The sequence below is a fragment of the Pelophylax lessonae genome (genome assembly GCF_965119305.1).
Source record: "Pelophylax lessonae genome assembly, chromosome: 11".
NCBI lineage: Eukaryota > Metazoa > Chordata > Amphibia > Anura > Ranidae > Pelophylax > Pelophylax lessonae.
In genome coordinates this window covers 205547458-205657062 of record NC_138778.1, presented here as the reverse complement: position 1 = coordinate 205657062, position 109605 = coordinate 205547458, and the positions used below count along the sequence as shown (strand labels likewise).

The following is a 109605-nucleotide window of genomic DNA, read 5'->3' as shown; positions in this document are numbered from 1 at the left end:
GCATAGGCCGCTAACGATTTTCGGGAAATTATCCAGTGTTTGAAAAATAACATCCAGCCACTGTAAAGGGTTTGGTGGCTGTGAACATCATGGCGCCTTCCATGTCAAAGGACTTTGCAGAGTTTTCTTTTTCTCTTAGACTCTCTCCCGTTTTTAGGAAGACTTCAAAGGTTGTGCAAGTTGTACATGGGCTTGAGCCAAGGTGGAAGTTATGCTTTTGCCACCAACTTATTCTAGAGGCCAGTGCATGGAGCCTTCCATGGCAAACCAGTTTAAAATTACTTCCGCATTTCCGATTCCCTTGTTGCTTTGGATAGTGGCATCATGAACCTCCGAAGAGGATAAAACGTTGAGACTCCTTCAAAGCAGAATTTTCCAGAACCAACATCCATGATACAGGAGTACCTGTGTTTAATAAATATACGCTGCCTTGTGTCTTGCTTTACAGTAGCACACTTTAAAGTGCCAGCCTTGCCAACTTAAACAAGTGGTGTGTGTTGTGTTTTTCTTTTTTTCTCTCTGGTCGAAAATTCTTTTTTTTATTTTTTTTTTTTTTTATAGTGGTTATTAGTTGTAAGGTTAAATAAAAAAAAAAAACACCCTTCCTCTATTTCGAAGAGCTGTTAATAATGGTAATTTTTCTTCCTGTCGGGAGAGGGAAAAAAAAAAAAAAGCTTAATAATCTTAGTTGGTTAGCGAAGTGCAATGTATATTGCAGATGATAAACGAAATGCAGCTTAACAATCATGGTTTGTCCTTTTTTTTTTTTTAGACTTGTTTTATGGCTTCAAAAGTTCTCTTTTGACATTTTGCGGTATGTTATTAATAATAAAAAAAAATAATAATTGTTTTCCAATGTTTAATGTTGCTATGCTAGCTGCAGTGCTCACCAACTTGCAGCCTGTTGCAGTTCTCTTATCTAACCACAAGAGGGGGTATGTCTGCAATGTAACAACATGCTACGGTCGCAACAAATCATTTTCTGTTCTAGAACTGTTTTTGCCAGCTGTGTGGTGGTTTTATTTTTATTTTTTTTTTTGTTTTTGTTTTTTTCTTTTTTCTTAATCAGTAATCAAAAATTCATTTTTTTCTGAAATCTAATATTCCCTTTCCAATATGCTTGCCTTTATTGGACATGACTGACGGGTGCTCTTCCAGTGCCAAAAGTTCCATCTGTAACTTCGTAATATTGCATTAAAGTGTTGGGTTTGTGGGCTGAGGTTGTTTCTGAAAGCTCGATTATTCTTCTTTTTCTTTTTTTCTTTAATGTTGTGTTTCTATAGTGTTTAAAATATACATGTTGTTTTTTCAAAATTTGGTATTGTGTATTTTTTTTATTATTTTCTTTCTGTTTAACCGAAATGGTTATACCTCTCATATTTTACATGCTCCTACTTTGTATGTTCATGATTGTATTTCAGGTTGTAGATGGTCGCCAAGGCCACGCAGTGCAGCCAGGGAGCTTTTATTATTTTTAAGAGGAGCTGTAAAACACATGTGTTAAACATGGAAGCTGCCATTGTACATACAGTGGGTACGGAAAGTATTCAGACCCCCCTTCCATAACGCATCCGCAGTGCCACAGGCTGATCACCTCCACGCCACACCGCATTGATGCAGTAATTCATGCAAAAGGAGCCCCGACCAAGTATTATGTAAAAAAAAAAAAATGCATTCTGTACCCAGGCCAGCTAATTGGTTAACAAACGAATCAATTATGAAAATAGTTGACAACTATTTTCATATTCGATAATGCCAATTAGTTGACTCAGCCCTACAAAGAAACCAAAACAAATAAGTTTAAGTTGTGTGTAATAAAATGGAATGACACAGGGAAAAAGTATTGAACACGCTAACTGAAATGTATTCAATACTTGGTATAAAATCCTTTATTGGTGATGACAGCTTCAAGAGTGTGATTTTGGCCCATTCTTCCACTGTCTTCAAATCTTGAAGGTTCCGTGGGCCTCTTCTATGAACTCTGATCTTTAGTTCTTTACATAGTTTTTCTATTGGATTCAAGTTAGATGATTGGCTGAGCCATTCTAGCAGCTTTATTTTCTTTCTTTGAAACCAACAGGGAGTTTCTTTGGCTTTGTGTTTGGGATCATTGTGTTGCTGAAATGTCCACCCTCGTTTCATCTTCATCATCCTGGTCGATGGCAGCAGATTTTTATCAAGAATGTCTTGGTACATCTTTCCATCCTTCCTTCAATGACATTAAGTTTGCCAGTACTGTATGCTGAAAACCAGCCCCACACCATGATGTCCCCACCTCCAAACTTCACTGTTGGTATGGGGGTGTTTTTGGAGTGATGTGCAGTGCCATTTGACCTCCAAACATGGTGTGTATTTTGGCATCCACAGAGTTAAATTTTGGCATGGGTTGTAATACAAAAAAAAAAGGGGGAGTAGAACAATATTTATTTTTAAGACATTTTTGATCAATAATGTCTTAATCGAGGGATGGACATTTCAGCAAGACAATGATCCCAATCACAAAGCCAAGGAAACTCTCTCAATTGGTTTCAAAGAAATTAGGCTGCTAGAATAACCCAGCCAATCACCTGACTTGAATGCAAGAAAAAATCTATGGAAAGAACTAAAGATCAGAGTTCAGAGAAGAGTCCCACGGAACCTTCAGGATTTGAAGGCTGTTCGTGTGGAAGAATGGGCTTAAATCACACCTTAGCAATGCATGCGACTAGATTCTCCTTACAGGAGGCATCTTGACGCGGCCATCACCAATAAAGGATTTTGTACCAAGTATTAACCGCTTGCCGACCGCCACACGACTATTTACTGCGGCGGTCAGCCCCCTCACGTCGCTAGCCTGTGAGGGTCTAGGGAGCGGGCGCGTGCCCCCGCGCGGTCACGGACCCCCCCCCCCCCGCACGTGTGACCGGCGGACCCGATGTCCGCCGGTCACTTGGCGATCGTTGGTGCAGAGGGAGAAAGGCAGGCGGCTGATGTAAACAAGCCGCCTGTCATTCTCCCCTGTGTAGAAACAGTGATCATACGGTTCTACTATGTAGGACCATTGATCACTGTTCCTACACCTCAAGCCACAGCCAATCACAGTTAGAATCACGCCCCTAGGGACACACATAGCCCCTCCCTCTCAAAAAAAAGTTAACCCCTTCACTGCCAGTGTCATTTTACAGTAACAGTGCATATGTATAGCACTGATTACTGCAGTAATGTCTCTGGTAACCCCAAAAATGTCAGTCAAGGGTCCGATCTGTCCGCCGCAATGTCGCAGTACCTCAAAAAAAACGCAGATTGCCGCCATTATGCGTTAAAAAAAAAAAACAAATCTTTCCCTTTTTGTTAGTAAACGCGATAACTTTTGCGCAAACCAATCAAAATACGCTTTTTGCAATTTTTTTTTACCAAACATATGTAGCACAAAACAAATTGGCCGAAAATGTTGATTTTTACATTTTTTTTTTTTTTTTTTGGGGAATTTCATATAAAAAAAATGTGAAAAATATTGTTGCAAAATTGACGCTCTTTTTTTGTTTATAGCGCATGATCAAAAAATCGCACAGGTGATCAAATACCACCAAAAGAAAGCTCTGTTTGTGGGAAAAAAAGGACGTCAAATTCGTTTAGGTACAGTGTCGCACGACCGCGCAATTGTCCGTTAAAGTCACACAGTGCCGAATTGCAAAATAGGCCCTGGTCAGGAACGGGGTAAAATCTTCCGGGGCTTAAGTGGTTAAATACATTTTAGTTAGCGTGTTTAATACTTTTTTCCCTGTGTCATTCCATTTTATTACATAGAACTTAACTTATTCATGTCAATAGCCCCTTTTATTTATATATATTTTTTAGGTAAATATATTTCTTGTGTATGTATGTGTAAAATATATATATATATATATGTGTGTGTGTGTGTGTGTGTGTATATATATACACCCACACAGTACTGTGCAAAAGTTTTAGGCAGTGTTAGGCTCCATTCACACTGCCGCGACTTGTCAGTCTGACAGGTCGCGGTCCATTGACTGCTACAGGACCCGTTCTAATAGGAGCGACACAAGTCGCTCTGACTTAGAAAAAGGGTCCTGTACTACTTCGGGGCGACCTCGGCGCGACTTGCATAGACATTCATTTTATGAAGTCCGTTCAAGTCGTGCCGAAGTCGCGGTGCACAGGACTTCACAAGTCGCCCCCGAAGTAGTACAGAGTCATGCAGCTTCAGTGTGAATGCGGTCTTAATAGTTTATTTTTATCTATTGACAAAAAGTAAATAAAGAGAAGAGAAATCCAATCAATATTTAGTGTGACCACCTTTTGCCTTCAAACCAGCATCCATTCTTCTAGGTAGACTTCCACAGTTGAAGGAACTCAGCAGGTCGGTTGTTCCAAACATCTTGGAGAACTAAGCACAGATCTTCTGTGGATGTCGTCTACCTCCAATCCATCTGTCTCTTCATGTCATCCCAGATAGACTCCATGATGTTGAGATCAGGGCTCTGTGCGGGGCCAAACCATCACTTCCAGGACTCCTTGTCCATCTTTACGCTGAAGATAGTTCTTAATGACATCGGCTGTATGTTTGGGGTCGTTATCCTGCTGCAGAATAATTTTGGGGCTGCTCAGACACCTCCCTGATGGTATGGCATGATGATGTATCTGCCTGTATTTCTCACACCATTGATCCTGACCAAATCTCTATGCCGTTTGCAGAAATGCAGCTACAAACTTACAAGGAACTTCCACCATGCTTCACAGTTGCCTGCAAACACTCATTGTACCGCTCCAGCTCTTCACCCGCAACCTGCTTCCTTCTAAAGCCAAATATTTCACATTTTGACTCTTCAGTCCAGAGTATCTGCTGCCATTTTTCCTGTGTTTGGGACATTTAGTATACCTCTATGCTCACTCAATTTCTGATTCTAGCCTTCTATTTATATCTAAAAAACGTTATCTTTTATTGTATACAATATAAAAAAACACATATAATGCTATCTACAGAATAAATTACAACAGTGGATGTATTAAATCCTATGAGACGGTTAACATGTTTTGTGGGTAATCTGCTTCTTCAGCACCAGCAAAGTTTAATACATTAGAATAGCCTATTCACAGAATTAAAAACAATTCTACAAAAAGAAAACATATATAATAATAATCAATACAAAATATATATTTAAATAGTACATGTTCATCAGATATTGGTACAGGTAAAAACATCATATTTTCTGTAAATATACATATAGGTCTCAAAAGATGCCTCATGTATAATACGATGGGGGAAGAAAAACAACTTCCTGATAATCAGCTTTTTAGGGTAGGAAGCCCCAACGGTAATGTCACAAAGAGGTCCTTACTTACCCCATTGGACAAATTGTAACTTGCAAAGTTAAATGGAGGGAGAGATCAATGGTCCTCTATAGCCTACCGGCCCATGGGAGGGTAACCCTGAAGTATAAAGATCAGCAGAATCGACTATACAGAAAAACATATATATATATATATATATACACAGTATCTCACAAAAGTGAGTACGCCCCTCACATTTTTGTAAATATTTTATTCTATCTTTTCATGTGAGAACACTGAAGAAATGACACTGCTACAATGTAAAGTAGTGAGTGTACAGCTTGTATAACAGTGTAAATTTGCTGTCCCCTAAATAGCTCAAAACACACCTCTAAGTGAAAATTTCCAGATTGGGCCCGTGTCAATATTTTGTGTGGCCACCATTATTTTCCAGCACTGCCTTAACCTTCTCGGGCATGGAGTTCACCAGAGCTTCACAGGTTGCCACTGGAGTCCTCTTCCACTCCTCCATGATGACATCACAGAGCTGGTGGATGTTAGAGACCTTGCGCTCCTCCACCTTCCGTTTGAGGATGCCCCACAGATGCTCAATAGGGTTTAGGTTTAGAGACATGCTTGGCCAGTCCATCACCTTTACCCTCAGCTTCTTTAGCAAGGCAGTGATCATCTTGGAGGTGTGTTTGGGGTCGTTATCATGTTGGAATACTGCCCTGCAGCCTAGTCTCTGAAGGGAGGGGATCATGCTCTGCTTCAGTATGTCACAGTACAAGTTTGAATTCATGGTTCCCTCAATGAACTGTAGCTCCCCAGTGCCGGCAGCACTCATGTAGCCCCAGACCATGACACTCCCACCACCATGCTTGACTGTAGGCAAGACACACTTGTCTTTGTACTCCTTACCTGGTTGCCACCACATGCTTGACACCATCTGAACCAAATAAGTTTATCTTGCTCTCATCAGACCACAGGACATGGTTCCAGTAATCCATGTCCCTAGTCTGTTTATCTTCAGAAAACTGTTAGTGAGCTTTCTTGTGCTTCATCTTTAGAAGAGGCTTCCTTCTGGGATGACAGCCATGCAGACCAATTTGATGCAGTGTGTGGTGTATGGTCTGAGCACTGACAGGCTGACTCCCCACCTCTTCAACCTCTGCAGTAATTCTGGCAGCACTCCTACGTCTATTTCCCAAAGACAACCTCTGGATATGACGCTGAGCCACGTGGACTCAACTTCTTTGGTCCACCATGGCGAGGCCTGTTCTGAGTGGAACCTGTCCTGTTAAACCGATGTATGGTCTTGGCCACCGTGCTGCAGCTCAGTTTCAGGGTCTTGGGAATCTTCTTATAGCTTAGGCCATCTTTATGTAGACTAACAATTCTTTTTTTCAGATCCTCAGAGAGTTCTTTGCCTTGAGGTGCCATGTTGAACTTCCAGTGACCAGTATGAGAGAGTGAGAGCGATAACACCAAATTTAACACACCTGATCCCCATTCACACCTGAGACCTTGTAACACTAACGAGTCACATGACACCGGGGAGGGAAAATCTGCTAGTTGGGCCAAATTTTGACCTTTTTACATAGGGAGGGTACTCCCTTTTGTTTCCAGCGGTTAAGACATTAATGGCTGTGTGTTTTTATTTTGAGGGGACAGCAAATTTACACTGTTATACAAGCTATACACTCACTACTTTACATCGTAGCAAAGTGTCATTTCTTCAGTGTTGTCACATGAAAAGATATAAGAAAATATTTACAAAAATGTGAGGGGTGTACTCACTTTTGTGAGATACTGTATGGCGCGGAGGATCACAGGAAATACATATGTGTGTGTGTGTGTGTGTGTGTGTGTGTGTGTGTGTATATATATATATATATATATATATATATATATCTCTATATAAAAAAGAAAAATGGCAGCAGGTGCTCTGGACTGATGCGTCATAATGTGAAATTTTTCATGCATTTGCTTGGGCATTCATACAGCTGCCCTGAATAATTGAAAAAGAACCACACAATGGGATCTATATATAAAAAATATGTGTATTTCCTATGATCCTCAGCACCATCTGGTGGCCATAATGCTGTATTATCCTGCATTTTAACAGTCAGGAAAATACTGCATTATGGCCACTAGATGGAGTATATAATCATAGGAAATACACTCATTAGATAAACTACAGGACATATTCATGGCAGCTGGGTGATTTATTGATATATTTTTTCTTAAAGTGCAGTATCCATTTACAACCATGGACAAATGCTTTAGTACCCTACCGATCAATGAAACAATGTTCATTCCTCTTTAGAAATTAAATGAAAATCAATCATCTTGTGTATCCAAATGTCTTTGGGTAAAGCAAAAAGTGTGAAAATACATTCTATTTATCATCATTAGTCATTTAGGTCAACATTGGATCATTCAGAGATCCTCACTGAACTTCTGGAGAGAGTTTGCTGCATTGAAAGTAAAGGGGCTGAATAATTTTGCACGCCCAATTTTTTTTAGTTTTTTATTTGTTAAAAAAGTTTGAAATATCCAATACATTTTGTTCCACTTCATGATTGTGTCCCACTTGTTGTTGATTCTTCACAAAAAATTACAGTTTTATATCTTTATGTTTGAAGCCTGAAATGTGGCAAAAGGTCAAAAAGTTCAAGGGGGCCAAATACTTTCGCAAGGCACTGTAACTAATTGCCTATTCTACAAAGATATTACAAAATGGTCATAGAATTTTTGGTACCCCTAAGAAAAGTTTATAATTGTATCATAACCTTGTTCAAAATGTTTTTTCTGTAATCAGTATCCATCCAGTATAACATAACCTCAATCTTGTAATCAGTCAATTAGCCTGCCTCGGCTTCAAGGAAATGCATGAGATTCCAGAGTTTTGGTGTGGGTGGAAGGCATAGGTGCTGGATGGTGCACTAAGGTTTCAGATAGTATGTGTCCAGGGACGAATGGCCAGAATGCAAACGGTATCCGTTCTGGAAATTCGGCCCGTTAGTCGCAGCAGCTTTCAGCTTCTCATAGACTTCTGCAGGGTCCCAGCATTGGTGCTGGAAGGAGCACGTGTGCAGTCCAACCGCCGCCAACTGCACCAAAAGTCCAGAATCGAAGGCACCGAGGCTAAATGACCAATGTGTGTGAGGCCTTCAATGGAGAAAAGCAGTCACTCTGCTGTTTGGTATCATCGTGTCCACCACACTGACCATGGACCAGAGAAAGCAAAGGAGAGAATATATCTCAGAAAGAAAATGTTAGGTCAAAGGTAAAGGCTCGATGACCATTTTGAAGCTGCTTGATGTTCCTGTGACTACAATTGCAAATATTGAGAAGTTTAGGGTCTATGTAGCCAACCTCCATGGACATGGTCAAAAGGAAAAGAGACCCCATATTAAACAGAAGTATACTGCGAATGTTAGGCAAAGAGATAAGGAAAACATCCAGAGAAACAAGCTGACCTCTGAGGTCAATATACATTATCTAGGTTGGATGGAACCATCCGTTGCTTTTTGAGTCATAGTGGGCTCAGAGGTAGGACTCCACTGTTGAAAGAAAAACAAATAAATGTCTTTGGACCAATGAGACAAAACTGAAACTTTTTAGAAAGTCCCATCAAGTCTATGTTCACACTTGAACAAATAAAGCTTTGAAAGAAAAGAACACTGTACCTACTGTGAAACATGGTGGAGGCTCAGTTATCCAAGAAAGCAACTCTTATGTGCTCAGGTGTTATGCTCGAGGGAAGAAAGTGTGTCCTAATCTTTATTGAGAGCACCTAGAGTCTTGCTGCCCTCTTAGGACCATGAGTATCCAGAAGTGCTGAAAGACAATGAAAACAAGAAAAGGGGGCACTGACCTAGTGCAAATCCATTAAAAACATTTATTAAAGGATAAAATGTGACACACATGATACTTACAAACGCATGTAGTAAATACGCATGTCAAAACACAATGTAGACAAGTTGCCTCAAGGACTGCTGGACTACGCCAATGGTGCAGATCAGATGGTGTCTGTGATGGCTAGGCTGACGTGTTTCAAGGGAGAACCCTCTTCCTCAGAGCCACTGTGGCTCCCTAGGTAGGTGCGCTCTTCTCTTGTTTTCGGAGGCTCAGTTATGTTTTGGGGCTGATTTCATGCATCTGGCAATGGGTACCTTCAATCTGTCAAACAAAACCAAAGAAAATTCTTATCTCAACTTACCGACCAGCCTGCAATCAACCGAATTACGAATTATCTTGTCTAACAGTATGCGTAAACAGGGATTAGTTAGCACACATTTGCAGATACATGCATAAGCTGCAAAGCCACTTCACAGCACCCCAATATTATCTGCAGTCCTAACTCTGAATTTTAGGAGCCTCCATAGTAGAAGCACACGCATTATAATGGATAGGCAGGGGGTAGGTGAGCCTAAAGGGAGCCCTCTCCTCCCTAAAGGCACAGGGGTTGTCACGGAACCATGAACCAGACGTACAACAACAGATAAGTGAAAATAAGAAGGCTTTATTGAAAATCAAGCTGTAAAGCAGAAGTCCAAACGGATGGCGAAACCGAGGCAGAGTCCTTGCGAAGCCAGAGGTCAGGAACCAGGAGGGTAGTCAGACGAAGCCGGGATCAGGAACCAGCAGGGTAGTCAGACGAAGCCAGGATCAGGAACCAGCAGGGTAGTCAGACGAAGCCAGGATCAGGAACCAGCAGGGTAGTCAGACGAAGCCAGGATCAGGAACCAGCAGGGTAGTCAGACGAAGCCAGGATCAGGGACCAGAAGCAGCAGCAGTCTTAGAAGCATGTGAACACAGGAGGACCAAGCAAGGAACTGAAGCCACAGACCTCCTATATATATATGAGCTAGGCATCCAGCTCCTCCCAGTGGGAAGGAGGAGCCGCAGGGTGGGAGGCTACAAGAAACCCAGAAACCAAGATGGCCGCCAGCACATGTCAAACGAAGGAGAACAGCAAGAAGGTAAGACCATGACAGTACCTCCCCCTCAAGGGCCCCTCCTCCGCGGAGTAAAGAACGGTTTCTGAGGGAAGCGTGCGTGGAAGGCTCGGAGCAAGGCAGGAGCATGGACATCTGCGGAGGGAACCCAGGAACGCTCCTCTGGACCATAACCACGCCAATGAACCAAAAACTGCACCCGACCGCGGACCAGGCGTGAGTCCAGGATATTGCTCACCTCATACTCCTCACGATTGCCCACTTGGACCGGACGGGGCCGAGGAAGTGAAAAGATTACACACCAGTGGCTTCAACAGGGAGACATGAAACACGTTGGAGATCCGCATGCCAGGAGGAAGCGCAAGGGCATAGGCTACCGGGTTTACCCTGCGAAGCACTCGGAAGGGACCAACAAAGCGAGGCGCCAGCTTGGGAGTGGGCACTCGAAGGTTGAGGTTGCGGGTGGACAACCATACACGGTCTCCGGCCTGGTAGGAAGGAGCAGGCGCTCGTCTGCGATCAGCCTGGAGTCTCTGGCGCTGCGCAGAGACCTCGAGGGACTTCTGGATCTGTACCCAAGAAGCACGTAGGACAGAAAGGTGATCCTCCACAGCCGGAATATCCTGGGGAGAGAATACCTCCGGTAACACGGCAGGTTGGAACCCATAATTGGCCATGAAGGGAGACGTCCCAGAGGAAGAGTTCACCGCCGTGTTCCTGGCAAACTCAGCCCAAGGCAGGAGGTCAACCCAATTGTCTTGGTGATCGGAGACATAGCAACGAAGGAATTGCTCCAAGGCCTGATTGGATCGTTCTGCGGCGCCATTGGACTGAGGGTGGTAGGCCGAGGAGAAGGAGAGATGAATCCCCAACTGGGAGCAAAAGGCGCGCCAGAACCTGGACACAAACTGACTCCCCCGATCCGACGGAATCTCCTTGGGCAGACCGTGCAACCGGAAGACCTCCCTGGCAAAAATCGTGGCCAACTCCTGTGCAGAGGGTAACTTCTTGAGAGGAACACAGTGGCACATTTTGGAAAATCGATCCACAATCATGAGAATGATCGTATGGCCTCGGGATGCAGGGAGGTCCACAATAAAATCCATCCCCAGGTGTGACCATGGGCGCTCCCCGGTGGCTATGGGTTGCAGAAGGCCCAACGGAAGGTGCCGAGGGGACTTACTCTGGGCACAAACGGAGCATGCCGCTACATATGCGGCGATGTCGGAACGTAGGGAAGGCCACCAGAACAGACGTGAAACAGCCCAGGACACCTGATTCTTTCCAGGATGCCCCGCGGTCTTGGAGTTATGGTAGGTTCGCAACAACCGAGTGCGCAACTCCTCAGGCACAAAACATCTGCCGTTGGGTCTCCCAGAGGGAGCACCAGATTGAGCCGCCAAAATCTGCTCACCCAGGGGAGAGGTCAGGCCGGTGCGAATGGCGGCCAGGATCTGATTCGGAGGTATGACCGAAGTCGGAATCGACTCCTCCCTGGACAGGTCGGAGTACTGCCGTGATAAGGCATCCGCCCTGATGTTCTTGGAACCGGGTAGGTAGGAGACCACGTAATTAAAACGTGACAAGAACAGAGCCCATCTGGCCTGACGTGGTGTCAATCTCTTGGCCTCAGAAAGGTAGGTCAGATTCTTGTGGTCCGTCAGGATGAGGACCGGAACCACCGAACCCTCGAGCAAGTGCCTCCATTCTTTAAGGGCCTGCACGATGGCCAATAACTCCCTGTCACCAATCTGATAGTTGCACTCCGCGGAAGACAGTTTCCGGGAGTAAAACCCACAAGGAAGCAGAGGACCCTCTGGTGTTCTACGCTGAGACAGAAGGGCGCCTACTCCCGTCTCAGACACGTCCACCTCGAGGACAAAGGGCAACCCAGGGTTGGGATGTGACAGAATCGGAGCCGACACAAAGGCGGACTTTAGAGCCTCAAAAGCTCGGATGGCCTCGAGCGGCCAGGCCTGGGAATTACTGCCCTTCCTGGTCAGATCCGTGAGAGGCTTGGCTAGCATGGAAAAGTCCCTGATGAACTTCCGATAATAATTGGCGAAGCCCAAAAAGCGCTGCAGGGAGCGAAGACCACTGGGCTGGGGCCACTGTAAGACAGCCGAAACCTTCTCAGGATCCATGGAGAACCCCTCAGCGGAAATGATGTAACCTAAGAAGGTTACCTGGGATCGGTGAAATTCGCATTTCTCAAGCTTACCGAACAGCTTGTTCTCTCGTAACCGTTGCAACACTCGTCTGACATCCAGAATGTGGGTCTCGATGGATTCAGAATATACCAAGATGTCATCCAAATAGACCACCACACACTGCTGTAACAGGTCACGGAAAACATCGTTAATGAATTCCTGAAAGACTGCGGGCGCATTGCACAACCCAAAGGGCATAACCAAGGATTCATAATGACAGGTCCTGGTGTTAAACGCGGTCTTCCACTCATCGCCCGCCTTGATCCTTACGAGGTTATATGCCGCCTTCAGGTCGAGTTTGGTAAAGACCGTGGCCCCTTTAAGGCGATCGAACAGCTCGGAAATCAAGGGTATCGGGTAAGCGTTCTTGATCGTGATGCGATTGAGACCCCTGTAATCGATGCAAGGCCTCAACTCACCGCCCTTCTTTTTCACAAAGAAAAATCCAGCCCCTGCCGGGGACGAGGATTTGCGAATGTGTCCGCGTGAAAGCGCCTCCTTCACGTACTCCTCCATGGCCTCATTCTCCGCTACCGACAGTGGATAGACCTTGCCACGAGGAGGAACGGCACCAGGTTGTAACTCGATGGCACAATCGTATGGGCGGTGCGGAGGTAGGGCAACCGCGCGCACCTTATCGAATACATCCCGGTACTCCTCGTATTCAGGAGGCAACAGAGAGTCCGAGGAAGTACACAGCAACTTGACAGGCCTATGGATGCAACTAGCCCCACACTGCGGTGACCACGAGAGGATCTCGGCCGATCTCCAATCGAAAGTCGGATTATGCTTCTGGAGCCAGGGGTACCCCAAGACCACCGAGTAGTGTGGAGACGAAATAACCTGGAAGCAGACCGACTCTCTGTGAACGGCACCAATGGCTATCCCCACTGGAAGGGTCTCATGAGTCACGTGTGGCGGCAGAAGGGGTCTGCCGTCTATCGCCTCAAGAGCCAGTGGAGAACCTCGGGCCTGCAGAGGAATGGAATTGGCGGCAGCGAACACACTATCAATGAACAAACCACCAGCACCAGAGTCCACCAACGCCTGGGTCGTCACTGAGCCCCCGACCCAGGAGAGGACAACAGTGATCAGTGGTTTGTCAACACGGGAAACCGGGGACGAGGAGACTCCACCCAAGATCTGCCCCCGACAGGATCTCAGGTGCGAGCGTTTCCCGGACGGTTCGGACATGCCAACCGAAAATGTCCACCGAGACCACAGTACATGCATCGACCCTCGCGTCTTCGGAGTACCCTCTCCCCCTCGGACAGGCGAGCAAAGCCCAGCTGCATGGGTTCACCCCCAGCCAAGTCATCCCCAGGAGGTGTGGGAGGAGAGGGAGGCACGGGTGGGACAGCAAAGGTAGGCGCCAATCTGTTAGGAGGCCTCCGCAGACTCTCCTTAAAGGAAGGTCTCTCCCTGAGTCTGGTGTCAATCAAAATCAAGAAAGAAATAAGGGACTCGAGCTCCACTGGTAGGTCCTTAGCTGCAACCTCATCCTTCAAGGCATCCGAGAGACCATGAGAGAAAGCAGCGACCAGAGCCTCATTATTCCAGCCCACCTCTGCTGCCAGGGTACGAAACTCAATGGCGTATTCAGCTACGGATCGTGAACCCTGTCTGATGGACATAAGGAGCTTCGCAGCAGAGGCAGCACGAGCCGGCACATCGAATACCCTCCGAAGAGAAGCAACAAAACCGGAAAACTCGGCAACCACCGGATTGCTGTTCTCCCATAAAGGGCTGGCCCAGGCCAAGGCCTTGTCTGAGAGCAGCGAAATGAAGAAGCCCACCTTTGATCTCTCAGTAGGAAAGGCATGTGGCAGCAACTCGAAATAAATGCCCACCTGGTTAAGGAAACCTCGGCACTGAGTTGGCTCTCCCCCAAAGTGCTGTGGAAGGGGGGCAGAACCGGTCATACCCCGAAACACCGCAGGCGCAACAACAGGTGTCGGGGTAGACTCTGGCGCAACAACCGGAGCGGCAGTAGGAGTGGGCCCAGGAGCGACAACCGACCCATCGGCAACGGGAGCGAAATGAGCCGTGCGTTCAAGCAGGGTTTGCAACGCCACGGCGAACCAACCCAACAGGTGATCCTGCTGATCAAGTCTGGCAACCAGCGTGGGTAGCGAGGATGGCCCTGTACCGTCAGAATTCATGGCTTGGTCCTAATGTCACGGAACCATGAACCAGACGTACAACAACAGATAAGTGAAAATAAGAAGGCTTTATTGAAAATCAAGCTGTAAAGCAGAAGTCCAAACGGATGGCGAAACCGAGGCAGAGTCCTTGCGAAGCCAGAGGTCAGGAACCAGGAGGGTAGTCAGACGAAGCCGGGATCAGGAACCAGCAGGGTAGTCAGATGAAGCCAGGATCAGGAACCAGCAGGGTAGTCAGATGAAGCCAGGATCAGGAACCAGCAGGGTAGTCAGACGAAGCCAGGATCAGGAACCAGCAGGGTAGTCAGACGAAGCCAGGATCAGGGACCAGAAGCAGCAGCAGTCTTAGAAGCATGTGAACACAGGAGGACCAAGCAAGGAACTGAAGCCACAGACCTCCTATATATATGAGCTAGGCATCCAGCTCCTCCCAGTGGGAAGGAGGAGCCGCAGGGTGGGAGGCTACAAGAAACCCAGAAACCAAGATGGCCGCCAGCACATGTCAAACGAAGAACAGCAAGAAGGTAAGACCATGACAGGGGTGCACTGGATACCCAGCTTATAGTACAATGGCAGCAATGGTGTCCAGTGCGTCCCCTCACCAGTATTCCAACAGTACAAACAAATGGCCACTGCCCCCACCTATAACTGGCCTTCACAGCAAAGAACACCTGGAAGGACTAATGCATGTGTTTGCAAATGTGTGCAAACTAAACCCCTGTTTTTAACGTTACTGTCAGACAGGATAATTTGGCTGGTTGCAAGCTGTTCGATAAGTTGAGCTTGGAATTTTCTTTGGTTTTGTTTGATATGCCTTGCCCTTCCAGATGGGGGCAGTGGCCATTTGTTTGTACCTGTCCAGAACTGAATGAAATCCCAAGACTACCAAGGAATTCTTGAGTGAAAGATACTGTATTGTGTCAGAAAGATCTGTCTTAGGTATGGGTCCTCCAACATGGTAATGACCCAAAGCACACATCTAATTGCACCCAAGAATGGCTAAGAACAGAGCATTGGACTATTCTGAAGTGGCTTTCTATGGGTCCTGATATGAATCCCATCAAAGTTCTATTGAAGAAGCTCAAATGTGTAATCTGGAGAAGGAACCCTTCAAACCTGGAGAAGTTTGTTCAAGAAGAGTGGCCCAGACTACATGTTGGCAGGAGAAGAGATCTCACTAGAAGCTACAGAAAACGCTTGTTTGGTGTGCTTGCCTCTAAAGGTTGTGTAACAGAATATTTCATTGTGCGTTCCATCATTTCATCATTTTTGTCCAAGCCATTTTCATTTGTTTTATTTAAAATATTCGGTAGAATCAAAAATCGAGGGGAAAGTCTGATTTCTAATAAATATGCAATAAACTATAGTTGTCAATTTGAAGCTAATTTTGTGACAGTCCAAACAAAAGGTTTTTTTTTTTTTTTTTTGACAATGTCCCATATTTATTTAGATCCTTTTTTTTTTTTTAAGGTGTCCCATATACTGTACAGTAAGGAAAATTAATCATTTGATCCCCTGCAGATTTTGTAAGTTTGCCCAATTCCAAAGAAATTATGGGTCTATCATTTTTTCATAAGTGAATGATAGAGACAGAATATCAACCAAAAATCCTGAAAAAAACACATGATACAAATGTTATAAATTAGGTTGCAGTTCAGTGAGTAAAATAAGTATTTGATCCCCAAGCAAAACATGACTTATTAGTGGAGAAACACTTTGTTGGCAAGCACAGAGGTAAGATGTTTCTTGTAGTTGGTGACCAGGTTTGAACACATCTCAAGGAGGGATTTTGGTCCACTCTTCTTTATAGATCTTTTAAATCCTTAAGGTTTCTTGGCTGTCACTTGGCAACTCGAAGTTTCAGCTGCCTCCATCGGGTTCTTACCTGAACCCGATCGTTCCATCGACGAGCCCAGTGGTTCCAGATGCTGTCTCGGGTCTTCATTGGTACCCGCTGCTGTCAATCAAATCCAGTGATGTGGGGGGGGGGGGGGGCAATCTTGCTGTTTGTGTCAATGGATGCAGCAGCGAGGCTCGTAAGCGCACCCACACGGGTGCCACCATGAAAAGCGTCTCTCTGTGGGGGCACCCGATGAAGAGAAGGAGCCAGGAGCGCCACCGGGGCACCCAAGAAGAGGAGGATCGTAGCTGCTCTGTACAAATTCCTTGCAACGAAGCAGATAAGTATAACATGTTTGTTATTTTGGGGAAAACTCCCCCCCTACACTCACTTTAAGGTCTAGAGACTGAATGGGCTACTCCATGACCTTAATGTGCATCTTCTTGAGCCACTCCTTTGCTGCCTTGGTGGTATGTTTTGGGTCATTTGCCATGCTGAAAGACCCAATTATGACCCATCTTCAGTGTTCTGGAGGGAAGAAGGTACTCATTCAAGATTTTACAATGCTTGACCCCGTCCGTTGGCCCCTCAACGCGACAAAGTCGGTCTGTACCTTTTAGCAGAGGATGCCCCAAAGCATCATGTTTCCACCTCCATGCTTGAGTCCCCCTCCTCAAGAAGGCACAGGTACAGTCATGCCAATGAACATCTAAATGATTTAGAGAAGGATTGGGAGAAAGTGCTGTGGTCAGATGAGACCAAAATTGAACTCTTTGGCATTAACTCGACTCGCCCTGTTTGGAAGAAGAAAAATGCTGACTATGACCCTAAGAACTCCATCCGTACAGTCAAGCACGGAGGTTGAAACATTATGCTTTGGGGCTGTTTCTCTGCTGAAGGTAGAGTCTGACTTTGCCGCATTAAGGAGCCAATGGATGGGGCCATGTATTGTAAAATCTTGGATGAGAACCTTCTTCCCTCAGCCAGAACACTGAAGATGGGTCATGGATGGGTCTTCCAGCATGACAATGACCAAAAACATCCTGCCAGGGCAACAAAGGAGTGGCCCAAGAACAATTACATTAAGGTCCAATATTGGCCTACTCAGTCTCTAGACCCTAATCGTATAGAAAATTTATAGAGGGAGCTGAAACTTAAGGCCCGTACACACGAAAAGATTCGGCCGACGACCGATCGGCCGATTTTCGGCTTGTTAGTATGATGCTTCCGACAGCCGACAGCCCACTTTCGGCCGAACAGAATCTGTTGTGCAAGCATTAAAATTTTTGTATGCCGACACCAGAACGGCCGATTGTTCGCCAGTCAGTACAGAATTCGGCCGACAGACAACAGATTAGCAAGACTGGGCATGCTCAGAAAAGAAAAAAGACAAGGAAAGTTAACCATCACATGACATCACTTCTGCAGTCGGCTGTTGTTGGCCGACAAAATTCATGTGCAGTCTTTTGCAGTTTTTAACAGACACGACAGCCCTGGACAAAAGACGGCCGATCGTTCGGCCGACGATCGGTACGTGTGTACGGGGCTTAAGTTGTCAACAGAGCCAAAAAAAAACTTAAGGATTTAGAGAAGATATGTAAAGAAGAGTGGACCAAAATCCCTCCTGAGATGTGTGCAAACATGGTCACCAACTACAAGAAACGTCTTACCTCTGTGCTTATCAACAAGGGTTTCTCCACCAAGTACTAAGTCATGTTTTGCTTGGGGGATGAAATACTTATTTCTCTTACGTCCTCCGACAGTCGCCGCCTCCTCTAAGTCATCACAATTGGGTATTGTCCACCTATCTGTAGGAATAGCTAGGCATATAGACATAGTCAAAAGGCATTAGCATATACACACCCACGGGGGCTGTCCCATCTGGTCAATACCCCCCCTGCATCACCACTCCTTACTCAGTTTTAGTTTGCCTAGCATCAGGAATAGTTCAGGCTTACCTTGTGCTGGGGCTTCAGTCTCAGCCTTCCTAATCTTTTATTTGATTTTCTTTGAAAATGTCAGTTTTTTCTCTCACTTTACTAGCTGTTTATTTTGTCAGCTTTAGTGTTAGTTTATTCTTCGGATGAAGATGGATCATGCGGTGCTGGGATTCGGACTGACTGCCCTGGTTCAGCCAGGGCACAGAGGGTCAGATGGACCCCCAGCCCGCCATGGAGCGTTCAGCTATGGTTCGCCCTGGCACTAAGAACGACCCATCCCTGTTCGCTGCAGGGATGCAGCCGTGAGGTGGCTACCTCACAGGACTCGTCTGCGGTGCTGCAGCGTCATGTCCCTGGCTCACGGCACTCCCTGTCAGATGAGGACAGAGGTTTATCCGTGCATAGAGGCTCCCCCACGCCATCGGGTACAGGTAAGTACTTTTCTGTGTGGGGCCTCTGTCTGGGGTGGCAGTCTGTGTTGCTGTGTGTCCCCATGTCTGTGCCTGTGTGACTCCCTGTGCGATCCCTGCGGGGTTCGCTTTTGTGCAGATATGTATGTTTTGCTGGGGGTCCCTGTCCCTGTGTCACCTTAGGTGTATGTTTGGGGGTACAGACGTGTGTATTGTGCGGCGGCCGCTGCGGGGGAAGATTCGCGCGGTCCGCCATGTTTTTTGATATGCACACTGTATGACTCCTCTGGGGCGAGTATACCGATCGTTTTGGCGCCATCCGCCGCCATTTTAGGGGCGGTAGAATGATCGGTTCGGCCGCATGTCGGCGGCCATCTTAGTGAAGCCTCCTATGCATCCCTATGGGGCAGCCATTTTCCCTGAGGTCTGGCTTATAACCAGCCCCCTCCAGCAGCATTTCCTCTTCCTCTCAGACAGCGCAGGCACAGGTAGCAACGATCTGCGGGCTCTGCAGTGTATCCCTCTCAGTCTTCTTCTGCATACTGCTTCTGGCTCAGTTTCTTTCTCCTTTTGGGGGTCTTCATAGCTGTGACAGTAGCGGTGGGCTGCGTACTCCGCAGCGCTATTTAAGGGGACAGTACACAAATTTTTTTGCACTGTAGTTTTTTACTGTATTGAGCCATGGATTCTCAGGAAAGCAAGTTTCCTCCAGCTTTAGTGGGGGGCCCCAGTTCTCCTGGTGCTCCGCTGCGACCTGATCTGGCTGCTGTGGTTGCGACTTTAGTGGCAAATATGAAAATGCTGATGTCTGAACGGGCTGCGAGAAAACGGTCCAGGCTGTCTTTCTCTTCTGATTCAGATGGGGATATGGCTGCTGCTGCGAGCGTGCCCTTTTTAGGGTCCCGCTCATCCCTGGACCCCCCGGGGTCTGAGGGGGAGGCTGAAATTGAGGGTGTTGACACATCCTCCCCAGGGTCACCTGAAGAACGGGCGACCATGGATGAGTTAATTGTTTCTGTGAAGGAAACCTTGCATTTAGAGGATGAGCCCAATCCTCCGGGCGTTGTGTCCTCTTTTGGGCCGCACAGGACCCGCAAGTCTGCGCAGGTTTTTCCCTGCCCAGCTGAATTTCATTGCACTGTTAATGAAATGTGGCGCACGTTAAAACGTCCATTCGTGGTGCCTAGTCGGTTCAAATTGCTTTATCCTTTTGTGCCGGCCTACGGACCCTGGTTCCTACTGAGGATACTCCAGTTTTCCGGGATCCCACGGACCGGCGGTTGGAGTCTCTAGCCCGCCAGTCCTATACGGTGGCGGGTTCGTTGCTCAAACCCGTTTTTGCGTCCGTTATGGTGGCTCAGGCGGTAGCTGATTGGGTCAAGGTGCTTCGTAGCAACCTAGTGTCTGATGACGCGCCACCTGCCCGACTGGAAATGGTGGACCAGATCCACCAAGGAGTCATGTATTTGTGTGATGCAGCCTTAAATGAGGCCCCCTTGGTGGCTCGCCTCTCGAGTGTCGCGGTGCTTAACCGGCGACTGATATGGCTGAAGAGCTGGTCGGCCGACCAGTCCTCAAGGAAAACAGTTGCTGATTTTCCCTATGCTGGCTCTCGCCTTTTTGGCGAGGCGTTGGATACCCTGGTGAAGGGCGTCACGGGGGGCAAGAGCACTATGCTGCCCCAGAACCCGAAGAACAAGTCCTTCAGAGGCAAGCGGGGTTCTGCGCCTAGATCCAATCAGGGGTCCTTTTGTGCCTTTCGGAACCAATCCAAGGGCAAGCCCTTCAAGGCCCAGAGCAACCAGAAGAAGCCCTGGGCGAGTAAGCAGAAGGCCGGCAATGCCGGCTCGGCGGGTCAATCCGCCTCTGCCTGAAGGGGCGCCCTCACCCATTTCAGGGGTGGGGGGACGTTTGCGCGGTTTCCTCCAACCTTGGCTGCTCCGGATATCAGACAGGTGGGTCCAGGAAATCGTTCGATCAGGATACAAGATCGAATTCCTTTCCAGGCCGGCGGACAGATTCTTTCCCTCCAATCTCCATCTGCGCCCGGGGCGTCTGCAGGATTTGCATCGGGCGGTGCAGGACCTGCTTGCTCAGGGAGTGATTGTCCCGGTGCCTCATCGGGACAGGTTTCGGGGGTTTTATTCGAATCTGTTCACTGTGCCCAGGAAGGAGGGCAAAGTGAGTCCTATTCTGGACCTGAAAGCGCTGAACCGCTTCGTGCATGTTCGAAAATTTCGAATGGAGTCTCTCCGTTCAGTTGTGGCCTCCTTGAGTCCGGGAGAATTCCTGGCTTCGATGAATCTGAAGGATGCATACCTGCCCATCCCCATTTTCGGATCTACTTCTGAGATCGAGGGCCAGCCAGGACCTTGTGCGCGATCTGTCCATCACGGTACAGACGCTACAGGAGTTCGGATGGACCGTCAACGTTCAGAAATCAGCGTTGTCTCCGTCGCTTCGCCTTCCCTACCTGGGAATGGTTCTGGACTCTGCTCAGGCAAAGGTGTTCTTGCCGGAGGACAAGCTCCGGACTTTGCGGGACGAACTCAGGTCCCTCAGGGACAATCCGTCCTCGTCACTCAGGACCTGCATGCGGGGCCTGGGGTTGATGGTGTCGGCCTTCGAGGCGATTCCCTTTGCCCAGTTCCACAGGCGGGCTCTCCAGACGGAGATCCTGGCCAGGTGGGACAGACTTCCTCAGTCCTTGGATCTGGATGTCTCCTTGAGTCGCCAGACCAGATTGGCTCTTCTGTGGTGGATCCAGTCCCCGGCGGTGGCGGAAGGCAAGTCCTTCCGCCCGGTGGTGTGGACAGTGGTTACGATGGACGCCAGCCTGTCGGGCTGGGGTGGAGTCCTGGGCAACCTGTCTGCCCAGGGCACTTGGTCGGAGGAGGAATCCTCCCTCCCGATAAATGTGCTGGAACTAAGAGCAATAAATCTCTGTCTCTTCCAGTGGTCGGTCCGTCTCCAGGGTCTGCCTGTTCGTGTACAGACGGACAATGCTACCGCGGTGGCTTACATCAACCACCAGGGGGGCTCCAGGAGTGCTCGAGCGGCCCGGGAGGTGACCGGTATTCTGTCTTGGGCCGAGACTCATGTCCCGGCGATCTCGGCAGTTCACATTCCGGGTGTGGAAAATTGGCAGGCCGACTATCTGAGCCGCCAGACCCTGGACCAGGGGGAATGGTCCCTACACCCGGAGGTCTTTCAGATGCTGTGTGCGAGGTGGGGATCCCCAGACGTGGGTCTGTTCGCATCCCGGCTAAATCGAAAAGTGGGAAGGTTCGTGGCAAGAACGCGCGATCCGTTGGCGGACGCCTCGGGTGCGTTGGTGGCCCCTTGGCATCAGTATCGTCTGATGTACGCCTTTCCTCCGATTCAGTTACTATCCCGGTTCCTTCGCAGATTGGCCTCGGAACCGCACTTGGTGATTCTGGTGGCACCGGACTGGCCACGCCGGTCCTGGTACGCCGACGTTGTTCACCTGGCAGTGGCTCCTTCGTGGCGCCTGCCTCTGCGGGAAGATCTCCTGTCTCAAGGTCCGATCTTCCATCCTTCTTTACAGTCGCTGGCTTTAACGGCCTGGCTGTTGAGACCCAGGTCTTGAAGGACAAGGGTCTATCCCCCGAGGTTATCCCTACCCTGGTCAAGGCTAGGAAATCCTCCTCTGGTAAGATCTATTACCGTACCTGGAAAGCCTATTTCACTTGGTGTGTGTCCAGGGGATTCTCCCCTCGTTCTTACTCGGTGTCGAGAATCTTGGCTTTCCTCCAGTCTGGAGTGGATCAGCGTCTGGCGCTGGCCACGATAAAGGGCCAGGTGTCCGCACTGGTTGTCCTTTTCCAACGCCCTGTGGCATCTCATTCCTTGGTGCGCACCTTCATTCAAGGTGTGCGACACTTGGCTCCTCCCAGGAAGGAGCCCTTACCTCCGTGGGACTTGAACTTGGTTCTGTCCGCGTTGCAGCGTGCTCCCTTTGAAAATATCAGGGAGATATCGTTACCTCTGCTGTCGAAGAAGGTTGCCTTTCTAGTGGCGATCACTTCGGCTCGCCGGGTGTCGGAGCTGACGGCGTTGTCTTGCCGTTCCCCTTATTTGATTATTCACAGGGATACGGTGGTGTTGAGAACACCCCAGTCCTTTCTTCCCAAGGTGATCACTGAGTTCCACCTTAATGAGGACATTGTCCTGCCTTTGCTTTGTACGAAGCCTAAGCATCCAAAGGAGATTGCTTTGCATTCCTTGGATGTTGTCAGGGCGATCAGGGTTTACCTGTCGTCTACGGAATCCTTCCGGAAGACGGATTCTCTCTTTGTCCTTCCTGAGGGACCTCGGAAGGGCATGGCTGCATCGGCAGCAACCATTGCCAAATGGATCAGACAGACCATTGAGCAGGCCTATGCCTTGAAGGAACGGGTTCCGCCCTTCCCTGTTGAGGCGCACTCTACCAGGTCTTTGAGTATTTCCTGGGCCTGTTGGCATCGGGCCTCGGTGGCCCAGGTGTGTAAGGCGGCGAATTGGTCGTCGGTGCACACTTTTTCCAAGTTCTACAAAGTAGACGTTCTGGCATCAGCTTATGCTTCTTTTGGCCGCAAAGTTCTCAGTGCGGCTGTGCCATGATGGACCCTTGATTTTTTTTTTCTCTGGGTCCCTGGCTGTTGGCATTTGCTTTCCTGGGCTGTTGCTCCTGTTGAGCATTGTTTTTTTCTGTTGCCCAGTTGGTTCTTACAGTGCATGTAAAATTCTTTTCTCTGATGTGGGTACTGCATTGCCTTTTCTACGGTTGCGTCTCCCACCCCTCATGTCTATACTGCTTTGGGACATCCCAATTGTGATGACTTAGAGGAGGCGGCGACTGTCGGAGGACATAAGAGAAAACTGAATTTTTGTAAAATCTTACCTGTAAAATTCCTTTCTCTGAGTCCTCCGACAGTCGCCGCCCCCGCCCCTCTTTTGGGGTTCTTTTTACCTACTGCTATGCTACCAAACTGAGTTGGGAGTGGTGATGCAGGGGGGTATTGAGCAGATGGGACAGCCCCCGTGGGTGTGTATATGCTAATGCCTTTTGTCTTTTGACTAAGTCTATATGCCTAGCTATTCCTACGGATAGGTGGACAATACCCAATTGTGATGACTTAGAGGAGGCGGCGACTGTCGGAGGACTCAGAGAAAGGAATTTTACAGGTAAGATTTTACAAAAATTCAGTTTTTACTCACTGAACTGCAACTCAGTTTATAACATTTGTATAATGTGTGTTTTCTGGATTTTTGATTGATAGTCTGTCTCTATCGTTTTAAATACACCTATGCCAAAGTGGGCAAACTTACAAAATCTGCAGGGGATCAAATAATTATTTTACCCACTATATATTTGGGTCCCTTTTTGACAAAGTCCTGTATACATTTAGGTCCCTTTATATTCTGGTATTGTCTCTTATACATTTTGGACCCCTTTTTATGGTGTCTTGTACACATTTAGGTCCCCCCCAGGGTATTTTTTATTTTGCCAGTTTTCTGTGTACGTGTGGGTCTCTTTTTTTTTTTTTTTTTACTGTTTCCTGTATACATTTAGCCCCCCCCCCTTTTTTTTCCCCTAATGATACTAGTTTCCTTTTTACATGTGTACAGTGTAGTGTCCAGTATACATTTAGGTCCCCTTTTTTTCTGTTTTGTTTGTTTTATGTTTTTTGTTACCAGTTGCAGGCTCCCTTTTTATGTCCTGTACTCATTTAGGCCCCCCCTTCTTTTTATTTTTTATTTTTTGTTAGTGTTTTATGTTACACGTGGGTCTCTATTTAGAGTGAGTGTCCTCCATACATTTAGGCCCCTGTGTGTGTGTGGTTTTTTTTTTTTGCCTTGGTCCTGTATACCTATAGTCTCCCCTTTTTTTGTATCCTGCAAACATTAATCCCCCCCCCCCTTTTTTTTTTCTATTTTTGCCAACGTCTCATTTACATGTGTGTCCCTATTTACAGTGTCCTGTATACATTTGGGTCCCTTTTTTTTATTTTATTTTTTCATGCCAGTGCTCCGTATACATGTAGGCTCCTTTTCTATGTTGTTCTGTATACATTTAGGCTCGATTCACACCTATGCATGTTGCTTTTGTGCATTTCTGTAGTGCTTTTTGCTGTGCCTTCCATGTGTTTTTAACTGGCAGTTTGCCACGATTTTAACACGATTCAGGTTTTTTTTTTGTGGAAAATTTGTTGTTGGGCAGATTTAAAAATGCAAAATCGCGGTAAAAACGCAGTATTTGCATTTTGGACGCAATTGGCTCAATTGGTCCATTGAAGTCTATTACATGGAAAACGCTGCATTTTGCAGAGAATAAAGTCCTAGAATCCTTTACAAAAACGCAGAGGCACAAAAATGCTTTGGTGGGAACGTGTTCCATAGGAACCCATGTTTAAAAAAAAAAATGAAATGCGTTTCTTCAAAACATGAAAAAAATGCATATGTGTGAATCCAGCCTTAGGTCCCCCCTTTTTTTTTTTCTGAATATCCCGTATACATTTAGGATTTTGTTACGGTGTCCTGTATACATTTATTTTAGGTCCCTTTTTGTGTGACCGTGCCCCTATGTATGTTTAGGTCCCAATTATCTCTTTTTTTTTTTCTTTTGCCCCCCTTGGAGAGCTGTGTAGCAGGGGGGGGGCTTTTCTCGCCGAAAAACTTGACTCCCATCCAAGAGCAGATTAGGATATTAGGCACTCGGTGGGACACATCAGGAGGAAGGCTGCGTCCCGGCCGAGGGGTGTGAGTGACAATAATGAAAAACACATTTTCCGCTGCTCCCTCCTACACAGGCTGGGAGTCTGGAAGGGTGGCTGGCTCGGCAGAGCTGCACAGCGCACACTTGTCACCATGCCCTGGCCGTTATATTGCCTGCTCTTTCTTTTTCTCACCCCCCAACAGGTCCTGTCCTGCCCCAGCCGATGCCTGTGCTTCCGCTCCACCGTCAGGTGCATGCATCTGATGCTTGACGCCATCCCGGAGGTGCCCGACCACACCAGCATCCTGTAAGTCCTATTCTTATGTTTATTGTATAATTGTACGACTTTAAGAGAACGTGTGTAGCAGCGCAGCGCCAAACTGATCTGTGCAATCTGGTTGGCGCACAGCTATTAGAACTACAAAATATAATATATATTAATTTATTTTATTTTTATATTTTTTATTATTTTTTTTATTTTTAATAAATTTTTTTGCCCATAATGAGAACGTTTGTAGCAGCGCAGCGCCAAACTGATCTGTGCAATCTGCTTGGCACACAGCTATTAGAACTGTAAAATATAATATATATTAATTAAATTATTTATTTTATTTATTTATTTTTATTTTTAATTAATTTTTTTGCCCAAAATGAGAACGTGTGTAGCAGCGTAGCGCCAAACTGATCTGTGCAATCTGGTTGGCGCACAGCTATTAGAACTGCAAAATATAATATATATTAATTTATTTTATTTTTAATTAATTTTCTTGCCCAAAATGAGAACATGTGTAGCAGCGTAGCGCCAAACTGATCTGTGCAATCTGGTTGGCGCAGAGCTATTAGAACTGCAAAATATAATATATATTAATTTATTTCATTTTTATTTATTTTTTTTAAATAATTTTTTTTGCCCAAAATGAGAACGTGTGTAGCAGCGCAGCGCCAAACTGATCTGTGCAATCTGCTTGGCGCACAGCTATTAGAACTACAAAATATTATATATATTCATTTATTTTTATTTTTTTATTTATTTATTTATTTATTTATTTTTATTAATTTTGTTGCCCAAAATCAGAACGTGCAATCTGGTTGGTGCACAGCTATTAGAACTGCAAAATATAATATATATTTATTTATTTATTTTTTGCCCAATGTATCTGATTTTTAATAAAATGAGTAGTGTTTTTTTTTTTCTGTACTTAAAATGTATGTAACACCTTCAAAATGTGCTTCTCTTATTTTGCCCTTTTTTTAGTCTGTTAACCACTTGCCGACCAGCCGCCGTACGTATACTGCGGCAGGTCGGCTCGTTCCTGCGAAACAACGTACCTGTACGCCGCTTCACGGGACCGCGAGTAGGGGCACGCACGCCCATTCGCCACTGGGGAAGCTGATCTGCGGGTCCGATGGCCGCGATTGCCACCGGGCACCCGTGATCGCTCCCCGTGGAGACAGAACGGCGGTCTGCTGTTGTAAACACAGCAGACCGCTGTTCTGTCAGCGATGAACACAGGGATCCTGTGTTTCTCTTATTTAGGATCACAGGTCTCTGTGTTCATTCCATAAGCCCATCCCCCACACAGTTAGAAAGCACCCCCTGGGGACACATTTAACTCTGATCGCCCCTGATGTTAAACCCTTCCCTGCCAGTGTCATAGTGCATATTTTTAGCACTGATTACTGTAGTAATGTTACTGGTCCCCCCCAAAAGTGTCAAAAATGTTAGTTAGGGGTCCGATCTGTGCGCAGCAATGTCGCAGTCCCGCTAAAAAACTCAGATTGCCGTCATTACTAGTAAAAAAAATAAAAATAAATAAATAATAATGACGTAAATCTTTCTCTTAGTTAGTAGATGCGATAACTTTTGCGCAAATCAATCAAAATACACTTAATGGGTTTTTTTTTTTTTTACCACATTTATGTAGCAGAATACAAATTGGCCTAAAATGATGAAAAATTTAGATTTTTTAATTTTTTTTTATTGGGAATGTTATATAGCAGAGAGTGAAAAATATTGTTGTTTTTATTGTTTTTTTTTTTTTTCAGAATTGTCGCTCTTCTTTTGTTTATAGCGCAAAAAATTTAAATCGCACAGGTGATTATATACCACCAAAAGAAAGCTCTATTTATGGGGAAAAAAGGACATCAATTTAATTTGGGTACAGCGTCGCACGACCGCGCAATTGTCAGTTAAAATAACAGTGCAGCATCCCAAAATATGGCCTGGTCATGAAGGGGGGTAAATCTTCCGGGGGCTTTCCTTATTTTAGGAAATAAGTGAAAATTGACTTTGGATGTGAATATACTTTCCTGCTTTAGGGCTCCATTCACACTGAATAGGACTGCAATGCAGGCCATACACTATACAATCATTCAAACTCATTTTAAAAAAACGAGCACTCGGCCGTGAGAGCAGACGATCGTCCCATCATGTAATGACCGCATTTTGATGGATAAATCTTTCAATAGACAGAAATTAATCAGTTTTTCGTTCGTTTTGTCACATATTCCTAGTGCAAACAGTTCGGGCGAGGAACACATTAACCTTTCAATTTATCGTTCGTTCGGCAGAATTTTCCAAACTGTTCCTTCGATTTTTCAGCTTTGAAAAGTTAAAACCGATTTTCTATTTCAACTGGACAAAAAAACGAACGAACGGACCAAATGACAGATTTTCGAATGATTTTTCGGCTAGTGTATGGCCAGCATTAGGGATTACATTCGGGGGGGGGGGGGGGGGGATTCCCAGCAATTAGCTGCGTGTGTAGTCCCATTAAAAGAAATGGAATGCTGACAGCTCCCCCAGCCAAATTATGGCTGGTCACATGAATTCACTTATGGAGCGATTACCTGCGAATGATCGGCCCTGGATGGGTAGACAAAGGGGTGAATCTCCCCAGCGGGGACACAACAGGGGGTCCCGATCCTTCCGTACTCCATCCAAGTTTTACCTAATACTTTTTTATTGGTCTTAGTGCCGTTTCACACATATGTGATGCGGAAACCCTGCGAATCCACTGCGAGTTCCCGCATCGCACTCGACTCACAGGCAGTTCACACTGCCATATGCGAATCGCTAGGGGTTTCAATACATAGTTAACCACTTCAGCCCCGGAAGGTTTTACCCCCTTAGGCTGCGTTCACATGTCAGCGATTCCGCCCGCGATCCGGAGATTATTACAAATCGCGGGACGCCTGTGCGTTGCCCGTGATTTGCAATAGCCCCCCAAACGCTGACCAGTGACATTACTACAGTAATCAGTGCTAAAAAATATGCACTGTTAGGGCTCTTTCACGTAGGCGGATCCGCGCTGCTCAGCGGGGATCGATCCGCGATCCCCGCTGAGCCGTCGGATGACAGCTCCGTCTCCGCTTGCAGTGCGGAGAGGGAGGTGTCACAGCCCCCGCTGCTCTCTATGGGGGATCGGATAAGAGCGGACCGCCTGTCCGCTCTCATCCGATCCGATCTGATACCTGAACGGATGGAAAAATAGGGTTTCCATCCGTCCAGATTTCACGGACAGGATCGGATACGGATGGCAGCGGGTGTCAGCAGAGGTGTCTCCGCTGACCTCTGCTGCCCCATAGAGCTGCATGGTGGATCCGATCCTAAGAAACTGACAGGCGGATCTGATCAGACCGCTCGTGTGAAAGAGCCCTTACTGTATAAATGACACTGGCAGGGAAGGGGTTAACCTAGGGGTGATCAAAGGGGTTAATGTGTGCCTAAATATGCTTACTGACTGTGTGGGGGGGGGGGAGGTTCTGTGACACACACAAAGAGAAGCTGAAATCACATAGTACTACGTGGTTTTGCACAGCCCTGCCGCTGTAATACTGACCAGATCAGTTTGCGTATCGCAGTGCGAACTGTCAATTTGGACAGGAATCGGATCGCATAGGTGTGATGCAATCCGATTCTGGTGTGGACCAAAAAAAGGGTCCTGTGCGACTTGCGATGCGAATTCAGGCATACAATCTGTCTGGCTGAATTTGCATCGCACAGACATCGCATGTGATTTGCAGAGCAGTGCGGTGCGAATCACATGCGTTGTCTGACATCGCTATAGTGTGAACTGGCACTTAGAGTTTAGAGTTGCACATTGTTGGAGTTTCCCATTATTTATCTAGTTTCAGTTGTATGCGGAGTGGTGGGGGAGCCCCGATTCCCCCCCCCCCCCCATGATTCTGATGGTGTACACAGCTAGACCGCAGCGTTCATAAGTTCAGCACCTGCGTAGCGTCTCCTCTCTCCAGATCCATAAACATGAGTCTCTCAGAGAATCCCCGGCGGGTTCCGCGCTCTGTAGGATGATTACAAGCAGACGGACTGGAGACTGGAGCGCAGCGCGTTTTGTCCACCGGCCAGACATGTTCAGGAATGCATGATGTAAGGCAGCGACAAGTTCGCCTGTCGTCATCTGAATGCCTTCCTGGGATGGAGCCACGGCGATTTGCGTAAACGCTGCTGACAGTGTGACATGTGTAATCGCTTGGAGCTGGCTGGAGGTAGAGCTGTAAGGAGAACCGGTCACTGCTGTGATTATAGATATAATAAATTGTTCTTCTTTCCATCATTATTATTTATGAAAGTTGACAGTCGGTGCTTACGTGGTAGAAGACTCTGGAGCTGGGAGTGGCCCCTTAAAGCGGTTGTATCTCCTATGTAAAAAAAAACCCTGCAGGACAATGGCATAATGTGCTAGTATGCATCGCATACTAGCACATTATAAAATACTTACCTTAGAACAAAGCCCCCACGAGGTCGCACGGACACCACCGAGTGGCCGGAGCCGCGATGACGTCACTCCCGCACATGCGCGCCGGAGTTCACTTTCCGGCAAGGAGCTCTTAAGGTACGCCGGACTTTCAGAGCGCATGCGCTGCTGGTTTCAGCGGCTGCATGCAGGGTGAATATCTCCTAAACCGTGCAGGTTTAGGAGATATTAACCACTTAAGGACCGCCCGCCGCAGTTATACTGCGGCAGGCAGCCCCTCCTGCACGAACCGACGTGGGTATACATTGGTCGTGCGCCTGCAGCTAGGGGGCGAGCGCCCCCCCCCATCCCCACTTGGCAGCAGGGATCCTGACGCACGGGGCAGACGGCTCCGATTGCCGCCTGACACCCGCGATCGCTCCCCGCTGAGAGAGAAGGACGGTCGGCTGTTGTAAACACAGCTGACCTTTCTTCTCTCTGGAATGATTACAGAGTGCCTGTGATCCTTCTATATAGGATCACAGGTCTCTATGATCATTTCACAAGCCCCTCCCCCACAGTTAGAATCACTCCCCTAGGCTTACGTTTAACCCCTTAATTTATAAAATCAGGTCTGCAGGTATCGACAGCAGGGTTTGCTCTTGGATACGGAACTGGCTTAAAGGCTGTGTCCAAAGGGTGGTAATAAACAGCGCATACTCAGACTGGTCTGGGGTGGTAAGCGGGGTGCCCCAGGGCTCAGTCCTGGGACCAACCTTGTTCAATTTATTCATAAACAGCATTGAGGTCGGGATCAGTAGTTCGTTATCAGTTTTTGCAGATGACACAAAATTGGGCAGGGGAATAACTGCACAGCATGAAGCAGATATCCTACAGAATGACCTGGACAAAATAACAGAGTGGGCAACGACATGGCAAATGAGGTTTAACGTGGAGAAGTGTAAGGTTTTGCACTTGGGGACTAAAAACATAAAAACACAATACACGTTAGGAGGGGAACCCTTAGGGGAATCAAAAATGGAGAAAGATCTGGGAGTCTTGGTTGATGATAGATTAGGCAACAGCATGCAATGTCAAGCGGCAGCTGCCAAAGCCAGCAGAATATTAGCATGCATAAAGAAAGGGATATATTCCAGAGATAAGACTATAATCCTTCCACTTTATAAAACTCTGGTACAGTGTCGCACGGCTGCACAATTGTCAGTTAAAGTAACGCAGTGCCGTATCGCAAAAAATGGCCTGGTCATTAAGGGGGCAAACCCTTCTGGTCCAGAAGTAGTTAATTTTACCTACAGGTAAGCTTTATTATAGACTTACCTGTAGGTAAAAATTAAAAAGCGTATTTTGATTGGTTTGCGCAAAAGTTATCGTGTCTACTAACTACTTTTTTTCTAGTAAAGGCAGTGATCTGCGATTTTTTGCGGGACTGCGACATTGTGGCGGACAGATCGGACCCTTGACTGATATTTTTGAAACTTTTGGGGGGACCAGTGACCTTACTACAGTAATCAGTGCTAAAAATATGCACTGTTACTGTACTAATGACACTGGCAGGGAAGGGGTTAACACTGAGGGTGATCATAGTTACATAGTTACATAGTAGGTGAGGTTGAATAAAGACAATAGTCCATCCAGTTCAACCTGTGTAGGTGTGTGTGGCTGTAATCATCTTGCATACCCCTGAATGTTCTGATCCTTGAGATGTACGTCTAAGAGTCTTTTGAAAGCCACCATACTACCTGCAGAAACCACCTCATGTGGTAGAGAATTCCACAATCTTGTAGCCCTAACAGTAAAGAACCCCCCACGTTGCCTGAGGTTAAAACGCTTCTCCTCTAATCGCATTGTATGCCCCTGAGTTCTCATGCAATCCCTTCGACTGAACAGCTTTTTTTCTAAGCCTAGATCCCCATTGTCTGTGTTCTGCTGGTGTCTGATTTTAGGTCTGTATTCTGCTAATGTTTGATTTTAGGTCTGTGTTCTGCTGTGTGATTTTAGGTCTGTGTTCTTCTAATGTTTGATTTTAGGTCTGTGTTCTGCTGGTGTCTGATTTTAGGTCTGTGTTCTGCTGTCTGATTTTAGGTCTGTGTTCTGCTGTCTGATTTTAGGTCTGTGTTCTTCTAATGTCTGATTTTAGGTCTGTGTTCTGCTGCTGTCTGATTTTAGGTCTGTGTTCTGCTGTCTGATTTTAGGTCTGTGTTCTTCTAATGTCTGATTTTAGGTCTGTGTTCTGCTGGTGTCTGATTTTAGGTCTGTGTTCTGCCGGTGTCTGATTTTAGGTCTGTGTTCTGCTGTGTGATGTTAGGTCTGTATTCTGCTAATTGTGGGGGTCAGGGGGTGTTGGTATGGGGCGCTACCACCTTGTACAACAAAACAAAATCAATGGTGTATGTGGTCCCAAGAGAAAGTGCACTGTGCTCATTTAATGGCAGAAATGTGCAAATTATTGTATTATATCATATAAAATGCTGCGTGCTTAAAGAGATGATGAAATGTGCAAATGGTGCAAAAAAAGTGCAAAAAAGATGGTACCCTCAACAATACGTTTTGCTAAGTGGATTGTACCGTCTGTGTGTCAATCATCAGATGTGAGTTAAAATGCGACCCTCTACTAATGGTCGGTGGCAAAGTGCAAATAAGTGAATAAACCATTAGTTAAAAACTTTTTTTTATTGTGACATCCCCTTGCGGGGGAAACTAACATCCGTGATTAGTAAAAGCAATATCAATACAATGAGGTGGTAAGTGAGTTGCGCACTTTGGCGCGTGCTGGAAAAAAGTGCTAATACCGGAGTAAAGCACTTACCAAGGACTCTCCCTTACTCCACGTCCAGCCTGGTTGGTTATTTCTCCCCTTAATTTGATGCCTGCAAAGCTTTGCGTTTGGATCGTTCACAGGTGTTGTTGCACATGCATCTAGGGAGTCAGTGTACAAAAACCAAGAAGGCTTCCATTGCGTAGTACAGTATTATATTGAGGAAGAAAAAAGTAGCGACTCACTATTAGGAAGTTCACCGTCAGCTTGTTTGGTGTGTTTCTGGCGTGCGGCCGTGCGGTACTTCCGCGTTCCACCGGCCAGAACCACCTAACCGGAAGTGACGTATGACGCTGGTTGCCGCTCTACGCGTTTCGTCACTGCGACGTCATCTGGGGCGGTGCTGTGCTACGTACTCCCGGAGTTTATATAGGCCTCTGTATCCTAGTGACCGTTTTGTGTACCTCCGCCATATTGGTAACCTCATAGAAGTCACACCAACGGCCATCTTGGTACCTCGGAACACATTGTTACCCGGTCAGCATATCCAGGATACAGAGGTTTATTTACATCACGTGAACTTCCTTATACAGCGGGCCCCATATATTTGTCAAATTGCATACATCTCATGAAGTATTAGGCTAATGTTACTATAATAAGTGCAAACATAAAACCGTGCTTAAAAAGTGCTGAGAGATGTGTGCCGTATGGGTGATTCCCGCTTGCCTTAAAACCAAAGTTTATTATAATGATCGTAAACACTTTATGAAATATTAAAAAAATTAAGAAGAGAAATTTAAAAGAAAATTTTAAAAGAAAATTTTAAAATTAGGGATTTATTACAAAAAATCCTTTACACTTTTTCATAAAGTGTTTACGATCATTATAATAAACTTTGGTTTTAAGGCAAGCACGCAGCATTTTATATGATATAATACAATAATTTGCACATTTCTGTCATTAAATGAGCACAGTGCACTTTCTCTTGGGACCACATACACCATTGATTTTGTTGTACAAGGTGGTAGCGCCCCATACCAACACCCCCTGACCCCCACAATATTTTTACCCTTGCGGTAAGTTGGAGGCAGCATAACCATCTGGTCCCCCCCGGTTTTAAACAGTTTTTAAAAAAACTGTTTTTAACAAAACAGTTTTTAGTTCAGTATTTGTTGTATTATCCATAGCGCGGGTGCACCCCAATCCTATTTTTTACCATGTATTCTGCTAATGTTTGATTTTAGGTCTGTGTTCTTCTGGTGTCTGATTTTAGGTCTGTGTTCTGCCGGTGTCTGATTTTAGGTCTGTGTTCTTCTGGTGTCTGATTTTAGGTCTGTGTTCTGCTGTTTGATTTTAGGTCTGTGTTCTTCTAATGTTTTATTTTAGGTCTGTGTTCTGCTGGTGTTTGATTTTAGGTCTGTGCTCTTCTAACGTTCTTCTCCTCCAAACCCCTTGAACGATCAACCGACTACAACCGACTGAGTGACCATATGACTAAGAACAAACTTTTTGATCTCCTTTAGCCCAGATTTCGCCAGACACTATTCTATACTACTCCTCTCTGCTACCTTTGACACAGTGGACCACCCAATCCTCCTCAAAAACTCCACTCCCTTGGTCTCTGTGACTGTACTTTTCATTGGTTCTCATCCTACCTATCCCAACGCACCTTCAGTGCTGCTGACAACTCTACTAACTCCTCTCCTCTTCCTTTCTCTGTCGGGTCCCCCAAGGTTCTGTTCTTGAACCTCTTCTTTTCTCAATCTACACCTCCTCCCTGGTTCAGTTGATTGCCTCCCATGGCTTTCAGTATCATCTCAATGCTGACGACACCCAAATCTATCTCTCCACCCTTCAGCTCTCTCCACACGCATCACCAACTTACTAACAGACATATCAGCCTGGATGTCACGTTACTTCCTCAAACTCAACCTATCCAAAACCGAGCCCATGATATTTACTCCCCCACGTTCCTCTTCCCCTGATTTCTCTGTCAAAATCAATGGCTCAACTATGACCCCCCCCCCTTCCATGCCAAGGTCCTGGGTGCAATCCTGGACTCTGAATTATCCTTTCGGCCCCACATCTAGTCGCTGTCCAAAGTTTGCCGCCTCAACCTTCGCAACATCTCCAAGATACGCCGCTTCCTAACCAACGACACCACAAAGCTTCTAATCCACTCCCTGGTCATCTCTCGTCTCAATTACTGCAACTCCATTCTCATTGGCTTACCTTTAAATAGGCTATCCCCCTATCAGTCCATCATGAACGCTGCTGCCTGGCTCATTCACCTTACAAACTGCTCGACGTCTGCTACCACTCTTTGCCAATCCCTCCATTGGCTGCTACCCAACCAACAAATTAAATTCTTGGCCCCCAGCTACATTACTAACCTGGTCTCAAAATGCCAACCAAATTGTTCTCTTCGTTCATCCCAGGACCTCCTGCTCTCTAGCTCCCTTGTCACATCTTCCCATGCTCACCTCCAGGACATCTCCCGAGCTTCTCCCATCCTCTGAAATGCTCTAATCCAATCTGTCCGACTATCTCCTACTTTGTCCACTTTCCGACGATCCCTGAAAACACATTTCTTCCTAAAAGCCTATCTGGCCCCCACCTAACAAATGTACATTTATTTTCTCCATAAGCCCCTCCCCCTACAATTATTATCGCTTGTATCTCTTGACCCTCCCTCTTAGATTGTAGGCTCTAACGAGCAGGGCCCTCTGATTTCTACTGTATTAAAGTGTATTGTAGTTGTACGGTCTTCCCTCAAGTTGTAAACTGTTGGTGCTATATAAATCCTATATAATAATAATAATTTTAGGTCTGTGTTCTGCTGGTGTCTGATTTTAGGTCTGTGTTCCGCTAATGTTTGATTTTAGGTCTGTGTTCCGCTAATGTTTGATTTTAGGTCTGTGTTCTGCTAATGTTTGATTTTAGGTCTGTGTTCTGCTAATGTTTGATTTTAGGTCTCTGTTCAATAATGTTTGATTTTAGGTCTGTGTTCTGCTGGTGTCTGACTTTAGATCTGTGTTCTGCTAATGTTTGATTTTAGGTCTGTGCTCCATTAGAGTTAAAGTGGTTGTAAAGGCTCAAATTTTTTACCTTCATGCATAGTAAAAACCTTCTGTGTGCAGCTCCCCCCCCCCCCAACACTTACCTGATCCTCATCTCGATCTAGCAATGTGCTCAATAGCAGTGGCTCTCCCACCTCATTGGCTTGGACATCAGCGGGTGCCATTGGCTCCCGCTACTGTCAATTACAGCCAGTGGGGGTGGGGTGGGGCTGAGCCACGCTCTGTCTCTAAATAGACAAAGTAGTGGCTCGGGAGAAAGCCTGCTTAGGTGCCCCCATAACAAGCTGCTTGCTATAGGGGCAGGAGGGAGGGGTGGAGAGGGACCTGAGAAGAAAAGTATTGGCGCTGCTCTGTGCAAAACCATTACACAGAGCAGGTAAGTATAACATGTTTATTTTTAAAAAAAAAAAAAGAAAATTAACCTTTAAAATCACTTTAGACTTCCAGGTCTGTGTTCCTCTAGTGTTACTCTTCTATCTTTGTGTTCTATTGGGATAGCAGGCCAGACCCCTCAGGTCCTACAGGGTTTATGTTGGGCTCTCTTCCCTCAATTTGAAGGCGCTCTGCTCAATGTTCCGGTTTACTGTATGTTCTGTAACTGAAGGTTTCTGGTTCAACTCTTGGGAGTTATTTTATTTGAGAGAACATCTCCCATCCTAAAACAGAAATCTCCGATCAGCCAGTTCTAAACGCCTACAGAGAAGGTTACCTTCACAAAAAAGGATGTCTGGGCAAAATCATCAATAACATATATGATGCGGGCTGTCAGTAGCATCAACACAGCAGGTTCTGTTTTTCGAAGTCCTCTCTGTGATATGGTTTTATTACCTGGTGATCCTGCGAGTAGATACAGTGTATTTTCTATCCTGTAACAGGCCAAGCTGTCCAGAAAAAAATGTTATTTAACCACTTGCCGACTGCCGCACGACTATCTACGTCGGCAGTCAGCCCCTCACAGGCAAAGTGACGTAGTACTACGTCGCTAGCCTTTGAGGGTCTAGGGGGCGCGCGCGCCGCCGGAGGCGCGCACCCGCGTGGTCACGAACCCCCCCGCGCGTGTGACCGGCGGACCCGATGTCTGCCGGTCACTCTGCGATCGCCGCTGCAGAGGGAGAAAGTCAGGCGGCTTGTGTAAACAAGCCGCCTGTCATTCTCCCCTGTGTAGAAACTGTGATCACACGGTTCTACTATGTAGAACCGTTGATCACTGTTTCTACAGCTCAACAGACAGCCAATCACAGTTAGAATCACGCCCCTAGGGACACACACAACCCCTCCCTCTCAAATAAAGTTAACCCCTTCACTACCAGTGTAATTTTGCAGTAACAGTGCATATGTATAGCACTGATTACTGCAGTAATGTCACAGGTAACCCCAAAAGTGTCAAAAATGTCAGTCGATCTGTCCGCCGCAACGTCGCAGTACCCCCAAAAAAATCGCAGATTGCCGCCATTACGCGTTAAAAAAAAAACAACAAAAATGACAAAAATCTTTCCCTTTGTTAGTAAACGCGATAACTTTTGCGCAAACCAATCAAAATACGCTTTTTGCGATTTTTTTTACCAAACATATGTAGCATAAAACAAATTGGCCGAAAAAGTTAAAAAATTTTGATTTTTACATTTTTTTTGGGGAATTTCATATTAAAAAATGTGAAAAATATTGTTATTTTTGCAAAATCTTTTTTTGTTTATAGCGCATGATCAAAAAATTTGCACAGGTGATCAAATACCACCAAAAGAAAGCTCTGTTTGTGTGAAAAAAAGGACGTCAAATTTGTTTAGGTACAGCGTCGCACGACCACGCAATTGTCCGTTAAAATCATGTAGTGCCGAATCGCAAAATACCCCCTGGTCAGGAAGGGGGTAAAATCTTCCGGGGCTTAAGTGGTTAAAGAGAACCTGTCCTATGATTTTGATAATTAAAAACTGAGTAAAGTGAAGAGTTTGCTGTAATGTACCAAACACATTGCTTGCTTAAAGTAGAACTATAGGCAAAACTTTTTCTTTCATTTTGGATAGAGTAAGGAAGGGTTATAACCCCTATCAGATTGATATACAGCTATGTGACCCAGCTCTCTCCCAGCCTGTCTGCAGGGAAGCAGTGGCAGGAGAAGATTCTAGTCCACTGCTGCTGGTCACATGTTCACAATAAAAAAAATAAAAAAAACAGCCTTTGGAATACAGAGTAAAAACAAGTAATATCAATAAACTGTTTTTAAATCGTCATACAATATTATATTTGAAATCAAATCTTTATTATTTTTTGGCAAAAATATGGTGTGGGTGGATTTCTGTCAGTTATAGGCTCTGTCACTCCCCTCCAGCCTGTGTCTTAGAATAACAGGGAGGTGAAGCCTCCATTAAACTGCATGTAATATCCTGCCCCTATTGTGTTTAGCTGTATAGTGGGCATGGGGGGGAGGGAGGGAGTGGGCTGTCTTTTACCACTGTGTATACGCCTACATGTGTGCTTTGGCTTAGAAACTCACTGAAAACTGAGCATGTGCAGAGTTGCCACCACAGCTGCAAAATCGGGGACTTGGACAGAAGGGGAAGATAGAGAGCAGCAGGATCAACCAGGTTTTTTGCAGAAATAGTGAGTTAAGTATTAACAGCATGTAATACACCATTTATAGCTTTTTAGCTATGTTCACACTGATCCGACACAAAAGTAGTACGACTTCCGATCCGACTTTGCCCTTCTACTTCGTGTTTCGACTTCCTTGCGACTTTATTGTTTCCACTTGTCCTTTGACCAATCAAAAGAATTCCTTTGCTTCTGGTATTGAGGAAACCTCACGCCGATATACATATATATATATATATATATAAACACGGCGTGGGGTTTCCCCCCCACCCAGATTCATACCAGGCCCTTTAAATCTTGGATGAATCTTGGGGAACCCCACGCCAAAATAAAAAATAAAAACTTTTGGTCTGGTATGGTTTTTGAGGGGAACGCCAAAATTAAAAAAAATAAATTGCGCGGGGTCCCCTTCAAAATCCATACCAGACCCTTATTCAGGCACACAACCCAGCAGGTCAGGAAAGGGGGGGCCTTGTCCCCATCAACGTGAAGGGGTGGCTTTGGGGCAGGAGGGGCTGTATGCCCCAAAGCACCTGGTCCCAATGTTGATGGGGACAAGGGCCTCTTCCCGACAATAGTATAGGAGAGGAGTACAGAGGGTATGACGGGTGCAGTATGTACAGGAAAGGAGTACAGAGGGTAGAACGGGCAGTATGTACAGGAGAGGAGTACAGAGGGTAGGAAGGGGCAGTATGTACAGGAGAGGAGTACAGAGGGTAGAACGGGGGCAGTATGTACAGGAGAGGAGTACAGAGGGTAGGACGGGGGGAGTATGTACAGGAGAGGAGTACAGAGGGTAAGACAGGGGCAGTATGTACAGAAAAGGAGTACAGAGGGTAGGACGGGGGCAGTATGTACAGGAGAGGAGTACAGAGGGTAGGACGGGGGCAGTATGTACAGGAGAGGAGTACAGAGTGCAGGACGGGGGCAGTATGTACAGGAGAGGAGTACATAGGGTAGGACGGGGGCAGTATGTACAGGAGAGGGGTACATAGGGTAGGACGGGGGCAGTATGTACAGGAGAGGAGTACAGAGGGTAGGACGGGGGCAGTATATACAGGAGAGGAGTACAGAGGGTAAGACAGGGGCAGTGTGTACAGGAGAGGAGTACAGAGGGTATGACGGGGGCAGTATGTACAGGAGAGGATTACAGATGGTAGGACGGGGGCAGTATGTACAGGAGAGGAGTACATAGGGTAGGACGGGGGCAGTATGTACAGGAGAGGAGTACAGAGGGTAGGACGGGGGCAGTATGTACAGGAGAGGAGTACAGAGGGTAGGACGGGGCAGTATGTACAGGAGTACAGAGGGTAGGCCGGGGGCAGTATGTACAGGAGAGGAGTACAGAGGGTAAGACAGGGGCAGTATGTACAGGAGAGGAGTACAAAGGGTAGGACGGTGCAGTATATACAGGAGAGGAGTACAGAGAGTATGATGGGGGCAGTATGTACAGGAGAAGAGTGCAGAGGGTAGGACGGGGGCAGTATGTACAGGAGAGGAGTACAGCGAGTAGGAAGGGGCAGTATGCCCAGGAGAGGAGTAAAGAGTGTATGATGGGGGCAGTATGTACAGGAGAGGAGTACAGAGGGTAGGAAGGTGCAGTATGCACAGGAGAGGAGTAAAGAGTGTATGACGTGGGCAGTATGTACAGGAGAGGAGGAGAGGAGTACAGAGAGTAGGAAGGGGCAGTATGCACAAGAGAGGAGTAAAGAGTGTATGACGGGGGCAGTATGTACAGGAGAAGAGTGCAGAGTGTATGATGGGGGCAGTTTGTACAGGAGAAGAGTGCAGAGGGTATGATGGGGGCAGTTTGTACAGGAGAAGAGTGCAGAGGGTATGATGGGGGCAGTTTGTACAGGAGAAGAGTGCAGAGGGTATGATGGGGGCAGTTTGTACAGGAGAAGAGTGCAGAGGGTATGATGGGGGCAGTTTGTACAGGAGAATATTAAACTGAGTATGGTGGAAGGCCGTTTGTCTCAGAAACTACATATTTTTTTCCCCAAATATTTTTTTCTCCTTTACATAAAGCAGCTTGGAGCTCTCTTTTCTCTGACCTTCTGTATGGCTTTTGCTGCCAGTGTTTCGTGCTTCTAGGAAGAAATTGATGGAGTTCTTTATCGGTGATGTCACCGAATGTTTTCATGTTCGCACGCATCCTTATTATGCACACTGAGGACGCAGTGTGTGCTCGGCGGTGTAGCCATGTCCAGCATGGCAGGATTCCAGGGACAGTTTATTCCGTGTGGATGGAGGTGAACCCTAGCTGGACACAAATGTTCCATAAAATACATCCTGAACGTTCTTTTATGGTCAGCATAGCCACCAAGTACTTTGGCATAATAAAGTCAAAGTATATCTAAAGCCAAAACCTTCTTATTTATTTTGGATCGAGAAATGCTACAGTTGTCACTGGAACAGGAATAGGAGGGGAAACCTTTCAATGGAGGCATCTGAAACTGCCTAAGAGGGGATTGTGTCTCCAGAAGTGAAACAGAAGACCTGACGGGTCTAGCTGATCCCCATTCTATGTAAAAACAAAAAAAGGTTTTTGATGCGTTTTGTATTTTCAAACCCGCGTTTTTGCATACAGGTTTTTTTTTTCTCTTTACCAAACTGTGTAAAGTTGGTTGCTAAGGAGAGGTCTGGGAAGCCGGCCGCCCCATCCTTAGCAACCGATGAGTCATCAGCTGTCAGCCGAAAGTGAAAAAAAAGAATTGCCGGCAAAAAAAAATGTGGGAAGAAAACGATGTGGGTTCCCCCAAAAAATTCATACCAGGCCCTTCTAGTCTGGTATGAATTTGGAAGGGTATCACACGCCAACATTTTTTTAAAAAATGGCATGGGGCTCCCCCAAAATCCATAGCAGACCCTTATTTGAGCATGCAGCCCAGCAGGTCAGGAAAGGGAGGGGACGAATGAGCGCCCTCCCCCCCCCCTCCTTAACCATAACAGGCCACATGCCCTCGACATGTGGGGGGGGCAGCTCTGCCCCCCCGCCCCAAAGCACCTTGTTCCCATGTTGATGGGGACAAGGGTCTCTTCCCCAGAACCTCGGGCTGTGGTTGTGGGGATGTGCGGGTTGGGGGGCTTATCGGAATCTTGAAGCCCCCTTTAACAAGGGGGTCCCTAGTTCTCACCCCCCCCCATGTGAATGAGTATGGTACCCCTGCCCATTCACCAAAAAAGTGTAAAAGTAAATAAAGACAGCACAAGAGTTTTTGACAAGTCCTTAAAAAAAGAAAAAAACAATGTCCCCTCATGTAGATCCATTGTCAATCACAACGCCCGCCCACGCCATTTTTTTTTTTTTTCCCAATTTCTTTTTTTTTTTTTGTTTTGCTGGCAATTCTTTTTTTTTACATTCAGCTGTCAGTAGGGGACCCCACTGACAGCTGATGACTCATTGGTTGTTAAGGACGCAGCGGCTGACTTCCCAGGCCACTCCTTAGCAACCAGCTATACACTGTTTGTGAAAGAGAAATTATAATAAACGCATCAAAAACGCAACACGGAGTCCTGATTGGGGTGGACTTGCATCACATGGGCGTGTTAGATCAGAATAGTGCTTAGCTGAGGTTTTCCTTAAAGAGAACCTGTCCTATGATTTTGATAATTAAAAACTGAGTAAAGTGAAGAGTTTCCTGTAATGTACCAAACACATTGCTTGCTTAAAGTAGAACTATAGGCAAAACTTTTTCTTTCATTTTGGATAGAGTAAGGAAGGGTTAGAACCCCTGTCAGATTTTTTTTTTCACCATCTATGTCCTATAGCCAAAGAGAGAGGAAATCTCTGAAAATTAAAGGAATTCTTTGGGGACCCCCAGGTCACCAGAATTAGTGTCCCCATCGGAAGATTTCCCATCTATTACTTTTCTGGGGACAACCCAAAATTTGGGATTTTCTTTTTCCTTTTGCTTTCAATGATAATGGTAAACAGGATAAATAGAGAGGGTGAATCTCCCTAACGGGAACACAGACAGCAATAAAAACCTGACAGGCGTTATCCCTCTCCATTGTAATCAAACCGAAAAAATAAAAGGTTTTGCCTTTAAATATACTTTATTTTACATGGGAAAACGTGATTGCTCATTATGGGTTTCAGTTCCACTTTTGTTCCCTATTTTCTCCCCATTCGAGGTGTTTATAAACCGTTTATGTAGTGGATATCTAATGGGATGCATAGCAAAGACAGGAAAAACTAAAAAAAAGACAAAAAGTTAAGAAAGAAAAAAAATGTTAAGTTCATGTTACCTCTCAAAGAGGTCACAGTGTTCCTTCTGCCATTGCCTTCATATTTTTTTCTCATCAAAAAGTTGGCATCAGATAGGGTCACCATCTACTTCCAAGAGATACTGGTTTAGAGATGAGACAATTATAAAAAGCCTGTCCAGTTCATGGGTGTGTTCACAAATGCCTAAAGCCCCGTACACGCGCATCGATTATTGGCCGGGAATTTTCGGCCAGCGTCCGATCGGCCGATTTTCGGCTTGTTAGTATGATGCTTCCGACAACCGACTCTGGTGTGCATGCTATAAAATTTTTGTTGGCCGTCAACACAACGGCCGATTGTTCCTCAGTCAGTACAGATTTCGGCAGACAAAAATCAGATGAGTAAGACTGGGCATGCTCAGAGAAGAAAAAACACACGGAAAGTAAACCAGCACATGACATCACTTCTGAAGTAGATTTTTGTTGGCCGAGAAAATTCGTGTGCAGTCTAGGCACATTCCAACCAACAAAAAACCACTCGGGACAAAAGTCGGACGATCGGTCGGCCGATAATCGTTGCGTGTGTACGAGGCATAACACAGATCAGCCTCTGCTGCAGCCTTGTGACTTGCTGCAACGTTACAATACTGTAGTCTCAGACAGAAGAACGAGGAAATATTCCTTTTGCCTTTAGCAGTTTGGTGACATCATCTCACCCTAGGCAATGCTTTTTTTTTATACTGTTATTTTACATTGTGACATATCAGGAATAAAATGGCGTGACTACAAAGCTCAGATCAGAACGCATTGGAGATACTGTAAATGTGGTGCACAGATAGGTAGAGACCCCTAATTTATACAGGGCGCTAAGGCAGAGGGAATGCATGGTATTTCAGAGCTCGCAAGGTCACAAAGGTGGTATGCCCCAAACCAATACTCATAAAGCTTTTATCATACAGGGCAGCGATATATAATCCATTCTGATTTTTGTTTCCGCAGGGACCTGAGATTTAACCGTATCCGAGAGGTCAATTCTGAAGCCCTCCAGAAGCTGCCCCATCTTCACACTTTGTAAGGCAATGCTGATGCTCTTTCTCTTTACAGACAGAAGGAAGGATTGTATGAGCCCACATGGAGATGGCGCCGGGCAGGGTTCAGGGTGCTACCAACCAGGCCTCTAATAATGAGGATTCCAAATATTATTATACAGGATTTACATAGCGCCAACAGTTTGCGCAGTGCTTTACAACATGAGGGCAGATAGTATAGTTACAATACAATACCATACGGGAGGATTCAGAGGGCCCTGCTCCTTAGAGCTTATAATCTAAAAGGGAGGGTCAAGTGATGCAGAAGGTAATAACTGTGGGCAGGGGATGACTGGGCCAGGGGGCAGGGGGGCAACTGCCCCCCTGGGCCGCTCTGATGTCCTGTAAAGAGGCTGCACTGCTTCTGCCACAGACATGCCTAAAGGTTTCCTGGTAAAGAGAAGTAAAAAGTCCCTGCCACTGACCTACTAAGTGCAGTATGAAGACAAGGACAGCATTGATGGTGCCCCACTTGAGACTCTCCTACCCTGGCCAGCCCCAACTGAGCTGTCCCAGCTCCTCCCAGCCACCCCCTGCTGGCCAGGTTGGGAACCTGGAATCAGCCGGTGAGTAGAGAGTATCTGGAGCAGGGCTTCAGCCTGGAATGGGGGGCCAGGAGGAGGATGGGAAGAGGAAGAGTGGGAGGGGGGGCCGAGTCGCTGCACCATGGGCCTCTGGTTTGTACTTGCCCCCTGGGCTTAAAATTGCCAGTCTGCCCCTGACTGTGGGGGATAAACTGATGGAGAAAATAAAAGTACAGTTGTTAGATGTGGCAGAAAAGGCTTCTCTGAAGAGAAGGGTTTTCAGGGATTATCTAAAAGCAAACAGAGTAGGAAAAAGTCTGATAGATTGAGTAAGAGAGTTCCATAGGATAGGAGAGGCATGGGAGAAGTCCTGGAGGCGAGCATTGGAGGAGGTGACGAGGGAGCTAGAGAGCAGGAGGTCCTGGGAGTTAACGAAGAGAACAATTTGGTTGGTATTTTGAGACTAGATTAGTGATGTAGCTGTGAGCAGAGCTGTGCATGACTTTGTAGGTTTTTGTTAGTATTTTATTCGTTGGGTGAGTGGAAGTCAGTGGAGAGAAGTAGCAGATATTGAACAGTTGGTCAGGTGGATGAACCTGGCAGCAGCATTCATTATAGACTGAAGAGTGGATAGTCTATGTTGAGGTAATCCAATGAGAAGAGAGTTGCAGTAGTCGAGGCGAGAGATGACCAGGGAGAGGATTATGAGCATTGTGATGTCATTGGTTAGGATGGGGCGCATTTGGAGATGTTGTGGAGGTCGCAGTGGTAAGATTTCAACAGTGATTGGATGTGAGGCAGAAAGGATAGTCCAGGATTACACCTAGAACCTTGACATGTGGAGACGGGCTGATAGTAGTGCTATCAGTCTTGACAGTGAAATCAGGGGAAGAGTCACGTAGGGGAGGAAAAATAGTGAGCTTGGTTTTGAACGGAATTCTAATATTGGTAATCAATTCTATGTAAAGAAGGGTAGGCCTCTGTTCTAGAAGCTCTTTGAAAACAATTGCTTCCTCTTCAGCTCAGTTGGATAAATTTGATTAAAAGAGTTGACAGTAGTGTCCGCCAATGCATCAGGTTTTTTTTTTTTTTTGCTCAATATTTATTGGCATTCTTCAGTACAACTAAACAGTAGGGATATTTTCGTGAGGTGGTTTTCCACATTACAAGGTGTACAAAAAGTTTTGAATATAACATGCCAAAAAGGACTTTGTCAAACATTTGATAACACACAGCTTACAATTCATCATATAGATAAATACAGGTGCAAGGATGTGATGTGTGATGTATGTACAAAGGTATTCAAGTGTCATGGTCAGGGGTTGGGCTTGAAGACAAGTAGCTCCCACCAACCATAAATAAAGTAGCAGGTTACCCTGGAAGTATACAAGGACTTATTTGAGGTGCTTGGCCTAAGCACTAACCACCAAAACTCCTAATGGTGGAGATGGGTTTTGCTGCGTGTTAGTACCAGGCAATGGTCCTCAGGATCGCCACAACAGGAAATTAGCAAGCCATGGTCCACTAGCAGATATACCAGGTAACGAAGTCAAGGAACAAGCCAAGGGTCGGTAATAAGTGGTAGTGAAGATAGGGACAGAAGCAGGGGTGACAAGAGCGAGATATTGGCTGGTGAGAGCACAATAATCTGCCAAACAGGAAGTACAAAGGCATGGTTAAAATAGTAAGTTTATGGGAGGAGCAAAGGGTTCAAGGTTCAGCAGAAGGCCCACAGCAGGATTGTTCAATGGATCAGAGAGGGAGTTGTCCAGCAACCTAGGTGGCTAAGCAAGAAGAGACATTGCCAGACACAGCAGAGGTTGCAGGTTCAGACCTGGGTCCTGACATCAAGTTTCAAAAGTTATTAACATCACTAACAGGACACGTAATGTTATTAGTTAGGGATTTAAAGTTCCAAACTGGATTGAAAAATACTGGATTGAGTACTAGGAAAAGGAAGAAATTAGGAGAGAAGGGAAGGAGAGCTAGTTAGAAGATGAGCTTACAGAAAGGGGGTAAGGTATCGGAATGGAAATGGGGGTGAAGGTGAAGCAGAATAGTTTCCTCTCCTGTACGGGCTGCGTTAATGCGTTTGGCAACAAAAAAACTTAAAGCGCATTGGTTTGGTTGGGATTATGAAATCCACGGGGACCACATTTTCAAGAACTTGGCCTGGCTATCTATATTAATAGTGGATAATTTGTCATTCATCATGGTTCCATTGAGTTGGGAGTGAATTTCTGAGAAATTTAGTGTGGGAGACGTTCAGAAATGAGCAATTGTTTGCTTAGTAGCAGTTAAAGTGATTAATTTAGCTGTAGAGCATGAAACGCCTTCAGGGGATTTATTCAGTAGTGCTTCCACTGGGTCCTTGTGCAGGCTGCAGCCCAGCGCACTGTAAAGCAATTCTCCTTCCTTCCACTACAACAATCAGTATTGATGGGGGGGAGTCCCTGCCGCAACAATATTTTGTTCTGCCGGCAGAAAATAGAGTTTACTGCTGGCACTGGAGGCAGTGATCGCATGAAAAAAATCTGACAGGCTGGTTGTACTGAAGTCGGTCGATTGATCAACTTCAGTAAAACCAGCCTGCTCATACGTGGATTGAATCTCGGCTGGTCCCAGCTGAACCAACCGAGATTCTACCCATCTATTACTGGCTTAAATCAAAATATAGACAGGAATCCAAAGCCTGCAGATATTTGGGCACGTCCACCAAATATTGGGAATTGTACCCCCATGACCTTTTTTTTTTTCTAGAATGGAATTGAAATACAAAACCAGACTACTGAAAGATTAGATTAAATGTGTAGTCTTACGCCTGAATATTAACTCTCTTGTCTTGCGTATTGCAGGTTGCTGAACAACAACCGTATCCAGCGGCTCTCTCAGAAACCATTTGAGAAATTGGAAAATTTGAAGCATCTGTCAGTTAGACCTTTTTTTTCTAAAAACTTCCCTTTTCCCTGCTTTCTGTTAAATTTTTTCCCTATAAGGATAATTCTGATTTACTGTATTTGTAATGGTTGCATATGGCAGTGACTATATCTACATGTAGACCAAAGGCGTAACTAGAACCTTCAGGGCCCCGGTGCAAGAAACCATGAAGGGCCCCCCGGACCCCTGGCTGGGGCCCTTTCCTTCAAGCCTGGGGCTCTTCCCACTGATGGTGGGGGGGACTGGGGGAGCACACAGGGGCCCAGAGACAGCAGAACACAAGTGAACTGGATAGGAGGAGTGGCGGGGGCAGCATACAGAGGAACCAATCTCCTCCATTTTCCTTCTGCAGCTACAGGATGAAAAAGGAGGACAGTGATTTCTCTACATGCTGCACAGGCCCCCTGGAGCATGGGGCTCGGTTGCAATTGCAACCCCTGCAACCCCTGTAGTTACGCCCCTGATGTAGACCATTCTCTATCGTGCTTAGGCATGAGCCCCTCAGGGTGTATGAAGCACCTTTCATGTATTCAAGTATCCTGTTCTTGTGCCAAAAATAAGCATTCTTATGTAACGTGTTTTTTCACAGAAAGGGAAAAAAAGACCATAAATATATATATATATATATATATATATATATATATATATATTTAAAGTGATAGGACACGAAGAATGATCAAATAAACAAAAAGGAAAATAAAAACAAATACAAAGGACACCAAATAAAATAAACTAGACTATCATATATACTGGTGTCCACGGAGTTGGCTACTAGAATTGCTAAGAGTCAGATACGACTGAACAGATATACACATACACTCTAAATACATCCTCTAAAGTCACAACTTTAAAAAAAAAAAAGAAGAGTAGATATGTTCAGTTTTTTTCCTTTTTCAAGCAGCTCAGTGCAAGAAATCTAGAGTGTTTCTGGGAAGTTTCTACAAAAGCAATGCAGCCCAAATCATTCTGCTCATCCCCAATTGTTATACCCAGTGCTGTATCTTGGCCTAGGCCAACAAGGCCCATGCCTAGGGCGGAACTTTGCAGGGGGGCAGCAAAAAAGCTGCACCCCCCCACAAAAAAACCCAGCCTGCTCCCGACTCCCGCATGAAAAGGGTCCCCACCAGCTTGCGATACACTTTTAGTATAGTGCCAGTACTATGGGACGAATTGGGCCAGAGGGCAGGGTCCAGGAGGCAAATCAGTCTGGCATCCCCATAAAGCGGTCACACTGCTACCTGCTGGTATGATAATACCGGCCAGTGAGGACATTCAGACAGATCACAGGCCGCAGACCACACTTAATACACCTGGCCCGACGGCCGCCAATGTGAATAACTGTGGCACTGCAGCCTAATGCATAATTAAATTAAGGGTTGCACAAGTTTAGTCAGGCCTAGGGCAACACAAAACCTAAATACACCACTGGTTATACCCAATATAGTAGTGACCTGTTTGCCATCCCTAGGTTCCTTGTCCTTTCCTACTACTTGCCTTCTTCCCAGGTCCGTGTCCTCCTCACTTTGCTATCCTCCCAGGCATATCCTCTCCTAGTTTTCCTTCTTCTATGCCAGACCCTTTCTTCCTCTCCTTCTAGTCATGTCCTGTTATGGTTTTCCTTCCTCTATCCTGGTCTCTATCTTCTTCTTCTTCTTCTTGTTATTCTTCTAGTGAAAACCTCTCTGGGGATCTCCATCTTGTTCCCTGTTTTCTGTCTTCCTCTCCTATCCTTCTAGTCATATTCTCTCCTCTTCTCTCTTCCACTCTGGTCTTTGTCTTCCTCTCCTTGCTTTTTTCCCCCCATATCTTTGTTCCATCGTTTCCTTCTTCTAGTCAGCTCCCTGGCTTAAGGGTCGTACACACTTGACGAAAATCGGACGAAATATCCTCTGATTTTTCTCTGTCTTCTCAGCGTTCATTACCGTTTTTAGTCGACAGTGCATAAATGTTCACGAAATTTCTTTTCCGATTTTTCTTTTTTTTGGCACATTTGTTCCTAGACTTCCGGGTTGTCAGCAACTTTCGTATCCGATTTTTCACGGACATACTGCATACACATTAAACGAAAATCGGTCGTCTGGGGACGGACGAAAAAAATTTTGGTGTTTGTCCCTCCGTTTTTTTTTCGTTGAAAATGTCGGCATCGGCTGCTGAAAGTTGTGTACACACTAGGCGAAAATCGGATGATTTCACATCGGGCGGGAATTTTCGGCAGATTTTCTACTAGTGTGTACCCTGCATAAATCTCCTTGTCCATTAGCCATATAATCTCCTGGTTATCCTAGTTAGTAGCTTTTTTTTTTTTCTTTGATTCCTGGCTCCCTTTCTTTGCTGTCTTTGTATTCCTAAACCATCCTGCTTTTTTTCCTCTCCCTGGATCCCTTGGTTCTCTTCTCCCTGCTAACCCTCTAACAATAATTTTTCTAATGTGTAAAATCTGGGATGCGACCAAAAAAATGTTAGGTTTACTCCTTTACTAAATATACCCCATTTGGGATAATGCCCTTTTTCCTGAAGTTTGTGCGCTTCAAGGCTTTCAGAGATGGGAAAGGGCAGGAATATCTACTTTGAACATCTTTATTATTGCTGTACCATAAAGTCCTTTGCTCAGTTAGTGACATTATTTGATTTTAACCAAAAGTGGTTTTACCAATACTTAGTCATGCTATTCAAGCTCAACCTAAATTGGCTTTGGGTTCTTTTTCATCCATGCCCTTTGCCAACACTGTACTAGGAGCAATATCAACTAAGGAATTCATTTTACATACTTACCATGGACTACTGGATAGGTTCCTTTTGAGGTTCCCCTTGCTATGAAAATCTTGATGGGAGAGAGATACAGGCCCCATTTCTGATCATTATTGGGAGGGGGTCCTACAGTCCTTTGAGAGTGTTTCTCTACTCTCTTGTTGACTTATGCCGATATTTATTTCACATAGAGTCTATAGAACACCCACATTTTTGTTAAAATTTGGTATGAGAAATGACCATGGGTGTGCTAGATGTGGGCACTTATCTGGGTCCCTTATTCATCTTCTGGTGCCAAATTCAAAATGGTATGGGCTGAGTTGGTAGGGACGCTTTAAGGGCTTTTTGGGGTTAATTTGCTGGTTGACCCTCTTACCTGTTTACTTGTTCATGTTGACCCATCCTTAACAGTTGAGGATTCATGGCATACTGTTTTAGGAGTGTTATTTCTAGCCCGTAGATTAATTGTACGGAGGTAACCTTCCCCTCTGCTTCTTTCTGTTTCTGATTGGATAACAGAGCTTAATAAATATATTTTGTATGAAAAACATACCTATTATCTTAGAAACTCTGTGTGGAAGTTTAAAGACAATATTGACCCAGTGGATAGAGTGTATTTATCCCAATCCTTGATGAGGAATTATGAAGGTTGCACTCCTTTCCCTCCACCCTAACCCCCCTCTTTTTTTCTTTTTTTTTTTTTGTGTGATTGGTCTGTTTGTTCTGCCTTGCAAGACGGAGAGGGGTATTTTATTTTGTTTGTGTGCAAAATGTAAGAAAAAAGTTTTTTGACCACTTGCCGACTTCCGCACGACTATTTACGTTGGCAGTCAGCCCCTCACAGGCAGAGTAACGTAGATCTATGTCGCTAGCCTGTGAGGATATAGGGAGCAAGCACGCGCCCCCGGAGGCGCGCTCCCGCTCCCGCTCCCGCGTGGTCACGGACCCCCCCACTTGGCGATCGTCGGTGCAGAGGGAGAAAGGAAGGCGGCTGATGTAAACAAGCCGCCTGTCATTCTCCCCTGTGTAGAAACAGTGATCATACGGTTCTACTATGTAGGACCGTTGATCACTGTTCCTACACCTCAAGCCACAGCCAATCACCGTTAGAATCACGCCCCTAGGGACACACATAACCCCTCCCTCTCAAAAAAAGTTAACCCCTTCACTGCCAGTGTAATTTTACAGGAACAGTGCAAATGTATAGCACTGATTACTGTAGAAATGTCACTGGTAACCCCAAAAGTGTCAAAAATGTCAGTCAAGGGTCCGATCTGTCCGCCGCAATATCGCAGTACCGCAAAAAAATTGCAGATCGCCGGCATTACGCGTTAAAAAAAAAAACAAAAATGACAAAAATCTTTCCCTTTGTTAGTAAACGCGATAACTTTTGCGCAAACCAATCAAAATACGCTTTTTGCGATTTTTTTTTTACCAAACATATGTAGCATAAAACAAATTGGCCGTAAATGTTAAACAAATTTGATTTTTACATTTTTTTGGGGGGGGGGGGGAATTTCATATAAAAAAATTTGAAAAATATTGTTATTTTTGCAAAATTGACGCTCTTTTTTTGTTTATAGCGCATGATCAAAAAATTGCACAGGTGATCAAATAGCGCCAAAAGAAAGCTCTGTTTGTGGGAAAAAAAGGATGTCAATTTCGTTTGGGTACAGCGTCGCATGACCGCGCAATTGTCCGTTAAATTCACACAGTGCCGAATCGCAAAATAGGCCCTGGTCAGGAAGGGGGTAAAATCTTCCGGGGCTTAAGTGGTTAAAAAATAAAAAATTCTAATTAAAAAAAAAATCTGTATGTCTTTATCATACCCTGACCTCTACCACCACCAGCCTACCTGGTATTCCCTTGCCCCTGATCTACCCCTTCTTGCACTCTTTACTATATGTTCCTGTTCTGATTTTCCTCCATCTACCCACCCCCCTTTTGACATTAAATTTCCTTTCAACGCATGCGCATAGTTTTTGTATCCAGGGAGCTAGCTCCTGTCCTATCCTCTTTTTATCTCACTTTGGTCCTTTACTACCCCATCCCTACCTCTGTAGTGCCCGTGATCTTACGAGCTTTGTGCTCCTTGTCTCACTATGGTCCTTGTCTCCAACACACCCTCTCTATCTTTATCAACACCTCTTATTGCATCCCATTCTCAGTCCCCATGTTTAACGTCTTTCCTGCTCACATGTAGACATCATCCTAGTTCACGTATCCAGACTCACTGTTCATTCTTTACATCTTCCCACAGATATCTGTACAAAAATGAAATCCGTAGCATACAGAGGAATGCGTTCCATGGACTGGACTCACTGGAACAGCTGTGAGTATTGCAGCTGGCAACGGCATTAATATAATTCTCAACCACTGTCAACATGATCTCGTTCATAAATAATCTTAGCCAGGTAATATATAAAAGTACTGTATATAGAAAGCAGAGGGCGCATCTTAGTGTATCAGTATAAAAACTAATTTATTCACATGACAATTGGCAACTTACATTGTAGTGATATCAGGCAAAAACATGTAGAAATATCATTCAGGGTCAGCTTCCAGGGATGGATCTTCGCACAACATGATGAGCTTCCTTGGGGGGATTGCAGCACCTGTGACTGTAATAGAAAGGAGACACCACTGAGGGGCAGCAGACTAAGAGTAGCAATAGTTGAATAAAAAGCAAGCAATGTAAATAGGTATTCAGAGAAGTAAAGGGTTAAGAGCCTTATAACATGGCTTACGCTTCATGCGGGTCCAATCATCTATTGATCGTCCAGATGTAGCACAGCTGAGCAGGGTTCAACTGTCACTGGAGCCTATGGATAAAGATGGGAGCCCTGGAGAGCACTGGGAGACCACAAGATGATATACAGAACCAAGCCACTGCAAAATTATTTTCAGTAATATTTGAAGCACCATCTTAGTTAGTGTGTGCCATATACAAAAACTTGGAGAAAGTACTCCAAAATGCCCCCCTGCAGTCCAAAGCACAGATCGGGTGCCAACCTTCAAACAAGCTCACCCAGGCTAGCTGTAACCAATCAGAAGAAAGTGGAAACGTTGTACACTAGAGCCCAGCCACTTGTAACGCTCCTGCGTTTCATGTATGGTGTGGATTTTCAGCTGCAGAAATATTCCACTTCAGTAGTCATGTAAGAGAGATGCTGAGATACCATTCCCAACCTCAATGACTCATCATGTGTGGAAGGTCTTAATTCAGCTAGTAAATACACACACTCAACAAGCTGGTTCCTAGAGTGACTTTATGTATGTAGTAACACAGTGATGAAGATTTAAGAGACAGGTTGAGTGGAGGTGGTAGGTGACAGACACTTGAAGGTAAGACAGTAGCAGATGGATGCAGGTAGGTTTAGCAATCATGTATGGTAGCAGATGACAGAGTAGCAGGTGGACATACAAGAGTGATCAACCCAGTGCAGGAATAAGTAGCAGTAGTCTTAAGAGCTAGCAATCTAGATATGCAGATGTGATAAATAGTCTTTACTATGCAGAACTAGATAGTGTAAGCTTAGTATAAGTTTATAGAGGGTTCCCCTGCGGGGTACTTAGCACCAATAGCAATACAGCCGAAGGTTGGTTCAGGAGGAGCGGATGATCCGGAAGCGGGATGCAGGGATCAGCGCAGCGAGGTTCCGTCAGCGAGGTATGCTTGCAAGCACGAAAGCTTCAAGCCAAGTTAGCATCCAGGTAAGGGTGTTTGAACGAACACATGTGAGTGAGAACCGGCGATTTAAATAGCCATCTAGTCCGGCGCTGAATGATGACAGCTTCAGTCTTAAAGGTGTATGCGCACCTTTCCAAAAGAGAATGGTGGGGCGCATACACTTGTGAAAAAGAGTAATTTAGGGTACCAAAGGTATCGGAACATTACACCACTATATAGAGAGGTGCAGATATGGATTCAGCCTGATCTCCTCCTGGCTATGTTCCTCTGACATGTTTCACCCCAAAAATATGTCAGAGGTGCAAAGCCAGGAGGAGTTCAAGCTGAAGTCCTATCACCACCTCTCTATATAGTGGCTGGGTTCCGGTGTGACTTCTCCACCTTCTGTCTTCCAACCGTCTTAGTCAGGCTGCTATGTAAATTTTGTTTGGCACTACTGCAATCGGTGGGGTGGAGTGGACTTTGGTCTGCTGAGGAATCCTAAGCTGAGAGTTTGATTGCTTCCACCTGCCTCTGGAAGAAGCTTCCAGAGCATAGGGAAGGAGACTTAAATTGATCAGGTGAATATTTATTATGCCCTGGCCAATCCCTGGAAGGGAGCATCCAGAAGGTTGCTGGGGAGGTGCTAAATGTGCAGGAGCCCTGAGCAGACCCTAGGAGAAGGGTCATCAAGGCAAGAAGCCACCGTTTGGGGCATAAGTGTTTGCTGCTCTAAGAGGCCTAAGGAGGACAGATGAAAAGGGGATACCCGAGAGGACTGGGTGGCACACAGTTCTTAGGACAGTGTGAGTAAGGATCTTACTGGGACTGACAGCTGTGAAGAGGGGAAGGAGAACCAGTTGTTAATGTTTTTCTCTGTGGTCTGCATCTGTGGGGCTTTGAATAGACATCCCAACATAACCGACATACCAAGCTACCTCCAGAGAAGCTGGTATTGAGAGACTAGAGGGAAGCTAGTTCTTTGCTGTTACTGCTGATCATGATGGAGTGTCCTGTGCCCCTAAATCCCTCTCCTGTTAATGTTTATGAGCAATAAAGCCTTAAAAGACACCCCCTGGACTGCACTTTAATGGTTGGTGTGCTTGCGTAACTGGTGGCCTCTGTACTACTAGGGAGAACCTGTCTGTTTCCAGCGGCTACTTCGGGGAGGGGGGGGGACGGGGTGAGCACTATATATTTTTGAAATAAGTGCCCCTGATATTGGTGATTAGTGGTAAATTGCCCTTCTTTTATGAGTGGTTAGTGTAAGTGGAAAATTGTTCCCCTTCCATTGGTGATCAGTGTAAGTGAAAACTTGTTCCCCTTCCATTGGTCAGTGTAGGTGGGAAATCAGTCCACCATTGTTCACTGTTCAAGTAAGTTCTGGCAACTTTAGGAGAAACCATAGGGTTCCACAGAGAATCACTGGCCTAGAGTGTGGAAGGATTGAACCTGTTGTCAAATGTTTGTTGCTGTCTTGGACCACACTAGGTAGAGTCACTCTCAATTTGTCCGGGTAACCATTGTCACTGAGACAGAATGTAATGGGAGATCCCTAACTTTTGAGTTGTCATCAGGACAAAAGGTGAGGATACATCTTCCAATTGGGGGAACTGTGTAGAAAGGAATTTTCCCTTTGTAGTGATTTCCTCTTATTTCTTCTGTTGTGTCTCCAAGACAGGAAGTGAAAGGAAATCTCCCCAACAGGAGATAAAAAAAACATTGAGTTCTAACCCTTTCCTTACCTTCTCCAAAACTAAAAAGCCCAGAAACATTTTGGGTGAGCATACAGTTTAATTAAGCCGGCCTTCTTTACACAAGACGTCAGTTCCACAACATAATTTTTGTAAACTGGAGTTGGGCTTTCGAAAATCAGTGGACATGTACACAAACCAAAGTTTGAACATTTTTTGTCCTACCCCAATTTTTCTCCAGCATAAAGAGATGTAATATTTTTTAAATAAAAACCTTGTTATGTTATTTAGCCATTGTAGATGTCATAGCTTGGTAGATCTGAAGTTCTCCCAGCCAGAGATGTATAGTAACGAAGTAGAACTACTTAAGTACTGTACTTAAGTACCGAAATGCGGTATCTGTACTTTCCTAGAGTAGAATTTTTTTCTCCTACTTCTACTTTTACTTCACTACATTTTTTCGATGATTTCAATACTTCTGCTCAAGTATTTTTTTTTTGTGCTGCATAGTTATTCGTTACTTTTAAAAAAATGACCACTGCCAGGACAGTAGATGGCAGGTTGCATAAAGCTCAAAAAAATGTGTATAATGTCATTTGTAAATCAGCGCATACGAAAATAAAGGCTGTGTATAATAAAAGCTGCTATACCAAATCTTTCCAATAAAAAGAAAATATGAAACAAACAAATAAATGGTGCTACAGCGCTTAAAGTGCATCAAGAAACTACTAACAAACACAGGTTAATCATTTGAATAAATCATTTGAAATAATAAAAAACAATATGATGTTCAAACTTTTGACTTCTTTCTTTAATAACTACATAACACAGTACTTGTACTTCTACTTTCAGTACTTGAGTAGAATTTTTTTTTCAAAACTACTGGTACTTTTTACTTTTAGTACTTAAGTAGCAAATTTTTTGAAAAAACCACTTGCAATACTTAAGTAAAAAAAATGTTGAATACTTTAGTACTTCTACTTAAGTAACTTTTTCTGTGAGCACTTCCACTTCTACTCAAGTCACTTTTTGATCGAGCACTTGTACTTTTACTCAAGTAGAAATTTTGAGTACTTTATACAAGTCTGCTCCCAGCCCATCCTCTGTATCTGTCTTCCAATCTCTTCCAGGTATCTCCACTTCAACAGCTTGGAGACTCTGGACACAGACACGTTTGGGGATCTGCCTAAGCTGGAGAGACTGTAAGTGGTTGCAATGGCTCAGGCCTTATGAATTATTGTATTACTTTGGCTTTGGGTTCATGTCCTGTTCCTTTTTGCAGTTTCCTGCACAATAACCAGATCTCCAGGATTCAGCCAGGGACCTTCTCACAGCTTCCATCTCTGACCCGTCTGTAAGTTGATTGTTACTCCATAAAAGTGTGTTTGATTGGACGACTCCACCCTAACTGCTACATAGCAGCATTAAAATGCATTTACAAGAATAGGTGCCAAAAGATTTGCCCATTACATGCTCTTGTGATTCCTCCTACCTGTACTATGCATTCTGCTGATGTGCCACTGCCCCACCCTCTTGATATAATGCTGCCACCTACAACGTGCTTTTTCTGACTTTAGGCTCACATAATTACCCCCTTGTACCATCAGGATATAGAGCAGGCTCTGCCACCACCACCCAGATTTTAAATTAATCTAGTGTGAGTGGGAATATTAAAAAGCAAAAGAGAAGAGAGATTCCCTGGATGTCTCTGGAGTTCTCCATTATTGACATTCTGTAGCCTGCAGTGCATGGTGGAAATTTAGAGCTGCACCAGAAAGGGTTTTTACATTTTGTCTCTGTGTGTGTCCAGGCGCCTGGACTCCAACCCCTTGGTGTGCGACTGTGAATTGGTGTGGCTGGCGGATCTTCTGAGGAAGTTCACGGAGAGGAGCAGCACACTGACTGCTGCCACATGCGAACATCCGACGCATTTGCGAGGGAAGTCTGTGAGCTCCCTCCCTGAGGATCACTTCAACTGCGGTGAGCTGAGAGGTTTGGTTCAGGGTTAGAAAAGATCCATTCCATCCACAATTACATTTTTTTTACGTAGCATAAAGGATTTGTTTTCAATATGGAGGGCTCGAAATGTATCTACTGTTGCCGAAATCCTCTTACCATTGCAGCTACTATCTTTTGTAGTGAGTTACTTGGACAAACAAGCAGGGAAGCTGCAGAAGATGTCGAAATATAAAGAATTGTTCAAACCTGATTCCAACCAAACTTTTTTTTTTTTTTTGGACAAAATGAGAAAAGTTACAAATCTGTCGGTTTTTTGTTTCTCTGTCTGACCCTACTGAAGAGAATTGCCTCACTTCCTGTCCTTGTGATACCAAATCAAGAAATGGGAGTGGGAGATAGATGGACAGGAAGGTATATAGAGAAGTCAAAACATGTTCTAACCCTTCTTTTCTCTACTAACCACCTGTTATTGTATTTGTCCCATTAGAGAAACGTCCCATTGCTTCCTGTCCTGAAAAGAAGTGAGGGGAAATCACTACAGCTCAGTCAAAGACAACAGTACAATCCAGACAGAGAGTCAAAAAAAGCCTTCCCCGCTCTCTAAAACTAAACAAAACACTTTCAGAAAAACAAAAAAAACTGCACCAACCGAAATTAAAAGTCTCACTTCGACCAAAACATTAACCTGTCATTTGATGGGGTCTCCTTTTCTTCCAGAGATGCCTCGAATTGTATCAGAGCCCAGAGATGCTGACGTCGTCCTTGGAAATACGGTTTATTTTATCTGCCGAGCGGAGGGGAATCCCAAACCTGACATCAGATGGATACATAACAAGTGAGTGTTCAGGGTCATTGAGTGATAAAAATGCTAATATGTAGTATATAGGCGTTGACATCAATGCCTTATATAAGGGCGAGTGCACAAGAGTGTATTGACCAATATAATGTAAAATATCTTCATATTTGGGCACCCAGGGGCCACAGGTGTTGTGCATAGCCACCTATACATATTAATTATAGGATACAACTGTTCACGAGTATACGTGTTTCTTACTCTGTCCATTATTAGAAATAAATGTTTGAATTAATCAGATAGGACTTAAGTCTTCTTTTAATCTACATAATTATGTGTATGTGCAAAAGGACAACAAGTGGTCAAATATCCATATTTTATGGAAATGTCTAATTAAAGGGAATGGGGTAGGAAGACAAATACGTTTTCATGTTACTAACTGACACTTGCTTTGCCTCCAGCAATGAGATTGATATGAGTTATGATGGGCGACTGCATCTGTTGCACGATGGGACGCTGATGATCCAGAACACGCAGGAGTCGGATAAAGGGGTCTATCAGTGCGCGGCCAAAAACATCGCCGGGGAGGTGCGCACTCAGGAGGCGGTCTTGCGCTACTCTGGCAGTCGTTGTGAGTAAAATGCCTTCTACTCTTATGAGTCAATAAAAAAAGGCAGGTACCTCCAAGATTATATTTCTTATGGGTTCTCTAATGAGGTAAAACATCCACTATGAGATAAAACATCCACTGTGAGATAAAACATCCACTATGAGGTAAAACATCTACCATGAGGTAAAATATCCACCATGAGGTAAAACATCTACCATGAGATAAAACATCCACTATGAGGAAAAACATCTACCATGAGGTAAAACATTCACTATGAGGTAAAACATCCTCTATGAGGTAAAACATCTACCATGAGGTAAAACGTCCACTGTGAAGAAAAACATCTACCATGAGGTAAACACATTCACTATGAGGTAAAACATCTACTATGGAGTAAAACATCCACCATGAGGTAAAACATCCACTATGTGTTAAAATATCCACTATGCGTTAAAACATCCACTATGCGGTAAAACATCTACTATGCGGTAAAACTTTCACTATGAGGTAAAACATCCACCATGAGTTAAAACATCCACCATGAGGTAAAACCTTTACCATGAGGTAAAACGTCCACTATGAGGAAAAACATCTACCATGAGGTAAAACATTCACTATGAGGTAAAACATCCTCTATGAGGTAAAACATCTACCATGAGGTAAAACGTCCACTGTGAAGAAAAATATCTACTATGAGGTAAAACATTCAATATGAGGTAAAACATCTACTATGAAGTAAAACATCGAGGTAAAACATCCACTATGTGTTAAAACATCCACTATGCGGTAAAACATCCACTATGAGGTAAACATCTACTATGAGGTAAAACATCCACCATGAGGGATGTACCATGAGGTAAAACGTCCACCATGAGGTAAAAACATCCACGATGAGGTAAAACATCCACTTCATGGTAAAACATCCACCGTGAGGGATGTACCATGAGGTAAAACATCTACTATGAGGTAAAACATCTACTATGAGGTAAAACATCCAACATGAGGGATGTACCATGAGGTAAAACATCTACTATGAGGTAAAACGTCCACCATGAGGTAAAAACATCCACGATGAGGTAAAACATCCACTTCATGGTAAAACATCCACCGTGAGGGATGTACCATGAGGTAAAACATCTACTATGAGGTAAAATGTCCACCATGAGGTAAAAACATCCATGATGAGGTAAAACATCCACTATGAGGTAAAATATCCACCGTGAGGTAAAACATCCACTATGCTTTTGGCAGACAGAGACCATGTAATGGTGACTGAGAGCAGAAGTGCAAGAAAGTGGCATTTTTACTGAATACCAAGAGTTTGTAATACTGACAAATCCCTCATCCAGGATAATTTTAATGCCTGGTCTGATTTAAAGCGGAAGTTTAGTCCTGCTTTGCAAAGGCTCTGCCTTATCCCCTTTGGTGCAACCATTTTTGAGCCTGCTTTGCCCAGCCTTTGGGTCCTGGTAAAGCTGGTCGGAACATCTGTGCAGGGGATTGTTTGCACACGCGATAAATCAAGGGAAGGGGTTTTGGACTGCCCTGGTTGCAGTCTGCGCGTGTTGTCCAACTACTTTGCTTTTTAAAAAAGGACAGTACATTTTTATACTCAACGTGATCGGTAGGCGGCTGACTGTCCTGTCATGGAAGGTACTTAACTGTGTTTTTCTGCATCCTTAGCGAAGCCGGTGTTTATAATCTATCCACAAACCACGGAGGCCCTCGTAGATGGAAGCGTCACCCTGGAGTGTGGAGTCTCTGGCGATCCCCAGCCGAAAATTACATGGACCACGGAAAATGGGGAAGCGATTCCCAATGACGGGCGCTTTACCATCACCTCTTCCGGAGGTCTGTACATCCAGAACCTTACCGCCACGGACCAGGGGCTCTATCAGTGTCACGCCAGCAACAGCGAGGGCAGCGTACAGGCCTCGGCATCCATCATTATACAAGGTGAGCAAATACAAGGCCATAAGGTGGATATATTGATTAAAATGTTGATCTAAATGGATATTCCAGACAAATAGTTTTGCTATGTGTTTTCTATCCTCCGATTTACCTGCTTCGCTTTCAGATTCGCAGAAGTTCTTGGTGATTCCCAGAGACCAGACAGTGACTGAAGGCCAGGATGTCGAATTTCTTTGCTCTGCCAATGGGCAACCAGCTCCGGTCATAACCTGGACTAAAGACGGTAAGAGACTTTCTTCCCTGTTATTAAAACCTTCCCAGAAAGAAAATGGACCAGAACAATCTTTGCATTTCTGGGGTGGGCCTCGTGAATAGGCAATAAGGCCCTTTTCCATTAGACAATGCAGTTGATCTGCTGTAGATCGCTTTGTAATCTGTGGCTGGCCTGTGGTCAGGAAGCGATATGCCTGTTTGAAAAGGGAATTCACACTGATAGCCCTCTCCACCACGCTGCCACCGTGTCCACTATATTGTGGCATGACCACACTCACTTCTATAGGGCATGTTAGCAGGTGGTATCATGCCCTACTTCGTTGCCGCAACACAAAGCTTCAGGGCCACAACAATGTGTATGGGAAAATCCGGCAGACATTTTTAAAAATGCATCTCAACTGTCTGATTTTGCTGCACTGACAATGCCCTTGTGAAAGGGACCTAACATTGTCATTACCAAAGAAAAAGAATATACACTCACCAGACACTTTATTAGGCACACTTGTTCAATTGCTTGGTAAGACAAATTGCTAATTAGCCAATCACATGGCAGAAACTCAATGTATTTAGGCATCTAGACGTGGTGAGAATGACTTGCTGAAGTTCAAACCAAGCATCAGAATGGGGAAGAAAGGGGATTTAGGTGACTTTGAAAATGGCATGGTTGTTGGCGCTAGACGGGCTGGTCTGAGTATTTCAAAAACTGCTGATCTACTGGGATTTTCACACACAACCATCTCTAGGGTTTACAGAGAATGGTCAGAAAAAGAGAAAATATCCAGTGAGTGGCAGTGGTGTGGACGAAAATGCCTTGTTGATATCAAAGGTCAGAGGCGAATGGGCAGACTGGTTCCAGATGATAGAAAGGGAACAGTAAGTCAAATAACTACTTATTACAAACAAGGTATGCAGAATACCATCTCTGAATGCACAACACATCGAACCTTGAAGCAGATGGACTACAGGAGCAGAAGAGCACACTGGGTGCCACTTCTGTCAGTTAAGAACAGGAAACTAAGGCTACATTTCGCACAAGCTTACAAAAATTGGACAATAGAAGATTGGAAAAACTTTGCCTGATCTGATGAGTCTTGATTTCAGCTGACACATTAAGATGGTAGGATCAGAATTTGGTGTGAACAACTTGAAAGCATGGATCCATCCTGCCTTGTATCACCGGTTCAGGCTGGTGGTGGTTGTTTAATGGTGTGGGGGATATTTTCTTGGGACACTTTGGGCCCCTTAGTACCAACTAAGCATCATTTATACACCACGGCCTATCTGAATATTGTTGCTGACCATATCCATCCCTTTATGACTACAGTGTCCCCATCTTCTGATGGCTCCTTCCAGCAGGATAATGCACCATGTCACAAAGATCAAATCATCTCACCACTGGTTTCTTCACCATGACAATGAGGTCACTGTACTCCAATGGCCTCCACACTCACCACATCTCATCCAATAGAGCACCTTTGGGATGTGGTGGAACGGGGAGATGGATGTGCAGCCGACAAATCTGCAGCAACTGCGTGATGCTATAATGTCAATGTGGACCAAAATCTCTGAGGAATGTTTCCAATCTATGCCACGAAGAATAATGGCAGTTCTGAAGGCAAAAAAGGGTCCAACCCGGTACTAGTAAGGTGTACCTAATAAAGTGGCCGTTCAGTGTAAAACACCTTGTTTGCCAATCATGCTAGGTACTAACCCTTCTCCAACCCCCCCCCCCCCCCCCTCAAAAGAAAATGTCTGGAGCTCTACTTTAAACATGCTATTATGTCCTGTTGCTTACAGATGCAAGTGTTAAGCCCCGGAGGATTTGGCTGCTCTAAGACCAGGGCCTATTTTGCGATTCGGCACTGCGTGACTTTAACGGACAATTGCGCGGTCGTGCGACGCTGTACCCAAATGAAATTGACGTCCTTTTTTCCCCATAAACAGAGCTTTATTTTGGTGGTATTTGATCACCTGTGCGATTTTTACTTTTTGCACTATAAACAAAAAAAGAGCGTCAATTTTGAAAAAAATAACAATATTTTCACATTTTTTTATATGAAATTCCCCCCCAAAAAGATGTAAAAATCAAAATGTTTTAACATTTTAGGCCAATTTGTTTTCTGCTACATATTTTTGGTCAAAAAAAAAAATCACAATAAGCGTATTTTGATTGGTTTGCGCAAAAGTTATTGCGCTTACTAACTACGGGAAAGATTTATGTCATTTTTATTGGGTTTTTTTTTAACTACTAATGGCGGCGATCTGCGATTTTTGTTTGCGGGACTGCGACATTGCGGTGGACAGATCGGACCCTTGACTGACATTTTTGACACTTTTGGGGGTACCAGTGACATTACTTCAGTAATCAGTGCTATAAATATGCGCTGTTACTGTAAAAATGACACTGGCAGGGAAGGGGTTAACTTTGTTGGTGATCAGTGGGTTAAATGTATCCCTAAGGGCGTGATTCTAACTGTGGAAGGGGGGCGTGGCTTGTGATGTAACCACAGAGACATGCGATCCTACATAGTAGGATCGTATAGTCTCTGCAGTTACACCAGGGAGAATGACAGACGGTTGTGTTTACATCAGCCGCCTGCCTTTCTCCCTCTCCCCGCGGGAGATCGCGAGTGACCGGCGGACATCGGAGCCGCCGGTCACTCGCGCGGGGATGTTAGTGACTAAGCGGGGGCGGGAGCGCGCCTCCGGCGGCGCACACTCGCCTACCTAGAGGCTCGTGGGCGAGCGACATAGTACTACGTCGCTTTGCCCAGTAGGGGCTGACCGCCACAGTAAATAGTCGTGCGGCGGTCGGCAAGTGGTTAAATGCTGGTTTAGTCTAGGGGTGTGGATATAAGATATATTACTGTCCTACCCCTTGATCTGGCAGGCATCAGTGCTGTCCTTGGGTTCTGATGGTCCACCTGCATCATTGCTGTACAGTACAGGACTATTAACCATGCATTGCAGAGTTGGAGGCAAGTATACAACTGTGGTCTGAAGCACCCTATTGAGAACGTGGCATTTTACTGGTCACATGACTCGCACAGCTGGAGGAAAGCTGAAGCCAAGTATAAGGTAAGTAATACACCTTATCCCTGCACCCCAGAATCAAGGAACATTTAACTCCTGCAGTAGGGGGGATCCCACAAGGGTTCCTTTTGTCTAATTCCAGGAGTTCCGTTTTAAGGTGGCCATACATGTAGTGATTCATGATCAATTTAGATACTAATGGCTGCAAACAAGCTGTCTATCATTTATTTTAAATATTGAATTCTACAAAATGCAGTACTCCTCTGCATTTTGTGATTTACTAGGAAAAAATCGAATTTCCACCTATGATTTTAGTTTGATTTGAGTACATCGGTTACCAAAGTCAAAATCACATTACTGGTAGTTTATTGGGTGAAGGCTTCAGTGCTGAATTTAAATGACATTAGGTTGTATCGTCATGTATGATTTGGCAATCATATGAACAATAGGAAATCCTAATTGTGTGCAAGTCCTCTCTAACCTTACTTGCCTCCTTAGTCATGTGATAATTCCTCTGATTATTATGCCGCCAGGTTTGGCAGAGAGCCTGGCCCAGCTGATCGCCGGTTGGTTGAACTCTCTGCCAAGCCCTGTACAGATGCCAGCTCTCAGTGGGGTGCAAACGCATGAAAGCCTCTGATGTCCTTAAAAGACTTGAACTGAAAAGCTTTGTATGGACTGCTAGAGCCTGGGGTCTTCATCTCTTCTTAGCTCATCTAATGGTGGCCAAAGGTGATTGCAGCTGTTTTAGTGCACTTGCAACAAGAGCAATTGAGTACTGCCTGTAATACTTTTTTAGTTGCATGAACATCCAAATTTTCAGGACAAGCGTTCGGGGTGTACCTCCTTCTTCAAGGTCCAAGCAGTACTAAAACACAGTGTATAAAATATAAGAATGTTAACATTCTGCTAAAAATTTGTGTATTAGTACTGCTTGGACCTTGAAGAAGAGGGCATTCCGAAAAAAGCTTGTCCTGAAATTTTGGATTTTAGTGCAAATAAAGGAAATATCGCGCACAGTGCTCAGTTGTTCTTCATTGTGGCCACACACCTATCATAATGATCATTCAATCAAGCAATTACTGCAACTAAACTGATCAAATTTCATAAAAATCGGAATCCAAAGACCCTCCAATCCATCGATTTAGTGTTGCCAACCTCCTCAACTGAAATTTACTGACAAGACAAATTTTTTTTTACTGACAAAACACATGAAAATTACTGGCAGAGCCAAATTTTTTACTGACACTTCAAGTAGTTCAGTACATAAAATGACTGTTTTCAGTGCAAAAAGCAATATTTAAGCTACAAACGTGTAGCCAGTGCTATTAGCAATGTGTTTAAGGCAGTGTTTTTCACCCTCTTTTTAGTGAAGGCACCCTTAGAAAATTTTGGACAATCTTGAGGCACACTTTAAACATTATGGATGTCCAGTGTGCACGAGGCCTTAGAATAATTTTTACATTTTAGGCCTCATGCACACTGGACTTTTTACAGAGGCTGTTTTTGGCATCAGACGTTTTTTTTCTGCAGCCAGTAAACTCCCCTCCATGGTATCCTGTGTGTCCATGCACACATAGGCTGTTATCAGCAGTTTTTAGCAGGGGAGTTTTCTGGCTGGAAAAACCCCCCCAGAATTAATAGTGGTGTTGTGTCAGAGTCGGTGTTTTGCGGGCGGAGGCCTAAGTTTGGTTAAGCAGGTACGTGAAGTAGTGGTGCCTACAAGGACCTTGGGGCTCCAAATTTCAGAATGTACTAACTGTTGCTTGAATGATTTATATACAGTGGGGATCGAAATTTTGGGCACCCCAGGTAAAAATTTGCATTAATGTGCATAAAGAAGCCAAGGAAAGATGGAAAAATCTCCAAAAGGCATCAAATTACAGATTAGACATTCTTATAATATGTCAACAAAAGTTAGATTTTATTTCCATCATTTACACTTTCAAAATAACAGAAAACAAAAAAATGGCGTCTGCAAAAGTTTTGGCACCCTGCAGAGTTAATAGCTTGTACTGCCCCCTTTGGCAAGTATCACAGCTTGTAAACGCTTTTTGTAGCCAGCCAAGAGTCTTTCAATTCTTGTTTGAGGCATTTTTTCCCATTCTTCCTTACAAAAGTCTTCCAGTTCTTTAAGATTTCTGGCCTGTCTGTCACGCACTGCTCTTTTAAGGTCTATCCATAGATTTTTCAATTATGTTGAGGTCAGGAGATTGTGAAGGCCATGGCAAAACCTTCAGTTTACGCCTCTTGATGTAATCCCCCGTGGATTTCGAGGTGTGTTTAGGATCATTATCCATTTGTAGAAGCCATCCTCTCTTTAACTTCAGCTTTTTCACAGATGGCATCAAGTTACCATCCAAAATTTGCGGAAATTTTATTGAATCAATTTTTCCTTTGACTCGTGAGATGTTCCCTGTGCCACTGGCTGCAATACAACCCCAAAGCATGATTCATCCACCCCCATGCTTAACAGTTGGACAGAGGTTCGTTTCATTAAATTCTGTGCCCCTTCTTCTCCAAACGTACCTTTGCTCATTCCGGCCAAAAAGTTCAATTTTAACCTCATCGGTCCACAGAACTTGTTTCCAAAATGTATCAGGCTTGTCTATATGTTCATTTGCAAAGTTCATACGCTGATTTTTGTGGTGAGGACGTAGAAGAGGTTTTTTTCTGATGATTTTCCATGAAGACCATATTTGTACAAGTATCTCTTTATAGTGGAATAGTGTACCACAACTCCAGTGTCTGCCAGATCTTTCTGGAGGGATCGTGCAGTCAAACGTGGGTTTTGAATTGTTTTTCTCACAATTCTGCGAGCTGTTCTGTCTGATATTTTTCTTGGTCTTCCAGATCTTGCTTTAACTTCCACTGTTCCTGATGACTGCCATTTCTTAATTACATTCCGAACAGAGGATATTGACATCTGAAAACGCTTTGCTATCTTCTTATAGCCTTCTCCAGCTTTGTGAGCGTCAACTATTTTCAGTTTCAGTTTTCTAGACAACTGCTTAGAAGATCCCATGGTGCTGATTGTTGGGGCAAGGTCAGATGAGTCTGGGCATTTAAAACCTTTGAGATTGACATCACCTGGTCTTCCCAGACGATGATTGAGAACAATCCATGACCCTGGCAGGTCTCAGCCTTGCAAAGGGGGCAGTGCATGCTATAAATTCTGCAGGGTGCCCAAACTTTTGCAGACGCCATTTTTTTGTTTTCTGTAATTTTGAAAGTGTAAATGATAGAAATAAAATCGAACTTTTGTTGACATATTATAAGAATGTCTAATCTGTAATTTGATGCCTTTTGGAGATTGTTCCATCTTTCCTTGGCTTCTTTATGCACATTAATACAAACTTTTACCTGGGGTGCCCAAACTTTCGATCCCCACTGTATGTTATTTATACAATTTGGTTTATTAAAAGGCTGCTATGGCCATTAAACACCAGTTATGGTGTCTGGTGCTTTACTTGGGTAAAGAAATATGGGGGAGTGTTGGTCAAGCAGTTATAGAAACAAAATCATCTTTGATACCCTGGTCATGGACAAAATGTTTTTTTTTTTCAGTTTTGGATAGAGCAGGGAAGATGTAGAACTCCGTCAGGTTTTCACTTTTTTTTGGCTCCTATTATAGTCTAGAGAGATTTCCACTCACTTCCTGTCCCTGTGACAGAAAATGAAGGAAATTATACAGTGGAGGCACAGACCCTGTGACAGGGGATCTAACTTTCCTCTATTCTACTGAAAAATATATTTTTATTTTATTCTGTATTCCTGATGGAAAATTTTTCTTCCTGTCTCATGAAACCATTATCCCTGTCACAAGAAGTGAGGAGGGACCCCAGCAATCTAGAGGTAAAATCCGTATCAGTTGTTTTACATTAGTCTGTCTGTTTCTGTGTCATTAGGAGAAGAACTACCAAATGATGGGCGACGCACAGTTCTGGAATCGGGGGCTCTCTATATCCAGAGGGCTGTGATAAAGGATAGTGGGCAGTATCATTGTCATGCCACCAGCTCAATGGGGGTCAGCTCTGTGCCGGTCCAGCTGGATGTGCAGCCACAAGGTAAGTACGCTTCTTGAGCAGGCAACCTGGGCCTGAGCCAGCTGACTTCTTCCTATCTCAAGGTTTATGTTCTTTTTTTGAGATATACCAAACCATGCAATCACAATGTTCTGTGGCAATAGGGACTTTGAAATACACATAGGGTTTGATTTACTAAAACTGGAGAGGGCAAAATCTGGTGCAACTCTTCATAGTAATCAATCAGCTTCCAGGTTTTTTTTTTTTTCCAAGCTGAAAGTTAGAAGCTGATTGGCTACATTGCACAGCTGCACCAGATTTTGCACTCCTGCATTTTAGTAAATCAACCCCCATTGTGCCATTGTCTTTTGTAAGTTTGTCCTGTGCCATTGATGGTGACTGATTATCTGCATCTTCCCAGATACGGCACGAATCGGGGATTCCTTTGTGGAGATGTCCTTGCGAGAAGCCATCCAAAGTGTCAACAGCAGCTTTAACGCCACCCACAGATACCTGTTCAGCAGGTGAGGAGTCTCACTGGTACAGATGGCTGCCCCGTAGGTAAGAAGCCCTTCCTTGTGCGAGCACCAGTGCTGTGTCAAAAATAGGAACTGTTAGTGTTACCCCACAGCAACCCGTCACATTCAAAACAGTTTTAGAAAATGACAGTCGGTTATGAAAATGATGGGCTTGAGCTGACATGGAGAAATACAGCACGAGATAGCTTTTATCTCTGACACTTTGATGAGTGTTTATTCCTGCAGATGGTTACTCCTTGGGGGAGGGATCATTTGTGACTACTCTGCAGGGGAGGGACCACTTATAGCTGCTCAGCAGGGGAGGAATTGCTTGAAACTGCTCATCGGGGAAGGATCAATTGTAACTGCTCAGTTGGGGAGGAATTGCTTGTAACTGCTCAGCAGGGGGAGGGATCAATTGTAACTGCTCAGTGGGAGAGGAATCCTAAATAACTGTTTAGCAGGGAAGGGATCACTATTAGCTGAGCGGTACAGTATGGATTACTCATGACTGCACTGAAGAGAGGGATTCACTCCTAAATGCACAGTAGAGGAGATATCACTCCTAACTGCTCAACAGGGGAGGGATCACTCATAACTGCTCAGCAGGGGAGGAATCACTCATAACTGCTCAGTGGAGGAGGTATCAATCATAACTGCTCAGCTAGCAAAAGATCACTCATAACTGCTCAGCTGGGGAGGGGTCATTCATAACTGCTCAGTCAGAGAGGGATCACTCGTAACCGCTCAGCAAGGGAGAGATCACTCATAACTGCTCAGCAGGAAGGGATCACTGATAACTGCTCAGCATTGAAGGGATCACTCATAACTTCTCAGCAGGAGAGGGATCACTTATACCTGCTCGGGGGGGAGGGATCACTCATAACTGCTCAGCGGGGGGGGGGGGGGGGGTAATTCATAACTGCTTAGCTGGGGAGGGATCACTCATAACTGCTCAGCAGGGTAGGGATCACTTATAACTGCTCAGCAGTGCAGGGATTACAAATAACTGCTCAGTAGGGGACGGATCACTCATAACTGTTTAGCAGGGGAGGGATCACTCATAACTGCTCAGCAGGGGAGGGATCAGTGATAATTGCTCACCAAAGGAGGGATCACTCATTACTGCAAGCGGTGCACAGAAGATGAATTCATATTCAGGCATCAGTTCATTGGCTTTATGCACTGTTTAGGAATTGAAGATTTACTCTTGCCTGGGCAGGCCTTTTCATCATGTATGTAACCAATAAACAGTATGTAAAATAGGGAAGTGACCAAAGTGATGACATCTATTAATTGTTCAACCCAATATATTAGTGTTCATTTAAAACAATATCATACAAGTTATATAGAAGTGAAGAAATTGGCAAAACAGAAATGTATGCCCATAACATCATTTATATTGGCAGATACAACATTGATGTGCAATCTGCAACCTGCAGTTGTTAAAACAACCTTTAAAACATTGACAATTTATTTTTTTTCCTAAAGGGAATTGGATCCCCAAATTGAAATTGGCTCAGAGAAAGGCTTTTATACAAAAGAAAAAAAAAATGAAGTTCCCTTTTTTGTTTATAGGAATGGAGAACTCTGAGAAATGCAGCATAAAATTCTGAGCAGATGGTGTTCCAACAGTCCAAGCCAAATGTTATTGTAGTGTAAATGCTGTTTATTGGAGGTGCAAATCAGACCCATGTTCATAGCTACATAACTGGTTATCATGTCCAAAAGTTCTCTCCTACTGGTGAGATATTTATATTATCCCAACTTCACTTGAAAAGGCTTTCATAAACCACCTCTTGATGATAGCTGCAAGCATTTGAGAATGCTATGCACTCTATTATTCACTTACACAATAAAATATATTGACTATAGTTTTTTTTTTAGTTTTTTTTATTTTTGTCAATTCATTTTTCATAGCTGGTTCCAAGCTTATTATAAAGAAAGGGTAAAGTTTTGTGACCCGGTCTCACAAAAATAAGACCAAATCTCCTGAAAAGCTGTGATGATTGCCAGTGGCATAATAAAATGAGCCTGCACTCAAAAAGTGATTTGTTGCATTATATAAGACATTTAGAAATGTCCCTTTTGGGAACTACCCTGAAAATTGACCTTTTGTCTTGAGTTCCTCCTAAAAAATTTCAGAGCACTTCCTGTGCTTAGGCATTCCTGTTCTGTAGCCTCATAGATTGACATCTGCAGTGTGAGGTTGTAAGGCACTGCTGCCTCCGACTGCTAGGCTCAGTAGATTTGTAGTGTTGTTGGGTGATGCCATTTCTGCGCTTCTCACTGTTCTCCTTGCTGGAGGATAAGCTATATTTGATGACCTGCAGTGCAAGGATCTCCCTGCTTCTGCTTCACCTATTCTGTGGAGCAGTCCTTCCTCTCTTGCTGTCTGATGATTATTATTTAATTATCAGACCACCAGGAGACAGCTCTGACATGAGGAAGCAAAGCACTTAAGCCCCGTACACACGCAACAATTATCGGCCGACCGATCGTCCGTCTTTTGTCCAGAGTTGTGTTTTGTTGGTTGGAATGTGCCTAGACTGCACAAGAATTTTCTCGCCCAACAAAATTCTACTTCAGAAGTGATGTCATGTGTTGGTTTGCTTTCTTTGTGTTCTTTCTCCACTGAGCATGCCCAGACTTGCTCATCAGATTTTTCCCTGTCGAAATCTCTACTGACTGCACAAAAATCGGCCATTATGTTGACGGCCAACAAAAATTTTATAGTCTGCACACCAGATTTTTTTCTGCCGAAAAGTCGGAGTTGGTTGTCGGAAGCATCATACTAACAAGCCGAAAATCGGCAGATCGGTCGTCGGACAAAAATTCCCTGCCAATTTTCGACGCGAGTGTACGGGGCTTTAGCCTCCACCACAGATTTGTAATGTGGAACGAGGCATGGTATTTTAGTAGGGATGGGGAAGATATCAGCTGCAGTGAGACAGGCAATACTAATAGCTCGTTTTTGGCTCTACTTTTTTTTTGCATGGCTTCCATGGTACAGGTCCTCTTTAACGTCAACTTCTGTCCTTTGCTGTCATGGTAGAACACAATGACACATCCTACAAAAATGAGACCATTATCTTTATGCAGATTACCCAAGTCACCTAGTGATCTCCTTGCACTGGCCCGTTACCCCCGTGACCCTCAGGCCATCGAAACTGTTCGCGCAGCAGAGATCCTGGAAAGGACCCTTGAACTGATAGAGGAACATGTGCAGCAAGGCCTGCCGGAAGATCTGAACAGCACAGGTAGGCCAATAAATTTAAAGAACTATACTGCCTTACAGCGATGTTGCTTGTAGGGTGTGTTTAGTATGCCTAATGTCCATGGCTGGTTAAAGCTGAATTCCAGACAGGTATAGAAAACAACACGCACCACAGTTCATCCTGGAAGCCAAAGAGGACAATGATGTTAATCTAACTATGCAAACCTGACGACAGAAGAGCAAAGGGGTGACCTTGTAAGTGTGCTTTTGCTTATATAATGTCTAGTGGGTCCTGGACCATTGCTAAACTGCAGTGTAGTCTATAGGGAGGTCCAGACTAAGATTGAATGACATATAGTAACATCCCAACTATCCAACCGTAAATATTCTTATTTGGGCAACTTTTATTTTGTATCTCAGGCAGCACAGAAGAATTATGGTTGGATGGTAAGTTAGTGTTTTAAGAGTCTATAACCTTCTCAGTTCTACTCCATACAGGTTATCACTATAGGGATCTGGTTTCCCCACATTACATCAGCATGATCGCCAACATCTCGGGATGCTCTGCTCACAGGAGGACACCTAACTGCTCGGATATTTGTTTCCACCAACGTTACCGCACCTACGATGGTACATGTAACAACCTGCGGCATCCAATGTGGGGAGCATCCGTCACTGCTTTCCAGCGCCTTCTCAAGCCCGCCTACCAGAATGGCTTTAACCACCCCCGAGGTGCATCGGATGAGTCAGGTGTACTGCCTTTACCGCTCCCTCGTCTGGTGTCTACCACCATGATTGGCACAGAAACCATCACTCCAGATGCCCAGTACACACACATGCTCATGCAATGGGGTCAGTTTCTGGATCATGACCTAGACCAGACCATTCCAGCACTAGGCATGTCCAGATTCTCTGATGGAGCACCTTGCAGCCAGGTGTGTACCAATGATCCTCCATGCTTTCCCATCAGCATGCCTGAGAATGATCCTCGTTTAAAAAATGGACACTGCATGTTTTTTGCCCGATCCAGCCCAGTTTGTGGCAGCGGAGTGACCTCTCTTCTTATGGACTCGGCCTATTACCGAGAGCAGGTAAATCTGCTCACTGCTTACATTGATGCCTCCAATGTGTACGGGAGTTCTGAGCACGAGTCCTTACAGCTCAGAGATCTGACAAAGCAGAGGGGTCTGTTGAAAGCCAGTGGAGTGATGACTTTTGGAAAGCCCATAATGCCTTATGCTCACGGACCTCCTACAGAATGTATGCGGGATGAGCGAGAAAGTTCAGTCCCGTGTTTTCTAGCTGGAGACCATCGAGCTAATGAGCAGCTTGCCCTTACTGCCATGCACACCTTATGGTTTCGAGAGCATAACCGTATTGCAGAACATCTACTGAAGCTCAACCCGAACTGGAACGGAGATAAGATCTACCATGAGGCCAGAAAAATTGTTGGCGCTCAAATGCAGCACATTACCTTCACCCATTGGCTTCCAAAGATTCTTGGAGAACTTGGAATGAGAATGCTGGGGGAGTATAAAGGCTACGACCCTAATGTCAACAGTGCAATCTTCAATGCCTTTGCCACTGCTGCTTTAAGATTTGGGCACACCCTCATTAACCCTATCATCTATCGACTGAATGAAACCTTTCAACCTATCAAAGAAGGCCATCTCCCATTGCACAAGGCCTTCTTCAGTCCATTCAGGTTGCTCCAGGAGGGAGGGATAGACCCTATTCTTCGAGGGCTCTTTGGGGTGCCTGGTAAGATGAGGGTCCCCACAGAACTACTCAGTCTGGAGCTCACTGAGAAACTTTTTGCTGCTGTGCATACTGTGTCTTTGGACCTTGCAGCCATCAATATCCAACGGGGCAGGGACCATGGTATTCCACCGTACAATGACTACAGGGTGTTCTGCAATCTCACCTCAGCACAGGATTTTGAGGACCTGAAAAATGAAATCAAGAACCAGGATGTACGGCAGAAGCTCCGGAGGTGAGTCGTTCAAACCTCTGAATTATACACTTGATCCGGGAAGGGTTCTGTCACTATTAATACCTGTGCCACTACTCACATCACCAAACTGTTTAGGGTTGAAGAATGAGGTTTCCTCAAAGATCCACTGCGTTCCACACTTCCAGGGTTGTCTGTGCTCTGTGGTTTCCTCCGCCGGCCCCTACTTTACAAGATGCAGGAGTTGGTACAGTAGAGGGAACCACAGCAGGGAAACCAGGCACCTGACACACCAGGAAGTGAGCCTGGATCCAGAAGATCATTGAGCAGGCTTCGTCTTCAACCTAGAAGAGTTGGCGGCATGGGTAGATGGAAAGTTGAGTATTGGTCACTTTGCAGGAAGGACTGTATTTTCACTGATGAACATAGTGACAGTCACTCAAAAAACACCAACATTTTCATCATTTCAGCATTACAAATAATTTTACAAGGAGTGCAAAAGTAAATCAAAGAAAAAAGCGCATAAATTCCCCTAAAGAGTCATTATATTAATAAGAAAAAAAAACACCAGGTTTGAGCAAAAACTGAAAACGTAAAAGTGGGTAAAATAGTAAAAAAACAAAATGTGTTTTTTTTAGCTATGTGTATACATATTATCTCTGAATGAGCATGATGTGCTGATGCAAAATATGAGAAAGGCCCTGGCACAGTTTTAAATTCAGAACAGTATATTTGATATTTTCCAGAAACATATTCTAAAGTAGCACCTAGGCCAGATGGCTTACACCCATGAGTTCTTAAGAAGTTTAGCTTAGTTATTGCTAAGCCACTGCTTCTAATATGCAGAAACTCTTTAATGGCTTGGTATCATTGTACTTTGGCACTTTGCAAATGTGGTCTTTGGGAATCAAGGTCTTCACCCAACAAATTTGTCTGTTGAAGGAAAGATGTCTGAAGGATTGGTAAGGGACTACATACAAGAGTATGTAATATTATAAGTGGTAGCCAGCATGGATTTATGAGCGAACAATGTTAATAATTAAATTTGTTTTCATTTTATGAGGATGTAAAAAGAGAACTGGCTGTAGATGTAGTGTATTTAAATGCTGCTGAAGCATTTGGCACCGTTCCTCAAAAATGACTAAAACGTAAACTGTGACTGGATAGAACACAGGCGTGATCAGGATTATAAATGGTCTTAAGATGTAAAGGGTATAACACAAGGGTCAACTCTTTAAAGCAGATCTTCACTGCATCTGAGCACCACAAACCAAAAATGCTATTGAATTAATTTTAACCACTTCAGCCCCAGAAGGTTTACCCTCCTTCATGACCAGGCCATTTTTTTACGATACGGCATTGCGTTAATTTAACTGACAATTGTGCGGTAATGCGGCACTGTACACAAACAACATTGATGTCCTTTTTGTGTTTTTTCACACAAATAGAGCTTTCTTTTGGTGGTATTTGATCACCTCTGCGTTTTTTTTTTTTTTTGCACTATAAACAAAAAAAAAAAGAATTTTGAAAAAAAAAAAAAAAAAAAAACAACATTATTGTTTTCTTTCTGCTATAAAACATATCCAAAAAAAAATGTAAAACATTTTGAAAAATAAGAAAAACTTCTTCATCAATTTAGGCCAATATGTATTCTGCTACATATTTTTGGTAAAAAAAATCCCAATAAGCGTATACTGTATTGAATGGTTTGCACAAAAGTTATAGCGTCTACAAACTATAGGATATTTTTATTTTTTAATTATTTTTTACTAGTAATGGCAGTGATCAGCGATTTTATTTTTTATAAATCACAATAAAGTGTAATAAATAATTCACATTCCGAAGTATTACATTATACAATACTTTGCAGAATACAAGGTAGAATAATGTTCTTGTACAAAGACAAAGCAGGTTTATAAAACCAATTAAACCTAAGATGTAATTAGTCGTTATGTCTCACAGTGTAGGCATCCCTAGGTATGGTTTAGAAAAACATTCTCACCATATCTCTTCCCCAGTACTTTAAATTATACTCATTCCAAGGTGACTCACGGAGCAGTTGAGTTTCCACTTTAAGTTAATAGCATATCAAGAATTAGGTCCAATGGAGCCAAGCCAGAGGTAGCAAGCCAGCATCCCCATATCTTATTGAACGGGGTCGGGCTGCCTTTATGCTAATATATCAAGTGCTCATATCTCAAAGTTAATCCCATGTTGGCTAACCACATCTCTAAAGTTGGAGAGGTTTGAGAGATCCAATGTTGCAAGAAAAGCTTGGAACAGTGCTCTGGACACCGCCTCTCTGACATATATGTCCTTTATAACCTCATCCAATATACCCAATAAGCAAAGTTTAGGGTCAAGAGAGACAGTTACTTGGCAAGTATTGTTAATGGTGTTTACTATGCCAGTCCAAAAGTGGTGCAACTTTGGGCACCGCCAAAGAAGATGTATCGGGTCCCCCTTAGCTACCTTGCATCTCGTACACAATGGGTCTGGGCGGAGTCCAAGAGTAAAAAATTTAAGTGGGGTATGAAGAGCCCCCAATAGTATATACAGTATTTCACAAAAGTGAGTACACCCCTGACATTTTTGTAAATATTTTATTATATCTTTTCATGTGACAACACTGAAGAAATTACACTTTCCTACAATGTAAAGTAGTGAGTGTACAGCTTGTATAACAGTGTAAATTTGCTGTCCCCTCAAAATAATTCAACACACAGCCAGTAATGTCTAAACCGCTGGCAACAAACGTGAGTACACTCCTGAGTGAAAATGTCCAAATTGGGCCCAATTAGCCATTTTTCCTCCCCGGAGTCATGTGACTTGTTAGTGTTACAATGTCTCAGGTGTGAATGAGGAGCAGGTGTGTTAAATTTGGAGTTATCGCTCTCACTCTCTCATACCGGTCACTGGAAGTTCAATATTGCACCTTATGGCAAAGAACACTCTGAGCATCAGAAAAAATAATTGTTGCTCTACATAAAGATGGCCTAAGCTAGAAGAAGATTGCCAAGACCCTGAAACTGAGCTGCAGCGCGGTGACCAAGACCATACAGCGATTTAAAAGGACTGGTTGTACTCAGAATAGGCCTCGCCATGGTCAACCAAAGAAGTTGAGTGCACATGCTCAGCATCATATCTAATGGTTGTCTTTGAGAAATAAATGTATGAGTGCTGCCAGCATTGCAGCAGAGGTTGAAGGGGTGGGGGGTCAGCCTGTCAGTGCTCAGACCATACGCTGCACACTGCATCAAATTGGTCTGCATGGCTGTCGTCCCTGAAGGAAGCCTCTTCTAAAGATGATGCACAAGAAAGCCCACAAACAGTTTGCTGAAGACAAGCAGACTAAGGACATGGATTACTTGATGAGATCAAGAAAAACGTATTTGGTTCGGATGGTGTCAAGCGTGTGTGGCGGCAACCAGGTGAGAGTACAAAGACAAGTGTGTCTTGCCTACAGTCAAGCATGGTGGTGGGATTGTCTAGGGCTGGGGCTGCAGGAGTGCTGCCGGCACTGGGGAGCTACAGTTCATTGAGGGAACCATGAACGACAACATGTACTGTTATATACCAAAGCAGAGCATGATCCCCTCTCTTCAAAGACTGGGCCGCAGGGCAGTATTCCAACATGATGACGACCCCAAACACACCTCCAAGACAACCACTGCCTTGCTAAAGAAGCTGAGGGTAAAGGTGATGGACTGGCCAAGCATGTCTACAGACCTAAACCCTATTGAACCTCTGTGGGGCATCCTCAAATGGAAGGTGGAGGAGCACAAGGTCTCTAACATCCACCAGCTCCGTGATGTCATCATGGAGGAGTGGAAGAGGACTCCAGTGGCAACCTGTGAAGCTCTGGTGAACTCCATGACCAAGAAGGTTAAGAAAGTGCTGGAAAAAAATTGTGGCCACACAAAATATTGGCACATTGGGCCCAATTTTGACATTTTTACTTACGGTGTACTCACTTTAGTTTTTTAGCAGTTTAGACATTAATGGCTGTGTGTTGAGTTGTTTTGAGGGGACAGCAAATTTACACTATTATACAAGCTGTACACTCACTACTTTACACTGTAGCAAAATGTCATTTCTTTAGTGTTGTCACATGAAAAGATATAATAAACAATTTAAAAAAATGTGAGGGGTGTACTCACTTTTGTGAGATACTGTATAGTTGGGACAGTCTTTGGGTTACATTTAAAGAACAGCTGTGGACAGATTCCAGGGCCTCCGGCCACTCATCCCCATCTATATCACCAACATCCTCCACCCATTTTTCCACAGTCGTGTTGGGCGAATTCTCCAGGTACTCTGGCAGCAGCATCGCATAGCACCTGGAGATGAACCCTTTAGAGGATATGGATTGCTGCATCATACTGAAAAGAGGAGTGGGAGATAACACCGTCTGCTCTAAGGATGCTTGCGCTTTAATAGCTTGCTGCCATTGAAGGTAGGGGAAGTACATTTTGTTTGACAATCCATATCTGGCTTGCCTCTGGGCAAAGGGGAGTAACCTGCCATTGCTTCAAATTTGACGGAGTTGAGTAACACCATATGTTAGCCATCGGGCTACACACTGCAGCTTTGCCAGTTCCTGGTAAGTATTGTTATTCCAGATAGGGCTTTAACTAGTAAATCCTGACACTCTTTGTAGTTGTTTTACTTTGAACCAAATCTTATGTAGTAGCCTATACGTGGGGTACCTTTTGTTGGACTTTAAGAAGAGCTGGGCCTCAAGGGCTTCCGGGAAAGTCTGAGCTTCTACACAGTGTAATGCCACAGCTAATGTTTTATCACTGTGTGTTTCTCCCTCAGCTGATACATCATTCATGCCGTGTAGCAGCTGCTGCAGCAGGGCTGCCAGATAGTACAGCCAGGGGTTCAGGAAAGCTAGGCCCCCAGTCTCCTTAGACCTCTGGAGTTGTTCCAACCTGACTCTAGCTGGACCCAATTTTCATAGTAGTGAGCAAAATATGGAACTTACCACTCAAAATATTTTAAGGAATATAACTAGGGTTGAGCGGACACCTAGATGTCCGTGTTCGACGGGTTCGGCCGAACTTTAAAAAAAAGTCCGGGTCCGTGTCCCGGACTTTTACCGAACTTTTCCCGGACACCGAACCCCATTGAAGTCAATGGGGACCCGAACTTTAAGGCACTAAAATGGCTCTAAAACACCAAAGGAAAGGGCTAGAGTGCTGCAAATGGCAGCAAAACGTAATTAAGAGCATGGCAAGTGCTCTGCAAACAAATGTGGATAGGGAAATAACTTAAAACAACAAAAAAAAACAGAAAAATAAAACAATGTTCTTCTTCATCTCTGAAGGACGAGGCCCATATGGAGTAGGAGGGAGGTTGAGGTGGTGGTGGATGTGGCGGTGACATAGGCGTGCGCACAGGGTGTGCTGGGTGTGCCTGGGCACACCCTAATCACCTAGGGCACATAGCATTGCCAGTGAGGAGATGGGAAAGATCTCCCTGGGACCTGCTCTGCTCTATTTCTCCTTGCCTACAGGTACATGGCCCCGATACATTACTCTCCCTGCTGGCAAACACATGCATGTGTATTTCAACTTTGGGGTGCACACCTTAATGCAATAGGCTGCGCACACCTATGGGCGGTGTAGGTGGAAGCGGCGGTGGAGGAGGACCAGGGCCGGATTAACAGCATCATGGGCTTGGTGCTGAGGATTTTGAAGGGCCTTAAGGGCCGTGCCTTGCCATGCACCCAGAGGAGGAAGGGTGCAGCCATGCATGCCTAATTCAACATGGGATGCTGTCTCTGAAGCCCATAAACACATCCATGCATCGCCAACTGTCCCTCCTTGTCCGGCCTTCACGCTGTGTGGGGAGGTTCTGAGGGTGCTGCCTGGGGAAGCGAGCATAGAAGCCAGACTTCTGTGTTTACAAGTGACAGAAGAGCGGTAACAGTGAATATGGCCAACCCGGGGCCTATATAAAAGGTAGGGGCCTGGAGCTGCAGCTCCAATAGCCCCTACATTAATCTGGCCCTGAGGAGGAGGACGAGGTAGCCAACACTGCTTCTTTTCAAAAATTTTAAATGAGGGTACACCCCAAAAGAGTGAGAAAGAGCAAAAATGGAACAATGGGTGGGTAAGGTCGGTATCCATTGCTATTCTGCATAAGGTACGGAAAAGTCCCGTGGGATCCATGCCTGGTTCATTTTAATGAACGTGAGCTTGTCCACATTGTCTCTGGACAGGCGGCTGCGCTTGTCTGTTATAACGCCCCCAGCCGTGCTAAATACCCGTTCAGATAATACACTGGCTGCAGGGCACGCCAGCACCTCCAAGGCGTAAAGGGCAAGCTCAGGCCATGTGCCCAATTTGGAGACCCAGAAGTTGAAGGGGGCAGACCCGTCATTCACTACATGTAGGCGTGTGCACACATACTGCTCCACCATGTTTGTAAAATGCTGCCTCCTGCTAAGACGTTCCATCTGAGCTGCTGGTGCTGCTGTTTGTTGTGGCGTGCTGACAAAGCTTTTCCACATTTCGGCCATGCTAACCCTGCCTTCTGAGGTGCTGGCGGTGCCCTGGTTGCGTTGGCGACCTCCTCCTCCTCCTCCTCTGCCTTGTGCTTCCACTGTGGCCCCGCTGTCAGATGGGAATGCCAGCAGCATGGCGTCTACCAGCGTGCGCTTGTACTCGCGCATCTTGCGATCGCGCTCCAGTGAGTGAATTAAGGACGGTACGTTGTCCTTGTAACGGGGATCCAGCAGCGTGGCCACCCAGTAATCAGCACAAGTTAGAATGTGGGCAACTCGGCGGTCGTTGTGGAGACACTGCAGCATGTAATCGCTCATGTGTGCCAGGCTGCCCAGAGGCAACGAAAGGCTGTCCTCTGTGGGAGGTGTATCGTCCGTGTCCTCTGTATCCCCCCAGCCACGCACCAGTGATGGCCATGAGCTGGCCTGGGTGCCACCCTGCTGTGAACATGGTTCCATCTCCTCCTCCAGCTCCTCCTCCTCCTCATCCTCCTCATCCTCCAGAACTGTGCCCCTGCTGGACAATTGCGTCCCTGGCGTTTGCGTGTGCAGGAACCCACCCTCGGAGCCCCTTGCGAATGACTGCCCTGAAAGCCTTGGAAATGTTACCTCTTCATCCTCCTCCTCCTCCTCATCCTGTGCCACATCCTCTTCCATCATCTCCCGAATTGTTTTTTCAAGGAGGCATAGAAGTGGGATAGTTAAGCTGAGAACGGCGTCATTGCCACTTGCCATGTTGGTGGAGTACTCAAAACAGCGCAACAAGGCACACAGGTCTCGCATGGAGGCCCAGTTATTGGTGGTGAAGTGGTGCTGTTCCGCAGAGCGACTCACGCGTGCGTGCTGCAGCTGAAACTCCACTATGGCCTGCTGCTGCTCGCACAGTCTTTCCAGCATGTGCAAGGTGGAGTTCCACCTTGTGGGCACGTCACATATGAGGCGGTGAGCGGGAAGGCCGAAGTTACGCTGCAGCGCTGCCAGGCGAGCAGCAGCAGGGTGAGAACACCGAAAGTGCGCACAAACGGCCCGCACTTTCTGCAGCAGCTCTGACATATCGGGGTAGTTTTTAAGGAACCTCTGCACCACCAAATTCAGCACATGCGCCAGGCAAGGGATGTGCGTCAAACCGGCTAGGCCCAGAGCTGCTATGAGATTTCGCCCGTTATCGCACACCACCAGGCCGGGCTTGAGGCTCGCTGGCAGCAACCACTCATTTGTCTGCTGTTCCATGCTCCTCCACAACTCCTGCGCGGTGTGTGGTTTGTCCCCCAAACAGGCAAGTTGTAAAACTGCCTGCTGTCGTTTACCCCTGGCCGTGCTGAAGTTGGTGGTGAAGGTGTTACGCTGTCCGGATGAGGAGGCGGTAGAGGATGAGGAAGCGGAGTAGGAGGAGTTAGGAACAGGAGGCAAACTGAAGCGCCCTGCAATCCTCGGTGGTGGAAGGACATGCGCCAAATTGCTATCCGCCTCAGGCCCATCCGCCACTGCATTTACCCAGTGTGCCGTTAGGGAGATATAACGCCCCTGACCGTGCTTACTGGTCCACGTATCCGTAGTTAGGTGGACCTTGGCACAGATGGCGTTGCGCAGTGCACACCTGATATTTTCCCCCACTTGGTTGTGCAGGGAAGGGATGGCTTGCCTGGAAAAGTAGTGGCGGCTGGGCACGACGTACTGTGGGACAGCCACCGACATAAGGTTTTTAAAACTGTGCGTCTCCACCAGACGGAATGACAGCATTTCAAAGGCCAATAATTTTGAAATGCTGGCATTCAGGGCCAGGGATCGCGGGTGGGTAGGGGGGTACTTCCTCTTCCTCTCAAGTGTTTGGGAGATGGAAAGCTGAACGCTTCCACGGGACATTGTGGAGATGGTTGTTGGTGACCCAGGTGGTGGTGTTGCTGACAGATCGTCTGTTTGCGGGGTGGCAGGTGCCGGTATCACTACAGATGTGGCTGGAGCGGCCGAGACTGCAGCAGAAGAGGAAGCAGGATGAGCCAGAGACGTTTCTTGGTTTTGAAGGTGTGTACTCCACTGCAGCTCGTGCTTTGCACTTAGATGCCTGATCATGCAGGTTGTGCTCAGGTTGAGAAGGTTTATGCCTCGCTTCAAGCTCTGATTGCACAGGGTGCAAACCACTCGTGTCCTGTCATCAGCACATTTTCTAAAGAACTTCCACGCTAGAGAACTCCTTTGAGCTGACTTTGGTGCGCTCGTTCCCTTGCTGCGTTGGGCAGTAGCGGGCGTAGTGTCTAGGGCACGGCCGCTCCGCTTCTGCACCCTGCTCCCTCTTCTGCTGTGCTGGTGGCTCTGTGCGACCACCGCCTCTTCCTCCAAACTACTCAGGTCACCTGCATGACGTTCATTCCATGTGGGGTCGAGGACCTCATCGTCCTCCACATCATCTTCCACCCAGTCTTCACCCCTGCCCTCCTTGTCGGTCTCCACAATGCTGAACGCCGCAGCAGTTGGCACCTGCGTTTCGTCATCATCGGAGACGTGCTGCGATGATCCTTGCATGTACTCATCTTGAGAAATAAGTGGTTGGGCATCGCTGCACTCAATCTCTTCCACTTCTGGGGCAGGGCTAGGTGGATGGCCCTGGGAAACCCTGCTGACAGAGTCCTCAAAAAGAATAAGAGACTGCTGTATGGCTTGGGGCTCAGACTGCTGGCCTGATTTGCAAGGGGGTGAGGTGAAAGACGGTTGGACATTGGCTGCAGGTGCCAACTCTGACCTTTCTGCAGTAGACTGGGTGGGAGACAATGTGAAGGAACTGGAGGCACTGTCAGCAGCAAACCAATCTACTATCGCCTCAACTTGTTCTGGCCTCATCACTTCTAGGGGCGTTTGATGCCCTACCAAATACTGATGCAGGTTCTGTCGCCTACTCACACTTGAGGAAGGTGTTTCACTTGTGCGTGTAGCTGGCACAGATCGACCACGTCCTCTCCTTGCAACAGGAGCTCTACCAGCAGCACCACGACCCAGGCCACGGCCCTTATTTGACGGTCTCCTCATATTTCTGTAATTTAAGATCTTGCCCTAGAAAGGTTTTTATTGAATAGCGGAATAGGAAATATGATCCAAAAAAGTGTATGTATCTCGCACGTACAAAACCACACTAGGCCCCAATTACTATTGTTTCTACCCCTAAAAGGATGGATGAGGAGTAGGAGGAGTATGGAACAGACAGCACCCTCAAATCTTCAGAAGTATGAGATGAACCCCAAAAACTTGGAAAGGTGGATCTCACACGTACCGACACAGACTATCCCGCAATTCAATTGATCCTCAAAGGTTTTTATTGAATAGCGGAATAGGAAATATGATCAAAAAAAGTGCATGTATCTCGCACGTACACAACCACACTAGGCCCCAATTACTATTGTTTGTACCCCTAAAAGGCTAGATGAGGAGTAGGGGGGGTATGGAACAGGCAGCACCCTCAAACCTTCAGAAGTATGAGATGAACCCCAACAACTTGGAAAGGTGGATCTCTCTCACACGTACCAACACAGACTATCCCCCAATTTAACTGATCCCCAAAGGTTTTTGATTAAATAGCGGAATAGAAAATATGATCCAAAAAAAGTGTATGTATATCACACGTACACAACCACACTAGGCCCCAATTACTATTGTTTGTACCCCTAAAAGGCTAGATGAGGAGTAGGGGGGGTATGGAACAGGCAGCACCCTCAAACCTTCAGAAGTATGAGATGAACCCCAACAACTTGGAAAGGTGGATCTCTCTCACACGTACCAACACAGACTATCCCCCAATTTAACTGATCCCCAAAGGTTTTTGATTAAATAGCGGAATAGAAAATATGATCCAAAAAAAGTGTATGTATATCACACGTACACAACCACACTGGGCCCCAATTACTATTGTTTGTACCCCTAAAAGGCTAGATGAGGAGTAGGGGGAGTATGGAACAGGCAGCACCCTCAAACCTTCAGAAGTATGAGATGAACCCCAACAACTTGGAAAGGTGGATCTCTCTCACACGTACCAACACAGACTATCCCCCAATTTAACTGATCCCCAAAGGTTTTTGATTAAATAGCGGAATAGAAAATATGATCCAAAAAAAGTGTATGTATATCACACGTACACAACCACACTAGGCCCCAATTACTATTGTTTGTACCCCTAAAAGGCTAGGAGTAGGGGGAGTATGGAACAGGCAGCACCCTCAAACCTTCAGAAGTATGAGATGAACCCCAACAACTTGGAAAGGTGGATCTCTCTCACACGTACCAACACAGACTATCCCCCAATTTAACTGATCCCCAAAGGTTTTTGATTAAATAGCGGAATAGAAAATATGATCCAAAAAAAGTGTATGTATATCACACGTACACAACCACACTAGGCCCCAATTACTATTGTTTGTACCCCTAAAAGGCTAGGAGTAGGGGGAGTATGGAACAGGCAGCACCCTCAGACCTTCAGAAGTATGAGATGAACCCCAACAACTTGGAAAGGTGGATCTCTCTCACACGTACCAACACAGACTATCCCCCAATTTAACTGATCCCCAAAGGTTTTTGATTAAATAGCGGAATAGAAAATATGATCCAAAAAAAGTGTATGTATATCACACGTACACAACCACACTAGGCCCCAATTACTATTGTTTGTACCCCTAAAAGGCTAGGAGTAGGGGGAGTATGGAACAGGCAGCACCCTCAAACCTTCAGAAGTATGAGATGAACCCCAACAACTTGGAAAGGTGGATCTCTCTCACACGTACCAACACAGACTATCCCCCAATTTAACTGATCCCCAAAGGTTTTTGATTAAATAGCGGAATAGAAAATATGATCCAAAAAAAGTGTATGTATATCACACGTACACAACCACACTAGGCCCCAATTACTATTGTTTGTACCCCTAAAAGGCTAGGAGTAGGGGGAGTATGGAACAGGCAGCACCCTCAAACCTTCAGAAGTATGAGATGAACCCCAACAACTTGGAAAGGTGGATCTCTCTCACACGTACCAACACAGACTATCCCCCAATTTAACTGATCCCCAAAGGTTTTTGATTAAATAGCGGAATAGAAAATATGATCCAAAAAAAGTGTATGTATATCACACGTACACAACCACACTAGGCCCCAATTACTATTGTTTGTACCCCTAAAAGGCTAGATGAGGAGTAGGGGGGGTATGGAACAGGCAGCACCCTCAAACCTTCAGAAGTATGAGATGAACCCCAACAACTTGGAAAGGTGGATCTCTCTCACACGTACCAACACAGACTATCCCCCAATTTAACTGATCCCCAAAGGTTTTTGATTAAATAGCGGAATAGAAAATATGATCCAAAAAAAGTGTATGTATATCACACGTACACAACCACACTAGGCCCCAATTACTATTGTTTGTACCCCTAAAAGGCTAGGAGTAGGGGGAGTATGGAACAGGCAGCACCCTCAAACCTTCAGAAGTATGAGATGAACCCCAACAACTTGGAAAGGTGGATCTCTCTCACACGTACCAACACAGACTATCCCCCAATTTAACTGATCCCCAAAGGTTTTTGATTAAATAGCGGAATAGAAAATATGATCCAAAAAAAGTGTATGTATATCACACGTACACAACCACACTAGGCCCCAATTACTATTGTTTGTACCCCTAAAAGGCTAGATGAGGAGTAGGGGGAGTATGGAACAGGCAGCACCCTCAAATCTTCAGAAGTATGAGATTGTGTTCACTGTACCCCACAAAGATTGAGTTCACTGCACCCCACAATGATTGTGTTCACTGCACCCCACAAAGATTGTGTTCACTGCACCTCACAAAGATTGTGTTCACTGTACCCCCCAAAGATTGTGTTCACTGCACCCCACAAAGATTCTGTTCACTGTACCCCACAAAGATTGTGTTCACTGCACCCTAAAAGGATGTTGTTCACTGCACCCCACAAAGATTGTGTTCACTGCACCCTAAAAGGATGTTGTTCACTGCACCCCAAAAAGATTGTGTTCACTGTACCCCCCCAAAGATTGTGTTCACTGCACCCCACAAAGATTGTGTTCACTGCACCCCAAAAAGATTGTGTTCACTGTACCCCCCAAAGATTGTGTTCACTGCACCCCAAAAAGATTGTGTTCACTGTACCCCCCAAAGATTGTGTTCACTGCACCCCACAAAGATTCTGTTCACTGTACCCCACAAAGATTGTGTTCACTGCACCCCAAAAAGATTGTGTTCACTGTACCCCCCCAAAGATTGTGTTCACTGTACCCCACAAAGATTCTGTTCACTGCACCCCACAAAGGATTTTGTTCACTGCACCCCAAAAAGATTGTGTTCACTGCACCCCAAAAAGGATTTTGATCACTGCACCCCAAAAAGGATGTTGTTCACTGCACCCCAAAAATGATTTTGTTCACTCCACCCCAAAAAGATTGTGTTCACTGCACCCCACAAAGATTGTGTTCACTGCACCCCAAAAAGATTGTGTTCACTGTACCCCCCAAAGATTGTGTTCACTGCACCCCACAAAGATTCTGTTCACTGTACCCCACAAAGATTGTGTTCACTGCACCCCAAAAAGATTGTGTTCACTGCACCCCAAAAAGGATGTTGTTCACTGCACCCCAAAAAGGATGTTGTTCACTCCACCCCAAAAAGATTGTGTTCACTGCACCCCACAAAGATTGTGTTCACTGCACCCCAAAAAGATTGTGTTCACTGCACCCCAAAAATGATTTTGTTCACTGCACCCCAAAAAGGATTTTGTTCACTGCACCCCAAAAAGGATGTTGTTCACTCCACCCCAAAAAGATTGTGTTCACTGCACCCCAAAAAGATTGTGTTCACTGCACCCCACAAAGGATTTTGTTCACTGCACCCCAAAAAGATTGTGTTCACTGCACCCCAAAAAGGATGTTGTTCACTGCACCCCAAAAAGGATTTTGTTCACTGCACCCCAAAAAGATTGTGTTCACTGCACCCCACAAAGGATTTTGTTCACTGCACCCCACAAAGATTGTGTTCACTGCACACCAAAAAGGATTGTGTTCACTGCACCCCAAAAAGATTTTGTTCACTGCACCCCAAAAAGATTGTGTTCACTGCAGCCCAAAAAGATTGTGTTCACTGCAGCCCAAAAAGATTGTGTTCACTGCAGCCCAAAAAGATTGTGTTCACTGCAGCTCACACACAGAAAAATGGATGTGGATCACTGACACCTGCCTATCTCCAATCCCACACCACACAGCAATATCGATTGTAGTTTGTAGAACACAGTTTCCCTAAAATTCAGCAGACTCTGTCCCTAACAGGATTGAGAAGAGATCGTAGATCAGGATTGAGTGCAGATTCACCCCACCCCCCACACAGCAATATCGATTGTAGTTTGTAGAAGACACTGACCCTATAATTCAGCAGACTCTATCCCTAAAATGCCTACAACTCGCCCTGCCTAAACACTCCGACCTGTCCCTCAATTCTATCCGGACACAAATGGTTTTTTCCTGCCTATCTTTCCCTAATCAGCAGCCAGCACATTGATGTGTGCTCTGTCCCTTAGCTAAGCAGCAGAATGACGCTGCTGCGGCGGCTGCCTCGAACTTATAAAGACTTGGTCACATGCTTCAGACGGCCAATCACAGCTACTAAGACATTTGCAGGCATGGCTGGGATGGCTTAAGGCACACCAGTTAAACGATTGTTGATTGGCTGTTGAAAGCCCGCCATGAAAAGAGCGCCAAAGCATGCAAAACCCGGAAATAAAACGACCGAACACGGATTTTTACCCGAACATACAGTAAAGTGTCCGTGTTCGGGTAAAAAAAATCCAATTATTCGGTACGAACACGAATAATACAGTCCGTGTTCGCTCAACACTAAATATAACCACAGGTGTATTGTGAAGGAAATAGAGCAGCTGGGTGCATTAATATAATTTTTGCTAAATTAACACTACCCGCCACTGACAGCAGTAGTTTAGACCACAATTTCACCTTATCCCTAAACCGTGACAGCATGGGAAATATGTCCAAACGGCCATAGTCCACTATCTCAGCCAAGACTATGATTCCCAGTTATCTGAATTGCCCCACTATAGGCACCGGCCAGAAAGAAAATAACTGGGGGTAAAGAGCTCAATCCAGTGGCAACAGGGCTGACTTGGTCCGATATTAGTCAACCCTGAATAAATGCCAAATTCAGTGACTATGTCCATTACAGCTTGCAAAGAGGGGCCTGGGTTTCCCATCAAAAGCAAGATGTCGCCTGCATACGACATGAACTTTTTATGGAGTGCACCATATTTAAAGCCCTCAACCAGAGAGCTGGTCCTAATTTTAGCTGACAGGGGTTCTATTACAAGGGCAAATAGGAGGGGGGAGAGAGAGCACCCCTGCCTAGTACCCCTACCCATTGAAAATACCTGTGAGGTTCTGTCACCCTCCCGGATAGCAGCCTGGGGATTATGATACAATAAATGGACCCATGCAAAAAAGTGTTCTAAGCCAAATCTTTCCAGCACTGCTCACAAATAGCACCACTCCACACTATCAAGTGCTTTGTTTGCATCCAGCGACAAAAGCACTCTCGCCCCTCCATTATCAGCTGGTGTTTGCATATTTATATAAAGTCATCTGAGGTTGAAAGCAGTGGATTTGTTAGGCATGAAGCCAGCTTGCTCTGCATGAATGATATCAGTAATTACTTTGTTAAGCCTCCGAGCCAGTACTTAAGCCAAAAGTTTTATGTCAGCTTGTAACAAGGAAATAGGTATATAGGAATTGGGCTCTGTAGCTGGCTTATCAGGCTTCAAAAGCAAAATAATACTTGCCCTGTTCATGGAGGGCGGTACCTGTCCATGCTCATTGGCCTCATTGAATAGTTTCAACAGCTTAGGTAAAAGCATATCAGCGTGTTGTTTGAATACCTCCATTGGCAGCCCATTATCCCCAGGTGCTTTGGAGTTGGGAAAAGAGCTGGTCGCCTTACGGATCTCCTCTAACGTAAGAGATCCAAGTAGAATTTTACTAGTTCTGCCATAACAGTTTCCGGGGAATTGGCATAGCCCTCTGTAGGAAGCTTTAGTGCACCAATCACCGGAGCTGTTGGGCATACACTAACTATTTTTGCAAGCAGACGACCAATCTGTTCCCCCTCTTCATTAAAGATTACCTTTTTTTCGGCTTTGGAGTTAATCAGTTGTGTCAGGGCATCCTGTGCAGCGAGCCAAACAGACTGGGCCTCGTCTGGGGGTTGTGAAATCTACACCCTCTCCCTTTCCTGGACATGCTGAGTGAGAAGTTTTTCATGCTTTTTAGATTCTGTCTACGGTATATACTTTTAACTGCAGATATGAAGACTCCACGTATATAGCATTTGAAAGCGCTCCATTTCAGCGGGTTATCAGTATAGAACGCATTATCCTCAAAGAAACTAACCATGTTTTGTCCAATCCCAGTGCTCTCAGGTATCAGTTTCAGCCAGAAAGCGTTTAGACGCCATGGAACTCTAGGAAGGGTTAGGATAGCTCTAGTTGTAATCCAGCATATCAAAAGCGAGTGGTCACACACCCCTCTAGGAGCATACAGTATTTTTGAAACCAGCCCAATCGATTGAGCTGACCCGAGACAAAGATCTATATGGGACAGTGACCCATATGTCTTAGAATAACAGGAGAATTGGACAGCTATAGGGTACTTTTCTCTCCATTCATCCACCCATTTTACCTCTTCCATAAATCGTAGCAATGGGCTGCCTCATTGTGAGGAACCTAAATTTGTGCAGCGCCCTTCAGAATCACAGAATCAAAGGTATGCGCCCCTTTATAGAGGAAGAACAAGGAAACAATCCTCTGTGATTTTTTTTGTGTAAAGTAGAGCATGTCTCTAAGGACATCTTTTTTATGATCCTTACCCTCTTTGCTGCCTGTGTCTTTGTACTTCTCAGAGCCTCGTGGTGTTCCTCTGGGCAGTGCATGTTGAATCTCCAGGGCTGTCCCTTCTTCCTTGCCTCCTTTGGTCATCATAGCTTGGATATGGTTGGGAGTGGTGTCTATGGATTCTTCTGGCTGTGAGTCAGTTTCGGTAGCAGGATATTAGTCAGGAGCTCTGTGAGGCTGTTCCACTCACATGCCCAGCCTGGCCACGCCCCCGATCAGCAATTTCTAGAGGGACTGCGATATTGCGGCGGACAAATATGACACTAAGTAACACTTTTTGGGGACCAGTGACACCAGTACAGTGATCAGTGCTATAAAAATGCACTGTCACTGTCCTATTGACACTGGCAAGGAAGGGGTTAACACCAGGGGCAATCAAAGGGTTAAATGTGCTCCAAGGGAGTACTTTGTAACTGTGGGGGCGGGGGTGCTTTGGCTGTGAGAAGACAGAGATCTGTGCTCCTGCTTAGCAGAAACACAGGATCTCTGTCTCCCCCTACTAGCAGAACAGCAATATACCTTGTTTACATAGGCAGACCGCTGTTCTGCCTCTCTTGGGAACAATCGGTGGGTGCTGGTGGACATTGGGTCCACCGGACCCGCTGATTGGCTCCCACTGTGTCCAACCACAGCTGGAGCTGGTCGCCGGCAGCATGCGTGTGCACGCCGCAGACCCGTAAGAACGAAATCACGTAGGTGAATATTTCAGCCACAGTATTTTTTTTTTAACCGCTAGCCGACTGCGCACAGTATATTTACTGCAGTAGTCAGCCCTGGCCAGGCAGAGTGACGTAGATCTACGTCGCTAGCCTGTGACCGACTTGTGAGCCAATAGCGGGCGAGCGCGCGCACGCCCCGGCTCATTCACTGAGGAGTCCGCGCTTGAGACCGGCGGACTCTATGTCCGCCGGTCACACTACGATCGTCGGTAGAGAGGGAGAAAGTCAGGCAGCTCATGTAAACTAGCCGCCTGCCATTCTCCCCTGTGTAAAAATGGAGATCAGACGGTTCTACTATGTAGGACCGTTGATCTCTGTTTTTACAATAGTAGACATGTCCGGTCACAGTTAGAAACACGCCCCTAGGACACACTTAACCGCTCCCTCTCCAATACAGTTAACCCCTTCCCTGCCAGTGTCATTTTTACAGTAACAGTGCATATATATAGCACTGATTACTGTAGTAATGTCACTGGTAACCCCAAAAATGTCAGTCAAGGGTCCGATCTGTCCGCCGCAATGTCGCAGTCCCGCAAAAAAAAAACGCAGATCGCCGCCATTACTCGTTAAAAAAAAAAAACACAAAAAATGACAAAAATCTTTCCCGTAGTTAGTAAACGCGATAACTTTTGCACAAACCAATCAAAATACGCTTTTTACGATTTTTTTTACCAATCATATGTAGCATAAAACAAATTGGCTGAAAATGTTAAAAAATTTTGATTTTTAAATTTTTTTTTTGGGGGAATTTCATCAAAAAAAAGTAAAAAATATTGTTATTTTTGCAAAATTTACGCTCTTTTTTTATAGCGCATGATCAAAAAATCGCACAGGTGATCAAATACCACCAAAAGAAAGCTCTGTTTGTGGGAAAAAAAGGACGTGAAATTCGATTAGGTACTAGCGTTGCACGACCGCGCAATTGTCCATTAAAGTCACGCAGTAAAAAATCGCAAAAAACCCCCTGGTCAGGAAGGGGGTAAAATCTTCCGGGGCTTAAGTGGTTAATCTGCAGTGGGACTGGAGTTGGGCTTTATCCTGTTCATAAATAATATATAGTAAATCTGTACTAAGTCTGGAATTGGCAAAGTAAGAGGTTTATTTGCAGGCACCACTGGGAGAGAAAACTTAGTTTCTGAATTGGCACTGTGGCCTTCGAGAAGTCTTTTGCAACTGTCAATTATCATAAAGCCTAAACATTCTATACACATCCTCTCTGCCCCTTGTAATGCTGATCTGGTGATTGGGAAACGTAAGTATTAACTCTGAAGCCTCGTACACACGCAACGAATTTCTACCGACCGGTCGTCCGTCTTATGTCCAGAGTCGTGTCTGTTGATTGGAATGTGCTCTAGACTGCACACAAATTTTGTCGTCCGACAGAATTCTACTTCAGAAGTGATGTCATGTGTTGGTTTTCTTTCTTTGTGTTCTTTCTTCTCTGAGCATGCCCAGTCTTGCTCATAAGATTTTTCCCTGTCGAAATCTGTACTGACTGCACGAAAATCGGACGTGTTTTGACGGTGGACAAAAATTTTATAGCCTGCACACCAGAATTTTTTCGGCCGAAAAGTCGGAGTCGGTTGTTTAGAGCACCATACTAACAAGCCGAAAATCGGCAGATCGGTCGTCGGATGAAAATTCCCGGCCGAATTTCGACGCGTGTGTACGAGCCAACCTGTCACCAAGTTCAAGTAAAGTAGCAGTTTGCTTCAAGAACTCTCTTGTGGCTACATAATATTATTGTAAAGTATATTTTTGGAAGACTTTGTATCTCTTTTTGTCATCAATGTTCTTACTGATCTGCAGTTTGTACGGAACCCCCAAAAATGTGGATCTCTTTCCGGCCTTGATCGTGGAGGATCTGATCCCAGGGTCCCGTGTTGGCCCAACTCTCATGTGCCTTCTGGTCACGCAGTTTAAGAGGCTTCGGGATGGAGACAGGTATGGTGTGCTCCTTGGCCGCTTGATGGTAAAGAACAATAACTGATTCCTGGTAAATTCCATATTGTAAGATGGGGCTGGGAGATTCTGCAAAAGTGATTGGGCGGATACCTGTTCAGATTCAAAGAATGATTCTAAGCAGATATAAAACCACCCATTAAAGCCAGACACACCATGATATCACTAGCTTTTATGTCTTCACCTCGGGTGTAAAGTAATTTCATCCAGTCTTTCTTCAAACTACCTGACTTTTCAAACAAAGGGCCAGTTTACTGTCCTTCAGAGTTAAAGCGGTTGTATCCTCCTAAACAAAAAAAAAAAAAAAAACCCTACAGGAGAAAGGCATAATGAACTAGTATGCATCAGGCATCTGGAAACCGCTGAGGGAGCTGTCATGTTCCCTCGGCGTCTCTTCCGGGTTTGGCGGCTCCGGCCGCGATGACGTCACTCCCGCGAATGCACGCGGGAATTTTCTTTCTAGCAAGGAGCCGGCAAAGATGTCAGCGGCTGCATGCAGAGCAAATATCTCCTAAACCGTGCAGGTTTAGGAGATATTAATTTTACCTACAGGTAAGCCTTATCATAGGCTTACCTGTAGGTAAAAGTTTATTGGCAGGGTATACTACCGCTTTAAGTAGTGCCGAATTGTGGCCAGTGGGGTAGAAAATATCCCAGACCCAGCATCAATGAGAATAAATATGGCCTCAGGGTTGGTGGTCAGTAGGAGAAGTAGTGCCCCTATTAGTCAGAGGAATAGTTTTCCATTATTGGTATCAGTAGAAGAAATAGTGAACAATTGATGGAGTCAGTGTGAGGAGTAGTGCTTCATATTGTTGGGCGTAACAGTTGGGTTTAATGCAGTTATATTTGCTTTTGCCATTCCCTGCACAGCAGCACTTAGACTGGGAAGTGGGAGAAGCATCTTGGAAATCCAATCAGCCTATTTATGGTGCATATGTACTTACAGGGAACATGCTAACTGCAGGAGAGAGCAGAGGGAGGACACTGATATCTCAACAGTATTTTTTTGCTCACTCATTGTCCAATCAGCAGGCTGTGGTGTATATTCTTCACCAATCTGTCAGACATGATATGGGCCCTAAAATAAATGTCCTGCCCCTTTTCCCCCTGCAGATTCTGGTACAGTAACCCTGGAGTCTTCACCCCGGCCCAGCTCACTGAAATAAAACAGACATCACTGGCTCGAGTCCTATGTGACAACGGTGACAACATTCAGCACGTCCAGGATGATGTGTTCCAAGTGGCTGTCTTTCCCCAGGACATGCGGCCTTGCAGTGACATCCCCGGCCTGGACCTGCGTTTCTGGAAGGAGTGCTGCGATGGTGAGCACAGGGGTGCAGTGTGATAATGAAAAATAATGTGTTAGCATTGTGACATTTTCACTTTAAGTATATGCAAACAAGTATTTCAGTCTTTATTAACCTGTATCAATGCATTATATGGGTAGTATTTTAGCAAACTTCATATAAGCTGTTACCTGCTTCTGTTTTGTAGATGCTGAGGCATGCAATTTACTCACTTGTTGGGTCCTAAGTGGGAGAGTCTGACCACTATGGTCACATGATCAGCCCCCAATAAGAGAACAACAGCTGGGCAAGCCAATCATACGATCAGGAATTGATATTTTCACTGGCTTCTGTGTACAATGTATGACATGCTAGAATGTTTTTAGCAGCTGCAAATGGAAAAGTACTTTTTAAAAACCCTAAACAGCAAAAAGCTTGTGTGCCAATCATATCCGTTATATCTTCTATCTGATGTAATGAGGACCTCTGATGTGATGGGGGCTGCTGGTGCGATAGGGGCTCCTGATGTGATGGGGACCTCTGATGTGATGGGGACCTCTGATGTGATGGGGGCTCTTGGTGTGATGGGGACCTCTGATGTGATGGGGACTCCTGGTATGATGGCGGACCTCTGATGTGATGGAGGACCCCTGATGTGATGGGGGCTTCTGGTGTGGTGTGGGACCTCTTTTGTGACGGGAGACCTCCAATGTGATGGGAGCTCCTGGTGTGATGGGTGTGGCGGAACCGTCTAGCACCAAGCTTGGGTGCTTCCGTCAAGATATAGCTTCCACCAGTCTGGACCCAGGAACCAGGTATTATAGCTGAATTTTACACTCAAGACTAGACGGCACTAGCTTAGATGCAAACTGGAACTCTCCTAATTGAAGATTCAAACAGAATATATAAGATCGGGTAGAGCCTAATCACATTACCCCAACAATACAAACTGTAAACAGGAGTATAATTAACATAGCTAAGGAACAGTTAACATAAACAGTATGCTAATCCACCTCTAGCAACTAATAGCTGACAGTGATCTAATTAACATGAGCTAATTAACAATTAGCCACTCAGACCTAGGTGCCCAGTCCATTTGGCACCCAAACAACCACCCTGGATATACAAAATACATTACACATAATAATTATAAGCATAAACACACATCTCACAATGGTCCCATAACAAGGTGAAGTGGTCACAATATTAATTACATCTCCAAGAGATAATCAGACAGTCAGACAGAAACAATAGGTGTCTCAATTAACAATGGAAATGCACACATAGGAGGCACACAATAAGACAAAGACACAACATAAACAGTGATCCCATCCCACCTGTCAAAAGTCTACAACAGTCTATAAGACAAACTCATCCACAGTTCCAGTAGTCTGGAAAAGGTGGAATTAATTTATCTTCATAGATTTCTTGAGGAATATTTTTGATAAATATTTCTGTCCCAAGTGAAGGAGCTTCTCCAACCCAGTCTGCATGGGGGCCACCATATTTCCTCTGATCATTAACTTGTACAAGATTCATATTACACCTTTTCATTCACTCCAGAAGCAAAGCTTTATTGTCAAAATTATTCAAAAATTAATCCAGAGTTAATTAATGCCTCGTACACACGCAACGATTATCGGCCGACCGATCGTCCGACTTTTGTCCAGAGTGGTGTTTTTGTTGGTTGGAATGTGCCTAGACTGCACACGAATTTTCTCGGCCAACAAAAATCTACTTCTGAAGTGATGTCATGTGCTGGTTTACTTTCCGTGTGTTTTTTTCTTCTCTGAGCATGCCCAGTCTTGCTCATCAGATTTTTGTCTGCCGAAATCTGTACTGACTGACGGAAAATCGGCCGTTGTGTTGACGGCCAACAAAAATTTTATAGCCTGCACACCAGATTTTTTTCGGCCGAAAAGTCGGAGTCGGTTGTCGGAAGCATCATACTAGCGAGCCGAAAATCGTCCGATCGGAAAATTCCCGGCCAATAATCGATGCGTGTGTACGGGGCTTAAGCCTTGCTCTTAGCATTCATCATGTTGTTGTCTATTATTGGAGAATGAGCTGCTCTCTCCATGGGCCATAATCAGTCAGTAGGAGACTTGCCTGTAGTCCTCTCCAAAAGGCTTCAAAATATGGGGGGATCCTGGTGTGATGGGGGACCTCTGATGTGATTGGGGCTTCAGGTGTGATGGGGGACCTTTGGTATGATGGGGACCTCTTGTGTGATGGGGGCTCCTGGTGTGATGGGGACCTCTGATTTGATGGGGGCTCCTAGTGTGATAAGACTTCTGATGTGATGGGGCACCTCTGATGTGATGGGGGGTTGTGATGTGATGGGGACCTCTGGTGTGATGGGGGCTCCTGGTGTGATGGGGCTTCTGATGTTATGAGGACCTATTATGTGAATGGGGGAGTCTCTGATGTGATGGGGGCTTCTGATGTGAACTTAAAGCGGAGTTCCAGCCATTTCACTCACCTGTCCAACGGTCCAGCGATGCGGCTGCCCGAAGCCTCGATCCTCTCCCTCGGCGCCGGCATCACTGCTGTGGGCACCCGGCTGTGACAGTTTGCGGCTTCACTGCCGGGTATCCACTGCGCATGCGCGAGTCGCGCTGCGCGTCTTGATTGGCCAGCAATCTTCTGGGACCTCTGACATGTCCCAGAAGATTGCAGGGAGAGAGGGGGAGAGGAGAACTTCCATTCAGGGTGCCGCTGCGCTCCGAGCGGAAGTGGGAGCGGGTACCTGTCAAAACTAGGTACCCGCTCCCCCCCCCCCCCCCAAAAAAAATGACATGCCAAATGTGGCATGTCAGGGGGTTAGAATACCTAAAGCGGAAGTTCCATTTTTGGGTGGAACTCTGCTTTAATTAATCAAGGCAGCTTTGTGCATCATCTCAGGCTCATTTTTTCCATTGATAAGTAACATTTACATTTTAGACCGGGGTGCCTCCATATTTTGTATACTTTAAAGGATGCCACCACTGAAAAAAGATTTTGAAACGCTGCTGTAAAACCCAACTGTTTCCCTTCTACCGGTGGCAGGGATCCCTTCTGTTTTGGGACATTGATTTTGGTTCCTGGAAAACATACAGAATATATACTCTAGTCTCTAGGGATTGGGAATCTATTTTCCTTCCCCCCCACCCCCTCTATGTGGCAGTTGGTGGAATTTTGTACATGTCGCCTGATCGGGACTTCAATCAGTACAAGTCATCAGCTCGAGTTTCCCCAAATTCTTCCCCGCCACTCTGCAATGTTTTATTAGCTGCTAAAAACTCTTCTTATGTGGTTTGTTTCGGTTATAAGACCTAAAAAGGAAAACTATCCGGACAGCGTGACCTGGCACGCCGCGCACTTCTCAGTTCTCCCTTTTTTTTTTTTTTGTTGGGTAAACATTTTTTGCAGTTGAAAAAAAAAAACTTTGTATCATTCTTGCTGATCTTTTTATAAACTTGTATCAACTCTTTAAAACTCTTGTTAAGTTTTTATAGATAAACGATGTTCAGATTTCACAATTTCACAACTTTTTTTCTCCTTTTTTTATGTTGCAATTTTTTTTTTACATTGGAATATGTTCTATGTGGTCAGTGAATTCTGACCGCACTTCTCTCACCTGCCTTCCATGGCTTCAGTATTGCACAGGTAAACAGGGGTTTACCGCATGCGATAAGGGTATCATGGTACTCATTTGCATAAATTATTGCATGCGGTAAACTAAGTCCAATTCACAAAAAAATATATAAAAAAGAATGATTATGTGGTATTTACCAAAAAACAAAAGTGCCGGTAAATACCGCATAAAAAGCTCTTAAAGGAGTTGTAAAGGCAGGAAGGTTTTTTATCTTAATGAATTCTATGCATTAAGATAAAAAAAACCTTATGGGTGTAGCAGCCTCCCCAGCACCCCCTAGTACTTACCTGAGCCCCATCTCTGTCCTGCGATGTTCACAAGTCTCTCGGCCATCCGGGACTCTCCCTTCTGATTGGCTGAGACACAGCTGCGGCGCCATTGACTCCCACGGCTGGCAATCAAAGTCAGTTAGCCAATCAGGAGAGAGAGGGGGCAGGGCCGAAAGGCAGCCCCGTGTCTGAATGGACACACGGAGCTGCAGCTCAGCTCAGGTGCCCCCATAGCAGGCTGCTTGCTGTAAGGGCACTCGATAGAAGGGAGGGGCTAAGAGCAGGAACGAGGGACCAGAGAAGAGCAGGATCCAAGCTGCCCTGTGCAAAATCAACTGCATAGAGGAGATAAGTATAATATGTTTGTTATTTAAAAAACAAAAAACTGGACTTTACAATGACTTTAAGTCAAATCACAAACCGACCAGAGCATTAAAATGCATGCAATAATTACCACTAGGGTATTGGTAACCGTATCACATGTGGTATTGGTCTAAAAACAGCCTGGGGTCAGGGGACCCCAAGGCTGTTCTTTGACAAATAGCTGGTTGCTAAGCAGTGGGCCCAGAAGCTGGCTGCCACGTCCTTAACAACGAATGACTCATCAGCTGGCAGCGGGCTTCCCTGCTAACAGCTAATTGTAAGAAAAAAGCAGACAATTAAAAAGTATGAGATTTTAAGAGGAAAGCCAGAATTAAAAAAAAAAAAATTACGTGGGGCCCCCCCCCCTAAAATCCATACCAGACCCTTATCCCAGCATACAGCCTGGCATATCAGGAACGGGGTGGGGTTAGGATAAGCGAGCAGGGAAGCCCGCTGACATCTGATAAGTCATCAGTTTTTAAGGACGTGGCAATAAGTTATATGTCAAAGAAAAGCCTGGGGGTTCCCCGACCCCCCAGGCTGTTTTTTGACAAATCCCAGTCCGCTCCTTAGCAACCAGCTCATTAAATAATGCGGTAATTACTTCTAAATCGAACAAATGCCGCATTCGGTATTTAACGGTAAATTCTTAGTGAATTGAACTTTCACAACTGATTTACTGCATTTTATTTCCCGCTATTTAACTCTTAGTGAATGGACCCCTGTGACTTTCTAGAGTCGCTGTGCCGACCGAGCCGTTTCCTCTGATTACAGGTTCTAGTTTTTCTATCACTGTAGGATTAGCTGTCCAGGGAGTAGTGAAAGCAAACACTGCTGAACAAATATACAATGAGTCTGAAAATAGAGAGCAGTCACCATACCTGCTCCAGATAAACACCCTACACATGTGCATGGGGGGTATAGCTCAGTGGTAGAGCATTTGACTGCAGATCAAGAGGTCCCCGGTTCAAATCCGCGTGCCCCCTTCACTTTTAAATTGTACTGTTTATTTCATATCTAAATAATTCAACAGGATTACATGAAAAAAATAGAAAAATATTAGAATAACTGGGGTTTGGTCAGGGGTTAAGTATAGAGAGATATGATTTAGAGCAAATGGTGACTACAGATCAAAGGATGTCTATGAGGCTCCGTTCACATATAGGCATTTCGTATCCAATTCTGCCCGGGGTTCCGAACCATTGCAAGTCGCTGGATGCCCGAACGATTCCCGTGACTTGCAATAACACCCCAAACGCAGCACGATTTTGCCTGACGAATCGCGGTAAAATCGTGCAAACAGAATTGTGGGACGCCTGACACCCAAAAGAAGTACAAGAACTTTTGGCATCTGGCGTCCCACGACTTGCAATGGTTCGGAATCGCGGGCAGAATCGTTTGTCGCCCAACGAATCGCTGTAAAATCGTGCAAACAGAATTGTGGGACGCCTGACACCCAAAAGAAGTTCTTGTACTTCTTTTGGGCATCCCGCGATTCAGTTTGCTCGATTTTATCGCAATTCGGCGGGCGACAATTGCGGCAAAATCGCGCCGTGTTTGGGGTGCCATTGCCAGTTACGGGAATCGCACGGGCGTCCCGCAACTTGCAATGGTTCAGAATCGCGGGCAGAATCGTTTGTCGCCCAGCGAATCACTGTAAAATCGCGCAAACAGAATTGTGGGACGCCTGACGCCCAAAAGAAGTTCTTGTACTTCTTTTGGGCGTCCCGCGATTCTGTTTGCACGATTTTGCCGAAATTTGTCGGGTGAAAACTGCGGCAAAATCGTGCCGCGTTTGGGGTGCCATTGCAAGTTACGGGAATCACTCGGGCATCCCGCAACTTGCAATGGTTCAGAATCGCGGGCAAAATCTCGGCAATTCCGCCCGCGATCCGAAACGCCTATATGTGAACAGAGCCAGAATCTATCTGCTTCATTATTCTGTTATCTTTCATATACAGTATATCTATACAAGAATACAAAGAAGCTTGCTCTCTTTTTTTTTTAAGTCTCTAAGGGCAGGGTGATATGGGGCTTTCAGTATACCCTATTAAGGAAATGGGCTCAGATTTTATGATGCAGATCTTTTAATTGTAAAATAAAATTAAATGCAAAAATAAATTAAAATAAAATAAACAACCTAGAATAAAATGTTGTCTGTGCCTGTCCTTCTTTATGATGGAAGACATATTGGTAGGGCGATGGACAATGATAAGGAAATCAGGCTGAAGCTTCAATTTTTAAAGGAAGCTCTCTGTCTACCGGGGCAGAAGAGGATGTAACAGGATGATGGCAAATTAAAATTCAGAATTGGTCAAGCAATAAATTACAAGAGGTTAGATAATATGCATTTGGGAGGCTCAAAGCTGCTCCTTCATCAGGGCTTGAACGCTGGCCACAACTGAAGATAATTCTTGACAGGTAGTAATAAAAACTGAGGATTAAAATGGTTGTAAACCCTTACATATACCCAGTGAAATGACAGGCCTCAGGTGATTCACAGAGATTAAACAAATCCTCCACCATAAGTTGTACCTGTTTATCTCTACATCTGTTCCAGAGTTTAACTTGTCTGAGCTCTCAAAAAAAGGGAATGGGGAGCTGAAATTACACACTCCAGAGCTCAGTGAGGAGAGCTCTGAGAGCTGATTAGAGGGAAGGGACACACCCCCTTCACACAGCACACAGGAACAGAGCTGACACAGAGCTAGAGCTCCCTCACCTGTGTCCTTTTTACCTCTTGGTGTCAGGAAAACCTTTCAGAAGTGATTTATGCTGATAGCAGAGAAATGAAGCAGCAGACAGAAATTACACTTGGTGCTCTGTATTAAGGCAAATACACACTAGAGATGGGCCGGACATCCCCAGATTTGATTTGCACCAAAACTCCCGAATGTTGCAAAAGTTCGGATCCGAATCATAAACTCTTTAAAAGTCTATGGGACCCGAGCTTGAAAAATCAAAAGTGCCCATTTTGAAGGCTTATATGCAGGTTTTTGGTCATAAAAAGGGTATAGGGGCCCCAATATTGCCCTAGGAGACATGTACCAATGCACAAAAAACTTTTTTAAAAAGATGAAACATTCCTTTAAATATAGCACCTGGAGGGTCCCCTTAGTCTGCCTGTAAAGTGGCACATCTGTACTGTGTATAGAACCTGCATAAACAATGGAGCCAGTCTGTATGATAAGGCCACAATTTAGTACACTCGGAGCAAGATTAGAGATTTTTGGGATAAATTATGGTTTCTCTTCTGAAGACTTTGGGTAGAAATAACAGGTGCTGAAAAATTGGGCTTTGGGTGTCGGGTGTGCCTTCACACTGTAACTCTATAGAGCAGGAATCTCAAACTGGTGGCCCTCCAGCTGTTGCAGAACTACAATTCCCATGAGGCATTGCAAGGCTGACAGTTACAGGCATGACTCCCATAGGCAGAGGCATGATGGGACTTGTAGTTCCGCAACAGTTGGAGGGCTGCCAGTTTGAGACCCTTGTTATAGAGGTACTCTTGATGAAAGCAAGAAATGGCCTTGCTGTAAAAAATTGAAATTTGACGCCCCGGTCAAACAGTTGCGCAAAAATTGGTAACATGACTGCCAGTTTGTTGTTTATCAGCGTTCTCACCTCTCTGTAGGCTCATGTTCCTCGCTTCCTCAAGCTCTGAACCAACATCTGAATCAAGTGATGGCTGTGCATCGTCAAGGAGCAAGTGGCTGACGCTGTGTTAAAAAAATTCAGCTTAATCCTGCATACCTGAGGCTGGGGCTATGGCAGGAGTAACTGTGGAAAATGAGACAGAATAAGCCACTCTGGCAGTTTCAGTGGACTGCACACTAGTCTCAGCTTGGGTGACGGAGGATGAGGAGGATGAGGATGGTTTAGTAAGCCAGTCCACCACCTCCTCTGCATGCTGTGGCTGGATAGCATAGGCAACATCAGTAAACAGAGGAAATGGTGCCCTGCCTGAGGACGGACCACATCCACCTTTGCCTGTGGACACATATGCTGCTGGCCCCCTCACAGTGCCATGGGAACATCTGCATCTCCTTGTTGGCCTACCAGACATGATGGGGGGGGGGGGGCCTTATTAACAAAATCTGATAGAAACTGGGAAATGTGTGATTAGATGCACTTTATTGCATGAAAAGTAGTGTTTGGTACACTTTAAATTGAGGACTGACGCTGAGAGAAATATAGAAAAATAAAAGAAAGGGAAACACCAGCATCACAGTCAGAAAAACTGCTGCTGACAATTAAAAAAAAGGGGGTAGGCCCACCCAAGTATAAAAATATTTGGGTGAGGAGAAAGGAGCGTCCAGTGTCCAGAAAAATGCAATTCTTGATGTAGAGTTCACAAAATGTTTACTGAAAATTCAAACCTGTACATCGAGTCAACACATTTTGAGGGAATGGACTCCCCCTTTTTCAGGGCTTTTAGTGAGTACTTATGGGTGGGGGTGAGCAGCAGAGTTGTCAGTATGATAGCCTGGCAACCTGTACTGCGAATACCTTAATCCTTTTTCTGTCCAGCATAATCTTCCATCATCTTCCAGGCTTTTTAAGCCCCCAAAACGCCTAGGCTGTATTCTGTTCTGTACTTACTCTTCACCGTGCTTTATGGTCCTTGGAAGTCAGTGGGCGGTGTGTTGCATCTGTGGCCTCCCTCTCCATTGACATTATGATGAGGTGTAAGGACACAAAATGTTTCCCATATATGAAATTATTAGAGGATTTTTATTATATAAATACTAATAAGTGACACTTATATTTAACTGAGTAAAACTGTATCTGCTTGAACCCAGGTTGTGGGACACAGGGTCAGTCTGATGCCCTCTCTTCACACTTCCGGAACCGACGGGATGAGGAATTTAGTTATAGTGACCGATTTAGTCCAGAGGACTCCAGGTAAGCCTGGCTATCACAATCATCAATCGTTTGATCTGTAAGAACAGATTTCTGTGAGCTGTGATTGGGGACAAACATTGGGGACAAAGAGAAGTAGCATCAGTTCCCTACACTTATTTGTCTGGCGATCCCTATTGATCTCTTTGCTGCAGTCTGTATTGAATGCTGGAATTGGGGTCTCTCCTTTCACCTCCCAAGTTGTGGCCCTCTGTTAGTCTTAACACCGAGCTCCCCCACATTGCCATTGCCCCTTAGTTGCTCTTTCCTTGCCTAAGTATCACATCAATCATCAGATCATCGACAGGATTGGGTCATCCTGTTTCCCAATTGTGGATTTCCTGATAAGCCTTTTACACTTCTCTCTTGTTGCCTCTGTGAACTCCCTTTCACATTTCATCAGGTTCTCATTAACCCTCCTGGTCCTTAAAGTTGTGATTATATGCATGTATGGAGGGAAAGAGAGATGTGTATAACGCAACCTTCAGTCAAATTTTCCAACAACCAAAACAATCGAATTAAATTCAGATGATATCACTCAGATGCCCCAATCTGTCATCCTAGCTGAATGGCCTTATTGTTTGCAGGTACAGGTCCGGTTGAATACCAGCTCCTCCGGTACATTAAAAATCTACAACAAAATGGCGCCGTCCGCACACTGTCTTGGCATGTAGCAAACCTTACTTGAGTAAAAATGGCTTCAGATTGGTCTGCTACTCCCCTCCTCAAGGGGTTAGAGGGGTTATCCCTTGGGTAGGAGACCAAGCTGAAGGATGGGTGCCATTTTGTCATATCCAAGAAAAGCAACTTCCTTCAACCAAGTTCAAGAACTTACAAAAGTGACCCGGTCAGTTCTGTAACAGATTCCAAAAGGAAGTTCTCTGCCATAGAAGAGGTATTATACTCCTCTGTCTGGTGTCCTGTGTCTCTTACATTCTCCTCTATTCCAATGTTGCATCCTCCATCAGACTTTACAGCATTCAACACTCCAGGAAGTGTCGGATGGCTGAGTCCCCCCAACTATGTTGTGGTTTCTTCCTCTAACCTCTTTTTCATTGCTGATTCCTGTAATGACAGACAGATCGGAGGAAGGAACCACAGCACGGGGGAGGGGGGTTGTTTGAGGGAGACAGGAATCCGACACTTCCGGAAATGTCAAATGCTATAGAGTCCTCTGGAGTGCTGGAACAAAGGGGAGGTAGGAGAGATGGACCAGCATAGAGGTGGGTATAATACCTCTTCTATTGCAGCTTCAATCCTCATCTTTTCGGAAAGGCATATAGCCTTGTGTCACATCTCTCCCCGCCTCATTTTTTTTACATCAGTCCTCTCTTGGCTTTAACACAACCTTACTCATCACTTTTCCAAATAGTAAGTGAACCAAGTCTTGTCTTTGTACCTTTGTATACTACCTCCCCGTTTCAGCTCTATGTTCTTCATCTTGTAGACAGGAGGAATATCTACAGGAGGACTCAGAAGATAACTACATCTCAACACTTGAAACGACCCTTGCGGCATTACAAAGCAAGGTGCGGTAATACTTAGTGGAGCTGAGCGATGCCTAGGAATTTTATTTTGTACACTGCCAGATAACTCTCTTGGCTTATAAAGCTTTTCTTAGAGTGAGTGTGTGTGTGTGTCCTAACCATAGACAATAGTCTCAACTCCCAAAGCTTTATGGGAAGACTGACGGGAGGTGTGGAATAATGCCTTTTTGTCAGTGAAAATACCAATTTGTGCCCTCCCACTGCAGTGTTTTGTGCTGGCAGAGCGAAGTAACAACCACGCCCCTCATGCTTTATGACCTCCCACTGCAGTGTACTGTGTCAGCAGACCTGAGTAACAACCACACCCCTTAATGCTTTGTGTCCTCCCACTGCAGTGTTCTGTGCTGGCAGAGCTAAGGAACAACCACACCCCTCATGCTTTGTGCCCTCTCACTGCAGTGTTCTGTGCTGGCAGAGCTAAGTAACAACCATGCCCTTCATGCTTTGTGCCCCCCCCCCCCACTGCAGTGTACTGTGCTGGCAAAGCTGGGTAACAACCACACTGCTCATGCTTTGTGCCCTCCCACTGCAGTGTTCTGTGCTGACAGAGCTAAATAACAACCACACCCCTCATGCTTTATGCCCTCCCACTGCAGCGTTCTGTGCTGGCATAGCTGTGTAACAACCACCCCCCTCATGATTTGTGCCCTCCCACTGCAGTGTCCTGTGCAGACAGAGCTAAGTAACAACCATGGCCCTCATGCTTTATGCCCTTCCACTGCAGTGTACTGTGTTGGCAGAGCTGAGTAACAACCACACCCTTCATGCTTTGCTCCCTCCCACTGCAGTGTACTGTGCTGGCAGAGCTGAGTAACAACAACACCCCTCATGCTTTGTGCCCTCCCACTGCAGTGTTCTGTGCTGGCAGAGCTGAGTAACAACCACACCACTCATGCTTTGTGCCCTCCCACTGCAGTGTACTGTGAGGACATAGCTGAGTAACAACCACACCCCCCATGCTTTGTGCCCTCCCACTGCAGCGTTCTGTGCTGGCAGAACTGAGTAACAACCACACTCCTCATGTTTTGTTCCCTCCCACTGCAGTGTTCTGTGCTGACAGAGCTAAGTAACAACCACATCCCCCATGCTTTGTGCCCTCCCACTGCAGCGTTCTCTGCTGGCAGAGCTGAGTAATAGCCACCCATCTCAACTAAAACACCCTTAAGCAGGAAGAGAAGGGTGTGTTTGACCAGGTATGTCACTGAGTGCTGATTACAGAGTGCACTAGGCCTAAATATGGTGCAAATGGGGCTGCACAGTCCTAAACTGCTGTAACATGAATGTGGAGGTAAGACTAGGGAAATAGAGGTTATTTGTACCATGTCTATTGGGCCTTTTTCACATGGGCCTAGCTGCTGATTTGCCAATGCATTAGATTGCTTGGTCAGCAGCATATGGCCAGCGGTGAGTAGATGGTCAGGGATGTGCTGCCTTCCAGCATGACTGTTTATAGGAAGGATCTCACAGTGAAATCCCGCTTTACCACACCACAACTACATCCATAGGACACGGTTGTGGCACGCCAGGCATGGCCCCATTCCCTTCTTTAGGGGTGCAGTGGCCGGCAGTATTTCCTGCCAACTACGACAGGCCCTGTTTTTTTTTTTTGCCAGCTCTACAAACTGCAGCAATGTATTGGGCTGTCCAGCAGCCATTGCCCGGTTTTGATATACAAATAAGGTGAGTTAAAAATGTGCCTCTTCTGTCTGGTTTTGCTTCCCAACAGTGCCCATGTGAAAGGGGACTTCTTTTTATCCTGTTACTTCACTTGGGCTTTAAAGAACTCCTGCACACCAGCTGAAAGTTAACATCAGGCTTTTAGAGTGACCGCCTGCTTCATTTTCTGACCCGTAGCAGGGAGGGAAGTACTAAAGTTGGCTTACTGCACTGAGGGTAGGTCTCTTTGTAGATCAATGTTTAGAACTTCAAGTTGTATAACAGGTTGGCCAGTCACCTTTTTTTTTTCATAATCATTTATGTTGATCATTTTATCTAGACAGCAATGAATGAATTACAGTGTATCTGAAAGCAATGTCTTGTGATTTTAGTATTTTCCCAGCAATGTCTTGTGATTATCGTACTTTCCCAGCAATCAGTTTCTTGTTTGTATTGCAATTTTGACCTGTCATCGTTCTGCTATTCATTTTGGATTTGGGGGTATTTGACATTTTCGCTCAAGGTTCAAATGAAAGAAATTCAGGTTTTCCTCCCTTAAGGGTGTTTGTAAAATGTAACAAGAAAAGCAGTGTTTATTTGACGTGCATGCCTTATCTGTGTGTTTAGCTGTCAGTCTGACGTTGCCTTTTAATTTTTTTTTTGTTCCTGTTCCATATTTTCAGGTGAGAGAAATGGAAAACCAGTTAAAGCAGCTGCAGAAGACACAGGTGGCCACAAGGGGGCAGCACCCATTACAATGATGTACTGTACCAGCATTGCACTATAAATGATATACGTTTCTGCGTGAGGACGGCTAAATGCCCGCAAAACCCTCATATTCAGTGTAGTCCTTCCTGACAGCCAATTGGGCTGAATGTAAAAAAAAAAAAAAAATATTGTATATATTCTGTTGTGTGTTCCGTCATTACAGTCTGATCCTCAAAAACTGAAGGTGCTGATCATACTCAGGAAGATGACATCTTTTTCTCTGATCCTCATTCAGCACAGATACAGAACCTGTAGAGTATTAGGTCTAACACTGGCCAACTGGCACAGTTTGAAAAGAACTAGGAAGGGTTAAATACTTTTTTCTTTTTTTTTTTGTAATATTGGTAGCTGTGTCCCCATTGGGGGGAATTCTGCTCGCTTCCTGTGTTGTCACCAGGACAGGGAATGAACATATATTTTCCATGATGGATAGACACAGCAATGAAAATCTGAGAGGATCTAACCCTTCCTCATCTCAAAAAAAAAAAAGGTTTTGACTAAAGATGGGTCTTGCAGAATTACTTTATTCTAATATCATGTCTGGGTATCATTTTAAAATGTCAGCTTTACAAATGTCTAAATACAACTATTTTTTGGCCTTCCTTACTTTTAACAGGGGAAAAATAAATGTTGTCCGTGTCTGTCCATGGGTCACCTAAAAACTCCTGAGTGGGCATGGACACCTGAAACTCCCATGCAGGCTGGGATAGTTTTATCTCCTAGGTGTGTGGGAACACCTGGAACTCCTAGGAAGACTGGGATACCTTTCTCTCCGAGGTGTGTAAGGTCACCTGGAACTAATAGGCAGGCTGGGATATCTTTAGCTCCTAGGTATGTGGGAACACCTAGAACTACTAGGCAGGCTGGGATAACCTTTATCTCCTAGGTATGTGAGAACACCTGGAACTACTAGGAAGGCTGGGATACCTTTATCTCCTAGGTGGCTGGGGACACCTAGAACTTCTAGGCAGGCAGGGACACATAGAACTTCTATGTGTACAGGAATTCCTAAGAAGACAGGGACACTTGGAACTCCTAGGATGGTGGGGATTCCTGGAACTCCTAGGATTTTGGGGATTCCTGGAACTCCTAGGATGGTGGGGATTCCTGGAACTCCTAGGATGGTGGGGATTTCTGGAACTCCTAGGATGGTGGGGATTCCTGGAACTCCTAGGATGGTGGGGATTCCTGGAACTCCTAGGATGGTGGGGATTTCTGGAACTCCTAGGATGGTGGGGATTTCTGGAACTCCTAGGATGGTGGGGATTCCTGGAACTCCTAGGATGGTGGGGATTCCTGGAACTCCTAGGATGGTGGGGATTCCTGGAACTCCTAGGATGGTGGGGATTTCTGGAACTCCTAGGATGGTGGGGATTCCTGGAACTCCTAGGATGGTGGGGATTCCTGGAACTCCTAGGATGGTGGGGATTTCTGGAACTCCTAGGATGGTGGGGATTTCTGGAACTCCTAGGATGGTGGGGATTCCTGGAACTCCTAGGATGGTGGGGATTCCTGGAACTCCGGGTGGACAAGAACACCTGTAAATCCTAAGAGGCAAGGACAGCTGAAACGCTTAGGCGGGCATGGACACCTGAAACTTCTAGGTAGACAGGGACACCTGGAACCTCAAGGTGGACAGGGAAACCTGGAACTCCAAGGCAGGCGAGGACATATGTAACTCCTAAGCAGGCAGGGACACCTGGAACTCCATGGAAAACAGGGACACCTGGAAATCCAAGGTAGGGACACCTGGAACTCCTAGGACAGTGGGGACACCTGGAACTCCTAGGACAGTGGGGACACCTGGAACTCCGAAGTGGGTGGGGACACCTAGAAACTCCTAAGTGGGTGGGGACACCTGTAACACCTAGGTGAACAGGGACACTTAGAACTCTTAGGTGAGTGGGGACACCTGGAACTCCTAGGATGGCTGGGACACTTAGGACTCCTAGGCGTGTGGGGACACCTGGAACTCCTAGGGAACATCTGAAGCCCCTAGGTGCACGGGACACTTGGATTTCTAAGCCGATGCAGAAACCTTGAACTCTTAGGTTGGAGAGCGGAAACACTTAGATGGGTGAGGCAAAGCCTTGAACCGTAGTGAAGTGGCTCACTAATGAATATCCTGTAGTAAGACAATGAGTGGCTCATTCCTTTGGATTAAACCAGAGATCTCCTTGCATTCATACTCTATTCCCATGTGTGTCTGTTTCCAGGCCCATGTATAG

General features: G+C 45.2%; 1 protein-coding gene across 1 annotated transcript; it reads left to right on the top strand.

Annotated features, from left to right (window-relative positions):
* The first annotated feature begins 25620 nt into the window (after positions 1-25620).
* Positions 25621-107555, top strand: LOC309566450 (peroxidasin homolog). The gene is made up of 20 exons (XM_082271593.1): positions 25621-25825; positions 43869-43940; positions 47337-47408; positions 52427-52498; positions 56661-56732; positions 56813-56884; positions 57341-57510; positions 58207-58324; positions 58744-58913; positions 60576-60848; positions 60970-61086; positions 68018-68176; positions 68556-68658; positions 71755-71912; positions 72368-73862; positions 92794-92928; positions 94063-94271; positions 103307-103409; positions 104854-104935; positions 107293-107555. The coding sequence occupies exons 1-20, from the start codon at positions 25671-25673 to the stop codon at positions 107368-107370; spliced, it is 3885 nt and encodes a 1294-aa protein (XP_082127719.1). The 5' UTR covers positions 25621-25670; the 3' UTR covers positions 107371-107555.
* Positions 107556-109605: the final 2050 nt, after the last annotated feature.

Bases quoted from the DNA above. Each gene is read 5' to 3' on its own strand.
- LOC309566450 (XM_082271593.1), top strand. From the start codon at position 25,671: ATGCCCTGGCCGTTATATTGCCTGCTCTTTCTTTTTCTCACCCCCCAA. The intron at 57,511-58,206 runs GTGAGCTGAGAG...CTTTTCTTCCAG, and splicing joins TGAGGATCACTTCAACTGCG to AGATGCCTCGAATTGTATCA. The intron at 73,863-92,793 runs GTGAGTCGTTCA...ACTGATCTGCAG, and splicing joins GTACGGCAGAAGCTCCGGAG to TTTGTACGGAACCCCCAAAA.